This window comes from Mercenaria mercenaria, chromosome 4, assembly GCF_021730395.1.
Source record: "Mercenaria mercenaria strain notata chromosome 4, MADL_Memer_1, whole genome shotgun sequence".
Classification (NCBI taxonomy): Eukaryota; Metazoa; Mollusca; class Bivalvia; order Venerida; family Veneridae; genus Mercenaria; species Mercenaria mercenaria.
Genome location: NC_069364.1, coordinates 61,181,664 through 61,325,842, shown reverse-complemented (window position 1 = coordinate 61,325,842; position 144,179 = coordinate 61,181,664). Strand labels below are relative to the sequence as shown.

The 144,179-nt window shown below is 36.1% G+C and overlaps 2 protein-coding genes across 2 annotated transcripts; both read right to left on the bottom strand.

Annotated features, from left to right (window-relative positions):
• Positions 1-26,749: 26,749 nt before the first annotated feature.
• On the bottom strand, positions 26,750-29,488 carry LOC123533314 (uncharacterized protein K02A2.6-like). The gene has a single exon (XM_045314957.2). It carries the CDS (start codon positions 29,486-29,488, stop codon positions 26,750-26,752), a length of 2,739 nt encoding a protein of 912 aa, XP_045170892.2.
• An 18,979-nt stretch (positions 29,489-48,467) lies between these two features.
• Positions 48,468-136,979, bottom strand: LOC123552912 (phospholipase D1-like). Its single transcript, XM_053541449.1, has 23 exons — positions 136,079-136,979; positions 132,695-132,857; positions 104,234-104,362; positions 98,820-98,955; positions 89,486-89,551; positions 87,374-87,531; positions 85,703-85,855; positions 84,157-84,306; positions 77,663-77,746; positions 77,221-77,302; positions 75,900-76,010; positions 73,301-73,446; positions 71,827-72,917; positions 70,933-71,126; positions 68,990-69,236; positions 65,230-65,348; positions 62,970-63,080; positions 61,621-61,731; positions 60,710-60,801; positions 52,398-52,561; positions 52,035-52,102; positions 51,221-51,559; positions 48,468-49,408 (listed from the first exon to the last, which is right to left on the bottom strand). The coding sequence occupies exons 1-23, from the start codon at positions 136,329-136,331 to the stop codon at positions 49,181-49,183; spliced, it is 4,395 nt and encodes a 1,464-aa protein (XP_053397424.1). The 5' UTR covers positions 136,332-136,979; the 3' UTR covers positions 48,468-49,180.
• Positions 136,980-144,179: the final 7,200 nt, after the last annotated feature.

Genomic DNA, 144,179 nt, shown 5'->3' with positions numbered 1-144,179 from the left:
AATGGAGTTATGTTTCATCCTATACTGGGTCAGCATATGAGTGAACATGTGATTCCAAGTTTCAAAGCAATAGCTTTGATAGTATAGGAAAAAGTGACCTAAACATAAAACTTAACCAGGCAACGCCGACGCCGACGCCGACAACCGCCTTCAAGTGAATGACAATAACGCATCAGTTTTGGCAAAAAATCGATGAGCTAATAAAATTATAAAATACACCTAAAACTGGAGAGTAAACATCTATACTGTACCACAGAAAAGTGGTCTGTTTTATCCTATGTCCAATTATAACAAGAGCAAAACCGCCTTGGAGGTGCTGACGCTCATCTGATATTTTTTTTGTATAATAGAAAATTGTCCTACCAATGATTATCTTAAGTCTAAAAGTGCCTCACTCTTGCAAAAAGCAGATAGAGTTAGTTTTTCTTGATGTTCCAGTGTCCACTTATGATGGAGAAAAACTGTTGCCAGTTTTTTAAAGCAATAGCTTTGATAGTTTATGAAAAGTTGACTTAAAAACATAATATTCAACCAAGAAAACGATTTACCAAAGTCCAAAAAGTCAAATAAGAATTTGGCAAAAAGCAGATGGAGTTAGTTGCCTGCTGTACAGGGTCAAGCTTATGATGTGACCAAGAGTTGCAAGTTTAAAAGCAATAGCTTTCGATAGTTTAAAGAGAAAGAATGACCTAAACATAAACTTAACCAAGAAATACTGATATTTTTTCTAAGTCCAAAAGGGGCCCCAAAATCTTGCAAAAAGCAGGATGGAGTGTACGTTTCTTGCTGTAAAAGGGGTCCGCTTATGAGTGATCAATTTGCAAGTTTTAAAGGAATAGCTTTGATAGTTTTAGGATAAAAGCTGCCCTAAACATAAAACTTAACCAAGAAAACAGATTTTCTAAGTCCAAAAGGGGCAATAATTCTTGCAAAAAAGCAAGATGGAGTTATTTTACTTGAAGTACAGGGTCCTCTATAATGGTGAACAAGTATTCCAAGTTTCAAAGCAATATCTTTGATATTAGGAGAAAAGTTGACCTAAACATAAACTTAAAACCAAGAAACTGATATTTTCTAAGTACAAAAGGGGCCATAAATCTTGCAAAAAGCAAGATGGAGTTATGTGTTTTGCTATTCATTGTCATCTTATGAGGGGAACAAGTAGTCCACAGTTCAAAGCAATATTCTTAGATAGTTTAGGAGAAAAGCTGACCTAAACTAAAACTTAACCAGGCAACGCCGACGCAGACTGCCGACGCCGACGCCGACAACCGCTCAAGTGATGACAATAAACTCATAATCATTTTTTTCAAACAATCAGATGACTAAAAAATTTTACAATATCAGATATTTATAGTAACAACTAAGGGAAGTTAATCTTTAAAAAAAAAAAAAAAAAAAAAAAAAAAAAAAAAAAAAAAAAAAAAAAAAACAAGGGGTGCAGAATGTCACATATACGCCCGACACACAAAGTTGTTTACAAACTAGCACCTGTATTTGCAAATGGAATTTTAAATTGTCTAGTTGTTTACAATGTTTTTTTTTTTAGAAATTATTGTAACTTCTTTATTTTTCTAAGTCCACAAAAATAATCCTTACCAGGCAAGATACATTAAAATAACACCCAAAATTTAAAAGTAACATCAATGTTGTAAAACCACAGAAAAGTGGTCTTGGTTTTTTCCCCCTACGTCATTATATAAAAAATTTACAAAGTAAAGTTATATAAAGTAACAACTAAGGAAGATAATCTTTACAGATAAAAAAAAAAAAAAAATCGAAAAAAAAAAAAATTACAGTCCCCACCAAAATCCTTACATAGGATAGCTCAAAATACACTTCAGAATTGGATGTAACATGCATGTTGTACTACAGAAAATGTCTCGTTTCCCTACGACTAGTAATGAAAAAGTTACAATATAAGCTATTTATAGTAACAGCAAAGGGAAGTAATCAAAGAAGGACGCATGCATGACTCCTCGCATGATGGTGTACAATTGTGCCAAATTTTAACATCAAAATCCCTCCTTGCATGAAGAAGAAACTCCGGACAAAAGTCATTCTTGTATCTGACCTTTGACCTTTATTGTGACCATGAGCTAGGCTTTACTTGAGAAATAACCGAGACCTGGTTCTTTTGCGCATAGACACTCCGTCACATGCTTGTAAACATTTGTTGCCAGTTGATCAAAATCCCTCAATGCATGAAGAAGAATTGCTCCGGTACAAAGTTTTTCATTCTGTATCCTTTGACCATCTAAGTGTGACCTTGACCTTAGACCCTAGGTAACCTGTATCTTGCGCAATTACACTCCCTCACATTATGGTGAAACAACTGTGGCCAAGCTACTCAAAATCAATCCATGCATGAAATATATGCTCCGGACAAAGTCCATTCTTGAATTTTTCATTCTGTAATCCTATTGACCTCTAAGTGTGACCTTGACCTTAGACCAAGGGACCTGTTTTTTAGCGCATGACACTCCGTCTCATGATGATTTTTTGAACAATTGTGCCAACTTTCATCAAAATCCCTCCATACATGAAGAAGAATGCTCCGGACAAAGTCCATTCTTGAATTTGACCTTACCTCTAAGTGTGGACCTTGACCTAGACCTAGGGACCTGTTCTTGCGCAATGATCACTCCGTCTCATGATGGGAACAACTGTTGCCAAGTTTCAATCAAAATCCCTCCATGCATGTTAGAAGATATGCCTCCGGACAAGGTCTTTGGACGCCGCCCGACCCCCGCTCCGCCCGCAACCAACCGCCCATCCCCACGTCCAGGGGCGTTCCCATAATACGATCCCTTTTCAAAACGGCGTATAAAAATTGCCAAGGTCCACCCACAAAAAAACTTATCAGCAAGAGAACTGGACCAACATACACCTCAAAATTGGTTTTAGCATGTTTGTTGTACTACAGAAAAGTGGTCTCAAATTTTTTCCCTAACACTAGTAAATGAAAAGTTACAATAAAAGCTATTAAAGTAACAACAAAGGAAGTAATACTAAAGAAGGGAACTGCGCAAGACACTTCGTCTCATGATGGTGTATAATTGTGCCAAGTTACATCAAAATCCCTCCATGCATGGAAGATGAAATGCTTCGGGACAAAGTCATTCTTGTACTGACCTATGGCCTCTAAGTGTGACCTTGACCATAGGCCAGTGACCTGGATCTTGCGCGCAAGACACTCCGTCTCATGGTGGTTAAACTAGTTGTGCCAGAGTTATATCAAAAACCCTCAATGCATGAAGAAGAAAAGCTCCGGACAAGGTTTTTATTCCTTTATCCATTGACCTCTAAGTATGACCTTGACCTTAGACCTAGGGACCTAGTTTCTTGCGTATGACACCCGCATCGTGGTGTTAAACATTTGTGCCAAGATAATCAATAACCCTCCATGCATGAAATAAGATATGCTCCGGACAACTTTCTTTAAGAAAAATGATAAAGGGGAATAACTCAGAAAAATAGGCAAGGAGAGTATATTGTTCTTGCACACTGACTTCCTCCCAATGTGTTCTATCAGTGTATGAAGTTTGAAGAATATCCCTCCCATACTTTGGGGTATGCTCCGGACAAAATGTTTTCAGAAAATTGTGATAAAGGGAATAACTCAAAAAATATGCAATGGTATAGTAATAGTCTTGCCAACTGCACTTCATCCTAAGTGTCTACAGTGTATGAAGTTTGAAGAAAATCCCTCCAGTCTTATGGAGTTATGCTACCTGACAAATTTGTTTAAGAAACATAAGAAAAAGGGAAATATAACTGCAAAAATAGGCCAAGGAAGAGTATATTGCACACTGCACTTCCTCCCAATGTTACTATCATTGTATGAATTTTTGAAGAAAAACCTCAAGTACTTTTGGAGTTATGCTCCGTACAAATATCTTTGTCAGACACACGGTGGACGGACGCACGCGACGAGCACGGACGTCGGAAAAAAAAAGATCATTTTCTAATATCCCCTTCATCCCTTTGTGGGGGGATACAACAACAAATACACATATTAACCTTAACCTTAGCCGGCTGGCCAGCAAGTGATAGTGGCCTTTGCAGCGAGTGCAGAACCAAGATCACCTAACACATCCTTGCAGGCAGATCCAAGGTCTGCACTGTACACTATACAATAGTAATTTTCCAGTTAACATCCCTTCGATTAATAAATGGCAATGCCCAAAATGAATTATGGACAAATCTGTTTTAGCAATTTTTGATTTCCAGTCAATTTAAAGATATACTTATCCGGTACAAATTGGAAGATCCATAAGATCAATGCAGTAAGTGGTCTAGTACAGTGAAGGCAGAAGACACAGAGGTCCTTCAACATTCGTTTCCATGCATGAAATTACTGAAAGTTTTCTGCTCTCAAGCCTGAATTAAATAAGCCAAAACAGGAAAAGAAAAAATGCAAAATTATTTTATGTTAAGAAAGTTTTGCTTAAATAAGTGGAAAGAATTCACTATTGCAGAAGTTGGAGCTACTTGAAAACAATTTCCTGACAGACATTGGGTGTGCCCCCCCCCAGTCCTGAAAGGAAGAAACATACCCAATATGGAATCTGAAAGAAGAGAAAATCCTGCCCCGTCCCTGGCAGGGCCTAGAAACCGAAAAAAATACAAAACCTGCGCAATGTATGATCCGTCCAAGTAAAACATGCATTAGAAGACATAGCAGGGTAACTGACCTGAAATGAATAAGAAATCTATTGCAACCCAGATTCAGTCTCACTCACACAAAAGTGTACCACTATCATCTAAGCCAACCCGCCGGCACAGAATGCAGATCCTTCACTCCCACACGCTTTTATCTTGCGAGACACGATAGGCCACCGGGTCTTCGATAGTCACGATAAGCAGTCTTTGATACAACAGTTAAGGGCTCTGCAAGGCCCTTGAAACCAGAAAGAATATTCATGCTGGCCTCCCCCCCAGTATGTTTCTGCAGTCTTAGGCAGACCTTGGACCTGGAAACAGAAGAAAACCTGCCCACCTCATAAAGGTTTTCCTAGGCAGGTCTGACACTGAAAGAAATCCTCCGACTTTAAGAATGGACGTGACATACAGACCATTGTCATTGCAGGGCTGTGGGGGCCCCCCCGCCCTGAAAGAAATTAAAAAAATCCTCAACAATCCCCGATTCCCACCTCCCTCAAAACACAAAGAACAACCCTTCCTCTAAACATACTGCCGGCCCAGAATTGTAGACCAGTCACACCCACACATTTTTTCATCTTGCGGATAATAAAGGCACCGGAATATCCTCGATGAAATGATGATAAGTACCTCGATCAATAGTTAAGGATCCCTATCATGCCTGGCAACTGTAACAAAAAACAACCTCTGCCAATCTTTTGAAGCAGCAATCTCCTCCTCATCATCAGTGAAGATTGGCAGAAAAATAAAACAAAAGGAAAAAAGTCACTCCTACAGTCTTAAAAAAGTAAAAAATATTCCTTACCCAAACCATAACTAAATGCAACATCAAGTTTAAAATTATTTAAACAGAAACTTACACCAAAAATGGCTAAAACTTCCGATTACAAAAACTAAGTGGGTCACAATAGTGCTAGACTGCCTGACCACTCTTCACATCTAAAAGGAAATACAACTAGAGTTTAACCAGGTTTTTTTTCTGCGATCTAGTTTTTGACCTCAAATGGTTTATTTACCAACTGAAGCCTTCCCTTTACATAATACCAGGTGACATAAAACACAAGCTGACCAAGTTAACATAAATTTAATTCAATTCCCAAAACGACCAAATTTCTATTTTGACCTTTAGACCTGTAGAAAATATCTTTACTATTGCGTTTACATGGGATTTCTATCAAATACCAGTTTTTTTTAAGGTTTTTTTTTTTTTATTTCTTTACCCAAGAAAACCAAGCTTGTAATATTGGACCTTTTTTTGACAGGCATTCTGCAAGGCAGTAGCACTGTCTCCTCTATGGTGCTAAACATGGATTTTTTTGCAATGTGACCTATTGGCCTAGTATATGGCCTGGTGACAAAGTAAATACATTGTGCTCTGTATCTGCTTCTTTAAAAAAAAAACTGATTTGGTTTCCTATTTCATAGGACAGGAAAACAATATGAAATTACACTATTAAGATATTACTCAAGAGCCAATGGTTTCATCGGTTATTGGATCCATCTTGCCAACAATTTTGGTTACTCCTGTTTTTTTTTTCCTTAAGACTGTTTCAAGGGCCATAACTCTTTGTTCACTACCGTAATCATGTCAATCATTATATACAGCATAAACAAAAATATATATGAAGTATGTTGTGTATCTTTACATGGCATAGAAATTGTTTCTGAAAAGACGCTGTTGCCTTAAGAAAATGAAGTACGAACAACTTACCATAACTCTGGTTCTACAAAAATGATATTGCCAAAATTCTTATCAGTAAAGATATAGGATATGGCATATGTAACCTTTGGAGTTTTGGAATCAATTTTGTCTACACTGAACTTGAACACAATACCTCTAATATCTAATAACGCACAAATATCTTAAAATTTGATTTGTTTAAAAAAATTTGAAGAAAGTTAAGATCAACCTTCTCCATTCATCTCATTCACCTAATTGCCCCACTAAACTTTCGCATATATATCAATTTTAGACCTTGGCCAATTAACCTTTCAAAAATGATCCTTAAACAGACATAGCAAATGCCAATGGAATTAAAAAACAAAACTAGAAGTTGTCACTGAGTGACAAATAACCCTCCCACAATATGCTGTCACAGAACTACGCCAATGTTAAAGCTGAACAATGCTTGACCTTGACCTCTGACCTCACAACACAAGAGGTCATCTGCTGGTCCTGATCAACCTCCCCATCAAGTTTCATGATCCTCCCTCAAGCGTTCCAAGTTATGTCCATAAAAGGTTTAAAAGACCTTTGACCTTTGAAAACCCAAAATAATTATGGGTCAACTGCTGGACATGACCAACCTCCCTAATAAATTTCATGATCCTCGTACCAAGCGTGAAGTGTTAAGTTTGTGTCCCGAAAACCGTTCAGTGTTCCGGATCACTGTGACCTTGACCAGTGACCCTGCTGACCTACAAATCTTAGGGGTCATTCTGCTGGTCATAACCAACCTCCACTCAATTTTCATGATCCTAGCACAAACAATCTCAAGTTATATCATCCGGAAACCGTTTACACTGATTCATGTTATTGAGACCTTGACCTCTGACCTACAAACCCTCAAAGTCGAACATGACCTGAATTTAATCATGGTTTCACCTGTGGTACAAAAAATTTAAGATCCTAAACCAAGCATTCTCGAGTTATCATCTTTAAACTGATTAACTGTTCCGAGTCACTGTGAACCTTGAACCTTTGACCTACTCTGACCTCAAAGTAGAAACTGACCTGTATTTCATGAGTTACAAACCCTGTAACAAAATTTATGATCCAAGTCCCAAGCGTTCTTAAGTTAACATCCAGAAACCATTTAACTGTTCCGAGTCGCAGTGAACCTTGACCTTTAGTCAAACTTGACTTGCCATTCATGATGTTAACATCTGTGTACCAATATATATGATCAAAGTCCCAAGCGTTCTCAATTATCATCCGAAACCGTTTAAAACTGTTCAGGTCACTGGTGACCTGACATTAGAGACCTATTAGACCCAATTTCGAACCTGACCTGTATTTTCTAATGTTACACCTGTGTAATAAAAATTATTTAAATTACTCAAGCCTTTCAGGAGTTTTGTGGGGGTATAATTAATTTCAGTATATTTGATTCATAAAGGAAACTATTACCAATTAAAGCCTTGATACAGCAACTTTCTATCTTATTAATTTTTCTCTTGGCCTCTCAGTAACCCCGGTAACCTAATCAGTGTTAATAAACCCTGTTAAAGAAATGCCAAAACCGTAACCAAACGGAACGCAACTGAAGTTTATGCCTTGCTTGCTTTTATTCACCAGCCACTGAGAATAGTCAAATACTAAGAAATAGCAACCAACACTACACTTAAGTGAACCTTCTACAAACAAATACCAGAGATACAAAGAGTGTAGAAGTCACAATAATACTCTCAAAAAAATTTATATTTTCTATAAATTCTTCTTATAGATTTAAATTTTGCCAAATTTGATTTAATTCAAGGGCAATTAGTTCAGAAAAACTGGTCCTGACAAGCAAATAAACAGAAATGACCTAGAAATAACCAGTATGCATGGAATCCAAGAACAAGATGTCCCTAAGACATTAATGCTCTACTATTTGAATCACGAATATTACCCTAATTTTTAAAATACTTACAGAGTTTAATGCAAAACTTTAACCAGGATTTACTTAGTCCAAAGGGGTGGGGGATGGGGAGGGGAGCATAACTTGGCTAAAATGAATGTCAGAGTTATGGGATTTGATGCTATCATCTATTTTTATAACCCTATATAGTCACTTGTAAAGTTTCAATATTAAATAACTGAAAATAACGCTCTCATACAAGTTTTATGATGCAGATTTTAAACGCTTCAAGTTTTGCTTTCTTACATTTACCAAAAAAAAGGATTCTATCAAACATGGAAAATACATAATAACAAGCTATTAACTGCTTTGAATTACTTCTTTCTGTGGTAGGCTTAAATATTAAGTGTTACTTTAATATTAACTTGATAGGTCCCATATATCCATAATGAATAACCTATAATCTTCCTAGTTTAAACAAATATTGCAATCAGAAGTTGCAAAAATACTGGAAGACTTAAAGACTCGGTCAAGAGCACAGGAAGATGACTGGAAGTTATACAGTTCAGAAAGCTAGCTTGCTGTAAAAACAACAAGCAAGGTAAGCCGCTTGCTAGCCTTAATGGATGAAAAAATACAGCCGGGAAGCACAAGGGAGAGCAAGTTCGATTACTGTACAGACCATAATGAAATACACTACCACAAAGACCCAATAGGATAAGATGAGCTTAAGGGAATAGATAGGGTAGTCAATAAGAAGCAAAGAATGTTAAAACAGCTCCCTAGCAGCAACATGGCAGGCTGGCCGAAAGCACATCTCTCTCGTAGCACTTCCGGCTAGCTTGGTGGATTAAAGAAACGACCTGGCCAGCACATGTGAGAGGCTAAATTGTAATAATATGGGTCCTAATGGCATTATAAGAAAAATAGTTACCATATTAGCATCATGGTGGACACCAAGGAATAGCTACTAGAGTAGGTGGATATGACAGTAACAGGAAGAAATATATAACCCTAGTAGCATCATGGAGGGACACCATGGGATAGCTAGCTAGAGTAATGTGGATATAAAATTTAACGTGAAGACATAAACCCTAGAAGCATCAAGGGGGAACACCATGGATAGCTAGCAATTAGGTGGATATCAATATGTAAAAGGATAGGAAAAGAATTTTAGATGGGAAAGTTAGCTAAATGCAGATACAAGCACAGCGAACAAGCGCATCGCCAGAAAAAGCAACAGAGTAGAATAAATAAAATTGATCTTATCTTTCAGCCTTTTAAAAACAGAGCTTATATCAAACTAGTAACAAAAAAAAATTCCAAGGTGAACAAAAGATATTTCACTCAAATTCAACAAAATAAAATAAAAACAACTTACATTATCCAGTGCTAAACTTATGCTAAAGGGCATAGAGGTATAGGCACATTCATTACCTTTTCAAACTTATCTCAATTCATACCAAGTATGCTAGTATGGTTTCCACAGGATTTTCTTAAAAACATTATTTTCCAATATTTCATGCATATTCATTTATACTCATCGCACTTAAGCTCACAGTTTGAATACAAAATTGCACCTCTCAATGTATTTTCTTATTTTGGCAAGTATTTTAAATCTGCACTTAAATTGGTTATCACATATCATAATATTATCTTGTAATCAAACAAACTATTATGATTAAGCAAAATTCAACCTTTCAGTGATATTTCACCACAAACACTTTCATTAAATTTGAAGAAGCAAATTCTGTAACTTATGAAAAGTTATATGAAAATATTCCATCAAACTACAACTTTAGACCTGAAAAACTTGCCTATATGACCTTTACCTTGTCCTTTCCATAGTGGGAAACTAAACCCCCAAAGGTACAACCTGACCATGGCACAGAACGCAAACAATTTTGCTAAGCTGTATAAAGTTATATAATGCACATGTAGACAAACCTGCCTAATTGACCTTTGATCTCTATTATGATCTTGATACGATCCAACATGACTGAAAGATTGTGTCTTGCAGGTCATTTAAAACTTTGGTAAACCCCGTGTGCCAAACTTCTGAAAATTTTCAAATAGATCAAAGATAAAACAGCACACAAAATAAAATGGTGCCTGTTGGCCCTTTTGATCTCGCCATACCCACATGTAGTGACCTTGACCTTGAATTGGTAGGACTTAAAAACATTCCCCAATCATTATGACAAAAGTTTATGAGAAAAAGCCAATCCTAAATTTTTAAATTAAAATTCATACTTTTATTTTTAGCTCAAAATTTACAAGCACAAATTAGTGAAATGTTGGTCTCTATTTCATAGAACAAAATTTAATCCAAATTAAACCACTTTGATAAATATTCCGAAGTAAGCAGACTAAGATGTAACATTTAGGGAAGTGAAGACCTGAACTTTTGCTTTGCTTATGTCAGTGCTGGACTCAGCTAAAAATTTTTGCTCAATGCATTTTTAAATTTCAAAGAAGTTAAGTTTAAAATTTTAATTTTTCATAGATTTCAACAAACACTCACTACAAGACAAAAATTTGCTCTATCAAAACTGTTCATATTAAAAGTCCTTCAGTTTGTTGCTGAAAATGAATCTGCCTACAATAAATGCTTTGAATTTCTATAATTATATGCTTTAAAATTTCAAAAAATAAAAATCAAAAGAAAGATGTAATTGTATCAATTATTTAAATTTATCTTTTAAAATTTACAAAAGTAGTTCTAAGAAAAGACTTCAACCTACAGAAATTTAAGAATCATCTATGATCTGGAAATAAGTACCATTCAAAAAAGAAAGTTCTAAATAAGCATTACAAAAAATGCCTTTCCCCCTTTGCATAAATTAAAATCTGTATACATCCTAAAATTTAAACTATTACTTCCTGAATATCTAATAACAAACCAGTATAAGGTAGATAGGACAGATTTTTTCTAACTTGCTTGAAAACTATCTTGTATAAATATAGGATACATTTGTATGTGGTAAATAGGGTTGGCAGGCCAATGGTAAACAGACCATCTCTAAAATCCTGAAATACGTAGTTCAATATTAAATCTGACAGTAGCCAGTATTTATTAACCCAGTCCTATGATATTCCAAACAGCTAAGATTCACATCAAAATTGTTTGAAACTGTTCTGACATTAATCCATAGCAAGTTATTATAACCAGCTGCAAGTATTTTTGAAAGATGATCAACACCATGAGAATGTTCGACTCAGTTCAGGAGAAATGTGACTTTTTTAATTGTGTTTATCAGCTGAAAAATGACCTAGCTGTAATACTGTTCACATCTTGACCTAGAAAACAATGAAGATGTCTTTAAATGCAGTTACATGAACCAGCAGCCATTCCACCTATTTCCCTTGTCAATGACTTTTTTCAGTGTTTTTGAAAGACTGGTGGCATTTTGGTCAAAAGTGTATTGATTTTCTAGTTAATCATCTAAAATTCATACCAAAAAATACATTATCTAACATACACATGTTTCTCTACAATTTCCCCATACCAGCTATAAAAGCAGTTGAAAGATTACAAATGCCTCCGAAATGAATGACATTGTCCCTAAATGCAAATTAAACCTGTATCGGAAGCGCTTCCCCCTCTACTGATGTAATGTATGTAAAGAAATTTGACAAAATGTATTTAATATTCTGATACCACTAGAGCCCTTTCATGTTATATGAAGAGTCCAGTCCCTTTTAAATGATATTCTTGTAACTTGTAGCCAAAAGTAAACTAGAGCTGTCACAGAAGTGATGAATTATACCCCCACAATATGGCCTTGTCACAGAACTAAGCCAATGTCAAAGTCAAACTTGCTTGACCTTTGACCTACTGACCACAAAATCAATAGAGGTCATCTGCTAGTCATGTAGAGATAGACCCTAACATTTTCATTGATAGAAATACGTTAAATAAAGTATAGAAATTGATTTCCAAGTCCTTGAAATTAACAAAAATGATTTCACAAATGTGCAATGTATGATAATTTTGCTAATATCAATAACAGAAATTTTAAGATTTAATTCAAAGTTGTGATCCGCAAAGAATGTCAACTCTTGCCTTGGGCTAGTACTTTAAAGCAGAGATATCTATTAGTTTACTTCCCTTGCAATTACACAATAGAGTAGAAAACGAAAATGGTTTAAAACACAATATTATACATTTTTGCACAACAAAATCGTTTAGGCTTTATTAATATGTGTTTGATTTACCCCTGAACCACTGGTTCCTATGATTTTGTCAACTTACTTATGGTAAAAATTAACTTTTAACAAGCCAATAATAAAATGAAATACCAGTAAGTATTTTATAGTGCAGATAATACAGTTTTGCTTGTATCGAAGTGTCACAATAAAAGCACTTTTGTATACAGAATACCTGGTAGGATTAGTAAAGGTGCATTTATAGTGATCTCTTTTTTCCTATGCCTAAGTCATGATCAACCTCCCTATGAAGTTTCATGATCCTCAGCCCAAGCGTTCTCAAGTTATTGCCTGTAAAAGGTTTAAATGACCTTTGACCTTTGGAACTAAAACTCAATATGGGTCATCTGCTTGACATGACCAACCTCCAGATCAAGTTTCCTGATCCTAGTACCAAGCATTCTCAAGTTATTGTCAGAAAACTGTTTAAATGTTCTGGGTCACTGTGACCTTGACCTGTGACCTACTGACCTCAAAATCATTAGGGGTCATCTGCTAGTCATAACCAACCTCTCTATCAATTTTCATGATCCTAGGCCCAAGTATTCTCAAATTATCATCCGGAAACCATTTAACTGTTCCGAGTCCCTGTGACCTTGACCTTTGACCTACAGACCTCAAAGTCAAACTTGACCTGCATTTTATGATGTTAACTGTATACCAAAATTTATGATCCTAGGCCCAAGCGTTCTCAAGTTATCATCCGGAAACCATTTAACTGTTCAGAGTCCCTGTGCCCTTGACCTTTGACCTACAGACCTCAAATTCGAACTTGACCTGCATTTTATGATGTTACACCTGTGTACCAAAATTTATGATCCTAGGCCCAAGCATTCTCAAGTTATCATCCGGAAACCATTTAACTGTTCCAAGTCCCTGTGACCTTGACCTTTGACCTACAGACCTCAAAGTCGAACTTGACCTGCATTTCATGCTGTTACACCTGTGTACCAAAATTTATGATCCTAGGCCCAAGCGTTCAAATTATCATCCGGAAACCATTTAACTGTTCAGGGTCACTGTGACCTTGACCTTTGACCCCAAATTTGAACCTGACCTGTATTTTCTGATGTTACATCTGTGTACAAAAAATTATTAAAATTGGTCAAGCCTTTCTTGAGTTATCATTCGGAAACCATGCAAAACCAACGGACCGACCACCAAGCTCACTCCTATATACACCCCCCTCAAACTTCGTTTTGTGGGGGTATAATGATTCTGACACTTGAGTTTATTCATAAATCTTTAACCAGTACCTCTTTGCCAGTTTATCTTGGGTAATTATTGACCAGAAACTTTTCTACTTTTAGTACCAGTGACCTGACTCCAGTAGCCTTTAATACAAACTGTATAAGCATATAAACTTGCTATACACTAAGTTTGATGACAATATGCTGTTTGAATAATGGTGACCTTGACCTCATTTGGCCTGGAGACCCCCAGTCTTAAGCCTTTTCTCCTCAAAAGCTTTCTATCAAGTTTCATTGCAATATCTAATCCATAATTTCAAACTTGCTACACACCATGTTTGGTGACAACTAAATTATTGACCTGAAACCCATTTGATGTGGTTAACCTAGCCCCGCTGTTTTAACCAAATTCAATTACCACAATTGGCAGAAAACTGTATACAGTGACCCCAACTGCCTCAATGCAATCCCAAGCTAGGGCTAAACGTAAGTTTAGTGAATAAATATCAATTTGAACTACAACCCAGATTGACCATGCTTGTCAGCCCAAATTTGGTAACCAGGATTTTCAAAATTGGACCATGTGATAATGATTCGTTGAAATCCCTTGAAATCTTAACAGTTATTTCTGAATGAACAATCTGGAGGAAAAGTGCCATTGTCTGTGACCTTATCTTTGAGGGACTTAATTGACTCTCAACATAGCTTCTCATTATGCTTAACTTTTGATAAATGTTTCATTGGAATCAATTGAATAGTTTAAAAGTTTAAATATTGCTGAGACACAAAATAAGTATTACAGTCCTTTTAATGTGTTATACTGGTGACCTTGACATTTGATGTACTGACCTCAGACTGGCTATTTTCCATAACATAACATCATGCTGAACATTTCATTTAAATTACACTAGATGTTTTGGAGAAACTAACTGCAATTATATGAGAACATGAAAATAGTCAAAATTTGATGGTACATTATACTAAATTTGACTTGGAACTTTATGAGGAAGTGTAAGGTGCATGCTGGGATGCTGAACAATGCAGGAGAACAGTGCAAGGGAAGGAAGAACATATAGTCCCAGGTCAAAATTGTAGTATAATGAACTTAGAAAATTGTGAAACCATAAAAAGATAATGTAACTGCAGACGTATATTATGCAAAAAGCCTGCCTCCAATTTTACTAAGTTGTTGAATTTTTACAAAATATTATTTTTATTTAAGCTAAACAGAACAAGAGCAATTTATTTAGGCTTAAATGTGCTATAAAGTGTAACCAATTCACAAAATCTTATTATTTAGATTTAATACAGATTAATGCCAAAACAGGATACTGGTTGCAGAGAGCCAATCAATCTGTTTCAAATTATGACAATTGCTTTTTAGATTTGGAACCCCAAAATCTGTTCCCAGTTAAGACAATGTTGCTCAAAGGAAATTAACTTGTTCAGAGCCCTAACATGCAAGTAAATGATTTCAATAGTGATATTGGTTGGCTCCGAGCCTGACTTACTTTTCCCAATTAACTTAGCAAATATAGTGTAAACCAATTTGACTATTGAGAGGACATTGGTTAAGACCTGACATGGTTTTCCCAATTAACGTTTAAAGGATACTGCTTCACATCTATTGTAAACCAAGTTGTCTAATGAGAGAATAGTGGTGAGACCCGACATGGTTTTCCCAATTAACTTGTAGGGGATACTGGTTCAAATCTATAGTAAACCAAGTTGACTTTTGGGAGCATACTGGTTTAGACCTGATACGTTTTCCCAGTTAACTTTTAGAGGATACTTGTTCAAATATAGTGTAAACCAACTTGAGTATTGAGAGGACATTGGTCAAGACCTGACATGGTTTTCCCCAATTATCTTTTAAAGGATACTGGTTCACATCTATTGTAAACCAAGTTGACTGACAGAAGAGTGGTTGAGACCTGACATGGTTTTCCCAATTAACTTTTAGAGGATACTGGTTCAAATCTATTGTAAACCAAGTTGAATACTGAGAGAGTACTGGTTTAGACCTGATGTGGTTTTCCCCAATTAAGTTTTGGAGGATACTAGTTCAGATCTAGTGCAAATCAAAATAATATCTAAATCTATTAAGATATTTGTTCACAACATTCAAATGCTTTTCCAAAATTAATATTTCAGAGTACACTGGTTCAGATCTATTGCAAATCAAGACAACGACTATAATAATTGAGAGTACACTGGTTTAAAGCACTGATATGTTTTCCCCAATTAATTTATTGTGAGGATACTGGTTCATTTCTCTGGCAAATTAAAATTTTGCAATTTGCTTTCCAGAAAACCCATTTCATAGTTTTCGAATGACCTGACCCAAACAAATCAAAAATTATTTACCAACAAACTTGAGCATATAATCAGCATATACATGTGCTATGTAAAAATAATTGAGTTATGGCCCTTTTAATGTTTACCACATCCAAATGTATTAATATTAATAGTAAACCAAACTGTTTCATGTATTAAATTTCTTGACAATCTTCAAAATATATAGCCTACATAAACTACTACTTGCACACTGAAATATTAAAACAGCAAAACCATACAAATCTATGATTTCACCTTTTGTATGTGACAAATAGAATGATGGTCCATAGTGCAAAGACCTTGAACCATAACTGAATTTTAGGAAATGTACAGTTTCATCTCCACTTTGTGTGATGGCATTTTTAATGTACTAAACAAAACTCAATTACACTGAATATATTGACAGATGGCAATGAGAAGAAATGCAGTATGCAAGAACCATAACTCTGAATTGTTTATTTACAAGTTTATCTTCTCCTCTTATATTGTTTACAAATTCTTATTGAATTCATACAATTTTTTGGTATACCGGGTAAGTACTGGTATCTAGGATGAAACTAGAATTTTTAAGCCAAAAGGGCACAATATTTATTTGTTTTAAGACAAAAATATTACACCAATTTAAAACAACAGCACCGCCTTGCGGGTGCTGACCCTCATCTGATTTTTTTTTATAATAGAAATATTGTCCTACCCATGATTTTCTAAGTCTAAAAAGGGCCATCACTCTTGCAAAATGCAGGATAGAGTTATGTTTCTTGATGTACAGTGTCCACTTATGATGGTGAAAAACTGTTGCAAGTTTTAAAGCAATAGCTTTGATAGTTTATGAGAAAAGTTGACTTAAACATAATATTCAACCAAGAAAATGATTTTTCTAAGTCCAAAAGGGGCAATAATTATTGCAAAAAGCAGGATGGAGTTATGTTGCTTGCTGTACAGGGTCAGCTTATGATGGTGAACAAGAGTTGCAAGTTTTAAAGCAATAGCTTTGATAGTTTAAGAGAAAAAGTTGACCTAAACATAAAACTTAACCAAGAAATCTGATATTTTCTAAGTCCAAAAGGGGCCATAAATCTTGCAAAAAGCAGGATGGAGTTATGTTTCTTGCTGTACAGGGTCAGCTTATGATGGTGAACAAGTGTTGCAAGTTTTAAAGGAATAGCTTTGATAGTTTAGGATAAAAGCTGACCTAAACATAAAACTTAACCTTAACCAAGAAAACTGATTTTCTAAGTCCAAAAGGGGCAATAATTCTTGCAAAAAGCAAGATGGAGTTATGTTTCTTGATGTACAGGGTCTGCTTATGATGGTGAACAAGTATTCCAAGTTTCAAAGCAAAAGCTTTGATAGTTTAGGAGAAAAGTTGACCTAAACATAAAACTTAACCAAGAAATCTGATAATTTCTAAGTCCAAAAGGGGCCATAAATCTTGCAAAAAGCAGGATGGAGTTATGTTTCTTGCTGTACAGGGTCAGCTTATGATGGTGAACAAGTGTTGCAAGTTTTAAAGGAATAGCTTTGATAGTTTAGGAAAAAAGCTGACCTAAACATAAAACCTGACCTAAACATAAAACTTAACCAAGAAAACTGATTTTCTAAGTCCAAAAGGGGCAATAATTCTTGCAAAAAGCAAGATGGAGTTATGTTTCTTGATGTACAGGGTCTGCTTATGATGGTGAACAAGTATTTCAAGTTTCAAAGCAAAAGCTTTGATAGTTTAGGAGAAAAGTTGACCTAAACATAAAACTTAACCAAGAAATCTGATATTTTCTAAGTACAAAAGGGGCCATAAATCTTGCAAAAAGCAAGATGGAGTTATGTTTCTTGCTATACAGGGTCAGCTTATGATGGTGAACAAGAATTCCAAGTTTCAAAGCAATAGCTTTGATAGTTTAGGAGAAAAGCTGACCTAAACATAAAACTTAACCAGGCAACGCCGACGCAGACGCCGACAACCGCTCAAGTGATGACAATAACTCATCATTTTTTTTCAAAAAATCAGGTGAGCTAAAAAAAGACTCCTCCTTGCATGTCAAAGTTACAGCCCAGAAAAGATCTAACATGACCTTTGACCTCTTTATTAATGAAACCTTGACCTTTGAGATAGAAACCTGCATCTTACTTGAAACACTGTTTCACTGTGACTAACAGTTATGGCCCTGACAAGACCTTACATGAACTTCAACCCCTAAATGTGACATTGACCTTCAAGAAATAATATGATGACTGATCCATGTATGTCAATGTTGCAGTTTGGACAAGCTGTATTCCCTTTGATACCCTTAAGTGTGACCATAACCTTTGAATTAGGAGCCTGCTGCTTGTGCTCTATAGGCAAATAAATCTGTCAAATATAAAGAAATACTGCTCATGCATGTCAAAGCTATCACCCACATGAAATTAGATAGACATAAGACCTAAGATCTATGAAATAACCATGGATTTTACAGAAAACTGGTTCAAGCGTAACACAACATGACCACTGTGCTTTATCAGAAAAAAATTACTTATCGCCAAATCACTCTGAAGAAAATCTAAAAAAAACAATCTGAACAACAAATACAAGTCTAAAAAAGCAAAACTCTATTTAAACATTCTTTTTTTAAATTATTTTACCTTCCTCCCTTGCTTTGTATTTGTTTGTTGGTTTTTTTTCTTGGTCCTTTACCGACAGTCTGCAGAACGAACATGCATTCTCAACAAGCATCACATGATTAGCATTGGTTAGCTGTAAAATAAAAGTATACAGTAGTAAATAAATTTACAATATGTTCTATACAAAATTAGCAATCTTCTGAGAGCTTAACAGTCATTAATTCATAAAATATTGGTACAAGAGTTATGCACCTTGTGCCATATGGTGTTGGTGATGTTGTGGAACAACAACTTCAAGTTTTAATCAAATCCATTTAGTAATCACTATAATATAGTGTAAATGCATCAAAATTAACCTTAATTCAAAGTAAAAGCGGACATAATTCATCAACAAGAGCTGTTGGCGGGCAGCAATGCTCCACTATTCAACAGCCTTGTCAATTGAATGAATACAAAAGTCAACAAGAGGTATCCCTAAGACAGCACGCTCAACTTTTCTCAGTGCTTGACTCTGAATTAGAGCTTTGCCAGTAAAAAAAAAATCCATGTTAAAAAGAGACATAAATCTGTCAAAATTCAAATCAAAGTAATGGGAATTGTTTTTCCTGGTGCAGACTTCAATAGTAAATAACTATTTTAAGTTTCTAGCCAAAAGTTTTAATAGTAACAGATATTTGACTAGTTAAAAAGGGGCATAATTCTGTCAAAATTCAATCAGAGTTATGGGGATTGTTTCTACTGGTGTAGACTTCGAAAGTGAATAAGTATTTTAAGTTTCAAGTCAATAGCTTTGATAGTAATAGAGATATTTGACTTTATCAAAAACTTTAACCAACGGCAACAGTGACGCAAATGCTGACACAGACGCCTGGGCGAGTGCAATAGCTCTACTTTTTCTTTGAAAAGTTGAGCTAAAAAAGGGGCATATTGTTGTAAAAATGCAAAACAGGGTTATGGAACCTGCACAGTGCTTAACAGCTCGTGACAGTGGACAAATGTGTAAAGTTATAATCCATTTCCTTTATTGGGTACTAAGATACCACCTTACATCTAAAAATCTAACTAAACAAGAGGGCCAAGATGGCCCTATGCAACTCACCTGTGTTGCACACCATAAGGGTATAAACATGTTTTACCTAGTGATTACATGGAGACAAATATGACCAATTTTCAGTAAGATGGGCCAAAAAAAGTGGCCTCTCGAGTGTAAACAAGCATTTTCTTTGATTTGACCTATTGACCAATTTTTTACCCCATGTGACTTAGATAAGATCTTGTCCAAGACTTCATAACAAACACTCTGACCAAAATTTATGAAGATAGAATAAAAAATGTGCCCCCTACTTGTTCTTTGATTTGACCTGATGTCCTAGTTTCTGACCCCACATGACCAAGATAAAAATTTCGTAACAACAAAGGGAAGAAATTCAAAATAAATCTAATTCCTCCAAAAAAATATCTAAGTCCAAAGGACAGGAATAACAAAGGGAAAAAATTTAACCAAAAAGAAAAAAATTCTTACAAGGTACAGATATGTCAAAATACAAACATGTACACCTAAAAATTGGAGGTACCATCCATGTTGTACCACAGAAAAGGGGTCTCGGTTTTTCCCTACGACCAATAATAAAAAAAGTTGCTAAATAACTATTTATAGTGACATAAAAGGGAAGTCTTAAAAAAAAAAAAAATATTGTAAGTGAACAGAAGAAGGATCTTCCAAATAAAAACAAGAGCACTGCAATGCAACGCAAATGTGAGCAATATACACATAAAACAAAGTCATATGACCTTTGACCACTAAGACTTAGTGTGACCTTGACCTTGAAGTGAGCCATCCAAAACATGCACTCTGCAAGTCGTTTCGATGAGGTGAACATTTGTGTCAGGTTTCTTTGAAATCCTTCAAGGGGTTCAAGAGTTACAGAGCGGAAGTGTCCAGTTGCTAACCAACAAACAGACAGACGGACACCAAGGTGATAACATAATACGTCCCTTCAGGCATAAACAAGAGCTGTCCGTAAGAGAGCGCGCTTGACTTTTCTCAGTGCTTTACTCTGAATTAAGAGCTTTGCCAGTAAAAAAAAAATCCAAGTTAAAAAGCGGCCAAACTCTGTCAAAATTCAAATCAGAGTTATGGGAATTGTGTCTCCTGGGGTAAACTTTGATAGTAAATAAGTATTTTGAGTTTCAAGTAAATGAATTTTATACGTAGATAAAATTATTTATGTCATTGTTGTACATTTGGGGCGAATCAGTCCTATTCTGAATTATGTTAATTTACAGTGAAACACTGCTCGCTCGAGCATCGATGACTCGAGCACTCGGGCTCGCTCGAGCAATTCATGTGGTCCCGGCCGATTTCCTTCTATTTTCTATGTGATATTACCATGGCTGGGTCGAGCATCGATAACTCGATCGCTCGAGCATGACACCTGGTCCCTGTGTATTAATTTACTCTTTGTTGCTTCTGGCTAACTCGAGCAGAGGTGTCAAAATTTTTCACACCTTCAGCGGTCAGAATGTATCGGTTAATTTAACATTTTCACACACCGTGAGAATTGCGTAGTCTGTTCCCAGACTATCTTAAATGTTTGTTTGTCGGTATATTTGATCTTATGATGAGATTAATTATTAATAAAAGCTTAAAGAAAAGTTTTATTGATTAAATATCGATCAATTACTGATTACTTAAAGCATCTTTTCTGTGGGATCGAGAAAATAGTTATGAGATTTTAGTCTTTTAATCAGCAGTTTTTTTGCATGCAAATGAAGGAAATAATAGCCTGTTCATAAAATTGAGACGATAATTATGATATGCACTTGTTGACGAATAAAAAAAATAATCTTAGTTGTTTCTTCACATGTACCATTTACAAATTACATATTGAAACGTCTATCAATAGATAATGTTTGTAATACGTTTGTTTTTGCAAATGTCACAAGTGTGTTATTATTACGCATCACCGTTTACTTTGCAAACGGTCCCGATGACACTTTGTTTTCTTTGTATGTTGGTCGATGTTTGGGTCGCTCGAAACCATGGATAACTCGAGCATTTTGCTCATCCCCTTGCGACCTCGAGCGAGGGGTGTTTTACTGTATATACTACAGTAAAAGCCAATCAATGAATTCCTTTTATCACGTGATACCGCTGAACCAATCGGCATCTTCCTTCTTCATCAGCATTCAAGAGTGAATAGCACGCTTCTTTCTTTAATTTTAGTTTGGCTAATTTCTGGTTTTATCTTACCACCACCTCCCATTCCACCTCCTCTTTCAAGTGACAATTTTCTAATTTTGAAAGATTTCTCTTAATATGCAAATTCATCTACATTTCTTGATATGCTTTCGGCGGTTTTATCCGCCCTAATATGTGAATATATTTGTTATGGTATTGGGCTGTAACTTCATTCAGATATGAGAACATATCTATTTGTTAAGGGCGGTATGTTTCGCCCAGATATGTGAAAATATAAATTTGTTAAGGTATTGTTTAGCAAAGGCAGTATTTTTCGCCCAGATATGTGAAAATATATATTTGTTAAGTATTTTGGTACTGGGCGGTATTTTTCGCCCAGATATGTGAAAATATATATTTGTTAAGGTATTGTTCGGCAAAATAAATATTGCCCTTTTTCAGTCAACACTTAGTTCACTCTTATATTTTCCCATACATAGTCCCCAGGGTCAGTGCTTCGTTGTGAACAGATGCACATAAAAAGCTTTAATAGTAACAGAGATATTTGACTGTATCAAAAACTTTAACCAAAAATTAAAAAGGGGCATAATTCTGTCAAAATTCAAATCAGAGTTATGGGGATTGTTTTTCCTGGTGTAGACTTTGATAGTTAATAACTATTTTAAGTTTCAAGTCAATAGCTTTGATAGTAACAGAGATATTTGACTTTATCAAAAACTTTAACCAACAGCGATGCCAACGCCGACACCGGGGCAAGTACAATAGCTCTACTTTTTCTTCGAAAAGTCAAGGTAAAAAGAATCAAGATCTTATGGTGACACAAGTTTTGTGCAAGTTTGGTTAAAATCAAATCACAAATGAAGCTGCTATTGTGCAGACAAGGTCAAAATAGCTAATTCTGGCCCCATCAGGGGCCATAACTCTTCAACCCATTATGGAATCTGGCCAGTTCAAGAAAGGAACTGAGATCTTATGGTGATACAAGTTGTGTGCAAGTTTGGTTACTATCAAATCATAAATGAAGCTGCTACTGTGCAGACAAGGTCAAAATAGCTAATTTTAGCCCTTTTAGGGGCCATAACTCATTAACAGGTATCATGTAACGGGATCTGAACGGTTGAAGAAAGGAACCGAGATCTTATGGTGACACAAGTTTGGTGCAAGTTTGATTAAATTCAAATCATAAATGAAGCTGCTATTGTGCAGACAAGGTCAAAATAGCTAATTCTGGCTCTTTCAGGGGCCATCACTCTGGAACCAATCATGACATCTGGCCAGTTCAAGAAAGGAACCAAGATCTTATGGTGATACATATTGTGTGCAAGTTTGGTTAAAATAAAACATAAATGAAGCTGTTATTGTGCAGACAAGGTCAAAATAGCTAATTCTGGCCCTTTCAGGTGATACAAGTTGTGTGCAAGTTTGGTTAAAATAAAATCATAAATGAAACCACTATCGTGCAGACAAGAAATTGTTGACGCACGCACGCAAATTCTGGTCTGTTAATGGGCAATAACTCTAGAACCCATGATGGGACCTGGCCAGTTTTCAAAAGGAAACAAGATATCATGCCAATACATGTTTTGTACTAGTTTGATCAAAATTGCTAGCAAAATGTGGTCTCTATAGTGTTCACAAGAAATTGTGAACGGACGGACGAAGGGCGATCACAAAAGCTTTTCCTGTATGTAACAGGTGAGCTTAAACAAACACAATTTTGTAAAAATGCAAAGTAGAGTTATTGAACCTTTGCACTGCATGTCATATGACAGTGAACAAGTGTGAGAAGTTTCAATCCATTCCCATTAGTGGATACTGAGATACCAGCTAATATACAAAAACTCAACCAAAAACTGCCAAGTAGGAAAAGGGGGCATAATTTTGAAAAACAAAGTTGAGTTACAGGACTTGCTTAGTGCATGTCAGATCATGACAGTGAACAAGTGTGTGAAGTTTCAATCCATTCCCATTAGTGCGTACTGAGATATCAGCTTACATACAATACCTTAACCAAACATTTCTAAGTCGAAAAAGGGGGTATAATTTTGTAAAGAAGCAAAATAGATTTATGGAACCTGTGCAGTGTAAGTCAGTTTATTACAGTAAATACGTGTGTGAAGTTTCAATCCTATATTACTGAGATACCAGCTTACATACAAAAATCGAGACGCCACACACAGGTGAGTCCAACAGCTCTACTATTCTTTGCATAGTTGAGCTAAAAATTGGTGCCAGAGTTATGCACCTTGTGTCATATGATTTGGGTGATAAGGTGGAACAGCTGTTTTAAGATTGAATCAAATCCATTTAATAATAACTGAGCTAGAGTGAAAGTGCATCAAAACTTAATCTGAAATTCTAATTCAAAAGGGGGAATAATTCATGAAAAATTGGTGCAGGAGTTATGGCCCTTGTGCACAAACAATTCAAGTTTGAATGAATTCCATTCAGTAATAAAGATAGAGTGAAACTGCACCAAAACTTTAACCTGAAATTCTATGAAGAAAGGGGCATAATTCATGAAAATATTGTGCCAAAGTTATGAACCTTGAGTCATATGATGTGGGTGATGATGTGGAAGAAATATTTCAAGACTGAACCAAATCTATTTAGTCATAACTGAGATAGAGTGAAAGTGCACCAAAACTTTTAACCCGAAATTTCATTTAAAAAGAGGGTATAATTCATGAAAAATTGGTGCCAGAGTTTTGCACCTTGTGTCATATGATGTGTTTGATGATGTGGAACAACTATTTTAAATTTGAATCAAATCTGTAGTGTGTTAACTCAGAGAGAGTGAAAGTGCACCAAAATTTTAACCTGAAATTCTAAGTAAAAAGGTGGGATAATTAAATCATGAAATATTGGTGTGTTGGCCCTTATGCCAGATGATGTGGGTGTTGGTGAGGAATAACTATTTCAAATTTAAAGCAAATCCATCCAGTAATAAGAGAGTTAAGGTGAAAAAAGAGAAAGTGTAAAAAAACTTTAACCAAGGTGGGGACGTGGAAAGACGCCGACACTGATACCAGAGGCGAGTAGGATAGCTCTCCTTATACTCCGTGTAGTTGAGCTATAAATGGAGGATTCTTTCTTTCCGCCATCATCCGACCAGCCTGAAACTGTTGCTTGATTACCTATTTAGTATTATTGTACAAATACAGGAGCTGTCATTTTTGTAGAAGCTCATTTTTTAAATATCAAATAGAAGAAAAACAAATATATCTTGGAAATTGGTGCATTTAGATTGTTTAAACTTACCTATCATTTTAGACTGAAAAAACAATAATTATTGTAAAGACATTCAACTCTTTTACATATCATCTCTAGAAAAGCATACAGATTCTGTTCAAACTATTATGTACTCACTTGAACAATGAAAATGTTTTGGCTTTCACTGAGGTAATTGTTCTGGTTCCCATTCTGACAGCTGTTATAAAGTTCACCACTGTGAGAGTCAACTGGAATGACGGCAGACATCAGAACAAACTTGAGTTACAAAGAAGGTGTAGATCACCAATCATAGACTCATCAGCCTGAAATAAATTATTGCTAGATATAGTACTAGAGATTAATCAATGACACAAATAATCCTACCTTGCATTTATGTATACACCAGTGTATAAGGAAGAATGAAATACCTTTACAGTTTAAAAGTTAAGTGTTTAGTCATTTCATTCTATTGTTCATTTTCACAGTAAATACTAGAGTTTTTCTTTGTTTTATATACAATGTGCATTATGGTAGAAATAACATTGTACATGTATCTAAATTTAAGCTTAAAAAGAGAATCTGAATTTATTTTATTACACTTTTATTATATTTTCTTATGTCATGCAATATGCATATATCTGACAACTTCTTTTGCATTGACAATATTTTATCTTCTTTCAGTAATAAGCAAGTTATAACTGGGGATTAAATATCTATCAATGACTTGATTGGTAGAACTATCTGCAGTGTCAAGTACATGGAACTTAAAAAAATCTAAGAGCATGTGTACGTAAGACAGCCAATGCTCGACTATTCGAACTGTTGTCCCAGAAGCAGAAATATTACTCTTCATGTCAAGTTATCTAGACTTTTAAACCAATATCTGCATTATAGTTTTGGAGATAGTAAGTGTACTGTATTGAGAAATGAGTAACTCAATAAAACTATTCTACAAGTTTATTTACTAAGGCACTACAAGTGGTCATATTGCATGCATGTATTCAACTAACTTATAATGGTATCAGAGAGACATCCTTCTGCTAGGGAGCTAGTGGGAGGAGCTGCTATCACTTGATTGACATTGTATTTAACAACACTACAATTCCTCCCGGCCAAGATTTGAAATTAGGCAGAATAAAAGAATGTTTATACTAATCAAATTCTCCAACAGCAGTGTCATTGTTTCCAAACATTAACCCAGATTACAAGTGTTTGTCTTCACGAGTGTCTGTCCAGATAACGAGAGTTTTATTTGTAGCAATGATATGCCCCTAATTGCTTTATCGTCTTATCTCAACGTTAATGTTCAATGGCTGATTTAAAGATTGGTTCCGATAGCAAGTACTGTCTACACGTGTTCATAAATTACTTTATTGTTTCTAAGATTGTGAATGAGACTGGCATTTCATTCAATTAAATAAATTATATGCCCGATGATACAAAATGAATTTGCAATGAAGGTCAGATATATTATTCTAAAACAATAATGTAAATCCAGTAACAAAACAGTGTAAGCATATGAATGGCATGTATTATTTCAATGCACCTGTTGCATGTATAATTCATGGTGAATTACATTTTATTGTTAAATCCTTTTACATCTCTTTGGATTTTTTTTTCACAACGTTACATATTTAAATGGTAGATTATTGATTAGCACTTTTAAATTCCAATTTTGAATGCAGCTTTTAAATGATAGATTATTGATTAACACTTTTAAATTCCAATTTCGAATACAGCTCTGCTTTGAATTATAGCGGATTATTATGCCGCTATTTAGTACTCTGACACACATAATCTTTTAAGTAATCCGGTGGTTTTTTTTGTCTTTGTGTTCGTGGTAATACGGCATCGCCAGAGTCGTTGCCTTGGTGTGATGGGGTTTCGTGCCTGGTTTTCTTCTCGAATTGGGATGATACGGTCGTATCATGGTTGGCGTTGCTTTTCTCGTTGTTCGGCTCATTTTTCGACGTTCCGACACGTTTAAAGAATGAAGAGTTTCGAGTTATTTGTTTGTCCTCGCGTTCGGCGGTTACCATTGACCCTTTTGTCTTGATTACCTCATAGGGTATTGGATCGTATGGGGTCGAAAATTTGTTGTGTTTGTCTTGTTTTACCAACACACTGTCACCAATTTTAATTTCAGTTTTTCTTGTGTTTCTCCGTGTATCAGCATAGTCTTTCATTTTCTGCTTTGATTTTCTGTCATTTTCTCTTGCGTTTTTGTGTTTTTTCGATTTCTTTTGCCTTTGTAAGAATGGAATTTTAATGTTTATGGGTCTTCCATAAAATAGGTCAGAGGGTGTTTCGGATGTCGTTCCGTGCGGTGTCGATCTGTAATTTCTCAGAAAAGCATACATGTCTTTTTTCCAATCAGAATGATGGACATGGGAAGCTCTGATTGTTTTGCCTATTGTTTTCATGAAGCGTTCACATTCAGCATTTGCCTGCGGCCACAGCGGAGTTATTTTCTTGTGTTTGAAACCCATATGCTTAGCAAAATCTTTGAACTGGTGTGAATTCATGGGACTTCCGTTGTCTGACTTTAACACTTCTGGAATCCCTGCTTCTGAGAAAATTTTGTCTAGCACAGGAATCACTGTGTTGCCTGTGATTGAATTAAGTACTTCAACGAACGGGAAACGTGAGTATTCATCCATTAGCACGAGTAAATACTTTCCATCTGGAAATGGTCCACAAAAGTCCAAGCTAACTACCTGAAACGCATATTTTGGCATTTCACTCATTTGCAGTGGTTTTTGAGTCTTTTTATTTGTTGCTGCTAGACACGGAATGCAACTTTTGCATTTTGCTTCTACTAATTGATCCATGCCTGGGAAATACATTTTCTCTCTTAATAATTGTTTGGTTTTAACAATTCCCTGATGACCCTCATGAGCTAATGATATCACTTTATCTTGTAATTGCCTAGGGATAACAATCCTGGACTCATGCAGCAGAATTTCACCATTTTGAAGATTTACTACTGACAGCTCGTTTTTGCAGCGTGATAGGGTATCAATGATTTTGTTTTTGCTTGGGTTATTCCAGTTTCCAGATTTGACATATTTAATGGCCATTTGGAGGTCAACGTCCTGGGATGTTGCTTGAATTATTTCATTCATGTTCATGGCTACAGGGACATCATGATATGCCAGGAAATTAACATATTCCTCTGCCACACTTGTTTGTTTGTGTTTTCCTGTGTCTGGGTGTCTGCTCAAGAAATCCGACATGTTTGAATCTCCACTTTTATGTATGACGTTAAAGTCGTATGATAATAGTCGCATTCTCCAGCGTTCAAGTCTTGCTGATCCAATTTTTGACTTTGGATTACTGTAGATATTTTCAATGAATTTCGCATCAGTGATCACAGTGAACTTATGTCCATATAAGTATATATGCCAATGTTCTACACCCCAAACTAGTGCCAAATTCTCTCTTTCTTGCTGAGAATATGAATTTCTTTCAACGTCTGTCAATGACCTGCTTGCATAGCACACAACTTTTCCTTCTTGTAGCATTATTGCGGCTACTCCAACGGGACTTGCATCTGTGATGATCTGTGTTTCCTTATTAGGATCAAAGTAGGTCATGACAGTATCACTGCTGAGAATCGATTTCAGCTTAAGGAATGCTTCTTTTTGTTCATTTTGCCATGTCCATTTTGCGTTTTTCTTTATCAGGCGTCTTAGAGGCTCTGCAATTGTGCTGTAATTTTGAATGAAGCGCGACACATAATTTGTCATAGCTAAAAAGCTTCTCACCTCTGGCACATTCTTGGGTGGTGGTGTGTTCTTGATGGTTTCGACCTTCTTTGGGTCTGCCGACATGCCGTCTTCACCAAATACATATCCAAAGAACTCTAATTTGTTCTGGTTGAATTCACATTTCTTTTTATTTAGCGTAATGTTCATTTGCTGTAGTCGCTTTAAGACTGCTTCAAGCCTTCTGTCATGCTCTGTTTGGTTTCTAGCATATACGATTATGTCATCCGAAATATTTTTCACACCATCTAATCCCTCTAGAGTCGTACTTAAAGCGTTTTGAAAAATTTCCGCAGCGCTATTTATTCCAAAGCTTAGGCGTTTGTATCTTCTCAGTCCAATATGTGTGGTGAATGTCGTAATGTTTCGTGATTGTTCTGATAGTTCCAGCTGGTGATATCCCTGATTCAAGTCTAATTTAGAGAACACTTTAGCACCGCTTAAGTCCACGATCATATCATCAATAGTAGGAATTATATGTCTTGTGCGTTTTATTGCTTGATTAGGCAATCTCATGTCAACACAAATCCTTATTTGGTTTGTTTTGCTTTTGGGCTTCGGAGCCACCACTATCGGTGATACCCAATCTGTCGGACCATATACTTTCTCAATGATGTCTAACTTTTCAAGCCTTTGGAGCTCATCTTCAACTTGTTTTCTCAGGTGAAAAGGTATGCGTCTGTGCGGCTGGGTGACAGGTTGCACATTTTTGTCAACATACAACTTTACTTCAGTGTCTTTCATTTTTCCAATACCCTTGAAGACAGATCCATATTTAAGTAAAAAATGAGTAACTCAATAAAACTATTCTACAAGTTTATTTACTAAGGCACTACAAGTGGTCATATTGCATGCATGTATTCAACTAACTTATAATGGTATCAGAGAGACATCCTTCTGCTAGGGAGCTAGTGGGAGGAGCTGCTATCACTTGATTGACATTGTATTTAACAACACTACAGTAAGTGGCATTTAAAACTTTAAATAGGATTTTCTAAGCACAAAAGTAGGCATAATTTGGACAAAATGCATGTCAGACTTACAGGACTTGATGCTATCAACTAGTTTTATAACCCTAAAGACACATGTGAAATTTCAATTCAATGTCTGCATCAGTTTTGGAGACAGTTAAATTTGCAGGACTTTCTATGTCCAAAAGTGGACAAAATTTGCCCAAAATACAAACAATTCAGAGGTATGTGACTTGACCCAGTATGGTTGGAAATTGACCTAGAACTAGAGCTGTCACTAATGGTGACAAATGCCCCCGCAGCGCCTTGACCTTTGATCTGGTGACCCCAAAGTCAGTAGGGGTTGTGTACTCAATAAGTACTATCAGCATGTGAAGTTTGAAGGTCCTGGGTGCAGTGATTCGCCAGTAAAATGCCTTCATGCAAAAAGTTAACATTGGCCCCTGTGACCTTGACCTTTGAAGTGGTGACCCCAAAGTCAGTAGGGGTCGTGTACTCAATAAGTACTATCAGCATGTGAAGATTGAAGGTCCAGGGTGCAGTGGTTCGCGAGTAAAGTGCCTTCATGCAAAAAGTTAACGTTGTGAAGAACTAACTAATGAACAAACTAACGAACGGACAGACAGCTGAAAACTAATATGCCTCCCTTCGGGGGCATAAAAAGTAAAATAAAAAGTTTCAAAGCTTTATATGCTATTATTGTTAATAGCTAGATATACTTGCATGCAAAACTTTAACCAGGAGTTTTAAAGGGGGCATAATTTGGTCAAAAATGCAGGTCAGAGTTAAGGGACTTGATGCTATCACATAGTTTTATAACCCAGAAGACACATGTGAAGTTTAAATTCAATATCAGCATTAGTTTTGGAGGTAGTAACTTGCATGTAAAACTTTAACCAGGATTTTTTAAGTCCAACGAGGGGCATAATTTGGCCAAATAACGTGTCCGTTTTATGAGAAACTTATATCAGAGTTATGACAAATGTTTCTTCTGGTGTACATTTCAATAGCAGGTAACTATTCTAAGTTTCAAGTAAATAGCTTTGATATTACCACAGATATTTGATCTTATCAAAAACTTTAACCAAAATTCTAAGTTAAAAGGGCATAACTCTGTCAAAATTCAAATCAGAGTTATGGGGATTGTTTCTCCTGGTGTAGACTCTGATAGAAAATAACTATTTCAAGTTTCAAGTCAATAACTTTGATAGTAAAAGAGATATTGACAATCAAAAACTTTAACCAAAAATTCTAAGTTAAGAATTTAAGGGGCATAACTCGTCAAAATTCAAATCAGAGTTATGGGTATTGTTTCTCCTGGTGTAGACTTTGATAGTAAATAACTAATTTAAGTTTCAAGTCAGTATCTTTGATAGTAACAGAGATATTTGACCTTATCAAAAACTTCAACCAACGGCGACGCCCATGCCAACACCGGAGCGAGTGCAATAGCTCTACTTCTTCTTTGCAAAGTCAAGCTAAAAATGCTTTATACCTGTAAAAGTTATGGCCCTGACAATATCTTACATTACTTTTGACTCCTAAAATGTGATCTTGACTTTCAGTAAGTATTTATGGGAAATAATATGAAGACTGCTCCATGCATGTCAATGTTACAGTTTGGACATGCTGTATTCCCTTTGATCCCCAAAATATGACCATATTCTTCAAATTATGAGCCTGAAGCTTGTGCTCTCTGCCAAATATAAAAACGATTGCTCACGCATGTCATTTTTTTTTCTTCCTTCTTTCCCTTTTCTCTCCTGTTTTTTTCCTTATCTTTTCATTTTTCTTTGCTATATGTATATATTTTCAAACTACAAAAATTGTGAAAGTAAATTATTAAATTCACTAGTACACTATAACAAGAACAAACACTATGCAATTGCACTAGGCATATCAGGGTATTACAACGTACTGACACGTTTACTGAATATGGTTTTTATGGAAATGAGAAGGAACTAAATTCACAAGTACTCAGGACCCCTTTTTGTTTACATTGAGGTACTGAGACACTAGAGAAATGTTTTACCACCTGCTAACCGATGAGTTACACACAATGCACACATATGCTAGCATATAAATATTAGGCACAGCTAAATCATTTCAGGAGTACCAAATGCACGGAAGATAAGCGGAATAAGGAAAATGGGCTAGTATCTGCAAGCTGGAGGACAATATTGTCCTTGGCCACAGAAAAACACTAAAAAGTGCTCCAAATGAGCCGGAAGTCGGTTACAAAATTCAGGCCTGTATTTCTCAAAATCTGAGATAAATACAAATCAAACACTCTAAATAATCATGATTATAGGCTTTCTACATAATCACTAGTATATCAATTGACCCTAGCAGGTCAAAAGCTGTAAATACTGGAAAACAGAAGAAAACAAAGGAACTAATTTCGTATACTAAACCACTGCTCAATTACAGTAATTTACAGGTCTAGGAAAGTGGTATATTTACAGATAATTTACAGATAATCTATAAATTTACAGATTTTTCGATCTGTAAATTTACAGATTGTTTGTATGAAAACTGACAAAATTACATTTATTCCCAAAACCGCAGCTTGAAATTAATTGGTTTATTTACAATATGCATAAATTAACGTTTTTATTGACTTTGAGTTTTTGGCATTTTCAAAAAAATCAAAGTCAACAGGAATGTCTGAAAGTTACAATTGACCTTTACTTATGCATACCATAAGTAAATCAATTAATTTCAATCTGCGATTTTGAGTCCAAGTATGATTTTAGCAGTTTTCAAACATTTGATCTGGAAATTTATAGATCGAAAAATCTATAAATTTATAGATTATCTGTAAATTTACAGATAATCTGTAAATATACCACTTTCCTAGACCTGACTTAGACAAAATGGTAGAAGGGCGAACGTTCAACAAGGATCATATTATCCAAGGAGAACAAATGCGTGAAAAGCCACCTGTGACTAATTTTTAAAAATTTATCTTATAAGAAAAATTCAAGATGACGCCGCTATTTCATAGCGGTCACGCAAACTCTTTTTGATAAATGTAAAGCCAAAAGTTTGCCACTGTCGGTTAAAACACTTTTAAAATTATTCCATCACACTTTGAGAACTGCCTTGCGTCACTACAGCACAAGTAAAGTTTATAAAACTTATAAAAACTTGAAAAAACACTTTGCTAAAATATTCTCTCCCAAAAACCACTTCCGCCACCATCAACCTTTACCTCATGTAACTGGTTCTAGCCTAACACATCATCAGAAAAAAATTCTTCCCGCCAAATCACTCTCGAGAAAATCTAGAAAAGTGATGCATATTTAAAAAAACAAAAAACAATCTGAATATCAAATAAAAGTCTAACGAGATATTGCCCACATAGAAGACAAGACGAGAAAGGCCAACAACACCCTAGGGCTTTCTCCACAGAAACCTGATGGCAGTGATGCAGCGGTGGCTGCAAAATTCGGAAATTAAAAAGCAGCCACTCAGCGACAGTAAGCTTGTCTACAGTCACATATGCGATGATGCTCCAGAGAGTGCCCAGCATATTATTGGAAGAAGAAGAAGTGAAATTCCTATTTTAATATGTTTACCTTTCTTCCCCGCTTTGTGTCCTTCCTCGTGCTTTACTGACTGCCTACTGAATGAACACGAGTTCACTTCCAACATATGTCACGTGATTCGCACTTTGGTTAGCTTTAGAATACACGTTCACTAGCCGTTACCTGCTACACTAGGATAACAATTCGACCGAACGTGCGGTGTTATACAGTGATACATGTATTTCATATGGATACGATTTATTTTCTTGAACACTGTTCATTTTTCTGCACCACAACTCAGAATTTTGCTTTGACTAGTTTTTTTTTTTGAAAGAGTATTACTACATTGTCCGATATGGAATTCCATGGCTAAAAATCAAACTTCCCTAGGTTAGTCCGTGGCCCTCTTTCAAGGCTTAAAGAAAATGGAACAAAAATTCTCAACTGGTATTAAGAAGCGCGACATAGCTTAAAACTGGATTTTAAATTCTTATATGTATGGACTTCACCCAGTTACTGGCCATTTTTTGACCGCGGGTCTTGGCATAAACTACATTATTTCAGTCGCGAAGGGCTACAACAAACAGAACTTTTCTGCTCGTCAAAATAATGCTCTCATATACATATGGGTGAAATGATGGAACTCATGCGACAGATATAATGATGGAACAAATGATTATGATGAATAAACAAACGGGACATGAATTATTGAACAAACTGGTTATAATGAAGGCACATGCGTGGAAGATGTATGGTTCCAGACATAAAGTCTTTTATCAACATAATAGAACTGACGGCCCCGCGGTCCAATTTATAAGCTGGGTCGTGAGTTCGATTTATGGGTGAGGCGTTTGTACACTATGATGATTTGATAAAAGACAATTATTTCTGAAACCATTCGTCCTCTACGTTTTACTCATGTAGAAAAGTTGACAGTTACTTATGGAGAAAGGTTAATACTGGTATAGAATCCAGGAACACTGACGGAATACGGTCGATCAAAAGATATACATGTATAAAAAAAGACAGGTGTAACGAAAGAAACAGACGAGTTACATATATTAAAATATATATTTTGTTATACCAGATTTATATAGCTTCCTTTTCATGATAAACACATTCAAAGGCACTTTATATAGCGCAAAGACAGCCACTCAGGGTGCCGAATTCATCCTCTACCAGAACAAACACAGCGATCTGACCACAGGGACAGAATGAGACAAGGCCCACAGAACCGAAAGAGAGAGACAAATCCTTTTAGATACAGGCCTGTCCGGCTGGTTCTTTAACGTGCCTGGTGTGAAGCACCGATACACGCAAAGTCATCCTTCCTGGAAGAACCAGTACTGGCCTCTTAGTTAGGTGGGAGACACTCAAGAGCATCTCAGAAATTTCCAGTTTCTGTACCGGGATTCGAACCTCGGACCTTTCGAATCCCGGACCTCTGAATTGACAGTCAAGCGTGTTACCACTTCACCATCGGGCGATAATGACTGAACAGACAGAGAGAGAGAGAGAGAGATAGGATAATTTGGATTTCTAATTTTGTATTTATAAATATCGAGTGTAGGCACGGATCATACTGTAACTCACGTAGCAGATAATGTGGGTGATTTTAAAGGTGATTTTCTCTACACATGTAGACCAGGTGTGGACGCAATAGCCACTAATCCTTCTATTGTGCATGCACAACACGGAGTGAAGGAGTGCCATAGGGAATATTATCAAACCTGTTTGGAATACCTTTAAAAAGAACTACATGTATATTCTTGTCAATCACATAATAAAATTACAATAAAATCTAATAATGCGGTCATTTTTTTTTGTTACCACATTGATCTTTTCTAAAAACATTGAAGACCATTTATGAGGAAATAGTGACATAGATATTTCATTTTTACAAAAATACGGTAACTCACTAATTAGGTGCAAGATTCTTATGTATATGCATGGTTCGTGGTATATCATAGTTTCCAAATAATGAATTTTGATTTTACAGAAAGTTCAAACAGTGAAACTTCGATTGCCATGAGTTCTTGAAGTATGTACAATTTTGGCATTGTGCTTTCAATAATTAAAAGACATGTACAAATTTTAAATTTAAGTGTCAAGTAATGTATATTCCTTTACGGATCATCAAAAATCCTTCACAAAGGAAAAACATTGGGGCTCTGTGGCCGAGTACTGACTTCGAGTAACTTTCCACTCACATATGTGGGTTTGAGCCTCACTTGGGATGTTGAATCCTCCATGTGAGGAAGCCATCCAGCTGGCTAACGGAACCAATGTGCCCGCCCGTGATGAAATAATGCACGGAGGGGCACCTGGGGTCTTCCTCCACCATCAAAGCTGGAAAGTCGCCTTATGACCTATAATTGCGTATATACGACGTTAAACCTAACAAAACAAAACAAGCAAAGGAAAAACATGATGCAGCTTCCTGTGTCAAGGGGAGTTTGTCCGGATCCCGCCAAGGAAACGTGACTGGAATCTGTCAATCTTTGATTATTTTTTCAGACAATGTAAACATTTACAACTTATTATTTACTTTTTTTTAAGAAACAAAAAATACGAAGAAAAATGAAACATGTGAATCTGGTCATTTAATGATATATGATGGAAAATACATCTGAATATGGAAAATAAAGTAAACAATTAAACAGTATTCTATCAATATAAATTACCGAAGGTGAGAAGAAAACGTGCACCTCCTTTTAAGCATCAAAAGTGTCATCATATTGCAATATTAATAAAAATTTATAAAATTGCTTGCGATAACAATTACAACAATTACATTAAAACTTTAAATCATTTAGTCGAATAAAACTTTCAAGTAACTAAAATCACAATGGTAATAGCTTTCACAGAAGCGGTGGTTCCAGAAACGTGGATTAATATGACCAGGTGAGTGTATTTCCGCGGTCATCGCGATCGGTTAGTTCTCTGAAGGGTTTATCTGATTTTTGTCACTTTTGGCTGGAAACAACAAGTGACTCACTGAGATAGGAGCCCACTTACGTACTCTTCCAGCCACAAACACTTGTTTAGTGCTATTCCTTGCCAGAAATGTAAACACTTCTGTACAATTTGATGAGGGACTTCTGATTTTGTAGAATTTTGATAAAAATGGTAACATTTTTTTGTGTGTGTAAAAAGGCCCCTGATTACGTTTGCATCATAGCGTAAGTGTGATTACGTTTGCATCATAGCGTAAGTATGACACTATCAGACAACAACCATTTCCTTGTTGTCGGTTATGGCATGTCAAACGTTGCTAAATTATATATGTTTGTTAGTATTATTGTATGTTTGTTAATGTCGTGTAATTCATATTCTAAAATTTGCTATTGTTATTGTATATGTCGTTATTCTTATGGTATGTTCGATATTCTTATGGTAAATGTCATTATTGTTATTCTATGTTTCGTTATTTTATTGTATCTTTGATATTGTTATTCAATGTCGTGTCACTCATATTCCAAGTCTTACCATTGTTATTGTATATGTCGTTATTCTTATTGTATGTTCGAAATGTCAGAAATTGTAAATGCTTATAACTGAAAAAGTACTTGTCTTTTCCTAACAATTTATTTGTAGTTTAGAAACGAACAAACAGTGGTTGCTAACACCCAGGAGTTCAAGGGGGCCTCGAATCGCCTCCGGCCTCTAGGACCTTCGGGCTCACCGGGGAAGACTCCAGCAGGCCCTAGGCCTCCTGCCTGAAAAGTTTGATCCTACGCCTGTGCTGTTCGCTTGACCTATCATGACGTTGCCAATTTGATATATAATATGACGTAATTATTTCAAGCTATTAATTCTCAAATCATTTCTTTACGAAATTTTATTCATATAATTTTATTTTTTTTCCTGTCGGGATGCAGTCATGGCTGCACCACATTTCCTCAAGCAAATTTCACATGGACACTTACCCAGCAAACACCTGACGTCGGAACAACGTTGAAACAACGCTGGATTTTGGTCGCGACGTCGATGACCTAAATACAACGTCTGTTCAACGTCATATTCACGACGTCTAGCAGACGTTAGATTAAGACGTCTATACGACTTTGGATTCTGGTCGGACTTGAAGAGAGTGCAATGCTGTCATTTGTTAAACAATTATTTGGTGTAGAATTATTTTCAAAGTGTTAAAATAATTACTTGTTCTCACAATGTCCTGAAAATGCGCGTAAAACTGACAAATAATATTTCATTTGGATATTAAAAATCATAACTGTTTTCTCTCTCTCTCTCTCTCTCTCTCTCTCTCTCTCTCTCTCTCTCTCTCTTATACAACAAATCATATTACAGACTGTTTACATTTCAGAATATTAAAATAATAATACTTATAAAAATTTGTTTGTACAGGAAATCAATATACATTGAACTTGTATAGATTATTAGACTAGTAAAACTTATAACCCAGGGTCTTCTCTACACATGATGTCTATTAGTCACGCATTCTCCAGATACGCTTGCTTTGGTTTACACGATATTCCTGTGATTTGATACATTGGAGAGGTTAGACAGAGCCAGTTTGAAGACACTTTACACAAAGGGATCTGCAACGTGAGTAAAATATTTTAAAACTTAGTCTTACTTTAATGACTGCTGATGTTTTTGTTTAAAAAACAAAACAAAAACATTTGATATTTTAGAACTGCATTTTATCAAAGTTTGTGCACTTTTTTTCGAGGTCAGGGAAGATATCTGAATCTTGGATATATTATATATTTGTTTTGCATGAAGTGATTGTGATTCTAGCTCTTACGAAGTAACATTTTCGCTTTTTTATTTCGATTTAGAGGACATGAAAACTTTGTATTTTATACATTTCAGGTGGATGTTTTAGCTGTGTTGAAGAGGCATGCATAATTGACTACATTTTATGTTATGGACTTATTTATGTTGTCAAAAGTGAAAATAAAGATCAAAAAATACTTACAATTGTGTTGATTAGATGCTGGGTCACAAGTAAAATTCCAACGTTTAAATAGCAGAAATTCATTACCTATTATAGTTAAATTATGGGTAGAATGCAGTCGTTAACAAGTTGGGTTAAGGTTGCATCATGGTTGGATATTAGTTAGATTCCCGACGTTGTATCGACGTCGGATTATGACGTCTAAAAAACTTTCAAATCCAACTATAATCCGACGTCGGGGTCCAACGTCGGTACAACGTCAATACGGCGTCTTTTGTTTGCTGGGTAACGTCATCAGCTCTGAGGAAATATTCTCAAGTTCATGAAGAGAAAAAGAAGTGCGACAAATGTTCCAGGCTTTAGCTTTTTATGTTCAGACTTTAATGACTTTTAAAGACGGATAAGACTTCGCATCTCATGTTCACTCTGTAAAAGATATTTGAGCCGCGCCATGAGAAAATCAACATAGTGGGTTTGCGACCAGCATGGATCCAGACCAGCCTGTGCATTCGCGCAGTCTGGTCAGGATCCATGCTGTTCGCTTTCAAAGCCTATAGCAATTAGAGAAACTGTTAGCGAACAGCATGGATCCTGACCAGACTGCGCGGACGCGCAGGCTGGTCTGGATCCATGCTGGTCGCAAAGCCACTATGTTGGTTTTCCCATGGCACGGCTCATTATGTTATATTCTCAGTTGATGTATATTTATGATATGATGGTTCTGTTATTCTTTTGATACGTTATTTACAGACATAGTTTTATTTTTAATTTATGAAAATAAATTTAGCATTTCACAGTCTTGATTTACTTTTTCTTACTTCCTTATACAATATACATAAGCACTGTAAATATGAAAATAGACCTGCAATTAAACTTCACTTAATGTCTTGTTTCCTTTAGTTGTCTTACTCATGCAGGGGTTTAGCTTTTATCTCAGCTACACAAAGTATGTGGAGAGCTATCCTATCTCGACCCAGTGCCAGCATCACCACATCTACAAAATGGTTTTGATGCACTTTCTCTGTAATCACTGAATGGATTTCCTTCAAACTTTAAATTATGCCTCATTATCACCCACATCATATGGCACAAGGGTCATAATTCTTGCACCAATATTTCATGAATTATCCCCCTTTTTACTTAGAATTTTAGGTTAATTTTGATGCACTTTCAGTCTATCTCTGTTATTACCAAATGGATACTATGTCATCACATCATATGACACTATAGCCATAACTCTTGCACCACCGTTTCTTGAATTATGTCCCCTTTTTACTAAGAATTTAAGGTTATTTTTTGTGCTTCACTCTATCTTTGTTATTACTTAATAAATTTGATTCGAACTTGAAAGTAGTTCTTCCACATTATGATCCTCATCATATGACAAAAGGTCCATTACTCCAATGCAATTATTTAGTTTAATTTTAATGCTTTTCACTGTATTTCTTCAGTTATTAAATGAATTTAATTCAAACTTAAAATAGTTGTTCCACATCATATGACACAAGGGCCACTTGCACTCACTGAATACGAGTTATACCCCATTTTGCATATACATGTAATTTCCAGTTAAAGTTGTGATGCACTTTTGCTCTATCTCGGATATTTCTAAATAGGTTTGGATCAAACATAAAATAGTTGTTTTTGCCCCATCGGTCAGGCCTACCACCAGTCCGATTTGTCTCATGCATATCTCAATAAGTATTTGACCCAGAGTCATCAAACCTCATAGGATTCTTATTCAGTATGGCAAGTTGTGTACTTGGATATCACATAGCCAGCTTGACTTTGTCAAAATATGCATAAAAAGGGCCTAAGTTTGTGTCGCATGTATCTCAAAAAGTATTTGACCAAGGATTATGTCAGCTATAGATCCTGGGGCAAATTTCAGTTTGTCATCTACGCTTCCTGGTGGATACTGTCAGTTGTATCACCCACGTTCCTGTGGAGACAGATTTTGTCAGCCGATCTTCCTGGTGGAGACTCGCAGTTGTATCACACAAGCTTCCTGGTGGATACTCGGTTTTGTGAGCAATGCTCCCAGGTAGATACTCAATTGAAAAGCAAAGCTTCCTGGTGGAGATTCTGGGTTTGTTAGCCATGCTTCGAAGTGGACAGTTTTGTTAGCCATGTTTCCAGGCGGAGACTCACAGTTTTGTTAGCCATGCCTCCTGACGGAGACTCCCAGTTTGTCAGCCATACTTCTTGGTGGACTCTATTTGTCAGCCACACTTCCTTGTGGAGATTTTCAATTCTGTCAGTCATGCTTCCTCAGATGGAGACTCACTGTTTTGTCAGCCGTATTTTGTCAACACTTTCACCGAAGGAGCAGTCTCTACTATGTATGTCATGACCATAAATGTAAAAGTGGGCGGGGATTAGTTATTCTTAAAAGCAAGCAGGAGACTTCCTTGTGAGGTACAACAACAACATTTAAGTAGAATATAATTTATTTTAATATAGTTAAAACAGAGTTTCATCCTAAAACAATCTATAATGGTTGCATATTATCTGTGCAAATGCCATCTAAGTAGATTTTATACATGATAGTTTAAATAATTTCATACCATTCAACAAATTGACAAGTAAATATTTGTAAGTATATATGAAATGTCTGAAACAAGATAATATTATATTTTATGATTTATATGAATAACATACCTAAAGCAGAACGACCGACACAGAACCACATTGCATGATGCATATTTATAAGTTTTCATTTATTAAAAAAAAAAAAACAAGCATGCTGCGCTTCAAAAAAAATGTTTAAGTACATGCAGGTGCTTAAAGAATTAAGTAACATTTGTGCATAGAAAAATTCTCATGGAAAATGTCTGTACATTTTAAAGAATTTTCTATAAAAATGTATAATTATGGTTTTAAATTTCATGATAAATATTTACTACCTCCCAGTGATATTTTACAATTCTCTTCCTACTTCTCTGTATTGTCTGATATGAGCCAATATATTTTCATAGTTCAAGGCCTTTTCAGACTCTGGCATTTACAAAACATCTCAAAAGATGGGATTTGTATTGACAACAGCTACAAGAATGTGATACATCTTGAATGTTAGTCATTTAAATGTAACTACTAAATAATGTACATCCTAAAATATGATATGTTTAAATCCTAAGTACAGTACAGAACAATGAGTGCCAGACTGTCACAAAATACATCCGTCGTCGAACTTGCCCTAATTCATCCTGGGGCAATATGGCTGGTTATCAAACTTGGCCGAGATATTATGCCCATAAACATTGTCAGCAAGTTTGATGAAGATCGGATGGAAACAGTTTGACTTACAGAGCGGACATGCTTTGGACGCTGACCGCCCATCCGCCACGGGTGTTAACATAATACGCCCCACTCTTTCAGAGTCTGGCACATAAAAAGGATCCATTATTAGATTTGTATCTGTTCATTACAGCATTTTGTTCTCCCTGAAAACTCCATGCCTAAAATATCTGCTATATAAATTTTCATTTACTATTCTAGCTTTTTTCTCTCTAAAAGACAATTTGGAATAAAAGTGCCAAATATACCCTGTTATGCAGTAAGAATTACAGATGCAAATTTATTTCACTATTAAAAGAACTATCCCAAACTCAAGGCGAAATAGCATAGACTTTATGGAGATACACACTCTATTCAAGTTTAGACTAGTTCTGAGCAATGGTACTTTACTTATTGGGCTCACACTAATTATTTTATCGATATTAACTAACAAACTATTTTAGGTTTCAAGGCCGTAATTCTGGACATAATTGTTGGAACTGGCTTGTTATGGAATTTGACCTAGATTCTAAAGGGAAATGTCATCTTCTGTCAAGGTATAAACCTATGAGAAATCCTAAAAAGCATACTGGGATCATAAACATGTACAAAACTTGATCTACATGTATTGTAGTAAACCCCCATCACTCGAGGCTGCACCAGAAATGAGCAAAATGCTCGAGTTATTTTGGGTTTTGTGTGGTCTAAACTAAGAAAATGTAGAGAAAGCAGCAGGGGATCATATGAATAGCTCAAAAGAGCATGGATACTCGGTCATCAATGCTCAAATGAACAAAGCTTCGCTCTATTAAATAGTTGTTCATACATTCAAATGTCACAAATTCATATCAGTTTAACTGGTAAATTATTTAAACATACACTCATTTATTCTGCATTAATCTATATTATGAATGTAAATTATTTCATAATTAACAATCTTTTTTTTGTAACAGTTATCTCTATTAAGATAAATAATCAGTCAAACAAAATAAAGAGGACTATACATTTCAAATGCATTCATAACAATTTCAAGTAAGTAGAGGTGCTTTTGAGAAAAGCACATGTCTCCCACAACTGCCTAATCATCTGAATAGTAAGTCGGTCTTTGTATACTGTTTGTGGCCTATTGGTATTCACATGTTGGAGTAACCGGTCTACAATGCTGTGTCGGTAGTGGTAACTGGTCTACAATGCTGCACCGCTGTATGTGGTAGTGGAGTGGAGTAACCAGTCTACAATGCTGCACTGGTAGTTGCACTGGTAGTTGTTGGTAATTACGTTCAAGGGCCATAATTCCAAAGTGTCTTGGCCGATTTGGCTAGCGGAGGTCTTATGGTCAAACACATTTTGTTCAAGTCTGGTGAAGATCGGATGAGAAATGTTTGACTTAGAGGTTGGACAAGCTTTGTGACAGACACACAGGAGTAAATCAATATGTCTCCCACACCACTGTGTGGTGGAAGACATAATTAATCAATTTAGGCTACTGAATATCTTTCAGTGAAATTTTGTCCCAAGGTTAACCATGTTGAAATGTACAAATGCTTACCACTATCATGTCCCTGTAATTTAACATTCACCTTTTTGTTTAAAAAATCTCTTCACCCAAGTACAAGTATCACCGACAACGTCACATTGAATTTTTGCAGATAGACATTTTAAACAAATCAAAGGGCATAACAGAAAACTGTCATGAATTGTTCTTTGAATTCATAAGTTAAAGCATGCTTCGTTTATTGAAGTAGAAGATTTGAAGATCATGGCTATATTTGGCACTGTTCATTTGACACAAACATCAATATACAAGCTAAGTAGGGAGGTTTCCATAGTGTATAATATGTGCAATAGTTCTCACATGTTAAATTATATGATTGTGCAATTGTGATAAATAATATGGTAAATAGTTCCAGTGTGTTCAATCACATGGTAAATAGTTCCTGTGTGTTCAATAATACGGTAAATAGTTCCAGTGTGTTCAATAATATGGTAAATAGTTCCAGTGTGTTCAATAATAATTATGGTAAATAGTTCCAGTGTGTTCAATAATACGGTAAATAGTTCCAGTGTGTTCAATAATATGGTAAATAGTTCCAGTGTGTTCAATAATATGGTAAATAGTTCCAGTGTGTTCAATAATAATTATGGTAAGTAGTTCCTGTGTGTTCAATAATACGGTAAATAGTTCCAGTGTCTTCAATAATATGGTAAGTAGTTCCAGTGTGTTCAATAATACAGTAAATAGTTCCCGTGTGTTCAATAACATGGTAAATAGTTCCAACAATTTACAAAATATTATCCAACATATTTAATAATATAGTCAATAGTTCCAACTTGCTAAATAATATGCGAAATAGTTTAAACTTAACTAGTGTAGTAAATTGTAAATACAATAAAATAATATTATATCAGATTAGGTATGTACCGGTACATGTATGCTATAACAAAATTAAATAAACTATTAACTGACCTCTCAAGATCTATTATAAGATTATGACTGTTCATAAGGATAAAAATATTAAAATATTCACTAAAGAAGTGTACATTATATAAATTCTCTTTATTGAAGATCAGATGAAAATGGCAAATCCATTAATCACTTTATAGCTTTATGGTTGGTACCCTATGCAGTAAAACTTAGGCAATAGGAGACCGTGTTTGTATACAAATCTGTTGTATTTTCTATTTTAGAACTGATAAGACAAAAATCGGGTGGGCAGACGCCGCGCGTCCATGTTTTTTTGTAAACAGTGATGTTTTTTAAAGGCTTAAACTTTCTTAAAACACAAATGATATCAGTAATTTTTTTATCAATGGGAAGGATATAAAACAAGCAATTTATTGATTACTTTTAATTATTATTTGAAATAAAATGGATTAATTATGAATGCTTAACTTACAGTGTTTTTTCTAAATGTTTGGAGCATCCTTACGCCGCCATTAAAATCATATGTCAATTAAAATGGTTATTCATTTTAAAAAGATATTTAAATAAGAAAATATGAAAATTGTAAGCATTTCAAAACTTTTTGAATTTTTAAAATCCATAAATGAGCGCAAAAGTTATTAAAAATTAAAAATTCCGATCCCATACACAAACGATGTAAAAACATTTGTTTTGCCAATCACCAGATAAACAGGTGTTAATGCGTGACATCACGGCGATCTCTCCTATAAAGAACTCATTTAGGCCACAGGTTAGTTAACATAGTTTGCTATAAATGAGCTGTATGTTTAAGAATAGCAAACCGGACAGGGAATCTGTGGCTGATGTGCCTAATTATTGTAATCAAAATAATGTACTTCCGTACAATGAATTTATATTCATTAGTAAATGATTTCATGTTGATTAGAAATCGATTAAATTCTTATTTTTTCTTCCCAGTTCAGTTTTTAAATATTGGTCACTGATATCTTTGGATTCTGTATTTAGATGCTTATGTCACAGCAGCTTTATCACACTTAGATAAAATATATGCTATTTAAAATTGACTGTTAGGTATACTTATCAAACAATAACAATGAGATTTGACCACATATTTTTTCTGATCCATTGTTGCATGTTACAGATAATGGCATTTATATAAATTGTAATTATCAAAAATACACATGAACTGATCATAAAATAAATATAATGTAACCACAAATTTTGAGAAAAATGTGTTACCAACGGCAGTGAATATTGAAATTACGGACTAAGTTCATTATAAAGTAGAAGGTGTTTTTGTCACAAAAACATATATCTCCCCCCCCTATGTATACCTTTAGCTCTGGCGGCCATTTTGTGCAGTGAAGCAAAATGTGTCGGCGATATGCACAACTAGGCTTAGTACTGATCACTCCTGTGAAGTTTCGTCAAAATCTGGCCAGCAGTTTGACCTGTCAAAGCCTGACAATATTCTATTTTTAGCTCTTGCGGCCATTTTGTGCAGCAAAGCGGAAATGCACAACTAGGCTTGGTACTGATCACTCCTGTGTAGTTTCGTCGAAATCTGGCCAGCAGTTTGACCTGTGAAAGCCGGACAATATTCTATTTTTAGCTCTTGCGGCCATTTTGTGTAGCAAAGCGGAAATGCACAACTAGGCTTGGTACTGATCACTCCTGGGTAGTTTCGTCGAAATCTGGCCAGCAGTTTGACCTGTGAAAGCCGGACAAGCTTATTCCGGATGGATGAACGGACAGACGGCGAAGGCAAAAACAATATGTCTCCCCCATAGGTAGTTATGTTAGGACAAAAAGTTGTGTTCCGTATAACTGAGTTTTCGCCATATCCAAGTTCTTTATTTCCTTGAGTCTTTCATATAAAATATAAAGGGGAATAATCGGACCAGAAAAATGAGTTTGTTTAACTGAGATTTTTCTCATAACCGAGTTTGCTAGGAGTTTTACTGCATTCACAGTGTACAAACCACTGAAAAACTTAACAATATATCACTTGGGAGAATTATGGCAATATAACATTCATACACTACATAATACACTCTAAAAGCTTGTTTTTCAGAAATTTTATATCTACACCTTGACATTAAACAGAGAACATTTTAAATATGTTCTTAGAAAATATAACTGAACATTTAACTTAATTTATTATGCAGAATCAGTGAGCATTGCAACTTCTGAGCATATTTTAGTACACTTTCCTTAACTGTATTATGCTTTCTAGCAACTTTTTCATATTGTATTTAAGTAAAATACAAGGCAGATTTGTTTCAATGTGGAGAAGTCCCTCGATGCTTTAAAATTTTTGTCCCTAAACCCATTGTACTCTTTATAAAGCATTATCACAGACAGATATTTGATCTAAGGCAGTGAACCCATGATGACAATCTGCAAACTCTGTATTCTCCATATGCAAATTTGGCATTTTATGTGTTATTACAGAAAACAATGAGCACTTTCAGCTATATTTATGTCCTCAAAAAGCAAAATTGCCTAAGGGGGAGCTAATAAAATAACTTGGAAATTGTTGAGTGTCATCGGTCCACAACCTAACTTTTTTTTTCAGCAGTATTTCAATTAACAGCACGCAGTTACTTTAACCAGAATCCTCTGCCAGTTCTGACTTGTTAACATGAAAAAACTGACAACTTCCTTACATATATGCGGTGGAAGTTTAAACAAGTTTAAACAACTTCCTCATATGTACGAGGTGAAAGTTTGAACAACTTCTAAGAAAATTTGCTCCATGTATGGATCTAACTAATGGCCACTTGATTCAGTCTTCAGCTCAACTGAGCTAACTAGGCAGACAAGATAAGTTTAATACTTATTCCTGAATATACCAGACAGGGTTTCCATCGTTTTCCCCAGTGCTAGAAAATCCATCTTACTACATTTATGTTGAGGATTTGTGCAATAATTCAATTTTTATTCCACAAAATGGGATAAAAATTTAATTCCTTGACAGTTCCTCTTTGTTCATTACAGTTTATTTTTTTATTCATAAACAGCCTTTTTTGATGAAAAATTCATAAAATAACACTGCTTGTGATAAAACAAAACTGGATGTAGCCTTACTTGTCTTCAAACCAATTTAGGTGTCTTTTCTGTTTACAGACAATGGTTTCCAAAGCTTTGTTCAAATACTCTGCTGGCCAGAAAAGTGTGCTATGATGATAGATATTTGATATTTTTGCTATTATTTGTTGAATATGGAATGCAAGAAATAGATTGGATCACTGGCTGTAGGTGCGGACGGGAATTTCCAGCTCTCTCGGGTAACTGCTGATGCAGTAAAGAGGCTCCGCTGACTTACCGCCTAAACAATTATTGTCGAGTCAGATATTTCCATCAGCTCCTACAACCAATAAAAGACTCTTACACTCTACCCATTAAATGTTCTAAATACAAAAAACACATTTTTTTTAATTCAAACTTGGAAAGCCCCTTTGTGCAGTATAGCACTACTTCTATGGATGTTCAATACTGTTATGTCAAAAAAGTTTAATCAAAAGTCAAAAAAATATTATCATCTCTGGTTACTGACAATGCAAAAAAGCAATGCTGAAAAACCAAACAGTTTACTCAAAAATATATTTTATGAAAGCTAAAGATATACACTGTTTCTCAAAATATAGTGTGTGATCATTCTTTACAAAAATATTGTCCTACTAGTCATGTTCTTTCTTAATACTGATTTATTAACTTCAAATGCCCATGATAAAAAATTCCCATGATAAAACTACGACAGTTTCAATTTGAGACAAATACTTCGTAATCATGGATCAATCAGGCATAAAAATCACAATAGTAAATAAAGCAAGCCTCAATTAAGCTGAAACAGTTAAAGGGTATATAAGTAAATAATATAAATATAGAATATCTAGGGAATGTTAAAGCATGCTTTATGAGGTTTACAAAAGAAAAGGAATGGATCTGTACATACCAATGCAGAATCTAATGTAAAGCTTGTACTTAAGCTTAAAATAACAAACTTTCTAGACAGAGTCAAAGTTAACAAATCTAAAAATAAACTATATCATAAATTACAAATTAAGACAAAAAATGCTTTTACATAACTATAAGGTAAATAGAAACAGCAATTAAATATCAACTAATTGTTGGTAGCTTGTGTACTCTCAATTTTACCTGGTCCCAGTCCTTGAATGCTACTATGCCATTGGTCATTTTCAAAAATTGTTCTCAGAATTAACCAATCAGATTCTAGAGTTTTAGACTGGTTCTCAATTTCGGTTTTATAATTTTAAATCCTGGTCTGAAACTCATAATACAGGCATGCGTAACTACTGACTCTCATAATAATCACCATATATACCGAACTGACAAGTACTGGGGCCCTTAATCACATCCATACAAAACATAAACATTTTTTTATATTACTTTTTAGACAAGACCACTGCCAATATCAATTATTATTTTTGTTTCTCCTCATCATACTGACTAGAAAATATGTAACTAATTCATATTTTACAGCAACAGTTTCAAAAAGTATCACAATCCCAACATAAGAAACAGCAAATACATTTTTTATCACACTGTCGTACCCTGGATTGTTTTAATGGATTGTTTTAATTTGCCAGAAAAATCAAAACTCTGATTCTGTATTTGTAGGTTTAAATCCTATAATGGCACACTCGGCATGCCTACTTTGGGCCGTCTTTAAAGCCAATTGTTCACTTTTCTTCACTTGTAAATCAAATTATGTTAAAAGATGTATTTACTAACAGACCTGTTTAAAAGAGTACAATGTATGTGCTGCTTAAAAAAAGATAAATAAAAGTAAATTCTTTGCAGCTCTACACTCATTTTGGAAAGTAAAATATCTTCAATGAATTTTAATTACCATTGCTTTAATCTTTAGTTTTGCATTACTTAATATGAACAGTAGTTGATATGTAAAATATTATGGAAAAACTGTAATATTTCAGGAACACAATCAGGCTGATTAGAATAGAGGATACATACATGAACATTTGATAGTACTTTTTCTGTTTAAAAGAAAACAATCTCTAGATTAACATATTACCATAAAAACAAAGTTCCTATAAAAGTTGGAACTTCTAAACTTGTATTAAAATAAATATTTCATGAGAACACTATATGATCAGTGTTCCCTCATCAATCACAATTACAAGTTGAGCATTATCTACCTCTTCCGAGATAGAAGGTCAGTAGATTATCTATCTCTCCAATAACGAAGATCAGTAAATTATACATCTCTCCCATAATGAAGGTCAGTAGATTAACTACCTCTTCTGTAATGGAGGTTACTAGATTTTACAGCCAAAGTTTCATAGGCATAACTGCCTCTTTGTTGGCTCCGCCAGCCATAATAGTTTCCTCATACTCCAGGAAGTATAGCGGCATGAACACAATACGTCCCTGAATCTTCTTCAGCTCCGTCTGAGCAGCCTCGGGGTCGGTTTCAGCCAGAGGCTGCGACTGTGTTATCTCTGTAACCATCTGGAATGTCTTTATTCGATCATCAGGAATACATCTGAACACCTGGAAACAAAAAATCTCAAGCAATGAATACAGATTTTAAAGAAAACAGGACTGTGTATGCATTCTGAGATAAATGGTCAAAAGCAACATTAAAGCAACGCTACTGGGCATTGTTCTTTTAAGCTTTTAAGTGAATATTTTGATGTAATAAGACATTTAATATGTATAAGAGTTAAAATTAAATAGTTTTCCTTGTAATTTTATTGATACTTCTTTTGGCAAATTAAATACATTACATAAAACCTTGTTTAGCACAAGCTCTTTTAAGAACATAATGATGGTGTCAATCCGAAAGGCCATAACTGCAGTTTGGTGAGAAATCTAACATATAGTATCTGTAAACCTTCCTGTGCATTTTTATCCAGTCATCATTTAAGTAGCTGATCATGTTATTTCAATATAACCATGTGAAATAGGCGAAAATCTGATTTTTTTTTCACACAGTTTTAGGCAACTTGAAAAACCTTTGTATTGTAGTCAGTCATAATGTTTTATCATATTAAATACCATCAATAGAATGTGAAAAGCAACTGCATATTAAGAATGAAGAGAATTTAAGACATATAATCAAAGTTAATGACGTAAAGCTCTATTGGACATTCAAAACTAGAAATGTGTCCGTAAGACAGCAATGCTCCCACTATGTGATGTTCGGGTCCCGTAACGGCACTTTCACAATAGAGCACATATATGCATACCTAACTTATAGACTGAAAAAGAACAAGAGATTTTTGATGACAGTACGCTCAACTATTTGAAACCCTTCCACCAAATATCAGCTTACGGTACAAACTAAAGCTTTAGCAAAATTTTCTAAGTAGAAAAAAGGGGCATAATTTTGGTGCCAAAGACATGTGTGAAATTTGAAAGCATTTGGCCCAGTACTTTCTGATAACCCTGCTTACATGCAAAACTTTAACCTGAAATTCCAAGAGGCTACCTTTTACAAAATAAGAGCTAGAGTTATGTAACTTGTCCTTGGAGGTCATCTCATGATGCCAGAGACATGTGTGAAGTTTGAAAGCATTTGGCTAAGAAGTTTCTGAGAAACTTGCTTACATGAAAAACTTTAACCCTGTGACACGGACGCCAAAGAAAGGGTGATCACATAATTGCTCTACTATTTGAAAATATTCAAATAGTTGAGCTAAAAATTACCATAAATATGGAATTAGGGTGAATGTTTGTGCCAAGTTATTTGAATATCCATGCATGCATAAAAAGTGTACAAGAAAAATGACCTTAAATTTTTGACCTCTATGTGAGACCTTGACTATTTTAGGTAGCGGGTCTGAATTCTGCATGCCACAGCTCATCTTGTTATGGTGGCCATATGTGCCCTGTTATAGCACAACAAATTTATAGACTGGACACAATTTTGTGCATGCACACACAAATGGACAGGGTTAACACTATATGGAAGGGGGCATAACCAGTTCTAAAGACCTTTGTTCAAAAAGATTCAGCCTTGCAATAACAGATAAATATAGTTTATATTATTTCCTGAAAAGTCGCCATTTTGCAGGTACACAGGTTTACACAATCGATATGCACTACCCTCATGAAAGCCTGTCAGAGGTTATTGGGTATGTTTCTTTAAGTCTCAAGTTCATAATGACCTTCATCTTTCACATACTCCATCCAAAACTAATTGTGGTCATCTATTGTTAACAGGCAATAATCCAATAAAGTTTAACAGCAGTAGGCCTTAAAAAGTTCTGGAGTTACCAAAAACCAACTGGTCCACCAAAAAACCTATTGACATTAGTAAAGCAATGTGTCTCCATGCCCATCAAGAGTTTCAAACCTTACCTTGTGGTATATAGTTGTATTAACAGAGGCTCGATGTAACCACACATTCTTATAAAATTCATTGCAAGTTGGGTCACTAAGGTCTATCTTAAAATCCATTTCTTTGATTCCCAGATGTTCTCGGAATAAAGTTCTCCGCAGAGAGGAAGCGAATCTCCCTGCCATGTGTTCTTTTCCAGACATTAGAACAGGAAATTTTTGTGAGTCTTCAACCATGACAGCAATTTCACTGTCTCTCGTACCATTCATACTGCGGTCGTTGATGTTTGCTGAGCCTATTATTACTGTATCATCATCAACTATCATTAATTTACTGTGAACATACACTAGCTCTGTCACCTGAAATTAGCAAGAGAAATATTCAAGTTTTGTTTTATTCTCGAATAAACCTAAATGAAGTTGCAATATGTTGAATTTGACTTATATTGAATGGAAATACAAACAAACTTAAAATGTTGATGGTACATTTCTTCAGAATAACCTTAGTTTCAAGATAAGCAAGTTTAAGATACTGAGTTTCAACTGTACATAGCTGATATCTATACCGCAAATCTTGTTAAACACTCGCCTGCCTCACTCTTATAACCAGGTTCTTCAAACACCTGCATGAAAAAGGACATGTATATTCTCGATATTGCCATCTATCCATGTGTCAAGTTTCATGAAAAGTTATCACAGAATCCAACTTTGTGCAAATGACTGATGGACATACACGGGGCAAACCGTAGGTCCCCTACAGTGAAACACTGGTAGGGGCTAGTAAGTCGTACAGAACTGACCTAGAATGAGTTTTACACAGCTTTAAAATATTTACCAATTTCCCTTTAAGTTCACAATGAGATCTCAGGCCACAAAACAATATATACTTCTTTGGGTCATCCACTGAAATTAAGACATATAAGCAAAGTGAAAACTTACAATAAATAGCAAGCACATTAAACAGTACACTAAGGATTTCTAGATCACCTGTATTCAAAATTGCCATTACACTGCAAATGAAGATATCTAAATGTTGAAGAAATTACAGATATCTGATTTCATTCACATTAAGTCATTTTTACATATTATGTCATTTCTGCAATACCATACTATTTGATTTAACCAGGTTCATACAAAGATTAAAACTTCATATTATATTAATACTGCAGTAGCTTGATAAATTTACAAAGTGAGTTACCTTTCTTGAGAAGCTGTGCCCACACAGAGTTTTCTCCCTTTGATATAGATTTATAGTTCCAGTGAAGAACTGCCTGTATAGCATATCCACCATTAGCTCCAATCTCCCCCTCAAACGCAGGTAACAATGGCAGCACCACATATACTCGAAATGCTTCATTTTCCCTGTAAGTGATAAACATATTTGAAATGCTTCATTTTCCCTGTAAGTGATAACCATACTCGAAATGCTTCATTTTCCCTGTAAGTGATAAACATACTCGAAATGCTTCATTTTGCCTGTAAGTGATAAACATACTCGAAATGCTTCATTTTGCCTGTAAGTGATAACCATACTCGAAATGCTTCATTTTCCCTGTAAGTGATAAACATACTCGAAATGCTTCATTTTCCCTGTAAGTGATAAACATACTCGAAATGCTTCATTTTGCCTGTAAGTGATAAACATACTCGAAATGCTTCATTTTCTGTGCAATGTTAGTGATGAATACACTCAAAATGCTTCTTTCTCCCTGTAATGTTAGTGATAACCACATTTGAAATGCTTCATTATTCTCCCTGCAGTGTACCTAATAATGTATTGTTTTGTTTGGTCAGATATGATCAAATACGGACTTTTCAGATTTAATGGCAGGAGAGACCCAAGGTACCACTCAGTGTTTTATTTCAGGTGAAGGTGGGCATGGGTAGAACCAAAGACCTTCTACAAGCTGGCCAGATAAAAGTTTAAGATATTAGCATAACTAGTTAAGGAGTTTTTCTTTGCTTACTAAGACTTACTACAACTTTCTGTCACTTCTGAATATGAAATTATTTTAAACCTGAAATCCACCATCTTTGTAACAGGGAACATTCCTTTTTATAACATGTTTTTCAGTGAATTACCGAAATATTAGAGTGAAATATATCACAAGTAAAAATATTAAATATATTTTTCACTAGTAAGAAACTATATAGTAAATTGAGTAAAAACATAAAATAATGGAAATTATTTTAGAATTAAAATAATTTAATTTATTTTTTCTCAAATTGTTGCTCGTTATTACCGTCTGCTAGTTTATTAAATTGTCGTCTGTTTTCGTAGATAAACGTGTCATCGATATTGTTACACTTGGCTGATCTGAACTGGTTCCTATTGATACTGGTACCCAGTCGATATAATATAAATACCAATAATCTCGTGCAGTTCTCTCACATTTTGCTAGCTACACCGTCGGTAACGTCAAAACTATTTACATGTTTTGATTTATCATCGCAATGCCTCGTGGTCAAAGGCGGGAACTGATATTTCGGAGGAATCCTTGCAACAGAAATATTCTGCAGTATGCTCCTCAGGACAATGGCAAGAGGGATGCTAGGTGCAGATGCTTTAGAAGAGAATGTTGTTGACGGTGTTACCAATCTTCTGCCGGTATGTCGAAAAATAATATCACAGATTTAGTAGATTGTTTGTTGTTCAAACATAGATCCTTAGGTTTTTTCATAATATTCACGAATGGGGTGTGGCGACGCAAATATATATCTACGCACGCGTCTACAGGCTATCCTTTTGACTCTATTTTGGCATACAATATCAGTAAACTCGGTTCCACGGTTATTCAAATTTACTGTGTATATAACTTTTGATGACATAAGGCAACATGTACTACACTTAGCTCGCAAAATCAAAGGTGTTTTGTATACACAAATGTATAATTTGATTTAATAGTCGCTATTTTGACAGGCGTCTCTGTTCGTAGTCATGATTTCCATGCTTTTTCAGTGTCAATTAAAGGTTATAAGGTAGAAATGGAGCAGGTGTCTAACAACAGTTCGTTTTTGTAAACATCATGTTTGTAAAAATTAGATTTAGTTTTTGTATCCTTGCTACGATTTTCATATTTTGATATTTATAAGAAAAACATGAGTTCAAGCTAAAACAAAATAAAAACAAAAATTAGGTTATTTTGCATGTAGAGAATTATTTGTTTTGAAAACTTGTGGTACGAATGACCTAGTAATTGAACTGTATTTGACATTTCTTTACAAACTTTACGCTCGACAGATGTTTACTTAGCGATTCAGTGTCAGCTTTAATTAAATGTTAAGGCGAGTAGATAAATTAGGTATTGCAACCGAAATGCACAGTCAAAAGTCCGTATTTTGCAAGGGTTTGGTAGTTAATCCGAATAGTTACTAGCGCATTGAATGTACAGAAAAATATAAAGTTTTTTGAGAAATCTACTAATGAATTCATCACTTATGTTTCAGTATACCAGGTATTCTTACAAAATTGATGAGATATTGCATTACATGTATAACTTCAGAGATCGCGCACTGCGTAAGAAGAACTTATTCATTCACGAGTTATGACGATCAATTTCTTTTACGTCAAAGCACTTCAGCTCCATGGTCTAAGTCAAACAATAATTTATGGGCCATTACATGCTGGTTAAACCAGTTAACATCAGTTTTTATGCATATGTATTATGACTGTAATTTCTGTAATCGTACGTGGTTTATTCGCAAATTTGCTTACGATGTAAAGTGTACAAATTTCAACGCGCATATAAAGTCTTTAAGTAATCAAAAGTTTTCGTCTTTTTGTTCGAGCTTCCTTTCAAAAAGGATCACTTCTCAGATTCTGTCAGTTTAGGAAACATAACAGTTGGAACATCTTATCTCTTACACAAACTGTCTTTTAATCTCATTGAATTGCTATGTTCACTTTAAGAGTAATAATTAAATACGTTTCACTGAATTCAGAATAATCAATACGCAAATTTAAAATAATATTGAAACTGACCGAGTAGCCGGTCCCACTGCTAAATTTCAAGATTTCAGTAAAATGTTTCATTTCACAAAAATATTTCAGGTGAATATAGAGGAACTCACCATTTATCATACAATGAACGATCTTATTAACGGTTAATATAAATGGGTTCAAAAATTAGGTCACTTCGGATCACAGTTTACGTCATTCATGCGCAGCAGGTTCAATTTAACCATTTATAAATAGTTTACGTTATGTAGCATAGAAGTATGTCAAAACATTAAATTTCACAGGCGAACACAAATTAAAACTTATTTGTAGATACACGAGGACGTTGACATATCAATTAAAGTCGCTTTCATTTGTAACTTAACCAGGTACATAACATTTGAATAGTTTGCTAGATTTTAGAATCTGCATAAATCAAAGTTGAACACTAATAAATTGTCACATTTTCTAAGATTGTACCGGTTCGTTACGATGACAATTTTTACCGGTCAATCTTTACTCGCCGTTTTTGGTCTGACAAAACTATATCATCATACAAGAATTAGGATATTTAACAACGTTATGATTTTTACAAAAATAAATCAGTTGGATTTCAGTTTTTTCTGTTACAAACTAAGATTTATAATTTTGTCTTTTGATAGTACCCGGGTGAATATTCCGATTTTGGTATTTATTTTCACCGTCACTGATGACTTGATTTATGATACAGACTTGGATTTACAGCAAACATAACATTGATGGAATTGTTTCCAATCTTAGCGGCGGTTGTGGTTTGGGGATCAGACTTATTAAACAACTGCTGAATAATAAGTAATAAATCTAAAAGCTCTTTTGCCTCAATAGGGCAGTTATAAGTATCTTGTACAAACTATCATGTAGTTGTCAGATTTTATTGCTTTCCTATATACGCTGAACATGTACCAGGTCGTCACGATGACATTTTTGGTTTAAGTTATTCAGATTCAGATAAGCAGCTCCTGATGTAGATCCATAGAGTTCGAACATTGTTACAATCTTAAATAAAAGTAGCACTTATACCTCAGTTACATACAATACAGCTATTAAATCATTAAAAAAAAAAATCAAAAAAAAATCACTTACCGTTTACCTTAACAATGACCAATATCAACCCATCACATTATTTTCTTATAGTGTATGTTGTTTTGTGAAAGACGAATTTAACTTACATTACAGGCTTAAAATCCTACCCCGCTGCTATTCAATTAATTCTGTTGTGTGTATGCAACCATGATTATAATAGGCACGTACCACACTGTTGCACGCAAAACTAATGGTATTTCATATAGAATTATATATAAAATAGACTCTATTTTGAAAGGTGTCACTGTTCATAGTCGGGATTTTCTTGCTTTTTCAGTTACGATTCAAGGTTAAAATGTAGGACGGGAGCAGGGCTTTAAATTAATGTCACAAACTGCACGGGTTTTTCATTTACATACGGGTTTCGTCATAAATAAACTGTTAGACGGCTGTCGAAATAATTGTGCTACCCGAGACAAGCGGGCTCTATCGACAAAGTTTTTAATAAAGGTCAAATGCGACTGCTTCCCGTGCACGATATAAGAGGAATACGAGTTGAAAATATGTTAGACTTTGTTTATTGTATCATACTTTGGTTTGTTTAAGTGAGCAAACAATTAACATACGAATTGTTCAAGTTTCAGACTTGTCCGTAGTTGAGAACAAATATGCGTATATAAAATTTCAAAACAATGAAATATGTATCTATCAAACCCCGTTATTTCAGAATTAAGGAGTAGAAATCGGGTCACATAAATTTTTCTATAGGCGCTGACAAAATGTCTTCTGTATGTGCATTAATTATCTCAATTAATAGAGAAATGATCGTAAATTCAGGACTTCTACTCGTTAATCTGGAGTAAAATGTCAGTTTTTTCTTTTTTCTGCCGTTTCAGCCGAATCTTTAAAAGGAGAGCTTGTACTGTCTAATTGTTGATGCAAGTTATATCAAAATCATAGCTTTGGAAGTTGTAAGATTAGATTTAGTAATATATGGCCTACCGCAAGTTAGTTTATTCAGGTGGCAAATTCATTATAATTTGGCTCGATATTGATGCTATGCCACATTTTGTTTCGGTCAGATGGAAATACAGTATAAGAAAGTAGGACTACAGTTTTTTGGTGATTACATAAAAGATGCGATTTTTTAAAGAAGAGTTTGAAAGGCCGTAGAATTTTGGCGGATAAATTATAAATTTATTGTGGCGGTAAAATTCTGTCGGCCGTGAGGTGAGCGGATACGGTGTCTGTATGTTTGCATTCAAGTTGCGTACTTTGGGGTATCACATGTTTACCAATTTGTGTTAACTGGATAGTAAAAGGTTTTGCCCTAGTACTTGGCAATTCCTAGTGTTGCGTGTGTTGCGTATGTTGCGTTGCTCTCAGTGGTGTCACTTTGCCTTGCCTTGCCTTGCCTTTCATTGACTCGTGTTGCGGTTTCGCTCATTCTCGGTGAAACCCGAAATGGGTGGAATGGTAGCTCGACGTTCAATTGAAATTGTTGTGTGTTTGCATTTGAGTGATACCTGTTATAAAGTGCAAAGTGTCTTGTGTTGCTTTGCCTTTGAGTGACACCTGTTACAAAGTACAAAGTGTCTTGCGTTACTTTGCGTTGTTTGAGTGATACCTGTTACAAAGTACAAAGTGTCTTGCATTGCTTTGCCTTGTGGTCCGTTGTGCTATATTGCCTCGCTTTACATTGGCTAGGGTTGTGCATTTGACCGCATCCCGGTGACACCGGGCTGGGTTGGATTCACAATTCGAAGTTCGATGGATTGCGCAGTTGCGTTGTTTTTGCAAGCCTTGGGTTGGTGCGTCTGTTCTCCTCTCGGTCGACGGATTTTGCTGTGCTTTTAACGACTCTACACGGTGAGACCCTTGTTGAGTCATGAGCGGCCGATCAACTCCCAATATTGTCAATATACTTTTACTGAATTTAATTAAATTATTACAAAATGTATCATGCGTATGTTTAACTATCGTTGTAAGTATCAATGCATATGCTTGATGAATAAAGAGTGTTGTATGAGATAATTGGTTTTTATTTTGAGTAATAAAATAATGGAAATTATTTTAGAATTAAAATAATTTAATTTATTTTTTCTCAAATTGTTGCTCGTTAATTACCGTCTGCTAGTTTATTAAATTGTCGTCTGTTTTCGTAGATAAACGTGTCATCGATATTGTTACACTTGGCTGATCTGAACTGGTTCCTATTGATACTGGTACCCAGTCGATATAATATAAATACCAATAATCTCGTGCAGTTCTCTCACATTTTGCTAGCTACACCGTCGGTAACGTCAAAACTACCCGCCCGCCACACCCTGTATTAATAGGAAACTTTCGAAACATAGAGTTTTGCATCTTAAATTTCGGGCTAGTATTGTAGTTTTAACAACTTGCTAGAATACTTTGTCAGTATTTTATATACACTTTACTGATCTATTTATGTTGATCTTACATCATCTGTGGAATGTTTTATGAAATTGGTTCAAAGTTGTAAAGGAAATTTGCATAAAGTCCATCTATTTAAGTTAACAATAGCTAACGTTGATGTTCTAGTTCAAGTTAATTGTTATTGTCCACCCGGTCTTGACGACTGAGTTGTTAGGTACTGCCGTCTTTTTACTTACAATTGCAGGGTTAAACCGTGCCAAAGTAAATTGATGAGGGTGATATACCAGAAAGCAATAACACTGCAGGAGATAACACATCCAGCCATCAAAATGTATGACGGGGCTAGATGTCATCTTGTTACGTGACCAAGGACTTCCAAATGTGAGATGTTCATACCGTGTTATGAAGAAAAAACTGAGACATTTTGATGCAGTGTATATAAATTTTGTTATTTAAGAAAACGGTTTAGCATGGGCGTGACTATATTTGTATAAGACTCTCCAGTATAATTTGAAAGATTTTATACTTCTTTAAAAAGGCACGGGATAGTTGACTGATATTAATATACGTATTTCTAGTATTAAAATATATAAACTATATGTACAAGAAGACAATAGTGAAGTAATAAAATTATTAGAATAAGTTTCACTTTTTAAGTTAAATGTGTCGTATTGACATGAAATTCAAGGACAGGAAAATAATTATAGGAAGTATTGACTGTCGTAAATACTATTTCATGTGAACTTAAAAACTTTGTGATCACAGTTGGATATCACTAAGAAAATTCTGCTATTATTTGTGGTAACAATTATTAGGTAGGACACTGGCTTTTTAATTGTGACATTTGATAGACCTTAATATTAGTTTTTCTTCATCTTGTCATAATACTATAAGTAAAAGGTGTTTATTTATAATACTGGCTTGATGGATATTGTCGCTCATAATATGTTGGCGGTAAAATTCTGTCGGCCGTGAGGTGAGCGGATACGGTGTCTGTATGTTTGCATTCAGTTGCGTACTTTGGGGTATCATATGTTTACCAGTTTGTGTTAACTGGATAGTAAAAGGTTTTGCCCTAGTACTTGGCAATTCCTAGTGTTGCGTGTGTTGCGTATGTTGCGTTGCTCTCAGTGGTGTCACTTTGCCTTGCCTTGCCTTGCCTTTCATTGACTCGTGTTGCGGTTTCGCTCATTCTCGGTGAAACCCGAAATGGGTGGAATGGTAGCTCGACGTTCAATTGAAATTGTTGTGTGTTTGCATTTGAGTGATACCTGTTATAAAGTGCAAAGTGTCTTGTGTTGCTTTGCCTTTGAGTGACACCTGTTACAAAGTACAAAGTGTCTTGCGTTACTTTGCGTTGTTTGAGTGATACCTGTTACAAAGTACAAAGTGTCTTGCATTGCTTTGCCTTGTGGTCCGTTGTGCTATATTGCCTCGCTTTACATTGGCTAGGGTTGTGCATTTGACCGCATCCCGGTGACACCCGGGCTGGGTTGGATTCACAATTCGAAGTTCGATGGATTGCGCAGTTGCGTTGTTTTTGCAAGCCTTGGGTTGGTGCGTCTGTTCTCCTCTCGGTCGACGGATTTTGCTGTGCTTTTAACGACTCTACATGGTGAGACCCTTGTTGAGTCATGAGCGGCCGATCAACTCCCAATATTGTCAATATACTTTTACTGAATTTAATTAAATTATTACAAAATGTATCATGCGTATGTTTAACTATCGTTGTAAGTATCAATGCATATGCTTGATGAATAAAGAGTGTTGTATGAGATAATTGGTTTTTATTTTGAGTAATAAAATAAATAGAACATTTGTTTGTTATACAAAAAAGATCAGAATATTTTTCACTCATGAATACTATATGTATATCATACATTTTCAATCTTGGCTATGTCACTCATGAAAGTATTGCATCTGATGTTCATTTGTGAAAGATATTTCAATCTTTCACTGAAACAAACAAATATCCAATATCCTCTTTTTATCATGGTACAAAAGATCTTGTTTCAGATAGGTACGACTGTATTTTCTAACAGGCAACACGTAGTTGAGATGTGTAGAACAAGCCATTTCACAATGAAATTATTTTAGGAGTGGAAACTTACTTGTAAGCTCTCTCTATCCTTTCCACCAAAGCATCGGCTATTTCATTCCTTACATAAGAATGATCTCCTGCTTGACTGATGAAAAACTGGTTCTGCAAGTAAAAAATTTCATATTAAATATAAAATATACTTTCAAAAAGTACAAATCCCATCCAAGCCCACTGCCATCTTAGCTTTTTGTAATGAGGAAATTACATTGATCAAAAATCAATCTATTCTTCTATATTTACCATATTATCTACTTCATCAAAGGAATCAATCAGTCTGTCTGTCTGTCTGTCTGTCTGTCTTATGCTCATCTTAAATATTTCATTAATTGTGCATCTAACTGTAGTGCTCGCGTACGGTCTGGTACGGCCTACGGGGCGATAGCCTGAACCCGGAACACAGCAAGAGTGATTTCCCTTGGCGCGGGCAGCACGAAAAGACGTTGCTGATGTTGCTAGACAATATTATTTGGCTATTGTCCCAATAAGCATAAAGTACAGACTGATTCCACCTGGTAAGTTTCCCACAGTTACAATATAACCTTAATTCAAAACGTCTGATTAAGTTTACCGTTGGAAATAAGTATCTAAAGATAATATGGGCAATGCGTATCTTTAAATCTTGAAATTCTTCATCAAATATATTCAACATGTTTAAGTATATGAACTAACTGTATATACTAGTATATCTGTAGTCATAACTTAATACCACATGTACTAATGTTCATTTGTGGAATTTTAGTGCCATTACAAATTCATTCTGTTTTTAATTGTACATTTTTAGTGTGTAGTATTTTAAACCTAACACATGATACTGCTTATACACACAAACATGTTTATGTTAACAATGATACCGTGTTGCCATATTTTAAGTGTATTATATGTTGTTTAATCAAGACTGGAAGTTTGAGACAGGATACAAACCTCAATGTAGATGTAATGTTTTGATCTCTTTATACAGTCTATATATGCTGAATGTATAGATTTCTCAGTCTTTTTGATACCTCCAGACCAACCACAGATACTTCGCAAAATCTGTAAGCAAATATAGAATGATTTCAATTGATATACCAGTAGGACAGTATGGGAAAACATTTAAAAGAATAACAAACAATTTAGACAAATAAAAATAGACATACTATGTATTATCATATCAATAACTGGCTAAATTTATCAAATAATCAAGTTCTTCATGTTGACGGTTCATAGTTCAGATGTGTTGGATCTGAATGAGGGCATACTCCATAAGCGTACAATATCCAAGCATCTACATGATGAAATGTTGTAAATCAGACAATTAAGCACAAGAAAGCTTTGTTTATTTCCATTCTTACAAGCTCACTGAAACTTTGTTGAACTTCATACATCGCAGTATCAATGAGCCCAATCTCATGCTGCTTTTGTTTGTTTAACACCATTTTTCAACAGTATTTCAGTTATTTAACGACAGGCAGTTAACCTAACCAGTGTTCCTGGATTCTGTACCAGTACAAACCTGTTCTCTGCAAGTAACTGCCAACTTCCCCACATGAATCAGAGGTGGAGGGTGAATGATATCAGACACAATGTCATTTATCAAATCGTTACGGAGAATATACCCCCCACCCGGGGATCGAAATCACTGCCACCAATCCATACATCTGTGCTCTCCCTATTGAGCTACGTGGGCAGGCTTCATCTCATGCTGCAATTTGATGTTACAATTTTCACATAACCTCTCACCAGCACATGAATTCAACCATTATTTATAACAGAATATACAATGCTTGACTACACACAAACAAATCAAGTCATGAAAAAACTTTGAAGACAAGAATAGTTAACAAATGGACAGGCAATATCAAAATAATTCTCCTTTCGATGGATAAAAGTTAATGGTGGAATGAATATCTCTAACTGCTTACACTGTTGATATATACACACCTGCTTGTGTATGACAGAGTTGTCCCAATTTAAAATGAAAAATTGTGCGTAAGCAAAGTTTCTTATCTGTATTATCTCAAGGGTTGGGGAAATAAAGCCCAACATGTTAAGATTATTTTTCTTGCATACCGTTAGTGTAAGTGCAACATTTTCAAAGGTAAATAAATCACATATGACATGTAAATAACTCTGTGTAAGGGCGATAATAATTAAGTAAAACTTCTTTCTTAAAATAATTTGTCACCACTTTTTCTTCTTATAGAAAGATCAATATGAGTTGTTAAAAGTTATACTATAAACATTTTAAGTATATATGGTAATACAAAGAAAGAAATATGTAAAACAGATACCTGTGTGGTTACTCCATATGTGATATCCTTTATAGCTGGTGATACTTCACATTTAGTGTAAGACTTTGGCATAAGAATAGGAAATTCTTTCTTTGTCTTGAACTTTTCAGTCTGAAACATAAAATGCAGTAAAACCTGTGTTACAGACCACCTACAAATAAAGACCATTAATATAAAACCTGCCCATAAAGGTCACTATTTTCGAATCCCATTATCCATAAATAGTGTAAATTTACTCATGCTGAAAGACCACATTTTTCATTTTCCAAAGGTGAACTTAACTGTTGATTTGGGTTTTACAGTACACTAATACAGTACATTTTTAGTTTCCTTTTCATTTACATCAAAACAAAAGTATGAGGTATGGAATCAGATCTTGTATATCTGCTGGAATCACAGATACAGGAAAACCAGTGTTCAAGCCCTGTTAGTTGCCTCTTTCAATCATGCAAGGATAGGGTAGTGGTTCAAATTCTCATTATAGACACCTTGTTCCACAACCACAAGTGGACTTTACTGACAGGTTTGAATGTATGCATGAATTTGACAGACATTTAAAATTTTTTAAAGATGCTCTTGAACTTTCATTCTTCAATCTGACATTCCAAACTTAAAACTACCTCTAGCTAGATGTTTTTTTCCTCATATTCATTAAAGAGTACATGTCAATGCCTCTAAAAGACAAGAGGGCCATGATGGCCCTATATCGCTCACCTGTTATCATTGCACTTGAGGACAAGAAGGTCCTCAGAAAAAATATCTAAGCCCAAAGGACAGGAACAACAAAGGGAAGAAAATTAACCAAAAAGGAAAAAAATCTTACAAGGTTTAGATATGTTAAAATACACCTAAAAATTGGAGGTACCATCCACGTTGTACCATAGAAAACTGGTCTCATGTTTTCCCTACAGCCAATAATAAAAAAGTTACTAAAAATAAGCTATTTATATAATGTCAAAGGGAAGTAATTAAAAAAAAATATTATAAGTGGACAAAAGAAGGATCTGCCAAATAAATCTGCTGACAGAAATGAAATTTCAGATCAGTATCTTCAGTAGTTATGGAGATATAACAATTTTAGTTTGAAATAAAGGGAGGTAATTTGACATAAAATCAGTCCATAGCTATCTACCCTGATTGTCTCAGTCCAACTAATAACAATAATGAAATTTCAAATAAGTCTTGTAAGTACTTACTGATATAAATCCATTTTGATTCCAATCAGGGGAGGTAATCAGATATAAAATAACTCTGGAACCTACAATTTGGATCTAATTTGTCATGGAATCCAAGATTTATTGTTGTTGAAGATATTTTGGAAGTTTGTATCAAATAAAACCATAAATGAAGTCTCTATATGGCTGAAAAAGCCAAAATAGCCAATTTTGGACCTTTAAGGGGCCATAACTCTGGAACCCATGATGGAATCTGGCCAGTTGAACAAAGGAACCGAGATCTTGTGGTGATACAAGTTGTGTGCAAGTTTGGTTAAAATCAAATCATAAATGAAGCTGCTATTGTGCAGACAAGGTCAAAATAGCTGATTTTGGCCCTTTCAGGGGCCATAACTCTGGAACCCAATATGGGATCTGGCCGGTTCAAGAAAGGAACCGAGATCTTATGGTGACACAATTTTTGTGCAAGTTTGATTGAATTTAAATCATAAATGAAGCTGCTATTGTACAGACAATGTCAAAATAGCTAATTCTGGCCCTTTCAGGGGCCATCACTCTGGTACCCATAATGGAATCTCGCCAGTTCAAGAAAGGAACCGAGATCTTATGGTGATACAAGTTGTGTGCCAGTTTGGTTAAAATAAAATCATAAATGAAGCTGCTATTGTGCAGACAAGGTCAAAATAGCTAATTCTGGCCCTTTCAGGGGCTATAACTCTGGAACCCATTAAGGAATCTGGCCAGTTCAAGAAAGGAACCAAGATCTTATGGTGATACAAGTTATGTGCCAGTTTGGTAAAAATCAAATCATAAATAAAGCTGCTATTGTGCAGACAAGGTCAAAATAGCTAATTTTGGCCCTTTCAGGGGCCATAACTCTGGAACCCATAATGGGATCTGGCCAGTTCAAGAAAGGAACCTTGACCTTATGATGATACAAGTTGTGTGCAAGTTTGGTTAAAATAAAATCATTATAGATGATTCAGTTTTAGCCTGATATAAAATCCAGAGGGATATATATTACGCAACAGCGAATTATCAGTTGCAGAGCTGAAGTATTTAGTTCAAACCATATCAACACATACTTTGCAGAAGTTCCACCTCTGTATAAAATGCCTTGAAACATCTCTAGCAGCCTTCCCATACACCACTGCTCCAATATCATGCCATGGCATTCTGGGAGTTTTGTCTCGTTCTATAAAGTCTATAAAATGCAGATAAAAATGTTATTTCTGTCACATACTAGAAACACAACTTACTGATTTCTTAATATTCTACAGTAAGGACTTAAAAGGCATAAAAAAATTGTAGAAACTAAATTTATAATAAATATCATGAAAGATTTAACAAACAAATTCAGTGAATTTAAATCTCCCATAATAAGCTGTTTTGAGAAATAGGGGACTGTGTTTTAAAAGATATAAAAACAAGAGCTCGTCGAACACGAAATGCCCCTTGATGCATTCAGTAATTGTACAAGGAACAGAAATTATATGCTCACTGTAAACAAAAGTTCTACCATTCTGGTTTAATCTGACATTGACCTTTAACCTATTAACCTAACAAGAGATTACAGAGTGATCTTGGTGCCATCCGCTGAGCCATTTTTGAATGTTCCAAATTTCAAGACCAGCACAAGGTCAAAATCAATGTTAAATTTAATTTCCGTACAAAACAATGTGTATGTGGTCCAAATTTGAAAGCTGTGGCTTGAGAAATGTGAAAGCAGGTCACTAGATCAATTTCAAGGTCAAAGTTCATTTCGGTAGACAGAAATATGCAAGTGCTTCAAATTTGAAGGCTGTAGCTTGAGAAATAGGTAACAGGTAAAAACCAATGTCAAATTTCAATTCAGAACACAAAAATATGCATGCAGTCCAAATTTGAAGCCTGTAGCTTGAGAAATGTGAAAGTAGGTCACTATGTCAATCTCAAGATCAAAGTTCATTATGGTACACAAAACTACGCATGTGGTTCAAATTTGAAGGCTGTAGCTTGAGAAATGTGAAAGTAGGTCACTAGGTCAAAATCAAGGTCAAATTTTATTTCGGAACACAAAACTATGCATGTGGTCAAAATTTGAAGTCTGTACCATCAAAAATGTGGAAGAAGGTCACTAGGTCAATAACAAGGTCAAAGTTTTTTTCGGTACACAAACCTATGCATGTGGTCCAAATTTGAAGGCTGTAGCTACATAAATGTGAAAGTAGGTCACTAGGTCAAGATCAAGGTCAACTCATGTCAAGGTTCACCTTGCCACTCAAAACTATACATGTGGTCCAAATTTGAATGATGCAATTTATGGACATGAAGGTTCTAAGTTTTTCCCTATATAAGTCTATATGAACCATATGACCCCTGGGGCGGGACCATATTTGACCCTAGAGGGATAATTTGAACAAAACTTGGTAGAGAACCACTAAATGATGCTACATTACAAAATATCAAAGCCATAGTCTTTGTGGTTTGGACAAGAAGATTTTCAAACTTTTTTCCAATATAAGTCTATGTAAACCATGTGACCCCCAGGGCGGAGCCATATTTGACCCTAGGGGAACAATTTGAACAATCTTAGTAGAGGACCACTAGATGATGTCATATACAAAATATCAAAGCCCTAGGGCTGCCCTGTGGTTTTGGACAAGAGGTTTTTCAAAGTTTTTTCCTATATAAGTCTATATAAACCATGTGACCCCCGGGCAGGGGCCATATTTAACCCCAGGGAAATAATCTGAACAATCTTGGTAGAGGACCACTAGATGTTGCTACATACCAAATATCAAAGCCCTAGGCCCTATGGTTTTGGACAAGAAGATCAGAAACCGTTTTAACTGTTCCTGGCCAATGTGACCTTGACCTTTGACCTAATGACCTCAAAATCAATAGGGGTCATCTGCTGGTCATAGCCAACCTAACTATCAATTTTCCTGACACTAGGCCCAAGTGTTCTAGAGTTATTGCCTGGAAACCATTTTACTGTTCCTGGTCACTGTGACCTTGACCTTTGACATACTGACCTAAAAATCTATAGGAGTCATCTGCTGGTGATGACCAACCTCCCTATCAACTTTCGTGACACTAGGCCTAAGCGTTCTTGAGTTATCATCCGGAAACCATTTTACTGTGCAGGGTCACTGTGACCTTGACCTTTAACATACTGACTTCAAAATCAATAGGGGTCATCTGCTGGTCATTACCAACCTCCCTATCAACTTTCATGATCCTAGGCTCAAGTGTTCTTGAGTTATCATCCGGAAACCGTTTTACTATTCAGGGTCACTGTGACCTTGACCTTTGACATACAGACCTCAAAATCAATAGGGGTCATCTGCTGGTGATGACCAACCTCCCTATCAACTTTCATGATCCTAGGCCCAAGCGTTTTTGAGTTGTCATCCGGAAACGGATTGGCCTACATTCCGACCGACCGACCGACCGACAGACCGACCGACCGACATCTGCAAAACAATATACCCCTCCTTCTTCGAAGGGGGGCATAATTAAAGGGCAGTTACTTAAGATATCCTGATGAAAGATGTGCACTCACTACTACCCTATAGTGATCTGTATTTGTTTTAAATTTCATGAAGATACATCTACAGATTACTTTGTTATATAGGAATTTATGGATTGTGAAACAATTAACCTCTGAAGTTACTTAAATGATCCTGACAGAAGTTGCAAGTGCATCACCACTCTATAGTGATCTACATTTGAGTAAAGTTTTTTGAAGATCCATCAATAGGTTACTTACAGTCAAATATCCCTACTTCTTACCAATTCAAAAGGAACAAGAGCTGTCTCCATAGGATGACACATGCCCCCGATGCCACTTTGAATGAATAGTTATGGCCGATGTTAGAGTTTAGGACCTTTGACCTACGGACCTGGGTCTTGTGCGTGACACGTCGTCTTACTGTGGTACACATTCATGCCCAACAATTCTAAAATCCATGCATGAATGACAAAGATATGGACCGGACACGCCCATCAATGCACTATCATGAAATATGACCTTTAACGTCTAAGTGTGACCTTGACCTTTGAGCTACGGACCTGGGTCTTGCACGCGACATGTCGTCTTACTGTGGTACACATTCATGCCAAGTTATTTGAAAATCCATCAATGGATGACAAAGATATGGACCGGACACGAATGCACTATCATGAAAAATGACCTTTAACGTCTAAGTGTGACCTTGACCTTTGAGCTATGGACCTGGGTCTTGCGCGCAACACGTTGTCTTACTGTGGTACACATTCATGCCAAGTTATTTGAAAATCCATCCATGGATGACAAAGATATGGACCGGACACGAATGCACTATCATGAAAAATGACCTTTAACATCTAAGTGTGACCTTGACCTTTGAGCTACGGACCTGGGTCTTGCGCGCAACACATCATCTTACTGTGGTACACATTCATGCCAAGTTATTTGAAAATCCATCCATGGATGACAAAGATATGGACCGGACACGAAAATTGCGGACAGACCGACAGACTGACAGACGGTTCAAAAACTATATGCCTCCCTTCGGGGGCATAAAAACTGCTTTAATCAAGGGGATAAAGGTCATGTGCTAATCAATAATCATGAGAGGTTTGGTGATTCTAGCTAAAATACTTTTTGAATAATAAACATTTTTAATTTCAGATGGACAGATGCGCCAACTCACAGAATGATGCACTCAAGGACGGATGAACAGCTGGATGGACAACACTAAATCTATATGTCTCCACCTTCAGCGAAGGATTAAACATCAAGATAGTATGACAAAATTGGTCAGTAGCTATTTCTAGCTAATTTCTGTAGTCATACCCACAAGACTAATGCATATTTACCTTCGAATGGATTATGTACATCAACAGGATCTTTATGTATAAAGTTGATATAATCTTTCCCAATCCAAAGTTTTGATGAACCTTCAAGCCCCTCATAGTCGTCTGCTACTGACGTCTTCATCACAGACTTCACCTGAACTGAAGAGTTTTCATCGTTACGCCGGAACAAGCGTTTCCATGGATACAGACTATAGTAGAGATTGTCATCATCATCACTATCCTGACGCTGGTTCCGAAATGGATTAAGCTGAAATATATTTTTTGTACATTTTTATTATGCCCCCATAAATATTTCATTCAAAATTAAATTAAATGTAAACCTTATGTACACTTCATGAAAACTTAGATTTAATAAGAAAATGTCTATTACCTTGTATTAAAAGACTCCTACTGGACGGTGTTTTAAACATTAAGTGGTATGCATTACATAAACATAGAAATTTGATCTATTTGTTGCTACAGCAACAATGTTTTTAGATGTAACAACAAAATAAAATGCCCTCTATATTCTGTATGTTGCTCTCTGCATCTACCTTCTAACATAGAGGGTCATCAAAAAAAAAAAAGTTCCTGTGACATTATTTCAAAATTGGGCCTGCAGCTTCTGATAAGATTTTTTCCCACTATACAAATATATAGGGAAAATTTACTATGACCCCTTGCAGTCATGTTTGTTTGCCATAATAATAGATTTAACAATATTATGATATATAATATTGTTTGAAGGTTTTCCTACTTTTTAGCTCTGGCAGCCATGTTTTGTGCCTTATCAGAATAATATGATATTTTTGGTGAAGTGTCATCCAAGGAACATTTGTGTGTATTGATTTCAATATTGGGCAAGAAAATTTGCCAAGTTTCCACTACATACATACTGGGGGAAGAAACCACACCCTCTGACATTCATTTTTCTAACAAATCCGTATAATTTGAACACTGTTTGTATAGCGTCAACCAGGTTCATTTGTGTAAAATCATTTTGAAATTGGGCAAGCTGTTTGTAGCAAGTGGATTTTTAAAGTTTCCTCTATATTATAATCATATTGGAAAAGTGACCTTGCACACTACTAGCCATGTTTTTGATAAACTGGAGTTCTTTGAGTACTTTCAGTAGAAAGTCAGTTAAGAAATATTTCTTAGAAATTATCTTAAAATCTGAACAACAGTTTAGGAGGAGATATTGCTTGAAGACTTTTCTATTTTTAGCTCTGGAGACAATATTTTTTGCAAAGTAGTAAAATTTGAATCACTAAGGAATCATCTGTATGAAATCATTTTGAAATTTGGCAACTCATTTCTGGTAAGAAGAGTTTTTAAGTTTCAACTTTATACATATTGAAGAAAATTACCACTTCATCTGGCAGCCATGTATTCTGACAAATCAGAATAGTTTGCAAATCTTGGTGGAGGGTCACCAAAGGATCATTTGTGTGAAACTATTTTAAAATAGAGAAAAAGTTTCTAACTGGAAGATTTTTTTTAAGTTTTCACTATATATAAATAGGGAAATAGACCATGCCCTTTGGCAGTCATGTTTTTTGACAAAACAGAAATATCTGAACAGTAGATTATAAGTTACTCATGAAACATTTCTGTGACATTATTTAAGTACTGAATTAGCAGTTTCAGACAACATTTGTCATGTTTTTCTTTTCAGCTGATATGGCAACTAGAGTTCTGCCAAGTGACCACAAACAATGTTGGCCATGGATTTTTTATTAATCAAAATAATTTGAACAATCTTGGTAGGGAGTCATCCAAGGATCAATAGTGTGATATGAATTTAGGTGTTTTTTAATCCCATTGCCATGGCTACCAGGGTTCTACATGGAATGGATTTCTTTGAAGAAAGTTGCTTGAAGAAATTTTTGACAATGTCAGACTATGAGTGTCACTATAGCTCATCTTCATCACTTTGTGCAATGGTAAGCTATAAAACTTACAAGTCTATTAGACAAGGACTGGTGTGGAGTGGCAGTCATGTTCTTACTGAATGGACTCTCTGGTGGTACAGTCTCCTCATCCTCTGACGTCTTACCACCGTGTTCAAGCTTCTTTATGTTGAGCACCATCTTCCATCTGCTACGGAACTTTCCACCATGTGATGAACCCTCCTCATCACTGTCACTTCTGTCTACTATTTAAACAACAGATTGAGATTTTATTATGTATATTTTGTTATGTAATAAATTTTGTAAGTAGCAAGGTAAAAGCAGAAGTCATTTAAGTTAAGAAGCGGATTATCAATAAAACATAATATTTTGTTGAAAATTTTGACAGACCAGATGCTATTCAAAATATATAATCAATCAAAATATTGTATACACATGCTAGTATCACTTAAAAGTTGTTCTTTTCCATTCAGGAAAAGAAAATTTTTTCGTAAGTTTTAAGAATAAACAGAAGTTTCTAATAGCTATAATCTACATATACAGAATGATAATACAATTTTGGTTTTAAACATTATTTGTTACTAAATGGTGGTCTGTTAACCTAACCAGTATTTCTGGATTCTTTACCAGTAATGACCTGTCCTCCCAAAGTAACATGAGATTCAAAAGTGGAAGACTTGATGTCTTTTGCAAAATCATCATGGAGATAATCAACTTGCTCGAGGATTGAACTCATGACATCTCCATCTACTATCCTGTACTCCACCTTCCAAGCAGGCAAGGTGGGCACACATAATGACAAAGAAAATGACATATATAAAATCGATCTTGAATAAAAACTTTCATAAAAAGTCTGTGAAAATTATATTCATTTCAGTATTTGTTCTGTTTATATCTTGCATATTTCAAACTTGTATCTTACACAGCTTATCATCAAAAATTTACCTTTCCCATCTGGATGATCTTCAACTTCATATTTCTCTTTATCCTTCAAACGAAAAGTTTTCTTCAATTTTCGTGAAGCCCATGTTTCCCGCTTCATTGCTGCATCCTTCTTTCCTGGTGGTGATCCTTCTACAGGCTGTGTACGTACTGGAACAATCATTTCTTCTTGAATATCACCCCCTCCCTCATCCTTAAATCTCACTGAGCCTTTTGTCTGATTTCTGTTCAGATCTGTTTGTTTAGCACCATTATTTGCTACCTTTAAGACACTTGAATGTACATGTTCTTCAGATACATTTTTACCATTTGAGCAAACACTGTCATCAGCAATGTCACCACTAGCTTGAGCAAGAGAGCCAGAACTGTCCACTACTACGTAATCAGGTTTATTTTGAGAATCTAAATTCCTTGATACAGAACTGTCAATAAAATCAATATTTTCCACATCAACTGGATGAGAATCTTCTTCACCTTCCTTGTTTGTTTCCACATTTTTACTTTCCGATGTTTGTGTATTTTCAGTGCCATCAGCTGATTTCAGATCACCATTTGCATTAGCAACCTTTTGTTGATGAACTTTGTTATACATTTGTAATGCAAGATCACTGAAGCGTAATTTTTGAGCGGCTTCATTATCTGATGATTTTGTGTCTTGATCACCTGCATGAACAGTAACATCAGCTACCACATTTGTAAGTCCAACTTTATTATCACTTTCAAGACTATCATTGTCAGCTAAAACATCGTTAGATCCAAAATCATGCTCAGAAGTTAATGAATTGCGAGAATTTTCATTATCTATCACAGATTTATCAGATTTTTTCATATGTGTATCACCAGCACTTTCATCTACAGGCTGAGAACCAGCCACATTACTTTCTAATCTGTGGTTGCTGGCACTTTCATCAATTCCACTGTCAGCCATATTGTTTTCAGGAGACTCCATTATTGGACTAGGGGGTCGATGCCTAGACTTATTCCTTCTATTACTAGGTCTGTTACTTTGGACTGATCCATTATGAGTGGGAAACGGCAATGTGTTATCAGCAGATTTGTCAGAGTCATACACCACAGATCCCAAATCTGTCATTCTGTATCAATAAATATAAAAAAAATAAAAAAATAAATTAACAGACAACTCTTAAGTTAAAGTGGTTGATAAATATTAACATGATTAACAACTTACTACCAGGTCTTTGATTCAGTTTAAAATCAAAAGCCTGAAAATTAAGTTTTCGGAGCCTGAAATCTACTTTTCTAAACAGAGTTATATAGTGAAATTTTGGCAATAAAAAGGCTGCAGTCAGGACCAATCCTGAAAAAAATCTAAGAACTGACAAAATTTTTCAAATTGTTTTTCTGCTATTGTAATGTCTTGTGTGTAAAACTTCGTGCCCCGATATTTTAGCAATGCATCTAAGTACAAATCAAACTACTTAACAGAACATTTGGTATGCAAGTTTTACAAGTTTACCTATGGAGATCATCATCCCATCTCCCATAACAGAGATCAAATCCACCAAGAAATGCTGTTTTCTGGTCTATACATACAACCTTCTCATGATGCGCCCATAGCAACACACGGTTACTACCAGCAACATGGTCTGGATGTCGTATTACCTGAAATGTATGAGCCATTTTTTACTTTTTGCGCATTACTACATATCTTGATTGGCATTTCTTCTCCATTATGTATCTGAGTCAACCATGAACCAAGACCTGTATCACTGGCATCAGTATTTTAGGTAATTCAAGGGCCATAATTCTGAAGTGCCTGGGCCGATTTGGCTAGTTATTGAACTTAGCTGAGGACTTATTGGCAAACACATTTTGTTTAAGTTTGGTGAAGATCGGATGAGAAATGTTCTACTTAAAGTGCGGACAAGATTTGTGACAGACAGACAGACACAGGATTTTCTAAGTCCAAAAGGGGGCATAATTTGGCCAAAATACATGTTAAAGTTGTGGGACTTTGACCTAAAAATAGGCCGAGTTCAAAAGAAACAAGAGGACAGGATTTAGACTGTGGGGAGGGATTCTGAAGAGCTTCTTTCACTATAGTAACAGTAAAATGTTCATATCCCTCTGCTTACATCACATCTATTTGTTTGTACATAATTGTATATTGTATTTACCTGTATACATTATGAAAATTGTACATATTTTACCTAAATAGAACAAGAGCTCCGCCAAGCGGGGCAATATACGCCCAAAGGGTTACATCAGAGGATGGGAGCAAACTTTAAAAAACTTGACTGTTGAAGCCCAAAGGACAGGAACAAAAGAGAAGAAATTCAGAAAAAAATTCCAAGTCCACAAAAAAATTGCTTACCAGGTATAGGTATGTCAAAATACACCTAAAAATTGGAGGTACCATCCATGTTGTACCACAGAAAAGTGGTCTCGGCCATAACTCCTACAATACTGAATGAATCCGGACGCAAAACCTCAGGTGCACAACTGCACATGCTGACCAACATTCCTGTAAACTTTGGTGACTCCAGGTCAAATACTTTTGGAGCTACGCACAACACAACATTAAAATGACCAATTTTTTACTAAGTCAGGGGCCATAACTCCTACACGACTGAATTAATCCGGATGCGAAACCCCAGGTGCACAACTGCACATGCTGACCAACATTCCTGTAAACTTTGGTGACTCTAGGGCAAATACTTTTGGAGCTACGCGCAACACAACATTAAAATGACCAATTTTTTACTACGTCAGTGGCCATAACTCCTACATGACTGGATGAATCCAGACGTGAAACCCCAGGTGCACAACTACACATGCTGACCAACATTCGTGTAAAGTTTTGTGACTCTACGTCAAATACTTTTGGAGCTAGGGGCGACACAACACTAAAATGACCAATTTTTACAAAGTCAGGGGCCATAACTCCTACATGACTGAATGAATCCAGAAGCGAAACCCCAGGTGCACAACTACACATGCTGACCAACATTCCTGTAAAGTTTTGTGACTCTACGTCAAATACTTTTGGAGCTAGGCGCGACACAACATTCTCGGAAGGACAGACGGACAGATGGAAGGACGGATGGACGAACAAGGGCAAATCTATATGCCCCCCACCCCCCCAAAAGTGGGGGCATAAAAAATTTATCGTAAGTGAACAAAAAAGGGATCTGCTAAATAAAAACAAGAGCACTGCAATGTAGAGCAATATACACAAAGCAAAGTCATATATGACCTTTGACCCCTAAGTGTGACATTGACCTTGAAGTGAGTCATCCGAAACATGAGCTCTGCATATCTTCTCAGTATGGACATTTGTGCCAAGTTTCTTTGAAATCCTTCAGGCAAAGCGGACATGAAACAAACTGATATGACCTTTGACCCCTAAGTGTGACCTTGACCTTGAAGCGTGTCATCTGAAACATGCGCTCTGCACGTCGTCTCAGTGTGGTGAACATTTGTGTTAAGTTTCTTTGAAATCCTTCAAAGGGTTCAAGAGTTACAGAGCAGACACGAAATTGCTAACTAATGGACGGACAGACGGACACCGGGGGTATAACATAATATGTCCCTTCGGGCCTATAAAAAGACTTTTCAATCTAATATGTTCAAACATAAATAAGGTATGAAAGGTCAGCTCCAGTTGCAATGAGGATTACACCTGTCAAGTATAGATTCTCGTACATTCAAAGTTTGATGTCCTCTGCTATCTTTGAAAGATATGCTGCAACAAAGTTTGGTAAAAATACAGGTAGCCAATACGTCATACTTAAAATATGTAGCTGGAGGCAATTAAAATTGATTTCTATGTTATGTCAGTAATTCACCGCCTAACCTTTATGACTGTACAAAGGAATGAGAACTGACTTTGCGACCAGTGCAGACCAAGATCAGCCTGCACATCCATGCAGGCTGATCTTGGTCTGCACTAGTCGCAATTCAATCATTAAATTTTCAGAGAACACCCCTTGAATAACAAATGGTACTGCCCAAATTGAATGATGGACCAGTCCAGTATAGAAAGTAAACATGGTTCAGGTTTTTAACTACAAAAGAAAGCAAACTGCGAGTAAACAGACATAGAGTAGCCTTACTTTGATATTGGGTGATTTGTTCATGAGAGCATGTTTACTGTAGTGACTGTTGATGGTTAAAGCCATTTCCAGTTCCTTGTAGAGTATCACAAACACCTTCACACCTTCGTTCTGAAATACAACATTAATAATATCATTTGAGCCGTGCCATGGGAAAACCAACATAGTGGCTTTGCGACCAGCATGGATCCAGACCAGCCTGCACATCTGTGCAGTCTGGCCAGGATCCATGCTGTTCGCTAACAGTTTCTCTAATTACAATAGGCTTTGAAAGCGAACAGCGTGGATCCTGACCAGGCTGCGCAGATAATCTAGGGAAAATCCAGGGCTATATTCATCAAAGGTCTGAGTCTACAATTCAGACTTGGTATTAAACATATTATTCTTAATAACTTTGCTCTTGATAAGTCCACATTGCTGAAACTTTGCAGCGATTTCTTATGTAAATGGTAGCAACATTCGAAGTTGCAGTAAAATATGTGCCAGTTTTACAAAAATACAACAAAAAATAAGTTTTAGCATTTTATAAATGTTCATACTTGTACGATTTCATACTATGTTTCAGTAAACAATGTAATTTTAACTGTTTTGTTGTATATGACGTACATGTAAAACCTCAACATTGTTTTAAAATTTCTAGATTAACATGTAGCAAGCAACTAGATAAATAGGGTTCATACAATTTTCAGCAGGCTGTTATAACTGAGCAAGGTCAATTATCTGTCATTTCAACCATAGTGACTTGAGCATTATCATACCAGATCATGATAAGCACATTCAAAGGTACTTTTCATACAATAGCCACTCACAGAATCAAATTCATCCTCTACCAGTACAGACACTGTGCAATCTGACCACTGGGACAGAGCAAGAGAAAGCCCTCATAACAGAGAGAAATCTTATTTTAGATACAGAACTTAGCCTAGATGTTTGTGAACTGATATCCAGGTTCTTAACATGCTCAGCTTATAGTACCAATACACATGAAGCCCTCTTTCCTGGGGAGAACCAGTACAGGCCTCAGACGGGTGGGAGACAATCAAGAGCATCTCAGAACTTTTTTTGTGACTGGACCGGGATTCAAACCTGGACCTCTGGATTGACAGTCAAGCATGTTACCACTAGACCACCTGGCCACCCACACTGCTTTATTGTCCTCATATATGTCCATGTGAATTAAACCAAAATCAAAGTTCAATCAACAAAGTCTGTTTATACGGCAAATTTAATTGCTTGTTCTTCAATGTCCATATAAAGCAAATTAAATCAGGTTTTAAAACGTTCTCTACAGACACACTAAGTCTTATAAAACAGAACTTACAGCCTTTCTGCCTAGTATTTCATCCAGTCTCCATTTCTCTCTGTCTGTTACATAGCGCTTCAGATAGATTTCTGGACTTAACCTAAAGAAAATTTAAAGATTTGTAACTCTACATTCATGTATTTTTCCCAGTGGGCATGTGTTAATTTTTCAAAATAAAAAATGATTATAAGTTAAACCAACACAAGATAGATATCACGGTAATTTTCAAACTAATTTCAAATTGCTAAGGTAGACCCTAGGTGTCTCTGAGTTCATTATTTTCAGGCAGAGGCCTGGGTAAAATGTTTATTGTCAAAATGCTGGTTTTGCTGAGACATTTACAAATGCTGAATAAACATGGTTACACACAATTAAAGTGTACTAAGTTAACATTCTGAGACAACTTTTGATACGCATGCTTTAAGAGAGGGGAGAGAGTTCAGATTAAGAAAAGACCTACCACCAATCTGTGATGAAAATTTCCTCTTTGGCCTTCTCTAGGGCCTCTGCTACAGCTTCAAAGTATGAGGCTCCATCCACAAACCTAAGAAAATAAGAAGAAAGGAATTATGTAGTGGATCAAATACTTGACATTTTCAATAAATTTACTGATAAAATAGAATTTCTTGTTCATCTTTCAACAACTCCAATAAAGCATTCAATGCCTGGTGCATTAAGTTTGTACCAAGAATGTTTACGCCTAGTGTAGTGACAGTAGTTTTCTTAATATCAAAGTCATTTTTATCTTTTTACCGCCATATTCTGACAAAAAAAAGGGGGGGGGGTTGTGTGTGTGTGTGTAGTGGTGGTGACAGGATACTAAGGGGCAGGAACAAGGGCATGGAACTGAATGACTTTTTTATGGGGGAGGGGGAGGGATTTAATGGTTGGTTGAGGGGCCCTGTAATGTAGATTGTTGCGGTCTGCACATTGTCTCATCACCACCTGCCTATATTCCAAGTTTCAAGCCAATACCTTTAATAGTTTTTAAGTTATGCTCTTGACATGAAATATGATGGGCAGATTTGACCATGCTGTGACCTTGACCTTTGACCTATCACCCTGGTTCAAGCACTATGCATATTGTCTCATCACCACCTACCTACATCCCAAGTTTGAAGTAAATACTTTGAATAGTTAATAAGCTATGTTCCGGACATGAAATACGACAGACAGATTTGACCTTTGAGCTCATTTGTGACCTTAACCTTTTACCTACTGATCCAGTTCATGTGCTCTGCATATCATCTCATCGTCACCTACCTACAAGCCAAGTTTGAAGTCAGTACTTTACATTATTATTTAGTAATGCTCTGGACATGAAATATGACGGCCAATTTTGATCTTTTAGCTCAATCTGTGACCTTGACCATTGACCTACAGAGCTGGTTCAAGTGTTCATTGTCTCATCACCATCAGTTTAAAGTCAATATCTTTAAGGTCATAAAGTTATGCTCAGAACATATATTACGACAGAAGGACAAACAGATGCACATGCCAACACATAATATGTCCTGTTTTTCCAAAATGGGCGTACATAAAAAACAAGAGCACCGCCTTGCGGGTGCTGACGCTCATCTGATTTTTTTTGTGTAATAGAAATATTGTCCTACCCATGATTTTCTAAGTCTAAAAAGGGCCATCATTCTTGCAAAAAGCAGGATAGAGTTATGTTTCTTGATGTTCAGTGTCCACTTATGATGGTGAAAACCTGCTGCAAGTTTTAAAGCAATAGCTTTGATAGTTTATGAGAAAAGTTGACTTAAACATAATACTCAACCAAGAAAATGATTTTCTAAGTCCAAAAGGGGCAATAATTATTGCAAAAAGCAGGATGGAGTTATGTTGTTTGCTGTACAGGGTCAGCTTATGATGGTCAACAAGTGTTGCAAGTTTCAAAGCCATAGCTTTGATAGTTTAAGAGAAAAAGTTGACCAAAACATAAAACTTAACCAAGAAATCTGATATTTTCTAAGTCCAAAAGGGGTCATAAATCTTGCAAAAAGCAGGATGGAGTTATGTTTCTTGCTGTACAGGGTCAACTTATGATGGTGAACAAGTGTTGCAAGTTTTAAAGCAATAGCTTTGATAGTTTAGGATAAAAGCTGACCTAAACATAAAACTTAACCAAGAAAACTGATTTTCTAAGTCCAAAAGGGGCAATAAATCTTGCAAAAAGCAAGATGGAGTTATGTTTCTTGATGTACAGGGTCTGCTTATGATGGTGAACAAGTATTCCAAGTTTCAAAGCAATAGCTTTGATAGTTTAGGAGAAAAGTTGACCTAAACATAAAACTTAACCAAGAAATCTGATATTTTCTAAGTACAAAAGGGGCCATAAATCTTGCAAAAAGCAAGATGGAGTTATGTTTCTTGCTATACAGGGTCAGCTTATGATGGTGAACAAGAATTCCAAGTTTCAAAGCAATAGCTTTGATAGTTTAGGAGAAAAGTTGACCTAAACATAAAACTTAACCAAGAAATCTGATATTTTCTAAGTACAAAAGGGGCCATAAATCTTGCAAAAAGCAAGATGGAGTTATGTTTCTTGCTATACAGGGTCAGCTTATGATGGTGAACAAGGTTGCAAGTTTTAAAGCAATAGCTTTGATAGTTTAGGAAAAAGTGACCTAAACATAAAACTTAACCAAGAAAACTGATTTCTAAGTAAAAGGGGCATAAATCTTGCAAAAAGCAAGATGGAGTTATGTTTCTTGATACAGGGTCGCTTATGATGGTGAACAAGTATTCAAGTTTAAAGCAATAGCTTTGATAGTTTAGGAAAAAGCTGACCTAAACATAAAACTAAACCAAGAAATCTGATTTTCTAAGTCAAAAGGGGCATAAATCTTGCAAAAAGCAAGATGGAGTTATGTTTCTTGATGTACAGGTCACTGCTTATGATGGGTGACAATAGTATTCCAAGTTTCAAAGCAAATAGCTTTGATTATATTGAGAGAAGAATAGTTGACCTAAACATAAAACTTACAAAAAACCAAGAATAATCTTGAATTTTTTCTAAGTCCAAACAAGGGGCGCATAAATCTGCAAAAAACAAGAATGGAGTATTAAGTTTCTTGCATACATGGTTCAGCCTTATGATGGTGAACAAGTATTCCAAGTTTCAAAGCAATCGCTTTGATAGTTTAGGAGAAAAGCTGACCTAAACATAAAACTTAACCAGGCAACGCCGACGCCGACGCCGACGCCGACAACCGCTCAAGTGATGACAATAACTCATCATTTTTTTTCAAAAAATCAGATGAGCTAAAAAGATAGACAGGTACAAGTCTCCAAACATGTTCTATAGGTATAACTCACTCTCCAAACACAATGGAGAAAAAAATCTGTATTATTTTCATCAGACAAATGCAGAAATTTCTCTCTGAATTACTCAGGCAATAGGATTACGTCACTTCATTATTACTAAATGCACAGATTTTCTATAAAGATGCAAATTAAATCCTGTCTGACACTGAAAGATGCTGAATTGTGGACCGGAATTCACTGTCAGCTCTAAGTTTCCTCTGATTGGTTCAATTTTTGAGAGAAGTAAAAAATGATAATTTGTGGAAATATCTAGACAAGTATTGGCCATGGGTCATTTACTTCTCCATATTCATGAACATTTAATGTCTGAAACATTTTTAAGGATTCAGCATTCAGTAATTTTTTCATATTTGTTAAAATGCTTTGAGATTTTTGGCAACCTTTTATCTCTCATATTTTAACGCGAGTCAAACTTATACTGTTTGTATAAAGGATGATAAACAGCTTCAATGGCAAAGACTGAAAACAAGAGATGTCATAAGTAAATGACAAAGGCACCTAAAGTGGAATGCCTTTGCCTCTGACCTTGACAATCTTATCATCCTTAACATTTGAGTACAGTTTTACCAGAATTCCTTAAATCCTTTAAAAGTTATAGCTGACAGACAAACTAATTAATAATGTGAATGCTATATGCCTTCCTTTGAGGGTAGAGGAAAGTTTTAGTTGGGACTCTTAATTTAAGATTGATATGAGTTCATTCTTGCAGTAAACAAGAGGGCCATGAAGGCCCTGTATCGCTCACCTGACCTATTGACCTAAAGATCATCAAGATTAACATTCTGACCAAGTTTCATCAAGATATGTTCATAAATGTGGCCTCTACAGTGTTAACTAGCTTTTCTTTTGATTTGACCCCGTGACCTGTTTTTGACCCCAAAATGACCCAGATTTGAACTTGACCTAAAGATCATCAAGTTTAACATTCTAAGTTTCATGAAGTTACAGTCATAAATGTGGCCTCTAGGTGTTAACAAGCTTTTCTTGATTTGCCCCCATGACCTAATTCTTGACCCAACATGACCCAGATTCAAACTGACCTAAGATCATCAAGTTAATATTTCTGACTAAGTTTCATGAAGATATAGTCTTAAAGTGGCCTTACAGTGTTAACAAGCTTTTCCTTTGATTTAACCTAGTGACCTAGTTTTTGACGAGCTGACCAGGTTAAATTTGACCTAAAGAGCATCAAGAAAACATTCTGACCAAGTTCTTTAAGATATGGTCATAAATGTGGCCTACAGTGTTAACTAGCTTTTCTTTGATTTGACCAGGTGACCTAGTTTTATCCTACATGACCAGATTCAAACTGGACCTTAAGATCATCAATATTAACATTCTGACAAGTTTCATGAAGATATAGTCATAAATGCGGCCTCTACAGTGTTACAGCTTTTCCTTTGATTTGACCTGGTGACCTAGTTTTGACCCCAGATGACCAATATCGAACTCATCCAAGATTTTATGGAGGGTAACATTCTGACAAGTTTCATTAAGAATGGGCCAAAAATGTGACCTCTAGAGTGTTAACAAGCTTTTCCTTTGATTTGACTGGTGACTAGTTTTTGACCCAGATGACGAATATCGAACTCGTCAGACTTTATGGAGGGAACATTCTGGCCAAGTTTCATTAAGATTGGGTCAAAATTGGACCTTAGAGTGTTAACAAGCTTTTCCTTTGATTTGACCTGGTGACCTAGTTTTGAACCAGATGACCATATCGATCGTCCAAGATTTTAGGGAGGTAACATTCTGACCAAGTTTCATAAGATTGGGCCAAAAATGTGACCTCTAGAGTGTTAACAGTCAAATTGTTGACGACGGACGGACGGACGGACGGACGACGGACGACGACGGACGCCGGACACAGGGTGATCACTAAAGCTCACCTTTGAGCACTTCGTGCTCAGGTGAGCTAAAAAAAATCTTCTGAGTAAAATACATATTCCTATTCCCCTATCATGCTGGACACAACTGATTCAGTCTTTGCAACCAGTGTAGATCATGATCATGATCTGCACTGTTCGCCATTCAGTCAGTATCTTTTTGGTAAGTACCCCTTTAAACAGTTAATGGTACAGTCTAAATTGAAAAATGGACAAGTTCATTATAGAAATTTAGCAGGGTAAGGGTTAAAATGACCAGAAAAGAGCCATTTGTAAAACACATATGTACCTATGATGGCTTGTCAGAGATTACTGGGATTGTTATATAAAGTCTTAAGTATATTTTAATTTTGCCCTTTTGAAAGGCTCATCTCCTGACCACAGTAGAAGCCTCCCTTGCTGAGAATTTAACGTTGCTTCGAGTAACTCACTTAAATCTGAAATAATGTTGACCTCAAAACAATAGGATGCATCTAATGGCTACAGCCAATCAGCTATTATATTATTATTATTATCATTATTACTATATTATAACAGATGTGTATAGTGCACCTTTCATGATTATAATGTTAAAGGCTTTTTATACACACCTATGAAGTCTGACTCTACTGGTGTAATGTCATCCTACAGTTATTGATCAGAAACCATTTGGTCTACAGACACAACAAATCAACCATCTCAGAATTAGGGTGTCATTTATTTGTATTAAAAAGCTGACCTTTGAAAACTTAATTCAATTTATCATGAAAACCCATAAAAGATCTACAATAATCAGTTCTGACATAATCTCTGTGTAAAATGATTGATGAGGCAAACATCTTTAATCTCGTGTTAGGTGTTTTAATGTACAGTTATACATATATGATACAATCATTTATAAGGGTTCATGCTTTTATACTATCAATTACTCAAATATATTTTATCTCAAATCAAATATGTCAAGATAAAAGGAGAGGTTACACTAAGATCAGGCAGCCAGGCTTTTATCTAATAACTTTGCAGACTTTAAGTAATAAGGTTTTTCTTAAAGCTACTCGCCCACAGTTTGGGTGAAACTTTTCAACATGTTCATTTCCACAAAGTTTGGCATAGAATGTATGTATGACAATTAAAAATGATAAAGTGGGTGAAAATAAATTTTAGACGTTGGTAAAATTTGCAAAAAGAAGGTAAATTTTCTGCGTTATTTCAAAAGTGTACTACAGTACAATATTTTTGGATATACATAAAAAATACCTTGCACAAATCTTCAATAAGTCTGTACCACTAGTCAATTTCAGAGTTCTCACTTTTTACGGATTTTTGAGAGAAATTATTTTTTGCCTAAAATGTGTGGGTTAGTCCCTTTAAACCAATTTCTAGTGTTTGCTTCTCTATATAAAACGTCACAAAACACTTTTTTTCAAAGACTGCTACATAATTTGCTGATTCGAATGATCTCATAAAAGCAAGATCTTGTAATATAATCTGGAGATTTAGTTATTTGCATAAACCAGTCATCTGTTTTATTTCATCCTGATGAATTACAAAACAAGACAACAAATACATAATCCCAAAATCTTTTGTCTTTTTTCAAAACATCACTTATCATTTAATGATACTCAAGATAGTTTTTACACCACTTTTAATTTTTTATCAATTCCTTTTCTCTACTGCTAATACTTGAGATTTCAAAGAAGCATGTCATGCATACTCCTACGGGAAAAAAAACCCAGGCAATTGACAATAATCTACAAACCATCTTGCGTAGGAGTTTTCTCTGGCAGGAGCGTAGGAATCATATCTGTTTTCTTGAGTGAAGTCCTTGCCGGTAGTTTCTGCAGCTTCTTTGATACTTGCTTCCCATTCATCTGCCTTTCGACTTGTCCAACTTTTAGCTAACAAATGTCTAAAAAATAAAATTACATCATATTTTGTAGATAACAAGAGGTGTGTGTAAAACATGTATGCCCCCACTTCATGACCCTGTCCCATTTTCCAGCCCTTAGATAACTATGAACTTTAACCTTCTGACCCCAAAAACAATAGAGGTCCCCTACTGACCATAGGCAATCATCCTATGAAGTTTGTGAACTGTAAGCCAAAGCATTTTTTTCTTACTAAACAGAAAACATTTTCAGTCTAAAGGTCATTGTGACTTTGACCCTTGACTTACTGACCCAAAAACAAAAGATGCCATCTACTGACCACAGGCAATCATCCTATGAGGTTTGAAGGCAGTAGGCCCAATGGTTCTTATGTTACTTAGTGGACACCATTTTCAGTCTCACAGTCACTGTGACCTTGACCTTTTACCTACTGACACCAAAAACAACATGGCCAATCTACTGACCACAGGCAATCATCCTATGAGGTTTGAAGGCAGTAGGCCCAATGGTTCTTATGTTACTTAGTGGACACCATTTTCAGTCTCACAGTCACTGTGACCTTGACCTTTTACCTACTGACACCAAAAACAACATGGTCAATCTACTGCCTACAGGCAACCATCCTGTGAGGTTTGAAGGTAGCAGGCCCAATGGTTCTTATGTTACTGAGTGGACACCATTTTCAGTCTCACAGTCACTGTGACCTTGACCTTTTACCTACTGACACCAAAAACAACATGGTCAATCTACTGCCTACAGGCAACCATCCTGTGAGGTTTGAAGGTAGCAGGCCCAATGGTTCTTATGTTACTGAGTGGACACCATTTTCAGTCTCATAGTCACTGTGACCATGACTTTTTACCTACTGACACCAAAAACAACATGGTCAATCTACTGCCTACAGGCAACCATCCTGTGAGGTTTGATGGTAGCAGGCCCAATGGTTCTTATGTTACTGAGTGGACACCATTTTCAGTCTCATAGTCACTGTGACCTTGACCTTTTACCTACTGACACCAAAAACAACAGGGTCCATCTACTGCCTACAGGCAATCAACCTGACTGTAGGTCAAAGTGTTATTAAGTTATTGAACAGATGTTTTCAGTCTCAAGGTCACTGTGACCTTGATATTTGACCTCTTGAACCCCAAAACAATAGAGGAGCTTAGCTTAACTGACCACAAGCAATCATCCTGCAAAGTTATTTGCTATCACTTGACTATAAAGTGGATCTAAAAAATTCTTAAATATTTTGTCACTGGAACATCAAAGTACTCCCTACATCTCTCTTCAAAAATGTTGTTTAAGACTGATGGTAAATGTTGTACTAGCAATAGTTGATTAATCCATGAATAAGGAATGAACAATTTTGTGTTCAATCTTTTCAGGTAAAAAGATATATAATTTTAAATTTACCTAGACTGGTTCATAACCAACAGGCCATGAGGAGCGCCTGTTGCAGACATCCCCGACTCCACTCTGAAGTCTGAATCCATAAGCATAACATCACAAAGCACTCCATCAGAGGGCCGCAAATAGGCAATAAATGTGTCTTTCACAACCAACCATCTGTAAATTAAAAAAACAAAAATGAATATCTTTATAGAGAAAGTAAGATTACAGCAGAGTCAGATTGGACAACAATGCCAGCAATCCAGGTTCGAATTTGATTCTGTGTCATGGCGAACATCTCCACTAGAGTTCAATTCTAGGTGATCTACTAATCTGTTTCCAGCAGTATCAGTCAAAACAGGATGCCGGGGAAGTAAATGACACCTGCCATGGGCTCAACAGGAAATGAGCAGTTCCGTTCATTTCAGGTAGGGACTTTTGTCGACTAACAATGCTGAACAGGAAAGCTTTACCATTACTTACTACCTGTCAAATTATTTAAAAATTTTCCTTTTCAAATTTTTAATACCACTGTTAAACACTGACAAAATTAAAATTACTAAAATGAGGAACTTTTCCCTACTCTCACAAGCAACAGCATAAACACACCACAAAGTGTAGGACTAGACAGCAGCAGCATCTCCTTTGTACAGATAGGCTGGAAATTTTGTTAAGTTATTGCAATAATTTTTTCTCTTTCTGATATCATGCAATTTTCTAATCACTGAACTTATATGTCTTTGAAAATCTCCGAAGTGTTAAAAGGTTCTCCTTCAGACACTGAAGCTTCACAATTGCATACACAATAACATGGAAAAATGTTTCAAGCTTAGATTAAAACAATGAAATTTGGACTATTGATGGGAAACTAACTAAAGAAAAGTCTACAGCATACTGTAAAATCATTTGATTTTGTGGGCATGAAATTTTGTGCTTTTAGTCAAAACGGCAATTTCGTTGGGATATGAATTCGTGGATTTCAACTTCTGAACATAAAATGAATGGAAATTTTACTTGTTCGTTGGGATTAAATTTCGTGGATTGACTCAACCACGAAAATTAGTCCCCCACGAATATTAGTGATTTCACAGTAAGCTATAGACTGAGAGTTTATATGAGACATATAATATACCCAATATTTTAACTTTATACATCTAAGGCTTGATAAACATTCAGCGAAATATTACCCTTCATCTAATGTTAACTTTAAGGTTCATTTGGTTACAGCAACAATGAATCAATACTAATCAACAATTGTAAACAAATTATCTCAGAAGATACCATTATGGTGTAAATAATAGATTCAGTTTTACAGTAATAGGAGGAAATATCAAGCAATGAGTCCAACATCTCATACTCTCTTTACTCCCTTATGGCATAATCTCAACTTTCCAATTGCCTTACAACAATGTGAACCATTCAAAACAAATGATGAACAATTCTGAACTACAAGTCAGGCTTCAGTCACTTACATAAAGTGACTTTGAGAAGAGTTTTGAAGTAAACATAATGAAAGTTACTTGTACCACAAGTGGATATAAATTGCATGCCAAGCTTAAAGGACTACTGGCAAAGTGCTTTTATTCAATTTTTACCATTTATCTTGAAATGTTTTTTTTTCTTGTGTTAAAAAGTGTGGGGGTGAATGTTGATTAGGGAGGGGAATTTATACTGGGTATATGGTATTATACAAACCTTTTACTCCAGCGTCCAGCAACATGGTATTTCTTCAGACAGCCACAACAGCCTATAGAGATCCTGCGACCACCAGAACATTTGTTCACATCACCTTCCTTCCACTTCTGACCCAGTCTGTTCACAAATGATAACTCACTCACATCTAGGAACTTCAGCTGAAATTAAATGCGTTAAGCTATGTTCATACAAGAGCACCGCCTTGCGGGTGCTGACGCTCATCTGATTTTTTTTGTATAATAGAAATATTGTCCTACCCATGATTTTCTAAGTCTAAAAAGGGCCATCATTCTTGCAAAAAGCAGGATAGAGTTATGTTTCTTGATGTACAGTGTCCACTTATGATGGTGAAAAACTGTTGCAAGTTTTAAAGCAATAGCTTTGATAGTTTATGAGAAAAGTTGACTTAAACATAATACTCAACCAAGAAAATGATTTTCTAAGTCCAAAAGGGGCAATAATTATTGCAAAAAGCAGGATGGAGTTATGTTGCTTGCTGTACAGGGTCAGCTTATGATGGTGAACAAGTGTTGCAAGTTTCAAAGCAATAGCTTTGATAGTTTAAGAGAAAAAGTTGACCTAAACATAAAACTTAACCAAGAAATCTGATATTTTCTAAGTACAAAAGGGGCCATAAATCTTGCAAAAAGCAGGATGGAGTTATGTTTCTTGCTGTACAGGGTCAGCTTATGATGGTGAACAAGTGTTGCAAGTTCTAAAGCAATAGCTTTGATAGTTTAGGATAAAAGCTGACCTAAACATAAAACTTAACCAAGAAAACTGATTTTCTAAGTCCAAAAGGGGCAATAATTCTTGCAAAAAGCAAGATGGAGTTACGTTTCTTCATGTACAGGGTCTGCTTATGATGGTGAACAAGTATTCTAAGTTTCAAAGCAATAGCTTTGATAGTTTAGAAGAAAAGCTGACCTAAACATAAAACTTAACCAAGAAATCTGATATTTTCTAAGTACAAAAGGGGCCATAAATCTTGCAAAAAGCAAGATGGAGTTATGTTTCTTGCTATACAGGGTCAGCTTATGATGGTGAACAAATATTCCAAGTTTCAAAGCAATAGCTTTGATAGTTTAGGAGAAAAGCTGACCTAAACATAAAACTTAACCAGGCAACGCCGACGCCGACGCCGACGCCGACAACCGCTCAAGTGATGACAATAACTCATCATTTTTTTTCAAAAAATCAGATGAGCTAAAAATCACTACTTGTCACAACTTTTTTAAGTTTATAATATCATCCATCAAGTGGACCATGATGGCCCTAGATCCATCACCTGACATTCATAGCTTGACTGAATATTTCTAGAACAAGGAAACAGTAAATAATACTGTAAAATTATTCTAAAATCGGTCAGATGGGAAAACTAAACAAACCCGTGCTGGTAATGTTTTTGAACTAAACAGGATTCGAAGAAATTTATTACAGGGTCACCAAGTGAACATTGCTGTGAAATTATTTTCAAATGGAGCCAGCAATTACAAATAAGATTTCCATAGTCATATTGAGAAAAATAACCCTGTACCAAGGCAGCTATGTTTCTTTTAACTTATCAACACGGCTTGAAGGAACTTGGAAGAGGGCCATCTATGGAACATTGCTGCCAAACTTTTTTCAAATTTGGCTGGTGGTGTGAGAGATTTTTCAAATTTTTCATACAGTCATATATGGAAAACTAGCTCTGCCCCCTGGCAGCTATATTTTTTAACAAACCAGAGTGATCTGAAGGAATTTAGTAGAGGTTACACAAAGATCATTTCTGAGTTACTATTTTCAACCTATACCAACCGGGGTCATTTAGTGACCATAGGCAATCATCCTATGAAGTTTGATGACTGTATGCCAAAGCATCCTTAAGTTATTGAGCAGAAACCGTTCTCAGTCTCAACATCAAAATTTTGAACTTAAACTCAAAACACAAGGAGTCATCTACAGACACAGACTATCATCCTATTCAGTTTGTCCACTGTGAGACAAATCATTTAGTTATTGATCATAGCATAATTCTTACACTGAAAGTGACCCCTCCAGAATAAAACTGGTGATGTATGATGATTCAGACAGAAACATTTTCCATAAATAAGCATATATCCTACTCACCACTTCAGTGTGGTTCCTGTACCATTTCGACTCGAGAATACTTTGTAGATACTGTTCTAAATGTTGCTGAAAATATAAAAAAAAAAATTATGAAACAACAAGTCAAGATTATTCTTATTCACTGATAATCCACTGGATTTACACAATGGCACCTTCACTTCTTTTGTTTAATTACCTCATTGCAACTCAAAGGGAAAGATTATTATAAACTATCCGGATGCTGAAAACAGAAATTGGCTATTTTAATTGTTACGTTAATTGTTTTATCTTTCTTCAAACTGGAAAAAATACTGTAAAACAGCTCTGACATGTACTGTAAACCTTGGTAGATTTCTTAATAATGTATATCATAATGAAAAGACATATATTTCATATTCAAAACTAGAAATATGACCATAGTTCAAACTAGAAACAAGAGGGCCATGATGGCCCTATACCGCTCACCTGTTATCATTGCACTTGAGGACAAGAAGGTCCTCAGAAAAAATATCTAAGTCCAAAGGACAGTAACAACAAAGGGAAGAAATTTAACCAAAAAGAAAAAAAAATTCATACAAGGTACAGATATGTCAAAATACATCTACAAATTGGAGGTACCATCCATGTTGTACCACAGAAAAGTGGTCTCGGTTTTTCCCTACGGCCAATAATAAAAAAGTTACTAAAAATAAGCTATTTATAGTAACGTAAAAGGGAAGTAATTAAAAAAAAAAAAATTATTGTAAGTGAAGAAAAGAAGGATCTGCCAAATTAATCTGTTGACATAAATGAAATTTCAGATCAGTATCTTCATTAGTTATGGAGATATACCCATTTTAATTTGAAATAAAGGGAGGTAATTTGACATAAAATCAGTCCATAGTTATCTACCCTGATTGGCTCAGTCCAACTAATGACAATAATGAAGTTTCAAATAAGTACTATAAGTACTTACTGATATAAATCCATTTTGATTAGAATCAGGGGAGGTAATCAGATATAAAATAACTCTGAACCTACGCTTGGATCTGATTTGTCATGGAATCCAAGAATTATTGTTGCTGAAGTTATTTTGGAAGTTTGTATCAAATAAAACCATAAATGAAGTCTCTATATGGCTGCAAAAGCCAAAATAGCCAATTTTGAACCTTTAAGGGGCCATAACTCTGGAACCCATGAAGAAATCTGGCCAGTTCAAGAAAGGAACCAATATCTTGTGGTGATACAAGTTGTGTGCAAGTTTGGTTAAAGTCAAATCAAAAATGAAGCTGCTATTGTGCAGACAAGGTCAAAATAGCTAATTTTGGCCCTTTCAGGGGCCATAACTCTGGAACCCATAATGGAATCTCGCCAGTTCAAGAAAGGAACCAAGATCTTATGGTGATACAAGTTGTATGCCAGTTTGGTTAAAATCAAATCATAAATAAAGCTGCTACTGTGCAGACAAGGTCAAATTAGCTAATTTTGGCCCTTTCAGGGGCCATAACTCTGGAACCAATAATCGAATCTCGCCAGTTCAAGAAAGGAACCAAGATCTTATGGTGATACAAGTTGTGTGCCAGTTTGGTAAAAATCAAATCATAAATATAAAGCTGCTACTGTGCAGACAAGGTCAAAATAGCTAATTTTGGCCCTTTCAGGGGCCATAACTCTGGAACCCATAATGGAATCTGGCCAGTTCAAGGAAGGAACCGAGACCTTATGGTGATACAAGTTGTGTGCCAGTTTGGTAAAAATCAAATCATAAATGAAGCTGCTATTGTGCAGACTTGGTCAAAATAGCTAATTTTGGCCCTTTCAGGGGCCATAACTCTGGAACCCATAATGGGATCTGGCCAGTTCAAGAAAGGAACCGAGATCTTATGGTGATACAAGTTGTGTGCAAGATTGGTTAAAATAAAATCATAAATGAAACCTCTATCGTGCAGACAAGAAATTGTGGACGGACGACGGATGACGGACGAAGGGCGATCACAAAAGCTCACCCTGTCACTATGTGACAGGTGAGCTAAAAAAAAGTACATTGGACAAAGATGTCCCCAATACGTAATGACAGGACACAGAAATGCGAGTCCTGTGAGTAATGGCACTTGACAATTGAACATGTATGCTGAAGTCATGGACTGGAAAAGAAAAATGACGGTATTTATTTCACCTTTAAATGATTAAATACTACACTGTCCTGTTTCAGTGAAAGTTTTGACAAAGTTATTTGAATATCCATCTATGACTATGAAAGTTATAGACCGGACATTAAACCCCTTCCCCTCACCAAAAAAAAAAAAGAAATCTTTTACCTCTAAGTCAGTATGAGCTATCTTGACCTTTGATATTTAGAGGTCAAAGTCTTGCCTTAACACACTGCATCATCTCTGACCTCTGTGACCTTGACCTTTGGGCTATTAGTCTAGATATTTATATCAATTCATAATCTAGTTATGGTGGATGTTGCACCAAAATATATGAATATCTACCCATACACACAAAAGTTAAACACTGGACACATTTCTTTCAAGTGTGATGTTTAAGGTAGGGGTAAGGGTCTTGAATGTGACATTTCCATCTTCTTATGGTGAGTATCTGTACCATGATACCTGAATATTCATGCAGGCATAAAGAAATTACATAGTGGACAAGAAAAATGAACTTAAATCTTAGACCTCTGTGAACTTGACCATTGAGCTAGGGGTCTGGATTTGTATGCAACTAATTATCTTATTATGGTGGTTATTTATGCCACGTTATTTGAATATCTATTCATGCATAATAAAGTCATAGAGCAGACAAGAAAAATGACCTTATATCTTTGACCTCTCAACTGTGACCATGACCTTTGAGCTGGGGGTCTTTATGTTGCACACAACACATCAGCTTAATATGGTGGTTATTTATGCCTAGTTTTTTCAAAATGCTTAGAAAAGTTTTAGAGCAGACAAGATTTTGTGCACATACGGACTCACAGACAGAAGCACAGAAAATCATGGGTACACTATCTGCCCCGTGGGGTATGAAGTTTAATAGTCAATGACTTATCACATATTCTAAGATATATGGAGGTATGGTGATTATTTTATAATTATGTATATCAGAAGTAAGCCAGTTTCCCATAAATAAATTTTCCATGAAATAATCTATATTTATGTGACATATATTTAATTTTTTTCGTATACACCTACACTCCCTTGTATTCTTAAACCTTCCCATTATAAACATTAACAATGTTGTATTCCAAGAACCAATCATACAATCAATAAATTTCATTTGTTATGAGGAGGATGTTGTATTAAAAATGCATCAGTAAATTATCTGACACCTTCGATGCACAGCTTCACATCAGTGTTTTACTTGCATAGGATTGTTAGGAAATCAGCTGTTAGTATCATTCACTTCTCGAAAATACTTAGGCACACAAGTGATAATAATTTATAGTTTTACACCTCACTTTTGTACAGTCCTGGGCTCACATTTCTTAGAAATGTTTAATAAGAAATGTTTAACCCTACAAAACCCACAAGAAGCATAGATAAAACTTTATCACAACTTTGAATCATTCCGATTATATTTTAACAAGAACTGGTTAAAATGGTATCAGCAATAGCAGAAAAACTTTCAAGGCTGACAAAAGCAACTTTCTACCATATTCCAGGTAAAACATTGGAGCATCTTTAAAGCCATGCACAGAAAAAGATTTAACTTTGCAAGCCCAAGATGGCTATCAAGTGCTCTACTCATACCAAGTGCTCTGCTCATATCTTTCCTTTAGATATTTTTTCTACCATATCTTTATTTTGTCTTATATAATATATATTATTAAACTTTTACTTAACTTTAAGATTTGTAATGATCCATCATGCAGTCATAAAAAATTGTTCATTGATTTTTTTACCCTATCTTTTAGCTCTGGTAGCCCCTAAAATGGTCCGAGCAGAAACATTCGAACAAATGTGCTTTGTTTATGTTTGCAAAATTAAATGTCCAGAAGAAGAGGAGAACATCTTAAAGATAGATGAAAAAATCTCAAATTTAAGTTTCAAGAGGCCTCAGATATTTGAGAACAAAATATTTTTCCTCCTTAAATGAGTAATGATATACAATGTACTACCAATTCACCATATTTTTATCTACATATCTCATCTACATTTGTAAATATTGTTGTCAAAACAGGATTCAAGATACTGTCAAATGATTTCATTTCCTGGGAATGAATTTTTGCAGTTTTGGTAAAAAGAGCTACTTTGAATGGAAATTAATATGTTAATTTCAAATCCTGAAGATAAGATGAATGGGAAGTTTTCTTTTTGCTTGGATTTAATTTTGCAAATAGACACAAACATAAATTCCGCTAAAATTAGTCCAACACAAATATTCATGATTTCACAGTAAACATTTCTTGGAAAACCAATTTTCCGTAGGTGCACTGTTTCCATGTGGATTATTATTCATGCTGTGGAAATGAATTGTTAATGAAAGCAACTCAGAAAGCTATGATTTAGGTGTGGTAAATTCATACAATCATGTGATTTTCTCTAAAAACAGATATGAAACACAACAGAAAATTACGTTATAAATTCTAACAATTCAATTGTTATTACATGTATTAAAACACATCATGATTGCATTTAATAATATCATGATATTCTTTGGCAATATTTTATTGTTTTTTATTTCTGTTATGTTCATTTGTTACAATAATGAAAATTAAACATTACCTAAACAAGAGCTCTGCCAAGCAGGGCAATATACGCCCGAAGGGTTATATCAGAGCAGGACGGAAGCAAATTTTAAAGAAAATGCATAATTCAAAGATTTTTTTTTTTTGGTGGGAGGTGTGTGTGCGGTGGTGGTGGTGAGAGGGGGGAAGCAGGACGTGTGTGCGTGTGGGTGTGTGTGGTGACAGGATACTGAAGGGCAAGAAACTATTTATTTTATTTTTTTTTGATGGGGGGAGGGTGGGGTGAGTGCATCAACAGATGCTAGCATGTTAATGATATTCTATGACTGCCCTATGACAGTATTCAGAACTTAGTAATTTTCACAGAGACTAATTTTCTCAAAAATGTTAATCAATCAAATTAAATCTAAACCACAAATCTGAGTCTCTAAGAATTGACCGTTTTGGCTAAAACCATAACATTTTACTCTAAGCAGGTGGAACTGGTCTCCCTTTCAAGTTACTGTATACATTATTTCAGCTCTGCAGTATATTCTTCATACAAATTGTATATATGACTCATCAATCTTAGTGACAGCTTGTATTTTCTATGAAGCTAATATAATGGACACATCAAGAACAATCATTAACACGGATATCTTTCTCACAACAGATGTATTTCTGTTGATATACCTGTAACACAAAGAGGAGGGCCATGGGTATGGGTTGAGGCCAATGACCGTGGAAGTGGTTCTATAATCCTAGAGGAGGGCTGATGGTTTAGGATGAGGCCACTGACAGAGGGAGTGGTTCTATAATCCTAGAGGAAGGCTGACGGTTTAGGTTGAGGCCTCTGACAGAGGGAGTGGTTCTATAATCCTAAAGGAGGGCTGGTGGTTTAGGTTCAGGCCACTGACAAAGGGAGTGGTTCTATAATCCTAGAGGTGAGCTTATGGTTTAGGTTGAGGTCACTGACAGAGGGAGTGGTTCTATAATCCTAGAGGGCTGACGGTTTAGGTTGAGGCCACTGACAGAGAAAGTGGTTCTATAATCCTAGAGGGCTGACAGTTTAGGTTCAGGCCACTGACAGAGTGGTTCTATAATCCTAGAGGAGGGCTGACGGTTTAGGTTGAGGCCACTGACAGAGAAAGTGGTTCTATAATCCTAGAGGAGGGCTGATGGTTTAGGTTTAGGCCACTGACAGAGTGGTTCTATAATCCTAGAGGAGGTCTGACAGTTAAGGTTGAGGCCACTGACAGAGGGAGTGGTTCTATAATCCTAGAGGAGGGCTGATGGTTAGGTTGAGGCCACTGACAGAGGGAGTAGTTCTATAATCCTAGAAGAGGGCTGACAGTTTAGGCTGAGGCCACTGACAGAGGAAGTGGTTCTATAATCCTAGAGGAGGGCTGACGGTTTAGGTTGAGGCCACTGACAGAGGGAGTGGTTCTATAATCCTAGAGGAGGGCTGACGGTTTAGATTGAGGCCACTGACAGAGAAAGTGGTTCTATAACCTAGATGAGGGCTGACGGTTTAGGTTCAGGCCACTGACAGAGTGGTTCTATAATCCTAGAGGAGGGCTGACGGTTTAGGTTCAGGCCACTGACAGAGTGGTTCTATAATCCTAGAGGAGGGGTGATAGTTTAGGTTCAGGCCACTGACAGAGTGGTTCTATAATCCTAGAGGAGGTCTGACGGTTAAGGTTCAGGCCACTGACAGAGTGGTTCTATAATACTAGAGGAGGTCTGATGGTTTAGGTTGAGGCCACTGACAGAGGGAGTGGTTCTATAATCCTAAAGGAGGGCTGACTGTTTAGGTTGAGGCCACTGACAGAGGGAGTGGTTCTATAATGCTAGAGGAGGGCTGACGGTTTAGGTTCAGGCCACTGACAGAGTGGTTCTATAATCCTAGAGGAGGTCTGACAGTTTAGGTTGAGGTCACTGACAGAGGGAGTGGTTCTATAATCCTAGAGGAGGGCTGATGGTTAGGTTGAGGCCAGTGACAGAGGGAGTGGTTCTATAATCCTAGAAGAGGGCTGACAGTTTAGGTTGAGGCCACTGACAGAGGAAGTGGTTCTATAATCCTAGAGGAGGGCTGAGGGTTTAGGTTGAGGCCACTGACAGAGGGAGTGGTTCTATAATCCTAGAGGAGGGCTGACAGTTTAGATTGAGGCCACTGACAGAGGGAGTGGTTCTATAATCCTACAGGACAGCAATGGTTTTGGGTTGTGGTCAATGACGTGCAAAGGTCTTATAATCTTGGAGAATGGTGGAGGGTTTCGGTTGCGGCAAATGACGGAGGAAGGGGTTCTATATTCCTAAAGGAGGGCCGAGGGTTTGAGTTGAGGGCACTGACAAGGGTTGACAAAGGCAGTGGTACTTAATTTAATAGGAGAGCAAAGGGTTTGGGCTGACACCACTGACAAAAGCAGTGGCTCTTTAATTCTCAAGGAGGATCGAGGGTTTGGGTTGAGGCAAAAGACGAAGGATAATGAGGTCACTGAAGGCAACAGTGGTTCTATAATCCTTGTGGAAGGCGAGGTTTGGGGTTGTGGTTAATAATCTGTGGGTGGATCTGACAGGTGCAGAAGCTGATATTCAAACATTTTAAAAAATTGCCTATTTAACAAGAGGGCCCTGATGGCCCTGTATCGCACATCTGACGTAATTCTTACCCCCAAATAACCTAATATCTAATTTGGCAGATTGTTATCCAAGTTTTATAATGATTTGACCTTGTGACATAGTTTTTGACCTCAGACAGATACCCAACCTTTAAACTTGACCTAGATTTCAATCAGATAAACATTCTGAAGCAGATTTGTGATTATTAGGTTGAAAAAGTGGCTTCTTAGGTGTTAACAAAGTGACCCAGTTACAAATTTATCCTAGATTTTAAACAGACAAACATTAAAACAAAGTCTCATGAAGGTTAGGTAGAAAATGTGACCTTTTGAGTGTTAACAATGTCTTTCTATAATTTGACCTATTGATCTAGTTTTTGACCTAGATATCCAGTTCTGTACTTGACACAGATTTCAAAGAGATAAGAAAGTTTATGAAGATCAAGTAGAAAATGTGGTCACTGGCATGTTACCAAAGTCATGACACTCCGTCTCATGATGGTGAACAACTGTGCCAAGTTTCATCAAAATCCCTTCATGCATGTAGAAGATATGCTCCGGACAAAGTCACTCTTGAATTTGACCTTTAACCTCTAAGTGTGACCTTGACCTTAGACCTAGGGACCTGGTTCTTGCGCATGACACTCTGTCTCATGATGGTGAACAACTGTGCCAAGTTTCATCAAAATCCCTCCATGCATGTAGAAGATATGCTCCGGACAAAGTCTGTGGATGCCGCCCGCCCGGCCGCCAGGGGCGTTCCCATAATACATTCCGTTTTTCAAACAGGCGTATAACAAGGTTTTCCTATTAGTTGATATAGTGATCTAGTTTTTGACCCCAGATGACCCAGTAACAAATTCTTCAGAGGTTTCATTGAAGGTAACATTCTGACCAAGTTTAATTAAGATTTGACCAAAATTGTGACCTCCAGAGTGTTAAAAGTCAAACTGTAGATGATTTTGTTTTTGTTGGGTTTAATGTCACACCAACACAATAATAGGTCATATGGCGACATTTCAGCTTTGATGGTGGAGGAAGACCCCAAGTGCCCCTCTGTGCATTATTTCATCACAAGTAGGCACCTGGGTAGAACCACCGACCTTCCGTAAGCCAGCTGGATGGCTTCCTTACATGAAGAATTCAATGCCCCGAGCAAGGCTCGAACCCTATGGCTTCCTAACATGAAGAATTCAATGCCCTGAGTGAGGCTCGAACCCACATCAGTGAGGGCAAATTATAGATGAAGTACTACACCAGACACAGGGTGATCACAATAGCTCACATTATTTATGAGAGACATATGTCATTTACTAAGATTTACTGTCAAAGTAGATCAATCGTAATTATGCGACTTCATTCTTTGAGGTTTCTATTTTTATTTTATTGCACTCAAAACAAGCCACTGTTGTCAAGGAAATATGGAGAAGTTTACTGTAGCAAAATAACCTAGTTAAGAAACTCTTATCAACAATACTGATCAACTGATAGATTGTAAACAAGGAAGTTACAATCAAACATTTATAATTACTGTATTTATTTACTGTGGAACTATTTATATAAATTGTTAAACTTCTATTTTGATAAAACTCAACTGAATATTTTGATAGCACAACCGCCCGCAATGCTCATCTCAGTTTAACACTAACAAAATTTATCTTACATTCATTTTATAATATTTGCAAGTTATTAAATTCAATAATTATGGAGAAAAAAAATCATTACAATTCATACTGGTTTGTATTTTATGCAGTTATAGAAAATCACGTTAAAAGAAGTCTATTAACCTCTAAACCCACTATGACAATAGGACTGATAACCCTGTGTCATTCAGTGTCTTTTCATGAATGGCAAAGTTATGGAACATATAAGAATCAGAATCTACAACTCAAACTTGACCTTGAAACTTCAAAAACTGTCCTTGACCTTTAGCGCTGATGGTAAATACTAAATTACTTGTACCAACTATTTTCCAGACTGCTCTATGCATGTCAAAATTACTTTTCAGACAGGGTCCAGCATTTTACACCATGAGTTGTTGTGACAACTATGTTTAGCTTTCCGAAAACAAACTTTCCATTACCCTTCTTTTTTCTATTGACTCTTCTCTAACCATTATCTCTGGCTTTTTTGGAAATCTTGAGATCGACTTTTTCTGCCTTTTCTTCATCTTTCGCTCCTTCCTCTCTTCTCTGATGCTCTGTCTCCGTTCCCTGTGCCTGTAACAAAATAATCACATTACTTACTCTGTTTTCACTAATAAGGCCACAGAATTTCTGCTCCAATATATGAATTTGCATTAATTTTTTCCAATCTATGTTCCCTAGTAACAAATTTAGCATTATTTCAAATCAAGTTGCTGTATTCCACTGAAATAAAGTTTCAAACTTGGTATGCACAAAACTAGTCCTAGGCAAACATATTAAGAGCTTTGTTTTTTCCTCTCCAGGCAACAACAGATTAAAACTAGTCCCCAAACAAACATTCTAGTGGTCTGTGCTTTTCTCAAGGCACTAGGCCCCAAAACTATGCAAAATATGCTAGAGATCTGTGCAATTCTCCATGCAAACAACAGATTAAAACATGCCGGCAAAAACATGCTAGAGATCTTTGCTTTTCACTTTGCAACAAAGTATACCAGTCCCCAAACAAACATGCTAAAGATCTGCTTTTCTTTGGTCAACAACAGATTAAAACTAGTCCCAAAACTAGAAGATGCTTTTGTAAAAAAGCGCATGTCTCCCCCAATGCAAAGTCCTATAGGCAAAAAGTCAATAGGGGTCAGGAGCGAAAGTCAAAGAGACACTGATGGTTGGCTGCAATAGGGATCATCTACTTGGCATGACCAGTCATCCCGCTAAGTTTCAACACTCTTGGCCTAGTGGTTCTCAAGTCACTGTGACCTTGACCTTTGATCAAGTGATCTAAAAATAAATAGGGTTCATCTACTCTGCATGTCCAATCATCCTATTAAGTTTCAACATTCTAGGTCAAGTGGTTCTCAAGTTATTTTCCGGAAATGATTTTACATGACCAGGCCCCTGTGACCCTGACTTTTAATAGACTAACCGAAAAATCAATAGGGGTCATCTACTCTGCAGGTTCAATCATCCTATGAAGTTTCAACATTCTGGGTCAAGTGGTTCTCAAGTTATTGATCGGAAACTGTTTTCTATGTTCAGGCTCCTGTGACCTTGACCTTTAACAGAGTGACCCCAAAATCGATAGGGGTCATCTATTCTGCATGTACAATCATCCTATGAAGTTTCAACATTCTGGATCAAGAGGTTCTCAAGTTATTGATCGGAAATGGTTATCAATGTTCAGGCCCCTGTGACCTTGACCTTTAACGGAGTGACCCCAAAAACAATAGGGGTCATTTACTCTGCATGACCAATCATCCTATGAAGTTTCAACATTCTGGGTCAAGTGGTTCTCAAGTTACTGACCGGAAATGGTTTTCCATGTTTAGGCCCCTGTGACCTTGACCTTTATTAGAGTGACCCAACAATTAATTGGGGTCATTTACTCTGCATGGCCAATCATCCTATTAAGTTTCAACATTCTGGGTCAAGTGGTTCTCAAGTTACTGACCGGAAATCGTTTTCAATGTTCAGGCCCCTTTGACCTTGACCAACAGAGCGACCCCAAAATCAATAGGGGTCATCTACTTTGCATGTACAATCATCCTATGAAGTTTCAACATTCTGGGTCAAGTGGTACTCAAGTTATTGATCGGAAATGGTTTTCAATGTTCAGACCCCTGTGACCTTGACCTTTAATGGAATGACCCCAAAAACAACAGGGGTCATCTACTCTACATGACCAATCATGTTATGAAGTTTCCACATTCTGGGTCAAGTGGTTCTCTAGTTATTGATCGGAAATGGTTTTCAATGTTCAGGCCCCTGTGACCTTGACGTTTGATGGAGTGACCCCAAAAACAATAGGGGTCGTCTACTCCAGCAGCCCTACAACCCTATGAAGTTTGAAGGTTCTAGATCAAATGGTTCTCCAGTTATTGATAAAAACTTGACTGTAGACTATTTTTCTCTCATTTTCATGTTGGTGCAAGAAAAAAACTACACTGACATAAATACAGGAACAGTTATCTACTTTTTACATTGTCACAATTTAATTCTCAGCAGCCTATTTCCTGTTGTTATGGAATTCTGACTATTTTTAATTTGCAGTGTTTGGACTGGTCACGTATGGAATTCTGACTATTTTTAATTTGCGGTGTTTGTACATGGTCATGAATATTCATTTCAAATATTAACATATCTGTAGCAACTATCTCAGAAATTCAACATAGACAGGTACTAAAGTAACTTACAAATATCTATTTTTCAACTTTGATAGAAACTTATAAGATTAGTTGTCGTCAGTTTTTGAAAATTCATTTTGATCTTAAAATGGTGACATTCTATTTTCTGGAATATAATTTCAACAAGTATTCAAGTACACTACAGGATAAGCATTACAACAGTTTAATAGTATTGGTCCAAGGGTTTTTGTTCATGTTTTTTGTTTATGCCATGCATTTTGTCAACACAAGGACACAAGTACTGGTTCTGAGAATACCGTCAAACTTTGTCCGCTCGAACCCGGATAATCTGAACACCACCCTTCGCTCGAACTCATCCCCTGGTCTTGGCGATATCCCTGAATAATGTATTTTGTTCGATGGCTCGAACAACCATTAACTTAAACAAATTTTGCTAGTCATGTCGAGTTCAAGTGAACAAAATTCAACTGTCATAAATTCTAAATTAACAGCTTGTCTATTTCAGTAACAGGTTTGCAAAGAATGCTATTACTAAGTGTTGATTTATCTGGCAATTATATCTCTATGGAGGAATTGGAGAGAGACATTTGATCTTTTTCATTGCATGATGAAGCAATAATTTTATTCCTGTATGTAGAGATAGTACCTAAGTTTTTCAAATCATAGGTTTGAAGTTAAAAAGCTTTGAAATGAAGAGAAATGTCCATATATTTCTCAAAAACAGAAATATAGACAATATTTTAACCAGAAGTGCGGAGTTATGAGCATTTAATATTTTCATGATAACGAGAATTTTGTGATCAAGGAAATGTAACTCTTCTTGAACATGGAGAGCATACACATCAAAGGGACATAATATAGTCAATATTTTCTAATTGGGTGCATTTGATTTAACATTCAACTTTGATCTGGATTGCTAAATACTGATCCATGATACTGTGTGCTAAAAATTTAGAACATCTGGAACAGTCTATTAACAGCAAAACTATGCTTTAGCAGAATCTAAATAGAGTTAAGCTCTAACTGGGACTCGAACCCAGGACCTCTCACCCCTAAGGCAGACACTCTACCACTTCCCTATAACAGCAGTAGCTAATAGCTATGCAGTTTAATTGCTGGATTACATTGCGTGAACTGGAACAATAATCGGTGAACTCCGGATTGTCGGCGTATTCGCTTTGTTACCTAACGGCAATTTTTGTGTAAAGAAAAAATATAATCTAATGCTGCCAACGTCATAATTGGTCAAATCTGCCCAAATTTCTCTGACGTGTTGTTCAGAGTATGAACTTACTAACTGGCAGTACCAGTGAAATATTACTTACACTGAATCTTTTATATTTGCCCTTTTTGCAGCTGCCGAACGGCAAAGACGATGAGATTTGTCCAAATATAAGTAATTATTTTACCAGTTTTGAGAGGATTTCAATTGATGGGAAATTACAGTTACAAACTAAATACTTTTCTGCAACACATGGAGTCATTAGCATTCACTGTCAATCAGTATTATGACTGAGATCGACTGTCATTCATTCATTTCAAAGTTTCATAGACAGAGTCCGTTGTTTACATTTTTATCGTAACCGGTGCACTTGTAAAAATCACTTTAGTTTGAAAAATCAAAGTATGCGAGGAGCTATGGTACGGTCTCTACTGTATGTCTTCAGTTTCATCTCAGGAGGTTGACTCATATGACATATTGTGGAATATGGAACAAATACTGTCTTTCACTGACATATCAAAAGATGCAAAATTGTCTCTTGAAGAAACAACTGTGAAACTGCCACATCATCAAATTCTGCTGTATCATATAAACAGTAGCGTTATTATAACAGTACCTTGACCTGTAATGTTGTAATAGACTCAAAAGGATTTTGCCAGGCCTGGATACCATACAGTGCTTGTGCCAAGTGTAGTCTGACTTAGCAAAATCCGCCACAGCCATATGCATCACTCCTGATCAAGGTACTTTTATTTCATTCCTCTACCTATTTCTACATTATACTAGCCAAAACTGACTGTAATTTTAAACAAATGAAACTTATTTGAAACTGTGAACTTTACGACAAATGCAAATAATTCCACCACTGAATACTGTTTGGTATCAGACGTGAGTTGAATATATTGTTTTGTAATACTTCAGAAATTCATAGGTATATGATAAAACTCCTTACTGTATTATAGGATAACTGTGTCTTAATGGAAAACCGGTATGTGATTTCAAAACAGATCCGTTATTTTTACATCTAGCCCAATTTTTCTTCACGCAAACTGAATATTATGGTTAGAGTTTGTACTGTATTGATACATAGTACTGATCATTTATGATTTTTTTTTTTTTTTGATTTAACGTCGCACCAACACATGATAGGTCATATGGCGACTTTCCAGCTTTAATGGTGGAGGAAGACCCCAGGTGCCCCTCCGTGCATTATTTCATCACAAGCGGGCACCTGGGTAGAACCACCGACTTTCCGTAAGCCAGCTGGATGGCTTCCTCACATGAAGAATTCAACACCCCGAGTGAGGCTCGAACCCATATCGATGAGGGGCAAGTGATTTGAAGTCAGAGACCTTAACCACTCAGCCACGGAGAAATGTTCATAATTTTGTGAAGCTTTCTAACCTTTAGCCCACTAGCGGCAAGTGATTCTGCCTTTGCGACCAGTGCAGACAAAGATCAGCCTGCAAATCCTGCACTTTGCTATTCAGTCAGTTAATTTTCAGCGAACACCCCTTCAAATAACAAATGGTATTGCCAAAATTGAATGATGGACCAGTCCATTTTAGAAATTTAGCAGGCTAAAGGTTAACTTTGTGGAGACCTTGTTTGTTTGTTTGTTTTGGGTTTAACGCCATTTTTCAACAGTATTTCAGTCATGTAATGGCGGGCAGTTAACTTAACCAGTATTCCTGGATTCTGTACCAGTACAAACCTGTTCTCCGCAAGTAACTGCCAACTTCCCCACATGAATCAGAGGTGGAGGACTAATGATTTCAGACACAATGTCGTTGATCAAATAGTCACGGAGAACATACGCCCCACCCGAGGATCGAACTCGGGACCCCGAGATCCGTAGACGAACGCTCTTACCTACTGAGCTAAGCGGGCGGGCCGTGGAGACCTTGAAAAGGATACAAAAGTTACAGATAACATAGTTTTAACAGCACCAATATACAGCAAAAGAAAAATGACAAGAAAAACTCACTGTCTGGTTGGCATAGGAAGTGTGTATCTTGCTCGAAACAGTCGCAGTGCTTTGTGTAAACTGTCAAAGTGCTTATATCTACGTCTAACCGTCCACTTGTATTCACCATGTGTAACTTCTATTGTGTACCTGAAAATATAAAATGACAAATATCTGACACTGTGTTTGAATATCATAAATTATTTCAAAGAACTCTATCTACCTGACTTACACACAACTCCTGACAATGATGTAAATCTCACACAGCTCCAACTTAAATTTTCTAAACCAAAAATGTAATTTGTAATAAAATATTTCTTCTTACATCATGTACATGTACCATAAAACTTTGAATAATCATTTATATAACGTAACAGTATGTACAACAAGAACTGTCTGTTGACAGCGCGCTCAACAGATCGACAAAGTTATGTACGCTTGTATATAGATGGAAATCATGATGATAAGCAAGTGTTCAAATAGTTTTGACAAAATATGGACTAGTACGAAAACTGAACCAATTTCCAAGTACAAAAGGGCCATAATTCAGTCAAAATAGTTGACAGAGTTATGTACTCTTACCTACAGATGGAATCATGATGATAAACAAGTGTTCAAAACCACATGTCAAATAGTTTTGACAAGATGTAGACTTGTACAAGAATTGTACCAATTTCCCAGTCCAAAAAAGGCCATAATTCAGCCAAAATAGTTGACAGAGTTATGTACTTTTGCTTACAGATAGAGACTGTTAAAATACACAGGTGATAAAAGTTTCAAAGCCACATGTCAAACAGTTTACACAAAATATGAACTGATACGAAAAACTTAACCAAGATTTATAAGTTTAAAGGGGCCATAATTCAGCCAAAATCCTTGATGGAGTTATGTACTCTTGCCTAAACCTGTACATGGTGATGGTACACAAGACTTAGCAGGGGTCACGCTGTCGATCGCCACTTGAGCCATTTGCGACAAAAAATTAAATGTGGCTCCGAAATTTTCTAATTGGCGAAAATGGCCCGAAGCTATATCTGTCTGCAAAACTACGAATATTGCCAGTTTTACGAACCAAAAGGTGTGAAAAATCGATAATCTGTGTAGACACAACATCCGTTATTGAAAGGGAGGGAGCCAATTTGCAAATTTTTTATTTGATCAGGCAGTTAACTGGCGATAATTAGATTATTGAATAACAAACTGGATAATTATAATCATCATTTTGTGCACTTGATATGATTTTATGAGCAGTCGGCCGTTAGACAAATTTTCTATGATTGCCGAGGGTTAGTTTGGACAAAAACAAATAAAAATGCTTTAGACAAGCAGAAATTGTAAGTATTGAATAGCTATGATGATAGAAAAGCAATAAAACATAGGTATTTTATCAAATATTTAATTCCAACTTATAAAATGTTTTCCGAATTTGTCACCCGTTTTCGCGACCGTGATTTTCGTATATTTCTGTCATTTCTGCCAAGATTTTTTAGTGCAATCTTAATAAAAAGCCAATAAAAAGTCTACATTTAAGAAAAATATGACAACTGTTGCAAAAGGAGCTCTTATTTTGAAGTATTTTTCGAGAATAAAACATGCGAAGGCATCGAACCCCACCCACTTATAGGCAAAATAAGACACTGTTTTCTTTTTTGACATCTCATTTTAAATGTGATTTTCAGAATTTTTTTTATTAAATGGCAGATGTTTATAAAAATGATAATTTTAGAAATTAACACAAATTGATTTTCTAAATAGCTTTTTAAAGGGTTACTAAGAAATATGTAATAACTACATTAATTTCTTGAGTAGTATGAGTACTTTGGTACATATAATGTAGTCCTACAAGAACGTCAATGCTATGCGCTTCGCTGTTGCTGGCCTCATAATTTTATCTTCGGAAAAAGCAGCGGCTCAGAGAAAAAAATCCCAGTGTGACCCCTGCTTAGTGTTGAAAGTTTCAAACCTTTATCTCAAAAGGATTTGTCAAAATGCAGACTGGTACGAAAAACTTAACCAAGGTGTGACGCCGACGCCAACACCAATGCCGTGGTGAATAGGATAGCTCTACTTATTTTTCGAATAGTCGAGCTAAAAACACAGCTTCATCCATTTAACACATAGCTCTTCATTTCAAAGTTTTTGTCAATGACTTTAAGTTCTGAAGTGGTTTAAGTTCATACAAAAAATAGCTGCATCACAGATGGAAATATGCAGATAGGGCTTCACAATACCTTGCAGGGTGGAAGGAGAAATACATCTTGATTCTTTTTTCCATTCAAATTTCCATTATGTAAATTGCAATAAATCTACATTAAGAAACTGAAAGGCAATTAACTGGCATTCCTGACAAATTTAATCCTGGCATTAACCTTACTTAGCATAACATTATGCAGAAGAAAACTGATATCATCTTGCTATAATGATGCCAATTTCTGGCCAGTCATACACATGTTAATCATTTGTTTAAAATTTTCATTAAAGTCTGGCCAACCGTTCCAAGTATTAGAGAGAAAACTAACAAAATAAGATCCAATTTTTCATTGATTTACTGTATGTCATGATCCATGTATTCTTACTCCTTCCTGAATTCTGGATATACTCTCAAAAATCCAGATATAAACTGTACATAACTGTAAAGGTCAAATACTTTTTGAGATATACATGGCACAATTCTGGACAGAAAGACTTATTTTGGACTAAGCACAAATTGGACAGATCTGACTTAGTAGCGGGCCATAACTCTGGTCTGGCTGTGTGAAATCCTCATTAAAACGCAAGGTGTGCAACTTCACATGCTGAATGACAATTCTGTGAGGTTTGATGACTCTGGGTCAATACTTTTTGAGAAACACAGGACACTAATTTGGAGGGAGGGATGGATGGATGGATGGACAGATGGACAGACGGACAAGGGCAACTCAAAAATGTAATAAATATATGGACTGAATGCTATTTTTGTGCATTAATATGGGTAAAAACCATACTTCTGGCAAATCATAAAAAAATATATTACAAGAGAGCCATGCTCATCATATTTTGCTCACACCAGTTTCATTGCTCTTTAATGAAAAGTTGAAGGTCACTAAGCTTATCTGGCATCATATTAAAGTACTGAAAAGTTTTTACATTGTTATTAATTTCGAAATTAACAGATTTTATAACTGATAGGCTGCTCAGCTCTATACTTTGATGCAGTGACCTAGATTGTGACGCAATATGACCAAATTTCAAAATTTATCTTTAGTTAATGAAGAAAAACATTCTTTTCATGTTTCATGTAGTTCACATAGAAAAAGCTGCCAAGGTTTTTCTAATACATGACTGGACCTAGTTTTTGATACAAGACGAAAACTTTATCTAGATTTTATTAAGACAAAACTTCTGATCTTGTTTCATAAAGATCTGGTAAAAAATTAAATTAGACCAAATAAAATTGTTCCAGATTTTACTTAAGCAAAACTATTACCAAGAGCCTATAAGATATGGGCAAACTGTAACAGCATTTTTAAGCAGTAAAATTGTGAATGGGTGGATCATATTTGATTCAGGTGAGCTAAACAAGAGGGCCAAGATGGCCCTAGGTCGCTCACCTAAGAAACACTCCATAACAGTGTAAAACATGTTTGACCTAGTGATTTCATGGAAACAAATATTCTGACCAATTTTCATTAAGATTGGACCAAAAAATTGGTCTCTTGCGATAAAACAAGCATTTTCTTAGATATGACCTAGTTTTTGACCCTAGATGACCCATGTTCAAACTCGACCTAGATTTTATCAAGGCAATCATTCTGACCAAAATTCATGAAGATCAACTGAACAAGAGGACCATGATGGTCCTGAATCGCTCACCTATCCCCACATGACCCAGTGTTGAACTGAGTATGACGTCGTTATTTCTATTATTTGACAAAGTGACCTAGTTTTTCAGCACATGTGACATAGATATCATCAAGATAAAAAATTCTGACCAATTTTCATGAAGATCCATTGAAAAATATGGCCTCTAGAGAGGTCACAAGGTTTTTCTATTATTTGACCTAATGACCTAGTTTTTGAAGGCACGTGACCCAGTTACGAACCTGACCTAGATATCATCAAGGTGAACAGTCTAACCAATTTTCATGAAGATCTCGTGAAAAATATGGCCTCTATAGAGGTCACAAGGTTTTTCTATTTTTCGACCTACTGACCTAGTTTTTGAAGGCACATGACCCAGTTACGAACCTGACCTAGATATCATCAAGCTGAACAGTCTCACCAATTTTCATGAAGATCCATAAAGAAATATGGCCTCTAGAGAGGTCACAAGGTTTTTCTATTTTAAGACCTACTGACCTAGTTTTTGACCCCACGTGACCCAGTTTCAAACCTGACCTAGATATCATCAAGATGAACCTTCTGACCAATATTCATGAAGATCTCATGAAAAATATGGCCTCTAGAGAGGTCACAAGGTTTTTCTATTTTTAGATCTACTGACCTAGTTTTTAACCCCACGTGACCCAGTTTCGAACTTGATCTAGATATCATCAAGGTTAACATTCTGACCAATTTTCATGAAGATCCATTGAAAAAATGGCCTCTAGAGAGGTCACAAGGTTTTTCTATTTTTAGACCTACTGACCTAGTTTTTGACCGCACGTGACCCAGTTTCGAACTTGATCTAGATATCATCAAGGTGAACATTCTGACCAATTTTCATGAAGATCCATTGAGAAATATGGCCTCTAGAGAGGTCACAAGGTTTTTCTATTTTTAGACCTACTGACCTAGTTTTTGATCCCACATGACCCAGTATTGAACTTGACCTAGATATCATCAAGGTGAACATTCTGACCAATATTCATGAAGATCTCATGAAAAATATGGCCTCTAGAGAGGTCACAAGGTTTTTCTATTTTAAGATCTACTGACCTAGTTTTTACCCCCACGTGACCCAGTTTCGAACTTGACCTAGATATCATCAAGCTGAACATTCTGACCAATTTTCATGAAGATCCATTGAGAAATATGGCCTCTAGAGAGGTCACAAGGTTTTTCTATTTTTAGACCTAATGACCTAGTTTTTGACCCCACGTGACCCAGTTTCAAACTTGACCTAGATATCATCAAGGTGAACATTCTGACCAATATTCATGAAGATCTCATGAAAAATATGGCCTCTAGAGAGGTCACAAGGTTTTTCTATTTTTAGACCTACTGACCTAGTTTTTGATCCCACGTGACCCAGTTTCGAACTTGACCTAGATATCATCAAGGTGAACATTCTGACCAATATTCATGAAGATCTCATGAAAAATATGGCCTCCAGAGAGGTCACAAGGTTTTTCTATTTTTAGACCTACTGACCTAGTTTTTGACCCCACGTGACCCAGTTTCGAACTTGACCTAGATATCATCAAGGTGAACATTCTGACCAATTTTCATGAAGATCTTGTGAAATATATGGCCTCTAGAGAGGTCACAAGGTTTTTCTATTTTTAGACCTACTGACCTAGTTTTTGATGGCACGTGACCCAGTTTCGAACTTGACCTAGATATCATCAAGGTGAATATTCTGACCAATTTTGATAAAGATCCCATGAAAAATGTGACCTCTAGAGTGGTCACAAGCAAAAGTTTACGGACGCACGCACGCACGGACGGACGACGGACGACGGACGCCGCGCGATCACAAAAGCTCACCTTGTCACTATCGCATACACAAGATTTTTCTTTAATTTGACCTAGTGACCTAGTTTTTGACCTCAGATAACCCATATTCAAAACGGACCTAGTTTTCATCAAGGCAATCACTCTGACCAAATTTCATGAAGATCAATTGAAAAATACATCCTCTATTGCATACACAATGTTTTTCTTCGATTTGACCTAGTGACCTAGTTTTTGACCCCAGATGACCCATTTTCGAAATCAGCCTAGATTTTATCAAGGTAATCATTCTGGCTAAATTTCATGAAAATCAGTTGAAAAATACAGCCTCTATTGCATACACAAGGTTTTTCTTTGATTTGACCTAGTGACCTAGTTTTTGACCCCAGATGACCCATTTTCAAACTTGGTCTAAATTTCATCAAGACAATCATTCTGACCAAAATTCATGAAGATCAATTGAAAAATACAGCCTCTATCGCATACACAAGGTTTTTACGTGATATGACCTAGTGACCTAGTTTTTGACCCCAGATGACCCATTTTTGAACTCGGCCTAGATTTCATCAAGGTAATCATTCTGACCAAAATTCATGAAGATCAATTGAAAAATACCGCCTCTATCGCATACACAAGGTTTTTCTTTGATTTGACCTAGTGACCTAGTTTTTGACCCGAGATGACCCATTTTCGAACTCGGCCTAGATTCATCAAGGCAATCATTCTGACCAAAATTCATGAAGATCAATTGAAAAATACAGCCTCTATCGCATACACAAGGTTTTTCTTTGATTTGACCTAGTGACCTAGTTTTTGACCCGAGATGACCCATTTTCGAACTCGGCCTAGATTTCATCAAGGTTATCATTCTGACCAATACTCATGAAGAAGAATTGAAAAATACAGCCTCTATCGCATACACAAGGTTTTTCTTTGATTTGACCTAGTGACCTAGTTTTTGACCCCAGATGACCCATTTTCGAACTCTGCTTAGATTTCATCAAGGTTATCATTCTGACCAATATTCATGAAGATTAATTGAAAAATACCACCTCTATCGCATACACAAGGTTTTCCTTTGATTTGACCTAGTGACCTAGTTTTTGACCCGAGATGACCCATTTTCGAACTCGGCCTAGATTTCATCAAAGTTATCATTCTGACCAATATTCATGAAGATTAAATGACAAATACAACCTCTATCGCATACACAAGGTTTTTCTTTGATTTGACCTAGTGACCTAGTTTTTGACCCGAGATGATCCATTTTCGAACTCTGCCTAGATTTCATCAAGGTTATCATTAGGGGTGACTATTGAGGCCAATTTTGACTATTGCAATACTATTGATATTGCTTAAAAACTATTGCGATACTATTCTATTGCAGGTTACTATTGCAATACTATTGCAATAGTTATCGGCCATCATATTTTATACAGTAAAGCTAACAACTGGCATTGTTACACAGTGTAAGAGACGACACTGTTTATAATTGCTGTTAACACACATTGAGATGTTTGTATAACTGAAACGGACAGAAATAATTCTAACATTAAATATTTCTTGCCTTCCTTGGCTTTGGAACAATAAGTAAAACAATAAACCTATGCAAGGTATACTCAAACGAATCGGCCATTTTGTTGCGAATGTCAACATGTTTAATAACCCAAAGCATCGAAAAAGACGAAAATTAACGGATCGGGTTAAGGTGTACCAGCACTAAATGAAGGGCCCTACCGAACAGTTTGCTGTATAATACAAGTAGCCTTCTTTCTCCATGTCCATAGTACATTTTCTCATCTAAAATTAACAGGTTATTTAAATATATTTAATCAAAGTTTCTAAGAAACTAAATTTATTAATTATCTCCCAGACTTCTCAGTCCTTTATGGTAGTTTAATTCCGTGAGGGTAATTATTGTAATGGAGACGTAAACATTTTCCGAGGCGCAAATGAAAGCTGGCTCTGTTTCTTGGTTTATAAATTATAAATTATTTCTGTATTTACTAAAATTTCAAAACTATCGAACCTATCGATTGTTGAAGGAACTATCGGCGATTGTTATTGGATCGTGACTTTTCTATCGATGCATGCTATCGGGACACTTAGTATCGCAATGCATCGATAGTTCGATGTATCGTTACACCCCTAGTTATCATTCTGACCAATATTCATGAAGATTAATTGAAAAATACAGCCTCTATCGCATACACAAGCTAAATGTTGACAGACGACGGACGACAGACGACAGACGACGGACGCCGGACATCGAGCGATCAGAAAAACTCACCTGAGCATTGCTCAGGTGAGCTAAAAAGACCAACAGAACATAGGTATATGATTGGGTATGTATTATGAATTTCAAGAAAGGCATTTATAAGCTATCTAACAATATCTATGGCTTGTTTTACTGCAGAAGTGCAACACAACACTTCAAAATTTGCAGTGTTATGTCTGACTTAGCAACATCTTATGAATCATACTTTATTTGCTTTACAACTAAACTATTTGCCTTGACAAGTTGCTCTATTAAGCTTGTATTGTAAAACCTGTTCAAGCTAAAAACATACAAAAAATAAATGTAAAACACAAACAACAAATGGGTTAAAGACTCTTTTTTAACCTGAACTAATCTAAGGTATCAAAAGACAGCTAACATAAATACATCTTTATTCTTTACCATTTCAAGACAAAAAACCATTAGCAATCAGCATTGAAAAAAAAATTAACAGGATTCAACCTTCAACAATACACTTAAAGGAAATGAACCTTAAACAATACATCTATAGGCAATCAGCCTTAACAATACATATATAGGCAATCAGCCTTAACAATACACCTATAGGCAATCAGCCTGAACAACACATATATAGGCAATCAGCCTTAACAATACACATATAGGCAATCAGCCTTAACAATACACCTATAGGCAATCAGCCTTAACAATACATATATAGGCAATCAGCCTTAACAATACACCTATAGGCAATCAGCCTTAACAATACACCTATAGGCAATCAGCCTTAACAATACATATATAGGCAATCAGCCTTAACAATACACCTATAGGCAATCAACCTTAACAATACACCTATAGAAAATCAGCCTTAACAATACATATATAGGCAATCAGCCTTAACAATACATCTATAGGCAATCAGCCTGAACAATACACCTATAGGCAATCAGCCCTAACAATACATCTATAGGCAATCAGCCTTAAACAATACACCTATTGGCATTTAACCTTAACAATACACCTATAGACAATCGGCCTTAATAATACACCTATAGGCAATTAGCCCTAACAATACACCTATTGGCATTTAACCTTAACAATACACCTATAGACAAGCAGCCTTAACAAATCACCTATAGACAATCAGCCTTAACAATACACCTATAGACAATCAGCCCTAACAATACATCTATTGGCATTCAACCTTAACAATGCACCTATAGGCAATCATCCTTAAGAATACACCTATAGGCAATCAGCCCTAACAATGCACCTAATGGCATTCAACCTTAACAATACACCTATTGGCATTCAACCTTAACAACACACCTATAGGCAATCAGCCTTAACAAAACACCTACAGGCAATCATCCTTAACAATGCACCTATAGGCAAACATCCTTAACAATGCACCTATAGGCAATCAGCCTTAGCAACACACCTATAGGCAATCAACCTTACCAACACACCTATAGGCAATCAGCCTTAAACAATACACCTATAGACAATCAGCCTTACCAACACACCTATAGAAAATCAACCTTACCAACACACCTATAGGCAATCAGCCTTAAACAATACACCTATAGGCAATCAGCCTTAAACAATATACCTATAGGCAATCAACCTTACCAACACACCTATAGGCAATCAACCTTACCAACACACCTATAGGCAATCAACCTTAAACAATACACCTATAGGCAATCAGCCTTAAACAATACACCTACAGGCAATCAACCTTACCAATACAACTATAGGCAATCAGTCTTACCAATACACATACAGGCAATCAACCTTAAACAATACTTTTACTGGCAATAAGCCTTAAACAATACACCTATTGGCAATCAGCTTTAAACAAAATCCCTATAGGCACTAAACCTTAACACAGCACCTATAGGCTCTCAACATTAACAATACACCGACAGGCAATCAACAATAACAATACACATATAGGCAATCAACTTTAAACAATACATGTATAAGCAATACGCCTTAACAATATACCTATAGGCAATCAGCCTTAAACAAAACACCTAGGCAGAACAGAACAGAACACAATTTTATTTACAACAGACTTGAACATAAAAGTTTATCGTCATAAATACAAATACAAGCATGCGTGAAAGGCAAGAGAGTGTAAACAAGCATAATACATGTACATACATACAAAATAAAATTTATTATCTGCTGTCCTATTTGATCAAGTCAGTTAACTTAACTTCAATAAAACTTCAATCAGCCTTAAATAAAATGCCTATAGGAAATCAAACTTAAACAGTACACTTAAACTTTTTTCATCTGAGATTGTTTACATTCTGAGCAAAAAGTGTATACCTTATCATATTTATGACCTTGAAGACGAAGTCAAAGTTCAAAAAAATGTATTTAAAAACATCTTCTGAATTTACTTAATGGCAAAACTTTCATTTACAGACATATTTATGACTGTATAAACTAAAAGCCAAGAAGTTTACATAAAACTGTCTCGGTATGTAAAATTCAAATAATGTATAAGCCAAAAATGTTAATTTTTCACACGTCCTCATACTTTCTGTTGTTTATTACTGATGCCTCTTCTTTCCTTGTTCATTTTAGTGTTTACCCTGTCTGAAGCAGAACCTATCTAAACAAAATTTACCCTACACTACTTACTATGTCACCAAATACAAAATCTTCATGTATTTTTTTTGCTATTTTGCTATTGGTAACAATTTCAAGTGATGTAATTTGAGAAAATAGAAGAAAAATACAAACTTAATATTTGCCATCAGTCATGATCAAAAATATTCTAAAATCAATTTAACTGAATAAAAGAAATAAACATTTTTACTGCCCCTCTATTGTTTATAGTTTATCCCTTCCTAAATTCAATATTTTTACTTATTCCCACATGTCAAAGAGACTATTCAAATCTTACTGAACAAGAGGTCTCCATGACCAATGTGGTTAAGGTCATTTCAAATCACTCACACCTCTGTATGCATGAGCTCTGCTGGTGTGGTCATGTGAGGAAGTCATCCAGCTGTGAGGAATGTTAATGTTTCTACTTATGTGCCTGCCCATGTCTGGAATTCTCCATTTGACTTTGTGTTCATATAACTTAAAACCCAACAAAACAATTTCACTGAACAAAATGTACTAATAAACTTTGATAATGTGGCAGTTGAGTCCAATAAGTCCAGGGGTGTTCAAAGATAATCCGTCATATATCTACTGTAGGTGAGTCCAAAAGCTCTACCTACTCTTTGAATAGTCTGGCTAAAAACATACAATGTCATGTATTTACTTTGCATAGCAACAGTGAGTCATGTTTCATGTATCAAACAGAGCTTCACACCATTTACTTTGTTTATATGGCTTCAATGCAATTTCAGGACTTTTTGATCTTACTGAACTGTATGCAGATCTTCTCCTACCAGTCTCAAAAGTTACTTTCACTGTATTTATTTTTTACATTCACAAGTTTGTTAATGTTATTCAATAAGAAAAACATTATGGCTGACTACAATAATTTATATGGTAGCTTTTCAAGCTACATAAAACCCCAAACTGCAAATGCAGAGCCAAAACAATTAAATGCTCTCTTTTGTAAGTGTGAAAAATTACATAAGTGGAACAGATATTGGGTGTTGTCTATTTGGTTACTAGACAGAAAATGAGAGGAGAATTTTTCTGCTTATTAGAAAAATTAGAAAAATGTTTTCAGGTCTATTTCAGTCAACATCTCCAATATAACAAGCAAACTGATCAGCTGTCAGATGATCAAAGGAACCCCCATAACTTCCATTTGTTATTGACATGGTGATTCAGGTTATCAAATCTTTATACAGCAACAGCTGTCAAACATCTTATATTACAAGAATTACCTTTTTTTCATATTGTCAATAACTGACAACTATGTTCCATTTATCCAACAGAGACTACTCACATAGAATGACAGATAGCAACAGCTTGATACAAATCAGAAAAGGAAATTATGTTCTTACAAAATTACAATTTTGTGAATTGCTATTGGGGACTAGTGTTGAGGATTTCATGTGTGCGTCAATCAAGATTCCCATTTACTTCATTCTAAAACAATGATTACCCACAATTTTGTGTCCTCATCATAAAGCACCAAACCATGAAATTTTACTTCAAAGAAACAAAACATTTTCACTAAGGCCAGAGTTTTTTTATCTTTCGTTTTACGGGAGATTTTTGAAAAATGAGCAGGGGGAGGAGGGAATAAAAATAAAAATAAAAAGCTTGAAAGTGAGCATCTCGGAAAAAAATGAAAATAAAATAGAATTTTTAAAGATTTTTTTATTTTGATGAACTTTCGTTTCAAGTTTTGTTTACTTGTGTTTGTGTCCAGTATTAAATATTGTGATGTATTGTTATGTTTTAAGACTATAAAAGCCATTTATACAGGATGAGCATTGAATAAAATTTTGTCGAAATGTACATGCCAGACAATTATTTTCATGCATGCTTGTGAATAAACTGCTTCAGTCATTGTAACTCATACTGGCAAGTCTTTAACATTCAGAAAGCTTGTTTTACTTAATTTAAGTGGAAGACAAAAATTATTTAATCTGTAACAACAGCCACAGTGAATTTCAGTGACATCAAGTAGAGACTAAACATGTCTGGTGTAAAGTGGCCTAGTAGTGTAGTAGTTTTGGTGGTTTGGTTTGCTTGCATCTTCTGCTGTGTAACCTGCTTTTTATAAGTAATATTTACTTATTGTATCTTTCACGAATATCATCTTTAAGGAGGTAACTTTTCAGTTTATGCCAGCTCATAATATACTGGGTTTTATCAGCAAAATAAAGTATTTAATAACTTTGAGTAACAGTCACAGTGCAGATGACAAGTTTTTTTTCAGTGATGAAAAAAAAAAGATAATCCAGCAAAAAGTAAACTGAAAATTTACCTCATTTAACTCTGTAATTTGCACCTTTTTATAATACACTTTAGTTCAAGTACTGAAGTTGCATCACTTTTTGTCAAAATATTGTCTCCAATGAAAAGTATTCTTTATTCTTTATACACTTATGAATTCTATTGAAGTTACAAAAGAAATGGACCATCTGTCTGAGATTTTGCCAACACTACCAGCTGCTTTATGCCAGACAGTCCCAAGCCTGTGTAAAGTGTGAGGGGTCACCATTAAAATAAAAATGTAAAAAAAAATCTGCTGTTACAAATATTTATTTGTTCTGCAAACAATGTCTTGAATAAAATTTAATGTCAAAGCACCTTTGATATTGTATTACCTTTCTATGGCAAACTTGTAAGTTGAATCTGTTGAAAACAATATGCGAGGAAGACAATCTTTAGACAATTTATAGATATGCCAGACTACACTTTAGTATTACTAGTAATTTAATCATTTAAATGAAGTTTACCATCAGCTTAATTTGGACACAATAATCATCGTCCATCCACCCGTGTTGAAAGAGAGAAAAAAAACATTAAAGATTATCGGTAATTATTCAGTTGATAAACTAAGTAATTGACCTTGTTTTCATGATCAATTTACACCCCCTCAAAGAGCTAAAAGGAGTGTGTCAGTATCGTGGAGATCAAAGCGGTATTTTGCTCGAGATTGTCATGGCATTACGTCATGTTTTCGCGCCATGTGACACATCAGTGTCTGATCGTACCGCATCGGTTCTTAAAATTGCTGAGAAATAGAAATCAATAAAAAGTTTCTTCTTTAATTTGTTATCAAAAGCGAATGTGCTATATCCCGTATAAAAGGTAAATGTCTCAAACGATAGTTACTATTGTGGATATCCTACCTCTGTGACCTATTTGCCCTCAAGGAATTTACATTATTGTTTGACAAGAAAAACTTTTAAATTGTTGGTCAAAAAATACAAGTACAAAGATTCATTTAAAATTTATTAAAAACCGCAGTGACATCCCATTGCTTTATTTTAAAATCGCATTTCTATTTACGTTCACGAGGTCACGTAACCTATTCTGCCACACTAACAGAAATCTGTTTGCCAAAAATCGTTTTATTCCATGTATTGTAATTGCTGCCACTTTTTCATTATTTAAGATTTTTTTATTCTGTTTTTTGTACTTTCTGGTCAAAAGAATTTTATGCCCATAGTATTCATCATTTATTTACTTTTAGAAAGAAATAAGTAACTAAGATCGCGCTGTTTGAATTTTTACAAATGATTATATGAAAATTCAACCGTTTTTATAGAATTTTGCCTACATTTCTGTTGATATCTTAATAAAATCATTATAGAATTCAAATAGTATTATTTCTCAAGGGGTGTTGAAAACTTGAAGCGAAAATGTTAAAAAATGAATGCACTACGCACGGTTTTTGTGTACGTGTCGATGTAAATTAGATATTACGATAGGTCACTTGTGGAATGGAAAATTACCGGCATGACGTTTTGATATCTTTACGATTCGTGGGTAAATTCCAGTCAATCCAGGTAGCGACTGAACCATCTCAAAGTTTGTTGACGTTTTGGAGATGTCATTTCTGAATTTTGGTAAAGTAAGGACGTAAAAAACCACTCGCCCAATCGGTCGAGTACACAGCGATGTCTACTCGTCCTACTCAGACTTAACTCGCCAATGCGAGCGGGCGAGTGGACTGCGCGCGTTAAACTTCCTTCCAGTGAAATTACGTCCAGGTGAAATACACTAATTTTATTTTCTTTGGGGCTGTAAACAACCGACCGGCGGAAAAAATAAAATAAAACTTGGGAAAATGAATTTTAATTTTATTCCATTTTTGCAGTATTTAGGACCGGCGCTCCCGTAAAACGAAAAATAAAAAAACTCTGGCCTAACATTAAAAAGGTTCTTTAAAAACAAGAGCACTGCCTTGCGGGTGCTGACGCTCATCTGATTTTTTTTGTGTAATAGAAATATTGTCCTACCCATGATTTTCTAAGTCTAAAAAGGGCCATCATTCTTGCAAAAAGCAGGATAGAGTTATGTTTCTTGATGTACAGTGTCCACTTATGATGGTGAAAAACTGTTGCAAGTTTTAAAGCAATAGCTTTGATAGTTTATGAGAAAAGTTGACTTAAACATAATACTCAACCAAGAAAATGATTTTCTAAGTCCAAAAGGGGCAATAATTATTGCAAAAATCAGGATGGAGTTACGCTGCTTGCTGTACAGGGTCAGCTTATGATGGTGAACAAGTGTTGCAAGTTTCAAAGCAATAGCTTTGATAGTTTAAGAGAAAAAGTTGACCTAAACATAAAACTTAACCAAGAAATCTGATATTTTCTAAGTCCAAAAGGGGCCATAAATCTTGCAAAAAGCAGGATGGAGTTATGTTTCTTGCTGTACAGGGTCAACTTATGATGGTGAACAAGTGTTGCAAGTTTTAAAGCAATAGCTTTGATAGTTTAGGATAAAAGCTGACCTAAACATAAAACTTAACCAAGAAAACTGATTTTCTAAGTCCAAAAGGGGCAATAAATCTTGCAAAAAGCAAGATGGAGTTATGTTTCTTGCTGTACAGGGTCAGCTTATGATGGTGAACAAGTATTCCAAGTTTCAAAGCAATAGCTTTGACAGTTTGGGAGAAAAGTTGACCTAAACATAAAACTTAACCAAGAAATCTGATATTTTCTAAGTACAAAAGGGGCCATAAATCTTGCAAAAAGCAAGATGGAGTTATGTTTCTTGCTATACAGGGTCAGCTTATGATGGTGAACAAGTATTCCAAGTTTCAAAGCAATAGCTTTGATAGTTTAGGAGAAAAGCTGACCTAAACATAAAACTTAACCAGGCAACGCCGACGCAGACGCCGACGCCGACGCCGACAACCGCTCAAGTGATGACAATAACTCATCATTTTTTTTCAAAAAATCAGATGAGCTAAAAACACCTAAATGTCCTTTTTTCCAGGTCACTTCACAGACCTCACACGCTCATAAAGACATTGTGGTATTTCAGCACTTAAACAGCAAATGCCTTAACTTTTGAAAATCTAATACTACTGTATTACTACACTGCTTCAATCACCTTTTTCTGTAAACATGAATTTTGTATTTGATGTAAGATCCCGATGTAAGCAGGTAAAAAATTTTATGACAATGACTTGCATTAAATTTTACTTATCACATGAATCACAAAATGTTTGAGTGCACCTCAGTAAACTTGGTGTGTAGATAGCTTTTATCAAAGACAAAGGTTTGGAATGTATTTAGAGTCATTTGGGTCAACGTCACTGATACTAAAACTAGAACAAGAGCACCGCCTTTCGGATGCAGATGCTCATCTGATTTTTTTTGTCTCTGTATAAAAGAGATATTGTCCTACCCGTGATTTTCTAAGTCCAAAAGGGTCCATAATTCTTGCAAAAAGCAATGTAGAGTTATGGTACTTGCTGTGCAGAGTCAACTTTTAAAGGTGAATAACAACTCTAAGTTTTAAAGCAATAGCTTTGACCATTAAGGGGAAAAACTGACCTAAATGCAAAAATTAACCAAGAACTCTGATATTTTCTAAGTCCAAAATGGGCCATAATTCTTGCAAAAAGCAGAATGGAGTTATGTTTCTTGCTGTACAGAGTCAGCTTTTGATGGTAAACAAGTGTTGCAAGTTTTAAAGCAATAGCTTTGATACTTTAGGAGAAAAGCTGACCTAAACACAAAACTTAACCGAGAAATCTGATTTTTTAAGTCCAAAAGGGGCCATAATACTTGCAAAAAGCAGGATGGAGTTATGCTTCTTGCTTTACAGAGTCAGCTATTGATGGTGACACAGTGTTGCAAGTTTTAAAGCAAAAGCTTCGATAGTTTAGGAGAAAAGTTGATCTAAACATAAAACTTAACCAAGAAATCTGATATTTTCTAAGTCCAAAAGGGCCAATAATTTTTGCAAAAAGCGGGATGGAGTTATGCTTCTTGCTGTACAGAGTCAGCTATTGATGGTGAGCAAGTGTTGCAAGTTTCAAAGCAATACTTTTGATAGTTTAGGAGAAAAACTGAACTAAACATAAAACTTAACCAGGCAACACCAATGCCAATGCCGATCAAATAATGACAATAACTCATCATTTTTTTTTTCAAAAAATCAGATAAGCTAAAAATGATTTCTGCTCAATAACTTCAGTTAGGAATGAGATAACTTAATTTATCTGCATATTTTGAGAGCTCTACTGTGATGAAGTGGACTTAACCATTAGTAAATTGTACCTATTTTAATGTTAAATGGATGCGGGTAGCTGTTCCAATCCTGGTTTTGGCCTTACTTTAAACAGTCCTGCTTAAATACAATGCACAGATTAATTTCTAATGTTGTATAAAGCAAGTTGTTCAATTTTTACCAAAATTGATCTACTTTGCTACATCTGTTTGATTGTATTCAATGCTCTTGGACTCAGTGCTCTTACATATTCTGGTCCTTTGGAATCAAAGAGTCCGTTCAATGTATTTGTTCAATATAATAGCTTAGTAGGAGCTAGTGGGTGAGTGGGGCATTGTACATTTCTTTACCTTTCATGAACAGACTCAATTAAATGGAGTCTGCATCATTTTACTGCGTGGTGTTCTATGCTTCCAATGGATCTTCTTACAGATTTTGTTCTGTTAAAACAATCTGATAGAACAGTTTTTAAACTGTCCATTTCAGAACTACAATACTTTGTTGCTAATGCCACATTGCCACATAGCACAGTTTGCCAGAATGCATCAAATATTGAAGTAGTTCCACAAGTTTCTCCTCTCCTATGATAAGTACTTTGCAGAAAGTAATAAGATTTAGGCAATATTCCACTAAATTCAACTATTTCTCTTACAAATACATCAATTTTATTATCGCTAATCTACTTCTTGTCACATTTTTCTAGAAATCCCACACTAGGGGAAAAGTAGCAAAACATAAATGACATCAATGTTATAAGTTTATTACATAACTCTAATACAAAAAAAAATTAACTCCTATGACATCAAACATTATGTTATAAGAAGTGTCTGTGATGTTTTTCTTCCTTCAAAACCTTGTTTTAGTCTTTACAGATAATGTTTACATAATTGTATAATGCCAATGGTCACCATAACAGAGAGGATTTTGTTTTACTAATGCTAATGTCCTTAGATTTTGTAGCAAACCTATTCTGTATAAGGTTGAGATCAAAGAAAAATTACCCTGTTTACTGAGCCATCACTGTCAATTATCTCAATTTTAGTAATTCATGGACCATAACTCTGGCTAGTAACACAGACCCTATTAGCCATCTGGGCTTCTTACATTCAAATTCTAGGGACCCAGCCTAAAAGTTAGGGGCCCAGCTATTATCAGCGGAAAAAATATACCAACAGTGGTTTAGATCTACATACTTAAGTAATTTGCTTCCTGCCAAAATACATCAATTTCTTTAATACAGAACACACACCAAGCTCACAATGAAAGAGGAATGTTGTAATCAACCAGTGCATGACGTGTTCTAAAGTTTAAACATAGGACACAGCCTCTCAAACACGGACGCATTTAATTTAAAGTTTGAATGATTTTTGCAGCACAAGAGGTTATGGATTGTTTATGGGCATTTTTGATAGAGGCTGCATGCTTATGGATATCTGAATTCTCGTATTTTGTTACATTGTCGAGTTACAGGACTCGCAACCCATCCCGAAATTATTGATATATTACTTGTACAAAAAGTACAAAGCATGATGCGTTCGGTGTTCTAAGCAGCCACGGTCTGTTAACAGCCCATTTTTCATTTAAAGTCCTCTTTGGCCTTTAGGACGTTTCATAATCCTGATATTTCCTTTTGTTGCTGCAACAGGCCGTTCTAAGCTCTTTAACAGCCTTCAATAAACATCTACTTTCTAGTGCTGTATTTCTATGGGTGCAGCCATTGTTCGTTTCGGAGTAAATAATCCGCGTTTGCCGATTGGTCATAGTTTATATCGGTAATTTTAATTAGTCGATTTAAGTGACGTCGTGCATATTAATAAGACAGTCTCGGAAAATTGACTCGACCAGCTTTAAATCTGGTCGCATTGGGCGACTGGGCGAGTGTTAATTTATATCCCTGGTTATCAGAACTGGCCAAACATTATGCCTGTAAACACTCTGAGAAAGTTTAGTGAAAAAGTATGCGCAAATCTGACAGCTGGTTATCCAACTTCAACTAAATATTGTAAAGATACACATCCTGTATCAGTATGGTTGAAATCAACAGAAAACCACTCTGGCTGTTAATTCAAGGGATATAACTCAAGAGTGACAGGGATCTGGTTGTTTATCTAACTTGTCAGAGATATTAATCGCATTTAACATTTTGATCAAGTTCCATGAAAATAATGGATCAGAACTGCTTAAGTTATATAATACAGTTGACTATTTCTGTGGATGCTGCCACAAGTGATCCCAAGACATGACATCGCATTCGGAGTAATGGCACGTGCATAAATATAAGCTGTCTGTTAAGAGCGCGCTAGACTATTTGAAGAATTGATGCAAGTATGGGGTCAAAATATTACCAGAGATCTTCAGACAAAAGAAGGAAAATAGATAAGATGAATAATGTACATGTACCTGTACAGATATGGCAATGTGTAATGATATTTTACCAGAGATCTTCAGACAAAAGAAGGAAAATAGATAAGATGAATAATGTACATGTACATGTACCTGTACAGATATGGCAATGTGTAATGATATTTTACCAGAGATCTTCAGACAAAAGAAGGAAAATAGATAAGATGAATAATGTACATGCACATGTATTTGTTGACACAGATATGGCAATGTGTAATGATATTTTAGTGATCTTGCAGAAGCATTAAAGCATTGCTTGTGGAGGATTTCAACATGTAGGATGGCCTCTGGATATCACTGGAATTTCACTCTAATGAGCCTCCCTGATAAAAGTTGCTGTTTCATGAAATTTCTTATGTAAGTAGAATATATACATTTCCATTTTCCAAGTCCAAAAAGGGCCAAAATTCAGGCAAATATCTTTGACATATAATTATATACCCTTGACTATAGATGGAAAACATGATGATGAACAAGTGTTCAAAGATTCAAAGCCTCATATCAAATAGTTTTGACAAAATGTGGACTTGCATGTACTTAAACTGAACCAATTTCCAAGTCCAAAAAGGGCCATAATTCAGTCAAAATGCTTGACAAAGTTATTTACTCTTGCCTGCAGAGACTGTTACAATTACAATAAACAAGTGATAAAAGTTTCAAAGCCATTATGTCAAACAGTTTACACAAAAGATGAACTGGTACGAAAATTCTTAACTAAGATTTGTAAGTTAAAAGGGGCCATAATTTAGACAAAATCCTTGATGGAGTTATGTACTCTTTCCTAAAACTGGACATGGTGTTGAAAATTTCAAAGCTATATGTCAAAAGGTTTTATCAAATTGTGGACTGATACAAAAAACTTAACCAAGGTGCGGCACCGAAGCCAATGCCGACACAGACTTAGATGCTGACACCTTGGTGAGTAGGTAGCTCTCCTTATTTTTCGAATAGTCGAATTTAAAATTATAGACCAAAGAAATTGATTACTCATCCAATTATCATCTTAGTATGTTAGCAATTTTCCTTCTTCCATAATAGCCCAGGTCCCCTTAATTTTCTATCATTTCTATAATATGGTTAAAATGACTATACTAGAAATGTAAATAGAAGAATGCCAGTTGCAAACAAAAGTATTCAGTTATGCAAGGTTAATTACCACAATATAAAGCTGGAATAAAATAAAGGCTTATAATCAGGAAGGGCAAAACTTCCCTATGGGATTGGCAATATAATGTCAGAATTTATTGACATTTGCATCAAATTCCCTTGTCATTTGAAATACTTCTCAATATAGTTGTTCCAAGCATGCCTTAACAGCTATCAATTGTTTGAAATTATCAACATTATCACCATGTGGTGTCACGGATAGCTATTTATGCGGGTGTTCTCCACTGTTCAGTGACTTGTTTTGCTTTTTGGTTTTCCTGATGAATCTGGTACCAGGTTTATAAGTTGAAGGTGCAGAGGCAGTAAAATCCCTATCGAGGGTAACAGTTTTAGGAGGGAAAGAGGCTGTTGACTGTTCAGGCAGTAAAACGACTCTGCTGAGGAGGGCAAATATTTAGGCAGTAACAAGGCTCTGCTAAAGAGGGTGACTGTTTAGTCAGTAACAAGGCTCTGCTGTGGAGGGCAATTATTTAGGCAGTAACAAGGTTCTGCTAAAGAGGATGACTGTTTAGTCAGTAACAAGGCTCTGCTGTGGAGGGCAATTATCTAGGCAGTAACAAGGCTCTGCTAAGGAGGGTGACTGTTTAGTCAGTAACAAGGCTCTGCTGTGGAGGGCAAAAATATTTATGCAGTAACAAGGCTCTGCTAAAGAGGATGACTGTTTAGTCAGTAACAAGGCTCTTTGACTTGAGAGGGTGACCTAGTTTTTGACCCCACATGACCCAGTTTCGAAGTTGGCCTAGCAATCATCAAGATGAACATTCTGACCAAGTTTCATGAAGATAGGGTCATAAATGTGGCCTCTAGGGTGTTAACAAGCCTTTCCTTGACTTGACCTGGTGACCTAGTTTTTGCATGACTCCACATGACCCAGTTTCAAACTTGGCCAAGAGATCATCAAGATAAACATTCTGTGCAAGTCTGTATAAAATCAAAGCATAAATGAAACCTCTATATGGCTGAAAGGGCCAAAATAGAAAATTTTGCCCCTTTCAGGGGCAGTAAGTCTAGAACCCATGATGGAATCTGGCCGGTTTTTGAAAAGAACCGAAATATTATTGTGGCTTAAGTTGTGTGTAATGTGGTTAAAATCGAATGTAAAATGTCACTTCTATCTTGTTCACAAGGTAAAATTAACAAATTTTGGCTCTTTCAGGAGTCAATCAGGGGCCGTAACTCCAGAACCTAAGATTGGATCTGCCGGATTCATTACGGAATCCAAGATCTATTGTTGCTAAAGATATTTTGCAAGTTTGTATCAAATCAAACCATAAACGAAGTCTCTATATGGCTGCAAAAACTAAAATAGCAATTTTTGGCCCTTCAGGGGGCCATAACTGTGGAACCCATGATGGGATCTGGCCAGTTTTCAAAAGGAACCGAGATATTAGGCCAATACAAGTTGTGTGCAAGTCTGATTAAAATCGATTGTAAAATGTGGTCTCTATCGTGTTCACAAGAAATTGTGGACGGACGACGGACCATTGGGGCAATCACAAAAGCTCATCTTGTCACTATGTGACAAGTGAGCTAAAAATTCCTATCAGAAAATTTCTGATTTCACAGTACTTTCAGCAGTTATTTATCAAAGAGACATAATGCATGCAATTCAGTACAGAGTTTTGATACGTTCTGTTTGTTTCTTGTTTTGGGTTTACCTTTTTTTTTCAACAATACTTTAGTTATGTAACTGTGGGCAGTTACATGTAATGTAACCAGTGTTCCTGTAAATAAATCCTGTAATGGGACTACTGTTGAAAATGGTAATAAGTACCGGGAATAGTGCAGTTTAATCACCTTTGCCTCCAGCAAGTCCCATAAAATTTGGTACTGTACTACAACAAATGAATTACATGGATTTATAGATGTTTTGTAGATTTTTTTCGCTGCCTGTCATAGCAAAAAACCATGTGACCAATGATGCAGTATAGCCACACTGTTTAAAGGGGGACAACTTTTTGAGAATTGAGAATATTTCAAGTATCCATATAGTAAAACATGAACTGGACAGGTAGATTTTTTGTAAAAATGTTGTTTATTCACAAAATATCTCTGAGTCTGAAACCTTATGGTTTACATTTGTAACTAAAAACCAGTGACTATAACTTAACAATTAGCATTGTCATCTTCAAGCTATGTCACATGTTATCAATACTTTTGCTAACAAGGTAGGTAAATATATTCAATCAATACATATAGAGATAATTAAAACAATATGGAAACAGATATCTCTGCTGATACTAACAGCAATATAACTGAGCCTCACCATCAGAAAACCAACATAGTGCATTTGTGACCAGCATGGATCCAGACCAGCCAGTCTGGTCTGGATCCATGCTGTTCACTTTCACAGCCTATTGTAATTAAAGTAACCGTTAGCGAACAGCATGGATCCTGACCAGACTGCACAGAATGCACTATGTTGGTTTTCTCATGGTGCGGCTTTTTGAGAATTGAGAATATTTCAAGTATCCATATAGTAAAACATGAATTGGACAGGTAGATTTTTTGTAAAAATGTTGTTTATTCACAAAATATCTCTGAAACCTTATGGTTTACATTTGTAACTGAAAAACATGTGACTATTACTTAACAATTAGCATTGTCATCTTCAAGCTATGTCACATGTTATCAATACTTTTGCTAACAAGGTAGGTAAATATATTCAATCAATACATATAGAGATAATTAAAACAATATGGAAACAGATATCTCCGCTGATACTAACAGCAATATAATTGAGCCGCACCATCAGAAAACCAACACAGTGCATTTGCGACCAGCATGGATCCAGACCAGCTAGTGGATCCATGCTGTTCACTTTCACAGCCTATTGTAATTAAAGTAACCGTTAGCGAACAACATGGATCCTGACCAGACTGCGCAGAATGCACTATGTCGGTTTTCTCATGGTGCGGCTCAATTGTTATATCTGTCCATTCATCTAGTACACCAGACACAGGAAACTGTTAATTGTCCTGTAATTGTTAACTACTTTCAATACACACTAAATTGAAACATTTTATGTTCTATCATCTTTAACATTAAAAGCATGTTTATATGTAGGTTATTTCATACATATTCAATTCAGCTTTGGTGCCTTAGGCCATCCGTCAGACTGTTATGGTTCTGTTGCACCTAAATGCCTCAGCTTTAAAGTCTTACCTATAGTCATTATGTCAATATGTCTCTAAAATCTTAATACTCACACTTAATTGTAATAATAAATTGGAGTCAGTTTAACTTAAAGAACTGACTGGCAAACTCCTGAAGCAAGGAGAAAATTACCCCTTGTGCCTTCAATAATGTCTTCCTCTACATGTAACAGGCTTCTACAGATGAAAAGCCCACTGATATACACTCATTTTAAAAGAATATTAGACCAAACTTTCAAAACTTGAAAATACAAAAAGTTACTGCATATAGTTTATATAAAATATTGCAAACATGAAATTAACAGTACCATGCATTTTGTTTAAAACAGTACACAATAACAACATGTACTGTTCAACACAGCATAAATGTGTACTTCACCAAAAGATCTGGAAATTTCTCTTTGAATGAACAGGTTACAACTGTTAATGCATTTCAGGTAGTTCTACATACACAATTAAATATATATACATCTGATGAGTATTTCCTATATTTGAAGTAAATGTCTGATGTTAATAAACTATTTTAGTGAATTTTCAAATTAGTACTAGATATCTTTAACACACAGGCCAATGCTAATCACACCACTTTTAAAAAATATTGCTGATGTAAATTTTCCTTAAGCCCCTTGCCTTTGCCAAACAAAACTACAGAAACTTTTTTTAAGTTATGCAGATTCTACAGAAGAGTTTCTCATAACAGCCAAAGGGTCTTCAGTCCTTGAGTGGTTAAGGTCGCTGACTTTGATAAAACACTCATCCCTCATCGACATGGGCTTGAGTCTCACTCGTGGCATTGCATTCTTCATGTGAGTAAGCCATCCAGCTGGCTTACAGAAGGTCAGTGGTTCTATCAAGGTGCCCGCCAATGATTAAACAAAACAAAGAGGGGCACCTGGGGGTCTTCCACTGCCATAAAAAATTGGAAAGTCGCCATATGACCTATAAATGTGTCCGTGTGACGTTAAACAAAAACAAAACAAGAGCTGTCTCCATAGGATGACACATGCCCCCGATGGCACTTTGAATGAATAGTTATGGCAGATGTTAGAGTTAAGGACCTTTGACCTATGGACCTGGGTTTTGCGTGCGACACGTCGTGTTACTGTGGTACACATTCATGCCCAATAATTTTAAAATCCATAAATGAATGACAAAGATATGGACCGGACACGCCCATCAATGCACTATCATGAAATATGACCTTTAACGTCTAAGTGTGACCTTGACCTTTGAGCTACGGACCTGGGTCTTGCGCGCGACACGTCGTCTTACTGTGGTACACATTCATGCCAAGTTATTTGAAAATCCATCCATGGATGACAAAGATATGGACCGGACACGAATGCACTATCATGAAAAATGACCTTTAACGTCTAAGTGTGACCTTGAGCTACGGGCCTGGGTATTGCGCGCGACACGTCGTCTTACTGTGGTACACATTCATGCCAAGTTATTTGAAAATCCATCCATCGATGACAAAGATATAGACCAGACACGAAAATTGTGGACAGACTGACAAGACTGTTCAAAAACTATATGCCTCCCTTCGGGGGCATAAAAAAACAAAATATAACAGCCAAGCTAAATGGCCAAACGTTTGCATGTTTACAGTAAGACTTCTAATGAAGCTTTAGTCTTATTCCTGAACAGTGCTATCCAACAATTTCCTGTTTGAATGATTGATGGAAAGCCAGGGAGATTCTGATTTGCTATAAAATGAATATTAATTAAGCTTATGAGACCACAGAGAAAGTAATCATACATGTAACTTACAGGTCACACACTTGCTGAGAATGTCTCCAAGGAGTGTTTAACAATAGTGGCATCAAAAGAGCATGAAAATTTTGTATTAAATTCCAATTCTTTACAAGACCAGCTGAGCTGCTGATGAATATTGGTTGTCAAGCAGACTGAATGATACAGGGAGGAGTGGGGGACTGGAAAGGTTGTGTAGTCAATTAAGTTGTCAATAACATGTTATCGCAGCTTTCATGTTTTGTATATTATGTAGAAGATTTATAAATCATTTACGGAACAAAAAGGTCCGTTACATAGATTAATTTAGATCCCTATAAGAAATTTATGTTTTATTATCATTTAATCACCCCACTTTAATATATATTATATGATATTATACCAGATTTATACATTATAGTGCTGTTTTCATTGTAAACATGTTCAAAGGCCTTTTACAGAACAAAGAATTAAGGAAGTATTTAAAGCTTCATAATGCGTTTTTTTATATTGTGGCTGCCACATTTATATTATGGACATAAAATATACTAATTTTAAGCTAAATCTTATTTTAGTCATGTTTTCTCATATATTTGTCAAATGTTAAAATACTGATTAATATACTGTAAAATCATTTCATTTCGTGGGCATGAAATTTCGTGGTTTTGGTCAAAATGGCAATTTTGTGGGGATATGAATTCGTGGATTTCAACCGTTGAACACACCGCCTCAGTAGCCTAGTGGTAGAGCGTCCGCATTGAGTGCGGGAGGTTGTGGGTTCAATCCCCGGCCGCGTCATACCAAAGACGAAAAAATGGTACTAGTAGCTTCCTCGCTTGGCGCTCAGCATTAAGAGGATAGTGCTAGGACTGGTCAGCCCAGTGTCAGTATAATGTGACTGGGTGGGGTATCATGCCACGTGTCTACGGCTGATATTCCAGTGAGGCAGCACTATAAAGTTGGGCATTGTGCTCACTGCTACAAGTAGACACCGTCGTTTATATGACTGAAAAATTGTTGAGAAAGACGTTAAACCCGAACACACACACACACACACAACCTTTGAACATGAAAGGAATCGGAATTTTACTTCTTCGTTGGGATTAAATTTCGTGGATTGACTCAACCCTGAAATCCACAGAAATTAAACTCCTACGAATATTAATGATTTCACAGTAGTAGAGGTATTATTGAATCCATTGTTTTTATTACATCCCTTTTTGGCTCTAACTCTTAAGATTCATGTGCAGTAATGCAAGTAGTGTATTTCTAACCATGTAGTTACATGTATGCATAACATCTATTTGGACAGCTGCTTTATCTAGTCTTGGCATAAAATTAAAAGCCTTAAGAAACTTTAAAAATCTCACTATTTCCAGAGCAACAGTTAAGCTGCCTATTAGTGTAAATACTCAATTAAAATTTCAAATTACACAATTTAAATAGTTCTAATGCATGTTAAAACCAATATGCCCCTCACCGATGTGGGTTCCAGCCTCACTCAGGCACTGAACTCTTCATGCCAGTAAACCATCCAGCTGGCTTACGGAAGGTCGGGGATTCTTTCCAGGTGCCCGCTGTGATGAAATAATGCACAGAGGAGCACCTGGGGTCTTCCTCCACCATCAAAGCTGGATAGTCGCCATAGAACCAATTATAGTGTTGGTGTGACGTTAAACCCAACATAAACAAAAAAGTAGTAAAGTAAAAGGTTTTGTGCCAAACAGTTGCTGATTTTTTCTTACACATTTCTTGTATCAACCAAGTTCAAATATACAAAACTAAATGTATATACATATACCCTCTGGCAGCCATGTGTTTTGACAAATTGGAATAATTTTAAGTCTTGGTAGAGGGTCAACCAAGGATTATTTGTATGAAAATTTTAATATCAATTCAGTTGCTTCTAACGAGGTTTTTAAAGTTTCCATTACCTACATATAGGAGAAAAGACCAAGCCCCTTGGCAGTTACATTTTTCTGACAAATTGGAACCAGCTGAACAATGTTGGTAGAGGGGTACCAAAGGAAACTATTTAAAAACTGCACCTGTGATTAATGAAATATTGTTTCAAGATTTATTTTATTTTAGCTCTGCAGCCAAGAGGAACTGTTTGAACAACTTTGGTAGAGTGTCATCTCGGTTAAGTTGTATCAATTTTCATCCGGTTTTACAGTTGATGTTGTCTGAAGAAAAGTATGGATGACGAACACAAGATGGACATTGAGTGATCACAATGGCTCATCCCAAGTATAAATTTGTGCTCAGGTGAGCTAAAAAGCAATAAAACAATTTCCTAGATTCATTTTCCACAATAAAAGAATCAGCTTTGTTTCATACAGGCATCCAGGATCAGCCTGACTCAGTAGCTGACTCCACCAAGATACAAGGCTTAAATCAATGTAACACTACCAGTACTTAAGCAGTGTCAATAAATCATTATATTGACAAACTTTATTTCTACTGTTTTATGCACACCTTCAATAATTCCCTTTCACCATTTACCAGTATGCAAGCTAGTCTCTTGGTAAGTAAAAAAAACAACAAAGATATATTATATATAATATCTATATATGCAAGAATAGATCAATGTGACTGAACGTTTAAAATATTGAATTTTTTAAAAGTGCTAATACGCTTGTCTAATATATCATCTTTGTAAAAAAATCACATAAAAATCTTCAAATTATATATACAAAATGTGGGCTTAGTATGGCATCATCTTCAATATGTACACACGTAATAAAAAATACTAATCTAAAATAGGTTTGTATGTGACCAGCAAAGCTAATTTCTTGGTATACTGTGATAGAAATTTTATATTTTGTCTGTAAACTTGAAAAATTCACAGATCTCTTGGAACCTTTGTCATTTTATGCTCTAAAAAAGAGTTATTGAAATCACTTGGCCAGCCTTGTCTCATAAAAACTTTTCAATACAAACAGAAAAAGAAATGTCCTGGAGGCAAATACATGGAATATCTGTTATACTTACAAGTTTGGGTTGAAAGCTTTTCTAGTCATGTGTGGATGGTGTTCTCGTTGAACATGCGAGATTCTAGCATTTATAGGAATGTCTTTCATCCAGCAGTCTGGACGAATATGAGCAAAAGCCTTTGCTGGTTTGTGGATACTGGAAAAGGGTATAATTTTCCCCTCTGTAATAAAAGAGAGTAGACACGCTAGCTGTAAAATACTTTGGTGATTAGGTGTTAGTCATGTTACTTGTTCTGCTTAGCCTTAATGTGCCAGGAAATATTCCATTTAAGCTTGATCAAAATTCATCATAAGAGGGCACCTGTGGTCTCAAGGTTAAGCTGTTGGACGCTCAACCAGGGTTTGTGGGATTGAGCCCCACTGGGGTCACGACTACACCTTCTCATATGACACCAGCACTGGTTTTTTCAGCAAGCAGACTCAAGTGTGGTTCAAATAAGCTTGAAACTGTCATTACAATCGAGCTAAAATAAATTATGTATAAACTAAACTAAAATTAATCATCATCATAATTATCCTAGCACACTCTTGCAGTATGGATAAGCTTGCAGTCTACAGGGTACTTCAAATTACAATACAATTTACAGTCTCAGTTTTAATATACCTAAGGCTAATGTTTAATTACCAACTGCAATTGACAATATACCCAAAAGCTTTCTGATTATTTTATCTACCTAATAATCAGACCATCTACAAACCACTGTTGATTGGGACACAAATTTCAAGGTTGTGATAAAGATCCTCACCATGCAGAAATACACTACAATTAGCATGTCTGAATATAGCAAAAATACCATTCTTTTTCATTTGACTCAATTTCCACAATAAATCTCTAGACAGTGTTCTGTAATTCAGGGACAATTCATAACAACCCAACTCTGAGTTATGGAATGTCAAATTACAACAATATTGATATATCTCTTAAAACACTCCAGATTGAAAACTACCAATCTGACTAAAGTACATCTCCTATTACGCTACGCATAGGATCTGAGAACGACCTATTCATTGCCTCGTTCTGACGACCCTTTCGCTAGCCAATCAGAGCCTAACTTACAACATCTTGCAAATCTACCTGTAGCCTTGACTTTTGATATTTACAATTCTTTTGTCATAATGTATCAGATAGCCGCCTAGCTCAGTCGGTAGGCCACTTGCTTTATAAGCGAGGGGTCCCGGGTTCGAGCCCTGGAATGACTGCACATTTTTCTTACTCTTTGACATTCGAACAAGTCGTCTGATTGGATAAAATAAAAATAGCAATACTGGAAATCCAAAATTTACAGAAGACGAATGTGAATGGGTCGTTCTCAGATCTTCGTTTAGAAGATCAAGTACTTTAGTCAGATTGAAAACTACCAAATGTCATGTCACCTGATACTGAAAATGTTTGTGGCTACATGTACTTTACAAGGTAATGTAAGTTGGACATGCATATACAACTAAAAAATCAAAAAAAAAAATCAGACATATACATATAGGGACCTGCTCCACTGATTATACACATGAAATAATAGAACAAAACTTTAATATTGGTTGCCAATGTCTTCATAATTTCATAATAAATTAGCAATGAATTTAAAATTGAATCTGAGAACTGCAAAACATTTTTTTTTTAAGTTTGCTAAAACAGCTATCATCAGGTTTTAATGTAGTATATACCAGCGAGGTTAAGATCACAAATTTCTGAATGATGGCATGTTGTAGGAGGAAATGTATTTTTATTAATTCAATCATGTCTTTATAATCAAAGGTCCAATTCTCCTGCCTCTGAGTTAAACTTGCAACATTTTTTGATGCATGTAGCAGAAGTGAAACAAGTATTGGCAGCTGCTGAAGAATGCCCAGTTTTTAATGAGGTAAGTTATAAAAATATATACCTTTTTAACAGGCAACACAAGGGTCTAGTGACATCATGACTGCCATTGTTATAAATCTCAATCTACAGGTCAAGGGTTCAAATCCTGGTCTGGGCACTGGGAATATCTGATATGCTCTCCAGAATCTTCCACGAAACTAAGACTCCAGAACTGGTCTGATTGTGAAGCCCCAGACCCCGCCTTCTATTTCGCAACTTCCACCATCTATTTCAATAATTCATGAAACCGCTTTGGTTTCAAACAATATTCATTTCAATTAATTAGCATTTTTGATAAAGTCATAGAAATATAAATGTTCATTTAATAACATGATTAATGAATACAATAATTTTTTCATGTCTATAAAATTTTCATGAAGACAGAAATTTTAGGACTCGCTCTGCAATGACAAAATACCTTACATTCCCTTATTAATGCCCTCCCTATAATAAAAACCACTTACTCTAATTTATAGAAAGTAAAATTATCTAAAATATAGGTCCTAAAGAAAGTTCCCATTAACTTTAATAAATTAAGGTACAAATTCGCTAAAAACCGATATATCAGATTATCTAATTAAGAACATCAAAGTTTAGCTGGGAGACTCTCAAGGAAAAGTACAGTATACCGTGATTTTTTTAGGACCTGAGGCTGTCAAAAAAGTATATTGTTTTCCCCTATTTCTGAAAAAAAATTCCCCTCAAAAAAAAGTTTGTTTCATTTTCTTTTTTTTTTACATATCCCAACCAACAAAACCCTTTCTAGATGTACATGATAATGTAAACTGTACCATTTAAAACATGAGACAATGTGCTTTTAAATCATTTTCTTTTTTAGTGTAACATATTTATGAAAAATATTGCTTTTAATTTTTATCACGATGCAAGTTTCCCCCTATTTAAGTGGTTACGGCACAATTTTCCCCTCCTTACGGGCCCCGCCACCATTCCCCTAAACCTTAAAAAATAACACTGTAGTATATTTTGCAGTTCTAGTAAAGCAACAATTACAGTTAACTTATTACCAACACGTTCTGAAGCAAGATAAGTGAACCTTTTATATAACAGAGAATAATCATTTTTGCTCCATAATAAATGCTCCAATCTTTGGAAATATAACACCCCTTGAGGCACTGATAAGGGCATATATGCTAGCTACCTCAAAAATTAATTAAGTTACCGTTGTACAAATGTAGTATAAGTAAGTATTTATAAAATACAGCAAATTGGCCTATACTGTAGCAGTGTATTATATTGGGGCTTTTTTCTGCTACAGTATAGGCCAATTTGCTGTATTTTATAAATACGTACTTATACTGTAGCAGAAAAAAGCCCCAATATTTGAAGTGGAACAAGTCGAGACAGCATTATTCTGCAAAAATATAGCTTTTATTTGAACCATTATCATATGACCTCCATTTCTCATACATGTATTTTCAGTCTGGTTAATTGACATAATAATGACATTGCTAATTTCTGAAAAATGAAGCCACTTGACAGATTAAATTTAATTTAAACTCATACCCAAATGATCAGGGTGTTTCCCTGACTCCACACAGATGCCAGATGTGATAGTGTGTCTGACAGTTGAATGTTCCACAAGGCTTGATATGTCTCCATCAGTTGCATCAAAGAAGTCTCCCGGAGTATCTGGTTCATCTAGTTCGTCAAAATCTGAATCATCACTGAGAACAGAAAAAGACCTTAAAAAATCAAGTGTAGTGTTACGAACTCCTATGTGCTCCTCCATTAATGGACCTAATTCCTCATCAGCCATGACAGGTGTGTTTTAAAACAAAATCCTCTTCACTAAAAAATATTGACCTAATGGTCATATCTAAAGCCATGGCAATTATTTCGCAACTTATATAATTGATAATAAATGTTTACAACTTCCAAGTTAACAAAGTTTATATCCTTCTTAACACTTTGTTAACATCTTTTCTGTAAATGATTCTATGAATGCAACAGGTAAGCAATCCAATGGAAATTTCCAGGAATATTTCCAATATTTCTTCTCGCTTTTAGAAGTTCTGGAATTAAATTATAAACTTAATTTTCTGAAATAAAATTGAGAAAGTGACAGTTTATGAAATTCTCTAACACAAGAACTTCCCCTGAGTGACTGTCAGTTAACTAAACTCTGCTAAAGCCTTATTGATCTCTCAAGCAATCGCAAGTGTCACAACATTGTTGTTCTCACGTCTTAGGGTAAACATCTTGAAATGTTCTTAGCTGAAAATACGTCGTTCAACCCATTTTCGTTTTATTCTACAAAATTCACAAATTATTTCACAATTCTTTAACTTTAAAACTGCGTTCTGGCGTTCTGTTTCAAACTGATGTAAAACTTTGTAAACTTTGTGCGGAATGTTTTCTTTTATTGACCGCTGGAGTACTTCAGTAACCTAATTTTGTTAGCTAATATACGCTAAAATCTGTCTGGACCGTACCAGCGTAGGTGTCGGTTTTCCGTATAAACAAAATGAGCGGACAGTTACATTTGTTACTAAAATGCTACATTTCAATTGAAAAACTGTATATAAAACAGTTATAGTAGTAGTCAAACATTTCTCTTTTCATCCTCCGAAATTAAATTAAAGAAGAATCTTTGGAAGCATGCTGTAGAATGCAACCAAAGAAAACAGACCCGCTTCACGAGATGTAATGGAAAGTGCAACACCCTGTCGGTTCCCTAACGCATAACGTCTAAATCCGCGACTTAACACGTGCGTACTACACTATTGCAAAAATGTCACATCGCAAAAATATTAGAACTCGTATGAGCATGATGAATGTAGATGTGTTTAGAAAAAGTAGTTATTTTTTAAATCAAGGGCAGGTCTGGATTTTTTTTTATTACCAGCTGTTACTGCAGATGGGAATATCCGACTAGAGGGTAACTGTTTTGGTGTAGCTTACACTCCGCCATTTAGTTTAACCTAACATTAACTCGACACCAATGGACTGACCGATTTATAATGTTGGTAAAATTTTAGTCCAATCGTATTATCGTATTAGTATTATCACACTGCTGCTATTTTATGTATTCATTTATTGCGGATGAACTATATATATGAACTGTAGTACTATAATTATGTCCTTGTAATTGTACTCTTGGTTCGTTGTTGTTTATATGTATAGTACATTTACTAAATATGACTTTTGTGATAATTACAATAAAATATGATCAAATTAAAAACCTCGTTACCGTCAAAACAATTACCTTACAACCGTTCTCGCACACCAGGGGTTTACCATGATTCACTGTAGTTGAAATCTCGGGATTTCGACGAACCTCTAATCGATGAGAATTAATGCCTTTGAACCGGATATTCACAGACTGTATCTATAGCCACTGACAGACTATTTTATTCTTGCACACATGGGTAAAATTACTGGAAACACCAGTCAGGTGTAAAACGCGATGCAACATCTGCGGATATGCTTGTACTGTACTACGACTGCAATTTATTGTTACAATCCAGCGGACCGTGGCCGAAACAAGTTTCATTTATAAAAAAAAAAAAAAAAATACTGAAAATACACAATATACCAAAAGCTAGCAAGCATGTATTTTTTCATAGACCGAAAAAAAGTCAACTAGAACCTTCGGAAATATGTACAATTTTGCATTTTTGTTTTTACCAAGTTGATATAAAATCGTAGATTCATTACAAATAGGGCAGGCATTGTGGATTTACAAAGAAAAGACAGACGGCGACAATAGCAATAGAAATAGACTGAAGATAGGTTCCAAATGTGTTTGGTTCTCTGTTCAAGCACTTGTGATCATCTTTGTTCGTATCCCACCAGTAGATTGGCAGTTTTTCATTCGAATTAATTTAGTTTTTTCTATTCAAGTTGCCGAAATTAATGAACGGGTTGAAATCTATTTCAAATGTTTGAACATGTGCATAGCTAGTAAACTGCCTAGCGAAATTCTACAACGGCATGTGTATGTCAAATGAAGACTTAAGATTTGCAAAGTGTAAGCATTATTTGGTTGTGTCAAAGTACACATCAAACACCAGCATGAGACCTTGTTTGTTTAGCAACACTGTAGTCATGGTATTATATAAAGTCTGATTAGATTGTGGTGAATGATACATTACCTGACATTATTTTTTACGTCTACATCCATTCATGTCTGTGCATCATTCCCCCTCTGTCCTCCCTTTTACACAGTTTTCAATATCCTGTAAAACAACAGAGTTCTTACTTCATATACTGTCTTACAACAGCTTATACCAGCTATCCAGCCGGCACAGTACTTCTCTCCGTGTCAGGTTCAAGCTAATGCTCGAAATGATGTGGGATAATTCCTCTGACCTCACTACAATCAAAGGGAGGTGAATATAATTGTGAAACAGAAACCGACATTGTTAGATTAACTAACTTTGCAATCGATTGTGTGCAGCACGAAGCTTATGAAATATAAGTAGTACAATGAAAAAGGATGCTTGCCACCAGCAAACAAAATAAACAAACGCGAAAACCCTGACTGAAATATTGGAGCGGTGGGGCTAATTGTTTCAGGGATAAAGTAATTTAATTGTCTCCTGGAGACGGGAGTATGGGGATGGGAGATGTAACTTTTCTGAACTTGAAATGAAATATATTTTTTCCTCTTACATCCTGCTGCATTCTAAGTAGTCATTTTATGGGTCTAATTGCTAGTGACGAGCCTTTAAAGGATCCCTTTGCTTCATAAACGGTAAATCATGGCGTGTTCAGAGATCAGATGGGTGTGGGAGAAGTTAAGACTTGAGAACTTACAAATTTTTAATGTTAACAGTTTTAGTATGAGCTGCTCTATCATAAAATTATGTTAATGATAATAAAGTAAGCCTATAACTCATTCTAATGCGACCCGTTTTAGACTGAGACTGTTCGTACGTGACAATTATAACGGCATAGCGTCAAAAGTCATGGTGGCGCGCCGGAAAAGAAAACTACACACAACAGGCAAATATTTTGTGGATATCTTCAAAGATGTAGACAATAATCCGTTATTACGTGTTATAAATAAATTAGAATCAAAATAGTATATCTCAAACAGTGATATGCTCTTGAATAAAATCATTGTTTGCCGTTCAGATGCTACTGTTACACGCCCGTTTTCGAAAAAGCGACGCAGGCTCTTGCGTCATGTAGGCGGCGATGAGAGAATGTGCACAGCGCATGGACCAGATCGGTAGATGAAAGGTCAAGGTCACAAAGGTCAAACATGTCCGTCATAGTTCATGTCCGGAGCATGATGTAAATGATATTTAAGGTATTAACTTTAAACTTGGCATATAGTTAAGTTGTGATAAGATGATATGCAGACTGCATGAAACAGTTTGGTAAACTAAAATGGAGCTCAAAGATGAGACGATGTGCAGAGTGCATTCCACAGGTCTGTAGGCCAAAGGTCACGGTCACAGCAAGGTCAAATGTTTCTGTCATATTTTGTTTCCTGATCATATCTAAATAACCGTTCAATGTATTGACTTCAAACTTGGCATATAGGTTGGTTGGGATGAGACGATATGCAGAGCGCATGAACTTGGTCGGTAGATCAGAGGTCACAGTCAAATATGGAGTGGTATTTTGTTTCCGGAACACAACTTAAAAACTATTCAAGGTATCGAATTTAAGACTTGGAAGTAGTCATAGCGATATTGCATGGTGCTGTAGTTCGTTAAGAGAGTGCCAATGGCCCAGCACCTCTGTCTTCAACTCTCTAGGTTTCTTTCGGGGTTACCTCACCCTTAGTTCCGAGTTAAAACCCTATCCTGGGAACACAGGAGCTATTTGTCCCATAGCTGGGGGTCTGTTCATAGGCATCAGGGCGTGTCCACACACCGGTGGGCCTGGCATGCCACATGTCTGGGGGCAGACCTCCTCCGAGTTCCCTGCAGTTCTGCCTGAGGCCGCAAGGTGCTCAGTTACCGTGTGGCGCCAACTCGGAGGCACTGCAGAAGGGCTATGTACTGGCAGGGAAGACTTACGCACTCGGCTCCTTTTTCACCAGAAGGCTAGCCAGCGGTGGAGGCTGAAAGCGGAAGGTGGCAAGCACACAACACACAGCACACCACACTTGACGCATCAGCAGACCAATGCCACACAAGAAACAAAACAACCTCGCTCAACCTAGAGCGAGATGGCCAAAAGCTGTGGAGATTGACGAGACAGCTGAACGATGAAGAAACGGGAAGAGGCTCAGTAACTTTGGAAGAGAATGGTGAACTGTTGACGGGTAAACAAGCGGCAAACACTTTTGCCTCTAACTACAAAGATATTTCCAACATCCCCATCAACAGGGAACGGCAAAGGGAAGCCCGAAGAGAAAAAAGGGAAAGGCAGACAAGCCAAGTGACACCAGAATGCATGAAGCAGAGTCTTAAACTGCATGAGCTACAGACAGCTCTTAGGCAGTTGAAGACAAAGAAGTCTCCTGGACCAGATGGAGTCACAAATGAAATGCTGACCCATCTAGGCACTGCAGCAATTTGCAAACTCCTGGAAATTTACAACTACAGCTGGACACAAGGACTGTTTCCACAGATATGGAAAGAGGCAGTCATGATCCCCATCCACAAGAAAGGGAAGGATCCAAAGAAGGCTGCAAGCTATCGCCAAATCAGCCTTACCAGCTGTGTTGGAAAGACCATGGAGAGGATTGTGAATGCACGTCTGAAGTGGTACATGGAGACTAACAACCTATTTGCAACGCAACAAGCTGGCTTCAGACAATTCCGCTCCACCGAGGACCAGACCACTTATCTATCGCAAGAGATAGAGGACGCCTTCCAAGAGGAGAAAGGCGTGCTTACAGCATGGATTGATCTGCAGAGGGCGTTTGACAAAGTCTGGACTGATGGACTCCTCGTCAAGCTGATGAGGACTGGAGTAGGAGGTCACATGCTGAGGTGGATTAAGTCATACCTCCACAACAGGAGAGCAAGAGTCAGTTTAGAACATGCCAACTGTAGGAAGTTCCTGTTGCGTCATGGTGTCCCACAAGGCGGAGTCTTATCCCCTACACTCTTCTTGCTTTTCATGAATGATCTGGTGTCTGAACTACCGAAAGGGGTTAAGGCTGCACTCTACACTGACGATCTGGTGTTATGGTGTAAGGAAGAACTTGCCACTACAGCCACATACAGGATGCAAGAAGCCATCAACAAGCTTTCAGCTTGGGCTGAAGATTGGTGTGTATCGATCAATACAGAGAAATCGTCCACCAAACTATTCTCCCTGTCGTCAAAGCAGAGGGCGGGTAAAATCAAGATGGGAAATATTTCGCTGATTGAAGCAGACGAGGCAAAATACCTCGAAGTGACCTTTGACAAACGGCTAACCTGGAAGCCCCACATTAGTCAAGCAGAAGGGAAGGCCCGTAGGAAGCTTGCCATGATGCGCAAACTTCCTGGAGCAACGTGGGGAGCAAATGAGCAAATACTCAAGGCAGTGTATCAGGGAACAGTGAGACCCCATTTAGAGTATAGCTCAACTGCCTGGTCCACTACTGCCAAAACTAACCAACAGGCTTTAGGCAAGGTTCAGAACCAAGCATTGCGGATCATGACAGGTGCTACAAAGTCTACACCAATCTCCTTCATGGAGAAGCTAACAGGTACACAGCCGTTACAAGACAGAAGACATGCAAAGGTTCTGCTTCAAGCAGAGAAGTTCAGGTCTTTTCAAGACCATCCCATGAAAGCCAAGCTAGATGGCTACACAAAGAATCGGCTCAAACGTAGCAGCTTCGTACATGAGGCAAAGAAACTCAACCGAGAGTTCAAAACTGAGCTGAGCATACCAACGACTCCCCTAGGTAGTGAAGACATTATAAACCCACTAGTGAATGATCTGTCCTCAGTGACTGTGAGACTTGCTGTTCCTCGTCTTGACCGCGGGAAGCAAGAGGATGAAGGCATTCGGAAGAGCCTCACACTTGCTATGATCAATGAAGACTATCCTCCGGAATCATGGACTCATGTCTATACAGACGGATCAGCCACATGCGCCGTCAAAGATGGAGGAGCAGGAGTTTTCATTCGATACCCATCTAGCAAGAGAGAAACACTACATGCAGCCACAGGAAAACACTGCAGCAATTACAAGGCAGAGACTAAAGCACTCATGAAGGCCGTCTCAATGGTTGAAGACTCGGCAGAAGAAAGCTTCTCAGTCATCTTTCTCACAGATGCACTGTCTGTCATGGAAGCTCTGATCAACAATAAAGCTCCGCAGCTGGGCAGGAGAATGCAGAGCCTGAGTATAACTTGCAAAGTAGCACTTCAGTGGATTCCATCCCATTGTGGACTTACAGGCAATAAAAAGGCAGACAAACTGGCTAAGCTAGGAGCTCAGTCAGAGCAACCAACAGAACCTGTGAGTTACAAGGAGAAAGTCACCATCATCAAGGCACTAACGAGACCAAGGATGGAGGAAGATGCTTTTCATCTCCTTGATCGGTCTGAACAAGTGATGATGGTCAGGCTCCGCTCAGGGCACAACAAGCTCAGTGCTCACATGTACAAGAAATACAGACTGGCATCATCGCCAACTTGTCCATGTGGTGAAGAAGATCAGACTGCGGAGCATATACTTCAGAGACGTAAAAGGCATGACCAGGAACGAGCTGCGACTTGGCCGATAGATACCTCAATCCACCAGAAACTGTATGGAGGCATTGAGGATCTGCGGCAAACCACAAGTTTCATCGAGGCTACTGGTCTGACAGTGTAGTCGCGGACGACAAGAAGAAGAAGAAGAAGACTTGGAATATTGGTGTGTAGTGATGAGGTTATTTAAGGATTGCAACAATCAACATTCTGCTCCCAAGTCGACCCTCACACCGGCCCAACCCCAAAAACCAAACCCCTCCAAAAAAACTTTATATTCTTGTGCCTTAGTATTCGAGTGCAGGAGTCGTGTCGGTAGGTCAAAGGTCAGTACTACAATAAGGTCAAATCTGTCCGTCATATTTTGTGTCCATAGCATAACTCAATAACCATTGAAGGTATTTACTTCAAAAACTCAATAACCATTGCAGGTATTGACTTCAAACTATGAATAGTTGGCGACAAGACGATTTGCAGAGCGCACGTATGAGCCTGGTCGGTAGGTTGATGGTCAAAGCTACAAATTGAGTTCATATGTGTCTTTCTAGTGTGCCCGGTGAACAACTTCAAAACTATTCAATTGAACTATTAACTTTAAACTTGGAATAAAGGTGAGAATTGCAACAATCCATATTACACCCCACCCCTCCACACACACACACAAAAGGGAGAAAAGAAATGAAAATTAAATAAAAGTCGCTTTTATATATTTGACCGCATCGGCCATGTTTGTAAGTCAAAGGTAAAGGTTACAGCAAGGTTAGATCTGTCGTATTATTTAACGTAATAACCATTCAATGTATTAACTTCAAACTTGGTATATAGGATGGTGGCAATGAGATTATGTGCAGAGTACAAGAGCTTAATTGGTAGGACATAGTTCAAGCGATGTCAAATGTCAAATATGTCCTTTGTATTCTATGTCCGGTGCACAGCTTCAAAACTTATTGACTTTAAAAGTTGGAATATAGATGGGTGGTCATGAGATGATTCGAGGAGTGCAACAA

Coding starts and splice junctions, on each gene's coding strand:
- LOC123533314 (XM_045314957.2), bottom strand. CDS start 29,488: ATGAAAGACACTGAAGTAAAGTTGTATGTTGACAAAAATGTGCAACCT.
- LOC123552912 (XM_053541449.1), bottom strand. CDS start 136,331: ATGGCTGATGAGGAATTAGGTCCATTAATGGAGGAGCACATAGGAGTT. Junction 73,447..75,899: donor ACAAATCACCCAATATCAAA/GTAAGGCTACTC, acceptor CATACATTTCAG/GTAATACGACATCCAGACCA. Junction 60,802..61,620: donor AACATTACATCTACATTGAG/GTTTGTATCCTG, acceptor TTTTACTTGCAG/AACCAGTTTTTCATCAGTCA.